The following is a 144,179-nucleotide window of genomic DNA, read 5'->3' as shown; positions in this document are numbered from 1 at the left end:
TCACTTGTCAAAGATATTTTATTTTGGATGAAGACAATTTATTAATATGAAAATATTTACATTGTTTTATCTTATTTTAGTATATCATTAATACTTGATGTGGTATTATTATGTCAATTGGAGCCTTGCGTGTGAGCTGATGAGAGGGATATGAACAGGAATGAAGGAGTTATTCAAAGAACAGATGTTTCTAATCAGAGATGTTGGACAAAGAGTTGCAAGAATTTCTTCAAAGTTTCCATTGCATCCAGGGAAGCTGAAAGGATCACGACACGCCTATATACCTTCTCAGCCAATTGTAATATGATATTTGTAAATTGTAGTACAGCCTACTTTTGCTGGAACTAAAAGTAATTGTCTGGAATGTGAACAGACAGTTTTCAGAGACTGAAAATGAGCGCAAGCTTTTTCTTTTGTAAATAAATAATGATATAATTTTATTCTTAAAGTTTATTTTGCTGAAGACATTAAATTATTACTTTAACACACTCTTCCCACAGCCCTAGCTTGACGGACGGGTGACACTCCCACCTGGTGGTTATAGACAAGTTCTGCTCAGGTGCTCTGCTTGATTAGTCTCACTGCAGATACACCTTGTCAGCTGCTGTTTGCTGTGAAAAATATACCTCTAAACCACTTAAAAATGAGTAAGGTATTGTGGATTTATTTGAGTCCGCAGATTGTCTTCCATCACTTGGTCTGTGATCGTGGATTCCTGTTATCTAAATCTGAGGTGGATCCATACTACGGTCAGCCTGATTATTACATCTGCCTAATTTCATCACATATTTGGTACGGGACTTTCTTATCGTTGGAGTCACCTGTATATTGTATATCACTGATAATACACTATGTGTGGCGCCCCCTGTCTTTTTGTATTTTATCTCTTAGGTGTAACACTTGCAGACAGGTGTTGATTGACTGGGGAGCTGCCTATTACATTGAGTATAAATTTTCTATATGATTCACTGTGGTCACTTTTACTAAGCGCTGGTTAGCTTAAAGAACTTTTTGGGTGTCACATTGTCACTGTCTGCACTTTAAGCTGAGCTGCTAAAGTTCTATATTGCAATATGTTTAGATCTGAGAATATTGCTAATAGAAGAATTGAATATTGTCAAAAGATTTTCACTGATATTGACACTTTGTCCACTGAACAAGAATCACTAGATAATTTTTTCTGGAATTTAGAAAAATTGTTAGCTAAAGAAATAAGGATTTGGTGGGATATAGCTGGTTTGGAGGAATATATCAAAACTAAACGGGTTCCTAGAGGTTTGAGAATTAAAAAAGTCCCCTCCTTTGGTATAGATAATCCTTTGTTCATGAAGGAGTGGGATAGAACTTTAGATGAATGTTCTATTAATCTTATGAGGTTGATTGTCTCTGAGAAACAAAAGCAACTTACATCAGTCCAAATAGAAATAAAGGATAAAGAATCCAAAGCTGAGAAGCTTAAATCTAAGGAGGATTATAAGATCAATGAAAAAGTGTTACATAAGAAACTAGATAGACTTGAATCTGAGGTGGTTGAAAGGAAAGAAAGGAAATACATCAGAGACAAAAGAGATTATGTGAATAATCAAGTTTATAACTGGGCTAGACAACAAACTAATGAAGGGCCTAAGGTTGGGGAAAGAACACAAGGTGATACAAATAGATTTGGGTCAAGATTCAAGGATAGAAATGATTGGATTAATGTACCCCAGAAACATCGGAATTCTTTCGATACAAGAGTACCCCAACATCTAGCTCTTAGGAATAGGCTCTCCCCACTACAGAGGGAAAGATTTTGGAGTACAGAAGAAGATTTTTTATCCCCTGTTATAACACCCAAGGAGGATACGGTCTACAAGAAATTCCACCTAAGAGAAAATATAAAAATAGCCTCTCCTATGAAAAGGAGATATATAGAAGAAGAGGCAAACGAGGTGGACTCAAGAGAAAGAAAAAGAAGGCATTATTAGAACAGATTTCTGCCCCCCCTCTTGATCCAAAATCCCTTGGTATATTCAATCTTTCTGATTATACTCTTACTCAGGATGAACTGCAATTACTCAGCAGAGGTCTCTCTTTTGCACCCACAAATATATCTAATGACTTTCAACTATTTCTAGATCTAAATAGATTCACTAGAAATCTTACACTTAAAAGACATTTTCTGAAGAAAAATGAGAATGTTACTGAATTGGTAGATTCCAAAAAATCAATAACAGGTCTTAAGTTACCTTCAAAGTTTTATCCTCTTGAATCTAGGGGTAGCAACATAGAGATGTTTTATCAATTGGTTAAGAAAGATCTTTGCCAAAGAAATGCTACAGTGAGTTATAAAAAGAACATCTCACCTTTAGAGAAAAAAGCATTGGATGCTCTTATGAATAATGATAAAATTGTCATTAAACAGGCCGACAAGGGGGGAGGGATTGTGGTCCTAAATAGGGGAGACTATATTATGGAGGCTGAGAGACTATTGAATGATAGAATCTCTTATATTAAGTTAGAACAGGATCCCACAATCGAATATGTGGACGAGTTAAGGCTAATTTTACAGGAGGCATTTAGATTAAATATATTGTCTCGGGACGAATACCTATTTTTGTTACAGGAATCACCAGTGATCCCGATATTCTACTATTTGCCCAAGTGCATAAATCCCTAGAGAATCCCCCTGGGCGACCCATTGTGGCGGGGATTGATTCCCTTACGTCACATGCGTCACAATATGTAGACTTTTTTATTAAAAAGTATGTGATTTCTCTACCTGCTTATTTAAAAGATTCCACATCCCTGTTACATCTATTGGGTGCTATACAGTGGAAACCTAGTTTTAGATGGGTCACTATAGATGTACAGGCTCTGTACACTTCCATTGATCACACAAAAGGTATAGAAGCTATCAACTATTATCTCCAGTTGGATAAAGATCTAGATGATGGGCTTAAAGTATTCATTTGTAAACTTATCAGATTTATTCTTTCTAGAAATTATTTTAAATTCAGGGAGGACTTCTATCTGCAGATATGTGGAACGGCAATGGGGACTATTTTTGCCCCCAGTTTTGCCAATCTCCTTATGGGTAGATGGGAGTCTGATTTCATATATGGTGATAATAATCCTTTTTCTACTTTCATCATTTTCTATCGTAGATATATAGATGATATTATCCTAATCTGGGATGGTCCTCTTCAGATTTTGGAAGAATTCTTGAGCTATTTGAATAGAAATGACTTCAATCTGAAATTTACATCTAAGATTGATGATAGCCGTATAGAATATTTGGATCTAGTTCTGGAAAGTAAGGGTCCTGAAATTCATACGAAAACCTTTATTAAGGAGGTTGATACGAATAGTTACTTACACTATGATAGTTGCCATCTTAGAAAATGGAAGGATAATATTCCTAGGTCACAATTTTACCGTATTAAACGTAATTGTTCGGATGAAAATTCATTTAAGGAACAATCCCTTATTTTTGCAGAAAGGTTTAAGGAAAGAGGATACCCTGACCCTATTATCTCAGAAGCATTAATAAAAACTAATAATGTAGATAGAAGAGAGATGTTGGTATATAAGAATAGAAAACAGGAAGGATGTAAAACACTAGTCCCCTTCATTACGGAATATAGTCAAGATGAAAGGAAGATAAAATCTGTCTTGAATAAACACTGGAGTTTAATTTGTATGGACCCAATTTTAGGTCCGGTAGTTCCGTTGAAACCGGATGTCATTTTTAAGAAAACTAGGAATCTGAAATCTTTACTAGCACCCAGTTTACTTAAAGAGGAAAAGGGTAATAAGACTACATTTCTCAATAATCTGGGGAAAGGTTCCTTTAAATGCAACAATTGTAATATGTGCAAATTTGTTTCTCCTTTGAATAAAGTCTTTTATGATTCATTGCACCAGAAGGAATATAAAGTGAAAGATCGTATAACCTGCCTTACTACGTCAGTTATTTACCAACTAGAATGCCCTTGGGGAAAGGTCTATATAGGTAAAACTAAGAGGGCCCTCAAGATACGTCTTCAGGAGCATGTGAGGGCTATTAGAAATAGATCAGATTTACATACAGTATCTAGACATTTTATTTCCTGTCAGAGTGCTGACCCTAGTGGTCTCAAGTTTAAAGGTATTGAACATGTGGTGTTGGGTGCACGAGGTGGAGATCTGGCAAAAAATCTTACCTGTAGAGAGATGTATTGGGTGTATAAATTGGACACCTTGGCACCTAGAGGCCTAAATGAAGCATTCGAAATGGCTTCATTTTTGATGTAATCTTTTACTGATTTGTATACTAATGCCGGTTTTTCTTTTTAGGTATTTTTTCTTCCTTTTAGGTGTTTCTTATGGAAATTAATATGGGGTTTTATAGTGCTGTTATTTCTGTGTATTGGTAGGGTCTATTGTCCCCCTTTCTTTAGCCTAATGCTGGGTGTTGATTATTTGCCTGTCTCTTTAAGGGGCGGTTTATATGCTGCCAAATACTATATTGTCGTGTTCTGGGAATATGTAAAAATATATTTAGAATTTTTATGTATATTATGTGATAATGCTGACTAGTTAGCTGTATTTTGTACTAGATAGTGTGACGCTATATTTTATTTGTGTATGTATTATTATTGTATCCATTTTTATGCTGTATAGTCCTAAGGCTTATAAATTGTATGGAATATTGAGGCATTGGATTAAGATTCAGTTTTTCTTATACTTGTATTGCTGATGACGAATGGGATGTGATGCGTTGGGACATAGTTCCTATCATAGATATTCTGATAGATATTGGGAATGTCCCCCTCTGATGTTATGTAAATAAAAGTTTGTCTCTATATAAAATCGCTACACCGGAAGCGGAGTTCCGGATGTGACACATCGGGAGTTGGAGTTGTTGGGAATATCCCCTCCTGATGTCATCTAACATACAAAATCTGTCTTTACACAAAACCGCTATACCGGAAGTGGAGTCCCGGATGTGACGTATCGGGAGTCGGAGGTTACCGCCCACACGCTAAGATCATGCTCGCATTGGCTCTCATGTAGAAGGATTCAAGTATTTAGGAGCCCGCGATGATGTTAGATTCATTACTCCTTGATAAAGTCTTACCTACAAGACGAAACGCGTTGGAGAGGTTCTTGGTCCCTGTGCTCATTACTGGATGTTCTGAGGTGTCGCCGGCTGCTACCCTTCTCTTCCATGTTTGTGCCAGCGGACAGATAAGCTTGTTTTATTGTGCTCTATGTACGGGCATTATTATTTTCTATGTGGTGCCATTAAATTTGTGGTATTTTGAGACTAGTTTGGTCTCTTTTTATACTGTGTCACACTATTGTGGATTTATTTGAGTCCGCAGATTGTCTTCCATCACTTGGTCTGTGATCGTGGATTCCTGTTATCTAAATCTGAGGTGGATCCATACTACGGTCAGCCTGATTATTACATCTGCCTAATTTCATCACATATTTGGTACGGGACTTTCTTATCGTTGGAGTCACCTGTATATTGTATATCACTGATAATACACTATGTGTGGCGCCCCCTGTCTTTTTGTATTTCGTCTTTTTGTATTTAATGATATAATTTTATTTATAAAGTTTCTTTTGCTGAAGACATTAAATTATTACTTTAACAAATTTGAGGCAATTGCGGAGATTTCTCAAACATAATTCGATTTGGACAAGGGACATTTGGATTTCTAATTTTGAAATGTATGGTCGACGATTTTCTCTTTTATAAAGGAAGGTAAGTTATTGCCGATCCTTTTGAAATAGAGAGAGATGTACACCATAGATTGCAAACTAATTATCTTGTGTTTTTTTCCAATGAAATTTGTGTTGCAAAAATGAGAACTTTTAGCTTATTATGTTTTGTTTATAGTATCTGTTTTAGATTTTAAAAGTAGGAGTTTAAAGCGTTACATTTTTCTGTCTGCTACTTTGCTAAACAGTACATCATATGTATTTCTGTTATTGGAATGTAGGCAATATAAAAATATGTGCCTGAGTTCAGGGGAGGCTGCTTTGTGAACTGCTTATCTGAGTATGAGTGTGTGTTAATGAGTGTTGAGAAGTTAAGAGATAAAATAAAGAGTTAATAAATTACGTAGTCACTGAATACAGTGTTGAGATTGAGGCTATCTCTCAGACGTAAGGCCTAATGGACTTTCTGGATAGTGGGACTGCGGGACGCATTTCAACTTGAGAAATTTGGACCTGCGTACTGCAGAGTCCAGTTCTTAAAATAAAAATAAAATAAAGATGAATATAAAAATTCAAAGAACAGATGTTTCTAATCAGAGATGTTGGACATAGAGTTGCAAGAATTTCTTCAAAGTTTCCATTGCATCCAGGGAAGCTGAAAGGATCAAGACACGCCTATATACCTTCTCAGCCAATTGTAATATGATATTTGTAAATTGTAGTACAACCAACTTTTGCTGGAACTAAAAGTAATTGTCTGGAATGTGAACAGACAGAGTTTTCAGAGACTGAAAATGAGCGCAAGCTTTTTCTTTTGTAAATAAACAATGATATAATTTTATTCTTAAAGTTTATTTTGCTGAAGACATTAAATTATTACTTTAACACACTCTTCCCACAGCCCTAGCTTGACGGACGGGTGACACTCCCACCTGGTGGTTATAGACAAGCTCTGCTTGATTAGTCTCACTGCAGATACACCTTGTCAGCTGCTGTTTGCTGTGAAAAATATACCTCTAAACCACTTAAAAATGAGTAAGTTAAACCACACTCTTCTATTATTTTGTCACATATGTCCTCCATCTCTATATCTTTAAACTAAGTGGACTGCTGTGCAAATATGTAATCCTGTCTTCCCTGTAGTTGAATACCTAACTCTTCTCTTGAAGTGCTGTAGCAAATCACTCCGTTTGTCACAATATATAGGCGCGGGCCAGGTATAAAATGCTAAACTCCACTGTTTGCCTATAATTAAAGAAACTTCAGTGACTCTTAAAGAGGGGTGATTATTGGAGCATGTTTGGCATGAGCTTCAGTGACTAACAGTTTCAACTGGCTAATTGTTTTATGAGCAACTATGTGTCAGCAAAGAACTGCAGTGTGGGAGGAAACACATACTCCAGGATTGTACTATATGTATATTAATTCCAAGTGTAAGGCAAAACAGGGGAGCAACTGCAGATCTATTGACTAAAATGTCAACATGTGGCATAAGAGCACGCAGTTTAAGCAAATACAGTACAACAAAATCTCCACAGCGGGGCATTTCAGAGTTTTGTGCAGTGCATAAAACACTTATCATGGTGGAAAGATCGCAGGCAAAGGACAAGATGCCAACCTAAGGAACTCTACAGATATATGTGTTTGTTTATAATAGTGAAGGAATCCAGTGGTTTCATTATGTTCATGTTGCAGCATTTCTTTCCCAACTGGAGGGGTGTCTTCCAAGATAACAATGCCCCCATTCACAGCACATTTAGTTCCTCAATGGATTGATGAGCGTGACATTGATGTTATCCATATGTCATAGCTTTCAGTCAGCTTTCAGAGCTGAACTTGGTCTATGGTATGTCACCTGAGACAGCATTTTATAACAGCATCATTTGAATTACTTTATTGTGGAAAGAGTACTATTATTGTTGATATGTAAGGAGTCACAGTGTTCCACAACACTTAAAATCGGGGGAAAATATACATTACATTTTTTGCGATGCTCATTGTTAACAGACTTTCTACCGCTATACCCAAGCTGATTCTTCCAGACCAAGTGGGGTTTGTTATGGGCAGGCAAGCTCCTGACAACACAAGGCATATCTTCCATCTCATATAGCAGTTTCATAAAACTGAAGGTGCTGTGCTCTTGCTTTCATTAGACGCTGAAAAGGCGTTCGACAGACTCCACTGTTGTATATGGCAAGGGTTCTGGAGCGGTTTGGGTTTTCAGGAGAGATCTTGAGGGCCATAATGTCGTTGTATGCTAATCCCTCTGTGAGGGTATTTAGCAACGAGTTTCTATCTACTAACTTCCGCATCTCCAATGGTACCCATCAGTAGTGCCCCTTGTTCCCCCTCATATACCTCTTGGCAGTTGAACAATTGGCCACTCTGATGAGGCTTATGTGGGAGTGTCACATAAATTATGTTTGTTCCCCCACGATGCTCTGTTATTTGTCACCGACCCGGAGACCTTTATTACCAGCGGTACATTAAATTATGGCTCAGTTCAGTAAGGTCTCTCTGTATGAACTCAATACTTCCAAGACAGAGGCCTTCCCAATTAAAATTCCCCTAAAAAGACTGCATGGTCTGAAAGACACATTCTCTTACACTTGTTTCACAAACACGCTCCCAGCTGCCGTGACTTTGGATGTTTGCTGTATGAGGTCACACACGATTCCAGCCCACAGTCTTTCTCCACCTATCACACAGGTTATAGACCTACTGAATCGCCCCCAAACAGCGCTCGCACACTCTCCACACACTTCAGGTTTGCCACCACCTATTGAATACGGCAATAGGACCCCAATATACTGTCCCACACTGGCACACAAGGCTTCTAGCTGCTCACAGACTAGCAAGACCCACACTAGCGAACAAAGGGTTAACTCCTCACACCTCTAGTATGTAATGTAATGGCAAGCACATGTCACGAGCCGCGGCGGTACTCACAGCCGCCGCGGCTCGCTTCTGGCTCCCCCTGGCGTCCCGGCCGTCACCTTGATGATCGGGACGTCATTTCCTCTTCTTGCCCGGCCGTCGCCAGGGCAACGGCCGGACGCTTCTACAGTAGCGCTGCGTCCCGGCGGTAGCCGGGCGCATGCGCGTAACAGGCAGCCTGTGGGCTGATTTAATGAGGGGGCTGAATTACAGGCATTAGCCTGCAACTGTGTATTTCAGGGACAAGCCCTGATTGGCCCTGCTCTGTACTAGTAATTAGCCTGCAGGAGTGTATCCAACTCCTGATTGGTCTGTGTCTGTATTTAAGGCAATGAGGTCTGCTGCCTCATTGCCGGTTATAGCTTCTGTTGCCAGTCTGCTGACCTGCTCTGTGCCTTGTTCCTGTCTGTTGAATATTCTACTGATTACCCCAGTCTGACCCTTTGCCTGGATTTGGACTTTGCCTGTGTTTCTCGTGACCCTGACCTCTGGCTTGAATACCGACCTCCCTGTCTGCTCGTGACCCCTGACCTCGGCTTGTTTATTGGAACTGCTATCTGCTGCCAGCCCTTGACCCCTGCTTGGACTCCACTCCGCTTGCCTGACTTCTCCCCAGTCGGTACACACTTCACGACCCTCTGTCAGTCTGCAGCCCAGCCTGTCCCCACCATCAGGGGCTCCAGTGAACACCTGACTGGCAGAGTAGACTCCGGGTTGTGTTGTGCCGGCTGGAGGGGTTCCTAACAGCACACACAGCTTGTTAATCAAATGTATCAACAAATCACACTGGCATTCAAAGGGCTATTTCTTCTTAACAGGCTGATGGATTCGTTAGAGTATCAAGAACGCAACATATTAAATTATAGATTTAATATACAAAAGTACAGGGCATTCAGATATAAAGAAAACAATTAATAAAAATGGATAGAACACACAAGTAAAGCAGTTTAAAATTAAAAGGGGTTACATTCAGAGTAGCACTTACATGAGTTGCATTTTCTGGCCAAAGGAAATTGGCTTGGAAGATGGACAGCTTATCAATGTGAATTGATTTGCAAAAAAGTCTGACAATTTGCTGTACCTGGTCCCAGCCTTTTAAAGACACTTCCACAACTCTTTCTACCCCCAGGGGGTTGTGGCCTGTGACACTTTTTTCAATCACCATTTGCATGTTGCCTGATTTACTAACCAATTCTACTATGTGACCTAACTTTTCTGTGGAGTGTCACACAGATCCAATTTTATCATTAATAAATCTATGAACTGGTCCATCTTTTGATATAAAAAAACGCCCAGATACAGTGCAATCGTAGAGCTTATACTCATTTCTTTAACTTCTCTGTAGGGCATAATTCTGAATCTGACATATGAGTTGCCCTTCATCATGCTATGGGGGAATATGTGGTTGATCACTATTTTTATTGATTTTAAGTGGCATATTTTAAAACTGAATTATTTTTGTCTATATCACATATAGCCAAGTCAGTACATGATCTCTTTTGAGCCAGAAACCATGCTGAGCTGTTTCTAAAAGTCTATTCAGGTGTCAAAACTCCCATCCAGGCCAGGCTATGTCTCCCAGCAGAAGCTCTTTGAAGCTGCCACAGGTGACACTCCTATCTTCTCACACTGGAATGTGCAAAGCCATCCATTACACATACATCAATCTCTGTCTTCAACCTTTACACTTTAGTAGCTAAACTTATCAATCGATTCATTTGATATAACATATTTACACGGCAGTTATGATTTTAGGCCTTATCACCGACAATTATGTGATGGGTTAACCCTTATAAATAACTGTAAGTTCTCTCTGTTCACGACAGCGTGAAAATCTACTGAACTCTCATATTTAGGTATTTGGATAACCCTGCATTTAGACACAGTTATCGATAACATTTTCTTTCTACTCCTCCAACTTTTGACATTAATGGCTTCATGGATGTGCTATGAGGTCTCCTAACTGTGCGTAATCTTGGTGCTCAAAATGATGCTCCTCCCAAAAATAATGTATTTGCTCTGCATGCTCCCATTTCGACCCCCAATGCGACTGATGAATAAACTGGTAATGAAGACATATGTGTGGAAAACTTAGTCTCCACTTATGGCGATGCAACGTATGTCTTGAGGGGAAAATGCAGGGGGGGCTGGCCCTCCCTACCCTGTGGAAATACCTCGAAGCATGCCTGCTGTCCCTAAATGCTGGTCTATTCCACGGGGCAGGAAGCTGTAGATCGATTTGGAAACGGCATGTAACCTAGACTTCCCCTTAGTAGACTTAATATGGGCTCCTGCAAATTTGAGACCCCCAGCCCATAGCTGGCCTGCTCTCACTAGGGATACCTTGACGGTATGGGACCGGTTGTATAGTGGTACCGAGGAATTTGCACACCCTACGGAAAATGTGTCAATATAGGCAGTTGCCAGACAGATTCCAGACTAACCTGTATCAGAGTGGGCTTCTAGAGGAATCCTAGCTTTGGGCCATCTGTTTGAATCTGGCACGCTTTCATTATTTACTCTCCTAAGTGACCTCTATCAGCTGCCTAGAGGTGATTTATATAAATTTTACAGCTCAGACACTGGTTAGCAGTGCCGCTACTTAAAGACTTGTCACTAAGACTCCCTCCATCTCTATACCACTCTCAACTGACAAAGGGAAGTAATAGGGCCAGTATAACATCATGGTACATTATCTTGACTACACAAATCGACTTGCCCAAATCCAAAATACAACTCCAATGGGAGTCAGATCTCCACTTGAAATTGTCAGCAGACGAGTAGGAGCGAATCTTCTGGAATTTCTTTAAAATGTCTTAACTATCTCAACCACACTGAAATGTTGGTTAAGCTCCTGAATAGATTGTATGTAACCCCAGAGAAGTTGCACAAGATGTGGCTCCAGGTGCCCCCAACATGTTGGTGTAATTGCTCAGAGAGAGGAGATATCTTTCACATTTTTTGGTCATGTCCAGTTCTACAGCCCTTGTGAGATTAGGTATTTAGCTTACTTGGAGCTATCTTTCGACGCCCGATCCGTCCCTCCCCAGAGTTGGCCCTACTGCACCATTACCCACCCTCAATCCCACAATGGGACCGATACGTGATGGGCCATGTTTTCATAGCAACTAGGGCCACCATAGCTCAAGCATAGAAGCAGGCTTTACCACCAACACTGCCAAAGATTATATCAAAAGTGAATTTTACTTTGGAAATGGAGACTCTGGGAATGCCATACTTTATGGCAGCTGCTTCCCCACTAGTGAAATGGCGCAGTTGACATATCTATGTAACTAAAGGTGCTGGAGCTCCGCTACGGGCCTCTCAACAGATTGCTAATGCCGACTGCTTGGGTTCCTAGGTGTTACTCAGCCAGGAATCTTTCAATGTTATGTCCAGTTGTTTGTGAAGGTGTGCAGAGTAGACGAGTAATTACTTTGTTATAACTTATCCGGCATCATCAGTCCGGGCGGCTGCTTCCCGATAAGGATCCATGACGACTGTTCTGTGAAGCGACTTCAGCCAGTAACGATGAAGGAAGACGCCGACGGGACTTGATGACGTCAGTGAAATAGGCGACGCTGTTAACGCTGCTCTTATGCTCCTTAGAGGGTAATGTAAGTATGTGGCTATGTACAATGTACTTTAGAAAGGGTTGTACTGTATACATAGCCGCATACTTACATTACCCCCTTAAAATACAGTGTTAGGGTAATTTACCTTTCCTTTATCAAGTCCCTTCAGATACCTATGAGATAATGCTGGTTAACCAGGAGATCAGTAATCAAGACACAGACATGCCAAAGTCAAGATGTATACTGAGCTGAGCTCGTTTATTCTTAGTTTACATTTATACTTGAAAAGTCTTTGATCTGGTTATAAGACAAACATATGATTGATTTTTTCCTGAGTAAATATAGATTATGTGACAAAGTTAGATAATTATTTCCGTGTCCCCTTTTATGGCTTCTTCTTATCCATTTCCGCAAACGCCAGTACATCCAATTCCACCATCTGTCTTGACATGGTCTAGGCCTTCACCCGGGGTTCTTGTGATATTTTAGGCTGGAGCTGGTTTTTCCACTGATTATGCTGAATATATATTTATATATAACAACATTTTTAACTCCTTCACATACCATTATTACCACTTAGTACTCAGGAGCCTAAATGTCCCTCCACAACAGCATGTATCAGCATTTACTTTCCTCAATTAATCAAGCCAATTTTGTTAAAACAAATTTAACTGACATGGTGTTGTGAATTGAGACCATCTGTACTATATTCTTGTAGGGAGAGAAGGGGCATCTGGCTACCCGTTCATGAACCTAAACACTGTGTAAATCCAAAATCCCATTGATATATCATATTATCATTGATTCCTTATATATTTGATATATAGTCTCTTGTATAGACAACATAAAAGGGAAGGTGCGCCCTTACGTGTAACATATACGTAACACTAAGTGTTACCCTTTCATGAAGCTATACTTATTCAGTCATTCTCTCATAGTAGAGTTATAAACTTTAAAATTTACAATGTTGACAGAGGCCGATAGATTCTGGATGTGGCTTTTGTTTTTTTTTGCAATTTCTCAAGCATCATACGGTTTAACCTTTAGGTGAATATGGTGGGACGCTCACTCCTGGAAAGATTGGCAACTGTCTTCAATTCTATCCATTTCGTAGTTTAGAATGATGGACTTCAAATTGGTTGGTAATGGCATTTAAAGCCATTTCTAGACTGAAGAGCAGCAACATTTTGCTTCTTTGATCAATTGTGGATATCTTTTCTCCTTGGCATGATGTTAACACAAAGCTAAATGCTCCAGACCAAACTGCCAAAGGTTTTACATATATATAGCTGTGGTGGCACTTAGAATGAACAAATAATGAAGTACACTTTGTTAGCAGCTCCTGGCTTAAATCACCTTTATTGGTATGGAAGCAGCACATGTATACTGACCTTCTTCATGTTGTATTATTTTTTTTGTTCAATAAATAATGGCAAAATTAAATCTGTGTAAAGATGAAATTTATCAAAAAAGCGTGAGTTCCCCAAAAAATGCCAACACCAGCACTATGTTCTTCCCACACCCCTGGTGCAGTGTGCGTTAGATAATTACTAAAATTCAAGTGTAGTGCCGGCGGACATGAGGCTCACACATGTGCGCTTCTGTCAGAGATTGATGAATAAAAATAACATTTCCCAGCAGACCAAGGGGAGAATGACAGTTGGAAGGAAGAGGAATTACCTCCGAGGAAAAAGTGACAGGTGTGAGAGGAATGACTAAAAACTGGTAGTTGAAGAATGGGAGTGGGTCTCGGTCAGCAGCGAAACCTGTCAGCCTGTCAGCAAAGAAAGAATGTCATCTTGTTAGCTGAAAAACCCTGTCAGTCTCTGAAGAAAATGAGCCCAGGAAGAAACAGCCAGGAGGGACAGAGGAGTACCAGCTCTAACAGAAGGGACAGAGGAGTACCAGCTCTAACAGAAGGGACAGAGGAGTACCAGCTCTAACAGAAGGGACAGAGGAGTACCAGCTCTAACAGGAGGGACAGAGGAGTACCAGCTCTAACAGGAGGGACAGAGGAGTACCAGCTCTAACAGGAGGGACAGAGGAGTACCAGCTCTAACAGGAGGGACAGAGGAGTACCAGCTCTAACAGGAGGGACAGAGGAGTACCAGCTCTAACAGAAGGGACAGAGGAGTACCAGCTCTAACAGGAGGGACAGAGGAGTACCAGCTCTAACAGAAGGGACAGAGGAGTACCAGCTCTAACAGGAGGGACAGAGGAGTACCAGCTCTAACAGGAGGGACAGCCCTATCAGACTGGTCAACCCTGTCCTGTGAGAGAAACAGCTGAAATTTCCTGTGAGAGGTGTGAGGAGAAAATAGCATCTAAATGGATAAGTAGCTCTTGTTTATTATTTGATGGGACTGTGTATTGTAAATATTGTTATAAGGTAGGGACTTGATATTATTGTAAGGGACTTGGTGGGGAGGCCCAAAGATAATTGGTACACCTATTTGCAGGACTGTGATAAAAGAACAAAATTTACCTCAGATAAGTGACACTCGTTGCAGTGAAGTACAGGGGAGACATAGCTCACTGCAGGACTGGGCCGGTGTAATACGACGAGACAAGAAGGAAAGTGTGTACATACCTGACTTCTTCAAGTCATATGCCGCTGGGATAAAGACAGAATAGAGTTTGTGCTTATTGGAAAAGTGAGGGATCCTACAGAGTGTCACCATTAAAAGAGATTTATGTTTGACAAAGCTGAGGAAAACTGACACAAGTGACTTTATTCTGCAGCCTTTTCTACCATAGTCTACAGTTTCTTTGATAGAGAAATGGAGAGATATTTGCTTGTCATTAATTTCCTCATAAGACCACTTAACTGCATTTTATTTGCTAAATATACATATGTTGATGTCAAACATGTTAAGTTAGTGGATATGTGTTGAGTTTAGAATGTACTATTGCTAGACATTATTACAGTTGGAGAATAATTGCAAGTAAGCATTTAAGGTAGAGGTACCTCTTGACTAGGGTAAGAAAGGTTAAGGTATTGCTTTGTATTGTACATTTAATATATATTTCACGGTTTAAAGGGATACTTTTAAAATATTGTTTATATAAGAGTCATTCTATTGTTTTATATATAAAAAGTTTAATCAGACATGAAAATCTTTTGAGAGCCCGTCCCTAATCAATAAAAGTGTTGCGTGGCTTTCAAAGACCAATTTGCCTATTGCTCTCTTTTTCCGCGTGTGCCTGTGGTTTTATTAGTAGGGGGCGGATGGTTCCTTGGTCTCCCTCTGGTGTTGCTTGTCAAGAATACTACCCAACGAAGAGCCTACTGCACTCAGACCAAGGTGGAGGCACTACTCTAACTGAGAATTGAGGTAAAGGAAATGCCACAGATCACAGTACACTTTACATAGACAACCAGCTGATCTACGGGAAAGGGAGTGCTGCACAAGTGATAGTATAGCATTTTGACATGGTGCACTTCTGGTCCCAACAAGCCCTTGGCATCTTAATATGGTTGGGTATGCAGGTGCTTGTAGTACTAAAAGTGCCAGCATAGACATGGTTGCCAAGGTATATTGACACCTGTAGACGTACAAGTCCCAGCATGCCTTGGCATCCGTGGCAAAGTGCTGGGGGGGAAAAAGACACAATGAAAAATTATATTTATTCTAAACATCACCTCACATACAGCTCATATGTTTTCAGCCTAGGAAGGAGTCATTATATGATGTCCTGTTTCTTATACGCAACAACAATATTGTAGAGCACGCAGAGAAAAGAATAGGAAAAGGAAACCATAGTAGTGCTATACACCTGGAAAGTGACCATTACAAGGACAATTCTGGACAGTAAAGCAATAAGGGACTGTGCCTATGACACACTGACTTTTGAATAAATCCAAGAGCGAAACTATCAATGCTTAAATAGCATGAGCAGTATACTGATTCAAACCAGGGGACAAAATAGCAGCTGTGAGAAAAATTGAAATTGGAGGTATGATTGGTGTAGAAAGACTACACACTGTAACATTCACCGTATATTTTGAATACTAAACAAGAAGCTTTTTATTGCAATGTTTGTTATTGTAACATTTGTGATTGCAACATTTGTTATCATTGCTGGTATTGTTAACTTTGGGAGTTGATAGAGCATAGCACGGACTAGACAGTTCATTATTGGGACCAATAATAAGATCAGGGGGTATATTTACTAAACTGCGAGTTTGAATAAGTGGAGATGTTGCCTATAGCAACCAATCAGATTCTGGCTATCATGTATTTAGTACATTCTACAAAATGACAGCTAGAATTTGATTGGTTGCTATAAGCAACATCTCCACTTTTTTAAACCCGCAGTTTAGTAAATATACCGCCAGGGCTGGGTAATTTGTCATAATACTGGTTAAATTTTGAATTTATTGCTTTTCCCAATTCCCCTAACCAAATCTTTCCCCATTTGCACCCATATCCTTATACTAAATGTTTTTGTTGATAACATTTTGAAGTTCCCAGACACCCCTTCATAAGGCTGCATCCAGATTCCTTTCCACTTTGGTTCTTAGGCGTGCTATTCCCAGCAAATGTACTTTATTCTCTGCTATAGTGCCACCAGTCCTGGGTGGAATAGCATTCTTCGGGGAGACCCCACGTCGTTCCCCCTTTCCTTCCCCAAACACACACCAACATATACACATGATTTTGTAGATACCAGTTTAAGCTAGCAGCTCTAGCACTGACAATACTTTGGGGAGAGGGAGACATGTCACCCTTCCCCCGTTTATTTATTCATTTTTTTAAAAACCTAAACACACAACTGTTATTGTCATATTGATGATGACGTCTCATTTCGACTGCAACATACACTTGAAGTGCATCATACACTTTCAGCATATCTTACTCCAATATACATAATTTGTGTACTATGCAGCAATGCAGGTATCTTGCGATACCCGCCACTCTGCAACTTGTGTACTTTTCATGGACGCATGTTTTGTTTCACGCCTGTGTTTTTGGGGTAAATTATATCCAACTTTACATTAGGCCCCATCAGGTTTTGTTTGATTGTTTGAAGAGACGAGAGGTTTTTTTTGTCATTATTCATAATATTTTGTCATCTCACTTTACCAGTGAGAAATGGTACCATTTTGGTTTAATCTCCCAAGCAACATTTACAGATTTTTTTACTTTTAGTAAAGCAGATATCGTTCATTTACCAGTAACAGAGAGAGTCCAGACCTCGCACCTGTCCACACATGAGTTCACAGACATCAGGGAGACTGGCAGGCGTATCCACACATCACTGAACATGATGCTGACCTGAACACAAAGCTGAAAGATCTTTCTATGAGAGAAGAAAATGTTTATTTCCGTGCATCCATCCTGTCAGAATGCACTCAAGTCCATTGTATGTTTACATTGGTAGAATTCAGAATTAAGACATTTGGAAAATGTATGAAGCACCTGCACCGTGTTGCTATAACGTATTATGTAGAGAAGATATTAACAAAATAGGACTCCAGGTCACTGATAATTGAATGATATTCCAGAAATGTTATTTATCAATACACATAGTCTAAGAAATAATTACTTGAGCACCTTCCTGCATTCCTTGTCCTAGACCTTTAAAGGCTTATTTAATATGTAGCAAATGTGCTACAAGTCATAGACACCAATTGGACACTGGTCCTGTTTTTTAAATAAACTTTTCCTGATGTTTTGATACAACATCCTGCATTGTATAGGTGAACACATTCATTTCACAAATGAAAATAGAAAGAGAAATTATTTTTTTTAAGAAGTAATCAGAAACAACCATTTTCAAAGTGTTTATTTTATTCTGTGCACTCTCCTTAAAGGGAAATAAAGTCAATTAAGCTCAAATAAACAAGAAATGAAAACACTAAGGGGTAGATTTATCAAACCTTCCAGAAAGGAAAAGTAGAGGTGTTACCCATCACTGGTAGTCAGATTAACAATACTGACTACCCCGATAGCGACTACTACGACATGAGAATTCCGAAAACTAATACCCCAACCTGAAAAAGAAAACGACTTAGCATGACCCAGAGGAAGTGACGTGACGAACCGATGTGTTTCCAACTGAGGAAAATGACGTCACGTCAAAACGCGATTCCTCATAAAGCGCCAATGGACGGACCCGGCTGCCAAATATCCAATGTAAGTATTATTTTAGGGGTTAGGGTTAGGAGTTAAGGTTAGGGTTAGCAATTAGGAGTTAGGATTAACCTTACCTTTACAAGCCGGGTCCGACGTGTAAAGGTAAGGTTAACACTATTACATATCTTATACATATTTACGATATGTATGAGATATATATATTATTAACAATAGGAATTTTCAGTAACTGTATTTACACATATAATACAATGTAGAAAGCATATTATATTTTATATAAAATACAATGCATTGCCTACATCATCTGTTTTACCTATATATATATATATATAAATGTGCCTTTCTTATCTGTGTTTGAATGTATGTATTTCAAATATCAGTGTATATGTGTGTGTGTGCATGTTAATAGCAAGACAGTGTGTGCACAAGAGAAAAGCGTGCACATGAGAGATAGAGTATGCACAATGGAGGATAGATCACATTGAATAGTAAGGTGGTGAACAGACAAAAGATAACATTACAAAACTTATCTTAAATGAGACTTTGTGGAAAACCTTTATTGATATGATATGCATAATTCCCTGTATTTTACTGTGGGAATCAGAGTAAATAGAGCAGACATTGAAATAGAATTATCTTTCTAAGAACTGGGTTTAAACTAGAACCTACCTTTGTGAGTGATAATGAACGTAGGTATTAAATGGTCTTTACAATATTAGCATTATTAGTATATTTGCCTTATAATTGGACCCTCGTGCTTTCAGATAGCAATAGCAGATTCTCTGGGAATTATGCACCGCTGTAAGCACCCTTTTACAAAAACAACATGTAGTGCTATGATTTCTCCTCCTGGAGACGAAAGACACCTATGAATTGTGAGATGGAATGGTCTGTACTTGTCACCACCTTCTTATGGAAGAAATGATGAGGCTATTGATTACCCAACAGCCCTGTATGATTGTGTCCTACTGTCGAGGGAGGTTACACCCGACACTACGCTTGTCAGATTCACTGTCAGATTTAGGCAACCACAAGCATAGACAGGAGACTACATCATGTAAAGGACACATTTACATTAAAATTACCTTGCAAGTTATAAGGAAAGATTTAGTAATGTTTAGTAATGCTCCTCTTTGCATTCTGACCACTACACAACACTGTATCTGTTGAGCTATGTCTATATGAATACTGGTAGCCTGTCAATGTGCTGTTACTGTTTCAGTGGCTAATTCTTTTTCAAATGTGAGGGATTACATTTATTTAAAAGATAATATCAACAGTGACCACTCATCAATGTAAATATTACTGACTCCATAAGTCATCATTTTATTTGATATCAGGAGCATTTTTAAACTTAGAGATCAGTATTCTATATCAGGCCAGGACAAGAGGATGTTGTATGGAAAATGCTAGCTTCATATAAATAAAAAATAGTGATACTTTGTTCATGGTTTTGATTAAAGTTACTGGTTATTTATTCTTGAAAAATAACTTTAACTTTAATTTCAATAATTTGGTGAAAAGCAAAAATTCTTACAAATAAATTGTGTAGCTTTGTCAGAAGAGCAAAGGGTTTTAAAATTAAGATCCAGGGGCGTGGATTTGCTGCCAAAATGGGCAGATATTTTACTGAGACCTCCAGTACCTACTCTCCCAGGATCCGCTCTCATCATTCTTGAATCAAGCAACAGCATTGTCTTACATGATCCACAGTTTGCTAGCATTGTCTTACATGATCCACAGTTTGAGCCCAGCAATGAGCTTGTACTGCCTGGAAAGGACCCCGGAGAATGCTCTTCCCCCTGGAGCCCTGCACTGGTGCCATTGCAGGGTGCTAATCACACGACTTGTGGCTGCAACATCTATAGCGGGTGCTCAGAACGCCTCCATATTGACACCTTGTGCTATACTCACAGCAATTACCCGTTGACAAGAGGTTCACCTACCTCCAACATACTTGCGACTTGATGCTGCTACAACACACAACGGCTGGCTTGCCTGCTCACCCCATGATGTCCTCTGTCCCATATTAGCATTTAGTATTTACTGTACATTTCATAGAGTGTGCAAAAATATTTCAGAACGGAGATATACTATCCCCTTGTTCTACCTATGGACCTGACTATTGTCACAGTATTGTAGCAGGATGCACCACCGACTAGTATTAGCACTACTAAACAGGAAGGCGTTGAGTCTAACGCACCCCCGGTATTCACTAGGGACCCTTGCATGGACTTAACAGTGTGAGGTGCGCAGGTCGCAGTTCTCCAAGTTAGTAACCAGTGCGGTAGCTCGGTGAACAGGAATGGTCGAACAGTCCAAGCAAAACCCAGAAGAGAGTCCTGTTGGTAGGCAACAGGACTCGGGCAGCAAGGAGAGGCAGGCGTCTGTCCTCAGCACCAGCACCGAGGGAAAGTGAGGGGGCAGCGCCCTCCCTCCTCAAAGAACCGGCAGCTTGATCTTTCAGGAATTTGCTCAAAAGACGGGGGAACGTGAACATCTTCCTTGTTGACCTTAGATCTTTCCTCAGGACCATAGCCCTTCCAGTGGACCAATAATTGGGATATGCCGCAAAGGGTGTGTGCTTTCAGAATGCATTCACCTCAAAATCTTCACTTGAGAAGGAGATAGCTATGGGTGAGTGGTACTGAACAGCAATTAAGAAATCACTGGAACAGCGGACTGAGCATGATGAAGTGATATTTGAGGATGAGTAGCAACTGAGGAATCACTGGAACAGAGAGCTGAACACGAGCAGGTGATGGTTGTGGATGAGAGGCACTGAACAGCAACCAGGAAATCACTGGAACAGCAAGCTGAAGCAGCAGGAGCAAAGGGAGCTACGTTTGTGCAGTGTCAGGGTTTGACACAAAAAGAATAGGCACCTGACTGCAGGTTCAGGCGCGTTAAATACCCTGCTAATAAGAAAGGCTCCAATAGTAAAGAAGAAGGTTTTAAAAGAAAATCTGGGGGTAAATGTATGAATGTCCGATTTCTGCAAGTCGCCGGAAAACGGCGACTTTGCAGTGAAAATTTAAAGGCGCTGTTGAAGTCGTATAATTGGATGAACGAAAGTATATTGGTTTAATATTGTTTAGCCATGCAAATGCGATCCGTACGCTACGTAACACGTGGCGTGGTGCATTCGCACTGTAAAATACGCACGCACACACTCGCATTACAACATTTAGTTATTTATATAAATTATATTCATATTGGTTCCGTTACACTGTAATTTAGGAGCAGATAGTATTTGGTTTATTATTAGTATATATATATATATATATATATATATAGTGATTATATGTACACTTCAGTGATATTCAAGGTTCAGGTTATAGGAAAGGTACCACGCCTGGTGTCATATTAAAGCCCTATTCATCAGCAGCTGTCCGGTGCAGTCGGCGAAGAGATCGCACATTGCATACTTTAGTTATTGATATTAGAGAATAAACCTGTGTATGATGCTGGCTATGAAAGGAGCAGACCCCCTGGAGAGACGACCCCCTCCTTTGGATTCCTTAGATTGAATCAGCCTATGATCTGTTTACCCTGAACCCACCCAACGTCTGGACCTATAGAAGCAAGCTACGTCATCTCTATTGTTCACAATGAAACACTGACTGTATATATAATAGCTGCATCCCCCACCAGCCTCAGTCACTTCTGACACAGTATTCTAAGCAGATATACTGTCCATTGGGTCCCGTGGTTGCGCAGCGAGCGCAATGCGATAAGAGCGCGGTATGTATGTAACTTATGGTATTGGCTGTACTGTACTGTATCATAATATAATAATGTATTGAATTGTTGACTATTTACATCTGCTAAAATAAATCACTTTGTGCGTTAGAAACACAATACAATCGCTTGGGCAATGCTTATTTGAAAACGATAGATAAGAGAAGAGTTTGCATACTGTTGAAAAGAGATAGATAACGGAAGAATTTGCATACTGTTGAAGATAGACAAAGAGTTGATTTACTATTGAAAAGACAGAGATATCGGTTGCTGCCTGACCAGGGAAATTGGATGAGCAAGGTTGTGTTTGAAATAAGAACAATTTAATAGGTAGTATGTGGATTTTTTATGTAACATACGGTGCAATTTAATAGGTAGTATGTGGATTTTTTATGTAACATACGGTGCAGTTTAATAAGTAGTATGTGAATTTTTTATGTAACATACGGTGCAGATTAATATGGTAGTATGTGGATTTTTATGTAGCATACGGTGTTATAGGTAATATACAGTATTCTAAGCTGTATATGGTGTGGGTTCAGGTAGTATGTGGATTTTATGTAGCATACGGTGTTATAGGTAATATACAGTATTCTAAGCTGTATATGGTGTGGGAATAGGTAGTATGTGGATTTTTTATGTAGCATACGGTGTATTGAAGAAGCACGTGATTTAAATAAGTAGTATACAGGGTATACGGTGAAAACAGACTTTGTGGTAGAGTCCAGGGTATCGAGGAGCTGATAGCCCTGTAGTCTGCAATGATATTTCTGTGTTAGGAGGTGTGTGGGCGTAGCCTGTGAAACCATCCACGGATAAAAATCTCTAGTAGGTTCTGTTTGAAAGGAGAACATGTAAAAAAGTATTTTTGCGTAGCGTTGAGAAATAGGTTGTTTTCACAATGGATGCGAAGCAAACGCTAGAGATAGTTCGTGTTGTGCTGCCTAATGAATGGCCGGTTAGTTCAGCAAGATTTCTCATGTTTAATAAATATGGTGCATACGCAACTGCATATTGCGACAAGTGGGTCAAAATGACCAAAGATTGTGAAAGACCTTTCCCAAACATGGGTAGTTTTGAGTCAGGGGTGTTAAATAATGTTAGAGATAAAGTGCGGTTGATTAAATCAACAAAAACGAGAATTGAACATGATGACTGTTTAAAATTGTGGCAAATGGAAGGTAACACGTGGCAGAGCAGCAAATGCACAGCGGAAGTAAGTGTGGCGAAAAGTGCGCGGTCGGGGCGGATAGTACAGCCAATACAAAAAAAAATTGAAAACTGTAACTAGTAACTTGTATGTTGTTTTAAGTAATGTTAAAAGTAATGTTTCAGGACAAGGAAAGGGAACGGTTCCACCAGCAGGGGCAGCGGCTGAAAGTGGTGAGAATAATGTAAAGGTTAACACAGGGGAAGACATCCATTGTACTGCAGCAGCAATTTCCGCAACTAGTCATAGTGATTTGGTAGACTTACATCCTGTCTGCACTACAACAGTTCCCAATGGGAAAGCGGACAGAGATGGTGATGTTAAAGTTCTAATGGATGGCCTCAGGGAAAACTTAAAAAGAAGGGTGCAAACTTCATTACCAAACTGGAGAGGAATCACTGTAAGTGCTCTCAGGGAGTCAGTTATAGGACATGATAGAAGTATAAATGAACAGAAAGAGACACTAAGTGATAGGGTAATGATGGTAAGTATCCCAGCACTAGAGGGACTGCACACACGACCACCAGCATACAACCCACATAACAGGAAACCCAGAATAGTGAGATGTTACAATTGCAGAGAAGAAGGACACATTAGGAGAGATTGTAAAAAAGGAAGAGAAACAACATGAGTTGAGGAAGTGTTTTCAATGCAATAAAATAGGACACCTAGCAAAACATTGTGCAGACATGACAGGGACGTGCTTCTACTGCCGTAAGAAGGGACACATGAGTAGGAACTGTGTAGAGAGAAGAATGGATACCTGGGTTGGAAATCACATAGACATCCACAAAGGAGGCGTACACTTCTCTCAGAGGTTCCCCTACAATTGATTGCACACTCTGTAACAACTAATATTCTGGGGGAGAAATATAGCCGACTCTAGAGTTAATCTGTGGTAAGTATTAAGGTGCAAAATGTAGAAAGAAACTTATTTAAAAGGTAATCTTTGTTGATTTTGTTTGTTTGTTTTATGTTGTCACATGTTTGCTTTCCTAAATCGCTGGCCAATGGAAAAGAATGGAAATATTTGTTTTGTTTGCTGTTTTAAGATAACTATCTTGTTTTTCTTCTCACAGATAAGGGTACACAGAAGATATATAAACTTAGTGTTTAAAAGGGGTGAGATAGAGAAATAGAAGAATTACTCTTGAAAGACTAATTAACAATAGACAAATGGAACACTCTTTGTTTTAGGCTGCAGTGTCTCATGATAATTTGTTTGGCTGAGAATCATTATCCAACAATGAAGTATATACATACTTTGCTCCAAAATATCGTTTATGTATCTCAGATGAGTCATCAACAGTTAATTTTTACATTTCTCTATTATAAGTTAGGAAAGTCCATTGAAAAGGTATGTAGTCAATGAGATACCGAGTTCTTAATGAACAAATGACGGACGACACTGGATTGCACGGTTAAGACCCCCTAGTCATTCTTGGGAGGGATCATAGTTAAATGAATACAGCCATTTCCCCATAGAGTCAGAGTCCAATCCAGCTGTCATTTTGTTGTAAAAAATCTCCCTTTCTGCATGTATGTTTGTATTCAAATCTTTGTATTCCCATCATTCATTGCTTTCTTATTTCTCATTCTTTACACAAACGCTAGTACCTCTCTCTCCCTCTCTCCCTCTCTCTCTCTCCCTCTCTCTCTGCTCTGGTGGAGATAAAATCAGACACAGTCTCAACAATGGGGCAAAGACATATTTTTATTTTTTTACATAAGACAAGTTCAGAGATACACACACTAGATTAACATGAGTTACAGAAACAGTCAGGGGTTTTGTTTTCATGGGTATAGAAACTGCTGATTTTAAGCAGAAAGATTCTGTTGTGGAAATACGATTCATGATTTATAGATTAATAGATTACAGGGAAGGGAAGCGCACTACAGGATAAATAGGTCAGCAGCGGAATATCAGGGAAGTCCAACCTGTCAACATATAAATACACAGAAATATTCTGCGCTAGACCTAAATAATGGTTATGTGTTGATATGATTGGAGGAAGCACGTGTCGTTACAAGATACTTTTATATAAGCACATGAATACATAAAAATACACAGTGATTGATAAAATAGTATAAACTAATATAAATTTATACACATGGATGTATACATTGATTTCTGTAAAAACGCATATAATGCTGTAAACTATTCAATTATTCTAACATTTAGGCATTCTTATTTGAATAAAAGTGGTACATAAAGTAAAATAGGTTAAAATAAAGTAAAATAGTCCAACCATAAAGGTACACTGATGTGTAACTTGATAGAAATAATACAGGCTAAATAGTTCAATTGCGGATGATATGGCAAATGTCCTGATAATTTTGCAGTCCAGCTTGTCCTGGCTATTATAGAGTGGAAAAACTGATCGAATATAGCGACCAGTATACTTGCGCTTGGTAGCGTTCAGAGGTGAATCGACGAGTCCAGACAGGTCCAGATGTCGTCCTTATCTGCGGGTGAGTGTCCTTAGTAGGGAGTATAGATGGTACTAGTATTGGTACACTATCGCGGATGTTTACGGAGGTCTGCTGAGGGACGGTGATCCAACCGCCCAGTGTACTGTTGGGGTGCGTTCCACCTTGAAGCGCACTGTTACCGGATATGACAAACCGGATGTGGAAAGACTGGATGTAGCTCGTGATTGGCCGACGCGTTTCGTCACAGGAGTGACTTTTTCAAGGCTGTAGTTGGTCTATGTGTGGAGGTGTGCCTTTTATAATCGATGTGGAGATGATTGTCCGGTTATCCCGGAAATGTAGAGAATAAACATATTTGTGAGACAATATAATATCTTCTCGTGTTATATATGGTTAAGTGCATTGACTTGAGATAAGGCATATAAATATAAATTACAGTAAGAATGGTTGTCCTATATAAAGTGGTAAATATGTACAGGACTCTTAATACGTCAATACGTTAATGCATTGTAAAAGCAGTAAATAAAGATATATACTAAACAACATGTTTGATAACACAATCAACATTTAACACAATCAGCATTTTACATCATTTAACATTTATTGAATGTGTTTGACGTAAGGGTGAATAGTTAATTGGGGACGCATGGGGAGTGAAGATGCTATTGATACTGGGGCTAACTTTGGTTAATATAACTTGTAGAGAGGTTAGGTCCAAGGACTGTGTATTTACTTTTTATTCATTGTAGAAGAAGAGGCTTTACTGGAAATTATGATAAATAATACCAGTGAAGTGATCTGGGATACATATGGATATCCTGATGGGCACTTTTATGTCCTAGTTCTATTAACCTCATGTGGTATAGTGGGTTGTGTTGTCTCTGGGCTTAGGTTACCGTTAGGTTTACATAACCACTTGATAGTCTATGGTATACTATAATGATAGTATTGTGAGATAGTAACCTTGGTTTATCTTGATCACTTATGTTGTGTGGAGATATCACAGAGGCTAGTGGCCATCGGTTTAGTTGTCAGTATGTGTCTGCTTTCCATCACTAGGTAGGGAGATCAACTCTCCAGATTACGCACCGTGCTGGACCTGATATTCCCCAACATTCGCATATTGAGTACTTATCAGGCCCACCCAGTATCGCTTCCGAGTTCGGAATGAGATCGGGCATGGACTGGGTGGTGTGCCAGCACCGTGCGCATCTGACCTTGCCTTACGTGATGTCAGTCACAGACAACTGCATACATCGAACTCGATATTCAGGCCTTTTGGAGTCTGTGTGTCTAACTCAAATATCCATCGATGTTCTTCTTTGTTTATAATTTTGGTGAGGTGTCCACCTCTCCAATTCTTCTTGATCTTGGAAATCCCCATAAAAGTGAGTAAGGATGGATCACTGTTATGTTTGAGATGAAAGTGGTGTGATACGCTGTGGGTTTGTAGGCTACGTTTGATGTTTCGTACATGTTCTGCTAATCTAGTTTTGAGTGGTCGGATTGTTCGCCCCACATACTGTAATGGGCATGGGCATTGGAGTATATATACTACCTCTTTAGTGTCGCAGGTTATGAAGTCCTTAATTTTGTAAGTTTGTTTGGTGTTGATAGATTGAAATTTGCAGACTGATTTTGTGCTTCTCATGCCACATGTCTTGCATGCTATGCATTTGCCACAACTATAGAATCCGGTGTTCTGTAGTTGTGAAGTTAGGGTTGTTTGTATCATGGTTCTTGGGGGAAGGTGGTTGTGAACCAGCTTCTTCCTGAGGTCGGGAGCCTTCCTAAATATAATGCTAGGTTTTGGTGGAAGAATTTGGCGCAATTCGGGATCTTGTTTGAGTATATTCCAGTGTGAATTAATGATTTTTTGGATTTTAAATGCCTTATTGTTGTAGTTTGTAATGAACCATATTTTTCCTTCATGTTGTGTTGTAGTGGTATGGAGACTCTTTGGTTGTAACAAAGATAGTCTATCTCTAGCTTTAGCTTGAGTGTATGCAGTTTCAACGGTGTCTAATGAATAGTTCTTATCTAGAAATTGCTGTTTAAGTTGTTGTCCCTGTTCAACATAATGACAGAGTTGTGAACAGTTCCTGCGTATTCTTGTGAATTGACCAAAGGGGATATTATCCAGCCATTGCGGATGGTGCTTGCTTGTGGCAAGGATGTAACTGTTCACATCAACTGGTTTCTGATATGTTTTGGTTTCTAAGTGATTATCCTGTATGAAAATGAGTAGGTCTAGGAATTCTACTTCTGTGCGACTATATTTAGTAGTGAATTTGAGATTGAATGGGTTAGTGTTCAGCTCTTGTAGAAAGTTTTTGAGCGATGTCTCGTCGCTTTTCCAAATGGCTACGATATCATCAATGTATCTGTGCCACAGGACCAGGTTTGCCCCATGCTTGTGGTTCGACCAAATGTGCTGGTCCTCCCACCTGCTCATAAACAGATTAGCGTAGCTTGGGGCAAACCTGGTCCCCATAGCTGTACCTGTGGTCTGTAAGTAAAAGGTATCTTGGAACCAAAAGTAGTTATGATTGAGTATGAATTGTATACTGTCTAAAATTAAACGGGCTTGTAGTGGTTGTATAGTAGGGTCATTCGAAAGGAAATGTTCAATGCTTAGTAGTCCCTGGTGGTGAGCAATGACTGTGTAGAGGGAAGTGACGTCGCTGGTGATGAGCCAAAGATCATCACTCCACTCCACAGTGGTCAGAATATTGAGAATATGGGTAGTGTCGCGAATATAGGATTTCTGTGTTTTGACGTATGGTTGCAGAAAGTGATCAATATATTGTGACAAGTTTGATGTGATAGAGTTGATCCCTGAGATGATGGGTCTACCTGGAGGTTGGGTAGCGTTTTTGTGTATCTTTAGTAAATAATAGAAAACTGGGATGGTAGGATGTGGAATGGATAGGAAATCAAACTCTTTGTTCGTGAGGATTCCCTGTTCTAACCCAGATTTTAATAGTTTCGTGAGTGATTGTTGATAACTGCTGGTGGGGTCTGTATTTAGTTTGATGTATGTTGTAGGATCATTCAGAATATCAGTAGCTACTGTAATGTAGTCCTGTTTGTTGAGCATGACTATCCCGCCGCCCTTATCGGCGGGCTTGATGACTATGTCTGTATTTAGTTGCAGTTCTTTTAAAGCGATGTTTTCTGCTGGAGTGAGATTGATGCGGTTGGGTCTATCGTTGCTTGTCATTTTGTGGATATCCTCCATTACCATATGCTCAAATGTTTGAATAAGGGGACCTTTTAGAAATGTGGGATTGAATTGTGATTTTGATTTGCATGTACTATGTTTATATGTGGACGTTGTGTCATCATTCCTGATTTGTAGTGGATGTTTAAGGAAGTATTTCTTCAAGGTCAGTTTTCTGGTAAATTTATGTAAATCAAGGTACATTTCAAATTTATTGGGTTTATTTGAGGGGGCAAATTTTAGTCCTTTGTTTAACAGTGATGCATGTGGTGTTCGTAATGTAAAATCGCTGAGATTAAAGATGCCTTGTTTCAGCTCATCTATACAGGGTTTAATTATGTTACTTTTACTTTTTTTGCCCCCTCTTCGACCTCTGTGTCGTTTTGTTGAAGTTTTCTTTTTATCTGTGGAGTCAGGGAAATTGGTTGATGTATTGGGGTTGGTGACGGATCTATTGGTGTGTGGTGAAGAGCAATTTCTAAAAAAGGAGTTGTGGTGGAGTTATTATTAATCACCGTCCCTCAGCAGACCTCCGTAAACATCCGCGATAGTGTACTAATACTAGTACCATCTATACTCCCTACTAAGGACACTCACCCGCAGATAAGGACGACATCTGGACCTGTCTGGACTCGTCGATTCACCTCTGAACGCTACCAAGCGCAAGTATACTGGTCGCTATATTCGATCAGTTTTTCCACTCTATAATAGCCAGGACAAGCTGGACTGCAAAATTATCAGGACATTTGCCATATCATCCGCAATTGAACTATTTAGCCTGTATTATTTCTATCAAGTTACACATCAGTGTACCTTTATGGTTGGACTATTTTACTTTATTTTAACCTATTTTACTTTATGTACCACTTTTCTTCAAATAAGAATGCCTAAATGTTAGAATAATTGAATAGTTTACAGCATTATATGCGTTTTTACAGAAATCAATGTATACATCCATGTGTATAAATTTATATTAGTTTATACTATTTTATCAATCACTGTGTATTTTTATGTATTCATGTGCTTATATAAAAGTATCTTGTAACGACACGTGCTTCCTCCAATCATATCAACACATAACCATTATTTAGGTCTAGCGCAGAATATTTCTGTGTATTTATATGTTTTATAGATTGCATCTCTGTGTTGTTTTTTTTTGTTTTATGATTCGTGCCTCCTGTTCAAAAATGTGCCTTTATATGGATGCACAAAGGGTGGATAGGAGATTGCTGGAAGTTAGGCATACAGATATGCATCTCTGTATAGAACATTGGAGTAGGATTTTTACCACAAGACACGACATAATGTGAAACCCTAGAAAATGTAGAATTTTCATGTTTTATATTTTTTACTGTTAGACATGTACTGGATACTGTTATATTTGAAGAAAGTGTTATAGAAATAGACCCCTTTGCCTTTCCCACTTAGTCAAGTAGCTGAATGTGAGGTACTGAGAAAGACATGTGAGTTGGCAGAGGGAAAATCGATTGATATACATTGGTCTTTAGCATTTTTCTAGTCTATGGGGCGATGTTGATGTGACTGAGAAATCGTTTTATAGCAATACCAGCACATGATTAGGACACTACATAGAGGACTTTATACAGTGACACAGTTACCAACTGAAGTAGCTGCTAGTAAGGTCCACACTTACACACACGACCATACATGGCTGTCACACCAGGGCGAACATAGCTGTCAAATAGACAGCAGGGTTTTATGTGACAGTTAACAAATCTATGTTTTTTTTGTTTTTCGTTGTATTGTTTTAGTTCTAAAAGGTGAACACACACACACACAAACATGCACACATACACATATTGGTTAATATATGAAGATTTGTGTTACCTGAGGAATAAACTGTCTGGAAGGTGAAGAGATATGGTGAGGAGTCTGGTGGACTCTGGAAAGATGGACAAGGTAGACCAATAGAGCCATCCCATGTCCCTCCTGCTGATGGGTTTTCCTCCAGGTAAAACAAATACACGTCATCCAATTACCAGCATGCAGGATCCTCAAGTATACACTGGTGTACCAATGAAATATGTCTGGGTAAAGGTATATTGAAATGTGTCTAATGTATTACTGTGTCATACTCAAAGCTTTTGTTATTAAATGTGATAGTCCTAGAGTTATAATAGATGATAGGGGTATTCATGTTATTAATAACAGACGTATAATGTATGAGTAGTGGTAACAAATCACATACTTTCAATTAGCCATAAACCAGTATGAACATAAAGTAACGATACTCGGTAGAACGAATTGAATAGATTAAGAGTTGGAACTTGATTGAAGTGACTGATAGCTTCGGCCACTAGTCCTCTCCCGCTACCAAAAGATCACTCCTGGGCAGACTCCTAACCTGTCAGTTTTTAAAATGTTCTTGACCCCTCGTGAGATGAGATTGTAACTGGGAGGATAGGTTAGACCTTGAGAGAAGGTAAATAGTGAGACAGCAACCGAGAACGTCCTAAACACTGTTTCCTGTAAAGTCACACTAACTGTCAGGATGTTGGATCGGGAGAGTAAGTTGTGGAGTAATAATTTCTTAAGCTTAGGTTATTTGACAGACAGGTACCAGGTGTACGCTACCAGCATCACAGCTTCAAGGGTAGCAGGGACACACTGGTGCCCATTCCACCCACTGCAGAGGAGCCAACACTCAGAGAAGGGTCCAAGGGCACTCATGAGTCTGTTCTGGAAGGCCTCGAATGCAGTTAGAAGCACCTGAGCCAAAGGCTAAGACTGTTGTCCAGCATGAAGTTGTAGTTTTTCCTGTTTTGTGTTCTCTCATTTCATTCTCTTCTCAGGACGGTTAATTCTTTTGACTATTAGCAGGTGACAGAGACTGGTTCAGGTAATGATAAGGAGGTATTGGGGAGGAAGGAAAAGTTAGTAGCATAATCGGTCCAGCCAATTATTCTATTCAATTCAGGGGTAAAAGGAAAATTTGGAAACCTCGGAGCTTGGAGAAAGTGCGAGGGGCTATTGTCTGAGTAGCATTACGTCCGTAAGTACGGCGACCCCATGGTTAGAAAAGAGGTACACCCAGCGATGCCAGTCCAGTAATATTCGGACTTGAGCAGGCATCCTTGAGAATAATTATCATTCTTGGGAGGGTAAGGTTTTAGACCAAACAAAGTGCTGGGTGTGCTCACACGTGCCTCAGTGATTATATCAAGTAGGATTAGTTCTCTTTCCACTAAATATTCTTGAGGTACCCGAACTATAGGCGGGAGGTCACTAAGGGAAAAAGTAGGACACCTAGGTCCCTTAGTCTGAAGTCTCCCAATGCTTTGCAAGCCGCTCACTGTTAAATCTGAGTATCGGGAGACTGGGAAGAACGAACAGACAATAGCCCGCCCACAAGTGTTGATGAAAAGAACTGATGACATTATTAGAAGTGTATATTAACACAAGCTGAAGGAGATTGTATATGATATTATTGATAGACATAGGATGATGCTATTGATGAACATGAAGTGTTTAAATGTATTATGAGCTTAAAGACATGCGTTGGACAGATGAACCTGTTAAACTTGAAGAACTGTAGTAGAGTATTCTGTATAACTGATACATGATCTGTTGTACTCTGTACCTTTCCAAATAATGTATTACGTGTTTTATTGTACCCTTGAAGGGCATACAAAAGGTTATCTCCAAGCTCCAGAAATGTACGGTCTATAGTAAAAGAAGAAATCGTTTAGAGGATTAAGACTCTCTCTTATGATAACTTGTTTAGATCTACAAACAGCGTGGTCATACACCAAGGGGGATTTGTATTACATAACAATGAAACGTGGTACTGAGATCCTGCATATAACATCTTTAAGGTGATAGTTTATTATACTATCAAAGGGTGGACTGTTGATGTCGTATAATTGGATGAACGAAAGTATAATGGTTTAATATTGTTTAGCCATGCAAATGCGATCCGTACGCTACGTAACACGTGGTGTGGTGCGTTCGCACGGTAAAATACGCACGCACACACTCGCATTACAACATTTAATTATTTATATAATTCATATTCATATTGGTTCCGTTACACTGTAATTTAGGAGCAGATAGTATTTGGTTTATTATTAGTATATATATATATATATATATATATATATATAGTGATTATATGTACACTTCAGTGATATTCAAGGTTCAGGTTATAGGAAAGGTACCACGCCTGGTGTCATATTAAAGCCCTATTCATCAGCAGCTATCCGGTGCAGTCGGCGAAGAGATCGCACATTGCATACTTTAGTTATTGATATTAGAGAATAAACCTTTGTATGATGCTGGCTATGAAAGGAGCAGACCCCCTGGAGAGACGACCCCCTCCTTTGGATTCCTTAGATTGAATCAGCCTATGATCTGTTTACCCTGAACCCACCCAACGTCTGGACCTATAGAAGCAAGCTACGTCATCTCTATTGTTCACAATGAAACACTGACTGTATATATAATAGCTGCATCCCCCACCAGCCTCAGTCACTTCTGACACAGTATTCTAAGCAGATATACTGTCCATTGGGTCCCGTGGTTGCGCAGCGAGCGCAATGCGATAAGAGCGCGGTATGTATGTATGTAACTTTTGGTATTGGCTGTACTGTACTGTATCATAATATAATAATGTATTGAATTGTTGACTATTTACATCTGCTAAAATAAATCACTTTGTGCGTTAGAAACACAATACAATCGCTTGGGCAATGCTTATTTGAAAACGATAGAATTACTTTAATAGGGCGATGGCTTGTAAAAGCAAACTTGCCTTTACAAGCCATCGCCGCTTTAAATTTTACCTGCAAAGTCGCCGATTTCCGGCGACTTGCAGAAATCGGACATCATACATACATTTACCCCCTGGTCTCCACATGCTCAGACCCAAATCCAAGATGGCCGCCACCATCAGACGGACTTGGCGCTTAGCGTTGAGAGGGACCCTTGCGTGGAGCAGGTAAGTGTGCTGGGACCCGAATGCAGGCCCCGCGTACGGTATATGGAGTGTCTTCCAAAGATAGTTAAGAAAGGCGAGGTACCAGAAGATTCATGGTGATGGTTGTTTTGTGAGAAATCTCTGCCCAAGGAAGAAACTCACTTCAAGAAGATTGTTGCTCGGAGTAGAAATATCGAAGGTAAGACTCTAAATCCTGGTTGACCCACTCAGTCTGGCCGTTCGTCTGTGGATAGTACCCAGAAGAAAACTTTAGATCAATTCCAATGTGTTTGCAGAAAGCCCTTAAGAACCTAGAGACAAATTGTTCTCTGCGGTCGGAGATTATTTCTCTAGAGCAGCCGTGGAAAGAGGTTTATAATAAATAAGGATGCCAGCTCAGATGCAAAAGGTAGGTTCCTGAGGGCAACAAAATGAGCGAATTTAGAGAATCAATCCACTACCACCCAAATGCAACTGTATCCGTTACTGTTAGGTAGATCTGTAATAAAGTTCATACTAATACTGGACAATGGAGACTCCGGAAGAGGAATGAGAAGGCCGGCAGGAGGACGTCTGAGAGATTAATGTTGAGTACAGATCTCGCAGGCTTAAATGTATTTTTGAGTATAAGCGACCTAAGAGGCCCACCAATAGAGATGGGAAAGAAGGGCAAACATTTTCTTGACGCCCGCCTGCCTAGCAATTTTAGAGCTATGAGCTCACCAGTGGGCCTGCCAGAGATTCAAGCATCGAGCAGAATGCAAATAGGTAAGATTCTTATGGACTGTAAATACTGTAACCCGGAACCCTCCAACAAATAGCGCCACTCTTCAAGGGCGACCTTAAAAGCCAAGGGCTTCTTGTCTCGAATACAGAAATTAGCTTCATTAGGAGATTTCTTTTGGAGAGGAAACCGCAAGGCCTAAATAGACCAGAAGGGCTTTTCTGAGAGAGAACTGCCCCTACCGACGAGGCATCTGCCTCTAAAAAGAAGGGTTTATGTAAATCCGGCTGTCTCAGGACCAGTGCAGATGAAAAGGCATCCATCAAGGCTTTCAATGTGAGGATTGTTTCACTAGGCCAGGACTTGGTTTGAGTTACCTTGTGAGTGAGTGCAGTGATAGGAGAAATAAGGGTGGAAAAACCTTTAATGAACTGTCTGTAGTAATTTATGAATCCAATGAAGAGTTGGGTGGCCTTTAATCCCAAGGGTTGAGGCCAGTTAAGAATGGCCTTTATCTTACTTGGATCCATTTGTAGGGCAGCACCAGAGACAAGATATCCGAGGAAGGTTATCTGAGAACGTTCAAAACGGCATTTCTCCATTTTACAATACAAATGGTTCTCCCGTAAATGGGAAAAAAACTTTCTTCACATGTACACGGTGAGAAGAGAGGTCTTCAGAAAAGATTAAGATGTCATCCAAATAGACAACTACAGACTGGTATAGGAGGTCCCTAAAAATCTTGTTAATGAATTCTTGGAAAACTGCGGGCACATTGCACAGCCCAAAGGGCATCTCAAGATACTCGTAGTGGCCATCTCTGGTGTTAAATGTGGTCTTCTATTCATCTGCTTGTCGAATTCTGATTAAATTACAGGCACCTCTGAGGTCCAGCTTAGTGAAGATTTGTGCCCCACGAATCTGATTGAAAAGTTCATATATGAGAGGAAGAGGATAACATTTTTTACCGCAATCGCGTTTAGCTTGCAGTAATTGATACATGGGCTAAGGGTACCATCCTTTTTTTTAACAAAGAGAAATCCTGCACCAGCAGGGGAAGATGATTTCTGGATAAATCCTCGTTTGAGGTTCTCCAAAACATATTCGGACATTGCCTAGGTCTCAGGAAGGGACAGCGGGTATACCTTGCCTCTGGGAATACTCTTGTCTGGGATGAGGTCGATTGGACAATCCCAGGGCCGATGAGGAGGTAGTAACTAAGAAGCAGCTTTCCTGAAGACATCCAAAAAATCAAGGTAAGGCTTAGAAAGAACAATGTGAGAAGATACTGCACGACAAGGAATAGTGGGCTTGGGTGGTCTGACAGCTTGCAGGCAACGTTACTGGCAAGAAGAACCCCAAGAGACTACTTGTACATGTAGCCAATCAAATTGTGGAAAATGGAGCCACAACCAGGGTAGACCCAAAATGATCAGGTTGACAAATTACGGAAGAACCAGAAAATGTATCTGCTCAGAATGGAGGGCTCCTTCTGACATCTGAAAGGAATGGGTGATGTGGGTGATATAGCCATTCTTTCCACCACCATTAATGCTAAAGGTTGTGATAACAGGAGGGTAGGAATATAGAGCTCGGCTACCAGACTAGCAGATATAAAGTTCCCTGTGTATCCCGAGTCCATGAAGGCTAATAATGGCTTAGGACCAACAGGAGAGTTTAACGTAACAGACATGAGACAGTAGAGGACTGGGATCCTAGGTTGACCTCCCCGTAATCACATAGGAGGGATCGTTTCCCATCTTCTTGGGGCAGAAAAAAAGAAGATACCCAGCATCCCCACAGTAAAGGCACAATTGGTTTTTCATATGCCTATCACATTCCTCTGGAGACAGGCATGAGCGGACAATCTGTATCGGCTCCTCGGTGGTAGATACCGAAGGCTGGAAATGAGGTGCCAAATGAGGGAAGGGGCAGCGAGTTTGATTACGTTCCTGGGTGCATTTTCTGTGGCATATGTCCACCTTGATGCTCAGAGAGTCATCCAGATTAGAAGGTAGGTCCTGGGAAGTCAAGTCATCCTTTGTGGAATCATTCAATCCTTGCCAAAAGGTAGCAACTAGAGCATCATTGTTCCACCAGAGTTCAGAAGCAAGAGTCTGGAATTGCACAGCATGTTGGCCTGCCGAAGGTTTAAGAGACTTGTGGTAGCACAGGATAGCTGACCAGGTTCATCAAAGACCTTGCGAAAATTATCCATGAAAACGGAAACATATTGAAGCATAGAGTCGTTATGTTCCCACAAAGCTGATGCCCAGGTGAGAGCTTGATCTGGGAGAAGAGAAATGATGAATGCCACCTTTGTTTTATCAGAAGCAAAATTCTCTGGTGCCAATTCAAACTGGATGGCACATTGATTAAGGAAGCCACGGCACTTTGTTGGATCGCCATCATACTTTTCAGGAGAAGAAATGTGTAAACTCCTGGTGCTAGGGGTACTGGAAATAGCAGTGGGTGCAGAAGTAGTAACAGTCACCATGGGAAAAACTGGAGGGACTGGTAAAACATTCTGCAGAGATTCTATGCGTAAGACAACACCCTGGATGCATTGTAGAAGCTGAGCCTGATTAGACTTTTGCTGATCCACTCTTTAGGCCAGATGTAACAAAAGTTCACGAGCAGAGGGTTATCCTGTCCACTCATGGCCAGAGTATTCTGTCATGGTATTGTAGCAGGATGCAACACAGTCTGATATTGGCACTACTAAACAGGGAGGCACGTAGTCTAATGCATCCCCGGTATTCTCCAGGGAACGCCGCAAGGAGGTATGGACTTGGCTGCGCGAGGTGCGCAGGTCACGGTTCTCCAATTTAGTAACCAGTGCGGTAGCGTGGTGAACAGGAATGGTCGAACGATCCGAGTCAAGCCAAAGTATAGTGAAGTACACAAGGATGATTCAGAGGAAGGTCAGAGGAGGCCAAAGGTCAAACCAGAGCGGGCAAAGCAGTACCAAGGATAAACCAGAGAATGCAGTCCAAGAGACAAGCCAGAGGACAGGAGCCAAAACACAGATGCAGGATACAGGTAACAGGTATGCTGGAGTTGGTGTGAACCAATACTCTGGTACCAGTCTGCAGTTGGGAGGTTCCTTAAATAGGGGCAAGTGGTGCCTGATAGGTGGTACAGATTCACTAATCCAGTGCAGCTGATCGCCGCCAGAACAAGGGAGAGCATCCCGTTGCTAGGCACAGACATCACTGTGCATGCGCGCACTGGCGAAACCTGGATGAGTGTCCTGTTGCTAGGCAAGTGGACGCGGGCAGCAAGGAAAGGGATAGTGCAGCGATGGTGCCCGACAAACAATATATTTTATTCTCCCTGGTCGCATTGTTACACCTCCGAAGAACTCGAATCCCATCACGGTTTCATCAATATATCCTCTATAGGGATACCTATAAAGCATGGGTCCAAATTACTAAAAAATACAATAGGAATTACAAGTATTCTAGATTTATCTCAATTTGGGGAAACCCAGATTTTATTCTGAGTCTTGATATTGCCACTTTTCTCACCTGAAAAAATAAGGGACTTCTTGCTATAAAAGATGTGTTCAATCCTGGGGGCACTATGTACAATTTTCAACAGCTTTGTGAGAAATTTGGCATTCCCAGCACTGAACTTTTTCTGTTTTTACAAGGACATAATTACATCTCCTCGTTAATGCTAGTTTATAAAATTGCAGAGCCTATTGATGCCCTGGATTCTCTGATTTCTTTTCTGAATAATACATATTAGATAAGATATTTATATGCAGACCATATTCATGGCGATTGTAATGAAACAGGTTTGATATCACCTTGACCAACCTGTTCCTCGTTTCTCACAAAATTTGGAATATACCAACATGTACTTTTTATAGCTCTGTTAGCAGGGGCGGATTGGGAACTTAAAGTGGCCTCGTGGGCAGGACCAAATCAACTGTAGGTGGGGCCAACACAAAAGTAGGCAATGTTTAGAACACACATCAGCCCCCCCCTTTGCTCTCCTTCACACACATCAGCCCCCACCTCTGCTCTCCTTCACACACATCAGCCCCCCCCCCCCCGCCCTCCTTCACACACATCAGCCCCTCCCTCTGCCCTCTTTCACACACATCAATGCCCCCTCTGCCCTCCTTCACACACATCAGCACCCCCTCTCTGCCCTCTTTCACACACATCAATGTCCCCTCTGCCCTCCTTCACACACATCTGCACCCCCTCTCTGCCTTTCTACACACACAACAGCCTCCGCCCCCAGCTGCCCTCCTTCACACACAGCAGCCCCTCCCCCCCTGCTCTTCTTTACACTTAACTTGTCACAGCTGCTGCAGCTGCCGTGGAGACTTCTCTCTGTTCACGTTCACATGTGGGACGGCATCTGTCACATGGTGCACGTCATCTCTCTCTTTACGAGGACTGGAGGCAGACAAGCAGGCTAGGAGGAGGGTGGAGGGATGGGTCTGCAGCCACATTAAGAAAGGTGACTGGTCCCAGAGGAGGGGCCAGCCACCTAGTACCATACTCACACCCCCGCCAGCACCTTCATCCTAATTAAAAAATACTGTCCGGTCCAAAGCCACTGCACTTTGGTTTTTTTTCCTTTAAACGCTAAAAAAAAAACCCATCCTGCAGCCTCCTGAGGCCATCGGCCTACCAGGAAAAGTCCCGGGAGGTTTTATGGCCAATCCACCCCTGCCTGTTAGTGTTCCCTGCTCACCAGAGGGCAAGTGCAGTGTCTCATTACATGTGGATAAGGGAGCATTGTAGCCATGCCTATAAAGGAAACCTTTTTCATTCTATGTTACCCATTGTAAAAGTGTGTAAATGTAGTGATGCTGTTATGCATTGTTCTTAAATTGAAACCCGGTGGGTTATGAGTAAGTATCGGGTGGGGTATAGATACAGGTGAAGGGGCTTATGCTGCATTCATTTTCCCCCTCCTTTCTCTACTGGAAGTACTGATCAGCAAGAAGCTAGTTCTGGCTGAAAAAGCTTGTAATGGGTTAATATAGGGAGTGTCACTTAATCATCTTGGCCTTGCCCCTTAATTAACCTGAGTATGTCCACATTGTCTCAGGTTGTATTCTGACAGACACTGTGGAGTCAGCCTGGCGAGGGACCAAGGGATGTATTCGGATGAGAAGGGACAGCCCTGTTATGTATGTCTAGTCACTATCCAATGACGATTGTCTACTTCAAATTGTGTGGTTCCAAAGCACAATGCGATTTAATAGCAAAAAGCAGCAGGATACAATTCAGTAAAATAAGTACAGCCGATACATATGCAGTCATTCAGTCCTGAAGTCTGTGGTTGAGAAGACTATCTGCTGGGCACAGAGCTCCTGCTTATATACAGATAGTGATACAGTGAAAACAATACAGATGATTTGGCATGTTTCCATAGGTTCAGGCTTCAGGACGGTCCAGTGTAATGCAGGTCATTGGCCAGTTCAAACTATGCCCTTTAAGGGTGGGGGTCAGCTCTCCAAAAGATGCGTACTAATCTTCCCGCCGAAAGCTGGTTCAAACTGGTCTATTTACATTACACACACAATACAATTCTGATCATTCATTTCCTATAATCCATAACTTGCATACGCAAGGAGCGATAACTTAGCCAATAGAAACGGACGTCTGCGAATAAATAGGGAATGAGAATGATACCAAACAATATGTGTTTCCTGTAACCTGAACCTTAGATCTCAATAAAGTGTATATAACATTATAATATTTAACTATAAATTCTGCTACATTTCATTATAAATATGTTTTGCAACTATTTTTAATATGAACTAATTACAAGTGTATGTGTTCATGTAAATGTGTGTATAAGTGTTCGCACGTGTTGTGGTTAATTACACTCCTCCACGCCATAGCGTGCTATTCGCATATTTTTAGACATAGACAATCAGATTGATAGATATTAATTTGAAATGACCATATCCAATTATTTGACTTAGACAGCCCTGTAACAGCGCCTTTTAACAGGCAGTCACTTTCAGAGAATCCCACTTTCAAAGACCATCCCTGATCCAGCCCCTGGAGTATGAGAAAACTATGGGGTATATAGTATAGAATGAGACACAGGGGAGGTTGTATTCTTTTGGCTTTCATCCTGGGAAGAACACCAGCGTTGAAGTCTAGTTGTCTGCTGACATCCTGCTAGGACATTCAGGTGACTATAACTCCTTAAGCTAGTGGTGTAAGGGACAGATAATATGGTAAACCTGTCTGGAATTTCTATACTGTTTGAATACAGTATTCTAGTGATTGTTTTTATTACAATAAATGTACTGTTGTACTTTTGTAATTGCATTGGCCTGAGTGACTATAAGAACCCTTGAAGGTACTGGGTATGATTCCTGGCATAGTAAGGCACCCCTGGGTGGCCAGCCAGTTTGAAGTAGGTATAATTGGACTAAATAAACCCGGTATCTTCCCACGGATACAGCAGTTGTCTGAGCTAATACATAGGGTTTCCCATGAATTCCCAGATTTCCCTACCCTGACCAATCCGAAATGTCTGCTACAACACTTTGAATCCAGATGGAAGTTTCTAACTTCCTCCCAGCTCCAGGAGGTTCATCATAGGACAATTAATAGGGCCTACATATCCCAGTCCCAGCACCAGAGGGGGAGACAGGGATGTGCCTTAAATGCAATTCACAGTGAGCAGATCTATATAATTTATAGAATTGTAGGAATATCAATAAATTTTGGAACAATAGTGTCAATTTCAAAACGCCAGTTTTGACATCTGCAAAACCAAAAATCTGTTGGCCCTTTTGTTTGCCAATTTTTATCCTTGGAAAGACATGTTACCATCCACTGCACTGTACCCTGTCTTAACGGTTATTGTCAATGTTGCAAAACAATTGATCTTGTAGCAGTAGACATCTCATGCTCTGCCTCTTCTTAGTGCACTAAAAACTGACTTGTTTATATATTCTTTATCTAGATAGGAGGGGCCAACGTCACTGATATAGGAAAAGGAGTGAAAAATTCCGTAGAAAATGGTGTTTATACCTTTAAATCGTTAGATGTCACTGTATGAACTAATATTTTGCAGTTATTTGAATCCACCGAGTGGTATTTACACCAACAAATTAAATAATGTACTAAAATATCTTTCCTCCTACATGTCTGATTTCTTGTCATTTCAATTTGCCCTTTGGACTATTTGTTACAGGCAAGTACTTTGTTATGTCTCACACTTAAAACACTTTCCCGCTGTTTCTGGAGTTCTGCAGCTATCCAGACAGTTGCTGAAGTAGAAGAGCACAGCTCCAATGTGGCCTGTGCTTACTTAGGTTGACAAAAAACTGCATTGTTAGCACCAACCGGTACTGGAGGTTGGTAACAGCTTGTGCTATTCAAATAATAGCTTGCAATATCAAGTTATGGTTGCAAAGTAAATCTATATGAGGAGTAGAGACTTGTAGCAACATACTGAGCTCAGCCCAAAGCAAATCTACTGCACCCCTTGTGGTCTTAAGTGTTTCTGTCAATGGGACAGATATATTCAGAAACTATGTATTCCACAAAATGCGCATTTACACAAAAATAGTGCAAAATAGCCATTCCACAGAATGGCAATGTTATGGTTGCTATCAGCATTACTTTGCTCAACGAAGTCTTTAAATGAACTAACAAAAGGATAATACAAGCATTTTAAAAAAAGAGTGACCAAATATATTTATTCTTATATTTATTAACAGTAACAAAAAGGACATTATTTACTGATTTACAGAAAGAATAAATATTAATTTAATTATTATTTGTATTTTTGAACACCGCAGGACATTTTGCATGGTGCTAGTTTGCAGAGGTAACTCAAAATAAATAAAAATTGCTACGTCAGGACACAAATAGTCAAAGTAAAAATGCATGCTTGAAATGGTGGAAAAAAACTAAGATGATTGAAGAGAACTTTACAAGTATTGAAAGTATGACAGAAATACTTAACTCTGGCGTTACCAATCGCCTGCAGCCAGGGGCGTAGGGATAAAAATTTTCATCGGGAGAGGGGGGGGGGGGGGGGGGGGGAGAACAAGGACTTCTAAAAAATATAAAAATATATTTTACTTGCATTTGGTATCTCGTTTTACGACAGTCATAACAGTGACTGTAGATCTACAAAGACTCCCAATCCTATGTTAATTTTTGTCAGTGTTTCAGGGGTTGGCCAAAAATGTATCCATACATTATTAAATAAATATTATTATTAATATAAACTACCAATCAGTACAATAGCTATTAGGAAGATTGCAAAACATATTTTTTTAAGATGAACAATTGAATTTATCTTGGTCATTAACCTAGGGGTAAATGTATCAAGCTGAGAGTTTTTCGGCGGGTTTGAAAAGCCAATCAGATTCTAGCTATCATTTATTTAGTACATTCTACAAAATGATAGCTAGAATCTGATTGGTTGCTATAAGCAACATCTCCACTTTTCAAACTCGTCAGAAAACTCTCAGCTTGATACATTTACCCCCTAGTTTTTATTCAGATTTCATTGACAGCCTAATCTCATTTGATTGGGAAAATTTTTAAATCTATAGTCACTTAGTCACTGCCTCACTGGTTATGGTATGTGCTATAAATTTAAATTGCTATATCTCAATTTACCAGACACACAACCAGAAATTCAGGGTAAAAGTAAAGTGAATAGTTGTTTATCATCAATACAGGTTATTTTTTAAATATTTATAAATGGAACACTTAAGACTTTTTTTAAAATAAACAAATCAGTCTGTATTAAATCTATACTAAGGCAATCTATCATTTAAAAAAAGTTTAACAGGTGTAGAACAAATACCATGACTTCAGAATGTAGCATTAAGGCTTTTGTGCAGATGTTCAACTGACTTTCAAAACAGACTTTCTTTTAGGGTTCCCTGATTGAAATAGTCCCAATTTTCCCTTTATTTGAGGTTCTTAATCGTGCTTATCTTCAGACCTTCAATGTATCGTAAGGATATATAAAAGTGTTCAAAGCATGTTTTATAGCCTCCCTGCTGTATAGTGTACTGTGTACTTAATGCACACTCCTATAGAATATATATTAAAGCAAACATTTTCCAATTAATGAAATTCCCCTGTGTAACGCAAAAAGAATGCTAATATGATGTCCGCATCGGCAGGAATTAAATTTGAAAATGGATAGCACAAACTATATATTTGTTTCATGTACATTTAATACTTCGTGGGTAGTTGTGTTTGTGTGTATATAATATATACTCCGTAATATGCATTGTCATCGAGACGTAATAGTTAATGGTTATAACTACAAGCCCTGCCTGCTGGGACTCATAGAGGTGTTCTGCGTGTGATCTATAAAGGACAGTAGTAATTGTAATCGAAGTCTTATGTTCAGTAAGAAGTCTTGCCGGGTGCTAACAGCTGAGATTCACAAATCTTCTCCTCCAAGAGTCTGATTGGTCTGATAAGTGGGCGAGAGTGTGTGACGTCACTGTCATTATTGAAAGAGGAAGATTCCTTACTCAGTGGTTGATTGGTTGAGCCTGAAGCTGTCAGGCCGATGACTTGGTGTTCGCGACCTCTACAGACAGGTAAGGGAGTGTGACCAGGTGTCATTAGTGGCGGGTAGTCTGAGAATTCTACACTGCGTTCTGTAGAACCCGTCCATTGTCTACGTCACAAGCACTGTAACCGTGGCAACAGCTTGATACGATCAGTCCAGAGATACTCCATGGCGGCGGGGCTGGAGGCTCCAGGTTGTTAATTTCTACGGCGTTGAGTATTTGGAGGCAGGGATTATGTGTCTCTCCGTGCTGTGACATGTAGTTCCAATAGAGCTGCGCAGCTATAGATTGTTTATCCCAGCTTTACAAATGAAGGGCTCCAGTAACAACTACTAATATCCAAAGTGCAACTGCCACTGACCATCACCTCTTAGGCCTGATGTATAGTTAGGATCATTTCCACAGGCTCACAAAGTGTCCTGTTTCTAAATTCAATATAATATTATGCACTTTGTGTATTTTGTAAGCTGTTGTTTTGTGATCACTTTTATCTGTGTATGGCAGCACGGTGGCTAAGTGGTTAGCACTTCTGCCTCACAGCGATGGGGTCATGAGTTAAATTCCCGACCATGGCCTTATCTGTGTGGAGTTTGTATGTTCTCCCCGTGTTTGCATGGGTTTCCTCCAGGTGCTCTGGTTTCCTCCCACACTCCAAAAACATACTAGTAGGTTAATTGGCCGCTTTTAAAAAATTGTCCCTAGTCTCTGTGTGTGTGTGTGTTAGGGAATTTAGACTGTAAGCTCCAATGGGGCAGGGACTGATGTGAATGAGTTCTCTGCATAGCGCTGCGGAATCAGTGGTGCTATATAAATAAATGGTGATGATGATGGTGGACTGTACCCACTGGCTTTCCAGATGCTTTTTTTTTTTTTGCAGCCCAAGGATATATGGGAAGATGTTGGCAACAGTGTAGTAATTGGTTGTACTTGTGCAGTCATAGCCACATTCTGGTCACCCCTGTTCAAATGTAGCGGAATGATGTAGTATTCTGAAACCTGTTGCACCTATTTCTCAGTGACACTTGTAGTAACTTTTATGAGCGCAATTTTAGTGCTTGTCAAACTATTTCAGGTAAAGCTTAAAACATCAAGTAATGTTGGCAGTGATGGAATCATAAAGTCCTGTTTACTGCTAGTCCAAGTGATCAAGACATAAAGCGGACAGTAAATTGTCTTCTAATTTTACCATGAGATAAGTATACTGTGGTCCACGTTGAGTTTCTATGCTGGGCTCTTGCTGTTGTAGTTATATTAAAAGAAAAGTATGTATACAATACAGTAAACTATTTAAGGTTACATAGCCAGTGGTTGTGTTAGATCCTGTTACACAGGGCTCAAGATTTGTGGAGCAACCAGATAATTCCTGGTGATAACTCTCCCTGCTGTTACACAGGTCGTGCTAGCCCTACCACCACAATTGCTTCCATAGATTGTAAGCTTGTGAGCAGGGCCCTCTTACCTCTCTGTATGCATTACCCAGTATTATTTTATTACTGTTTGTTCCCAATTGTAAAGAGCTACGGAATCTGCTGGCGCTATTTAAATAACTGATGATGATGATAGTGATCACTGGCTGCACACCCATTTTAAAGACAGACTAATTTTAGGTTTGTGGCTGAATCGATATGTGGAACAGGTGTATAGTATGTTATACACATAAGCTGACTGCAAGGGCAGGCTGGTAGATAGGAGGAGTGATCTTTGGGCAGCAGTGTTGCTAACATGACACACAAACACACATAAATTATACATGTTTTGTGACTCATTGTCTCCAATTGGTTTCTTAGCTGGTTGGAGACTGTAAATAATTTATATGTATCCGTAAACAAAGGAATAAGTTGGTAACCCTGACAGTCCATCCAGGCTCATGCAAAGTGACACACGGGAATGCAGACAGGGGAGGAATTATATTTTATATTTGGGGTAGAAGGGGCTCTCTGTGTATACATGAGGCATGAAGTTGTATTATATTGGGCATTCAAGGCTTATTCGGGTTGTGTGGTGGCACAGAACTTGTGTCGATATACTCTGCAAGGATGTGGCCACCTGTTTTGTGGTTTTTTTCTGCTAACTACGAAAGCTTCTTTGTGTTTCTGATAACAGCCTTTTCTTAGGAAAGAGGTTTTCACATTCTGCAACTGCACGTTTTTGGTGTTTCCACGTTACTGGATGATGCCTTCCAGTATTATCCATACCATATTTGCCTCGTGTTTTGTTTTTGTATTTTCTAGGTGAGCATCCTCTGATCAGAGACAGAAATCTTTAATCAGGGCTGGTGACTTTTTCCGTAATAGTTGTAATAAACCATGTAATTCCTCCTATGTTTCCTTTTCATTGAATTTGTATATTCTTTCATCTGTTGTATAATAGGTGTCCACTTTCTTTATTTAATTGAGTTCATGTTTTTGTTTGTTTGCCCTTTTTGCAATTTTAAGTTATTTGAAAAGACTGTTTTTCACCTGAAAACAATATTTGAAACTTTGTGCTACTTGTGTGGCAGCAAAGTACATGGAGCGGTGCAGAATATAGGCAGACCTCTAACCATGTAGGTGATGATTCTGTTTTTCTAAGGAGTAGGACAGATATCTGGAGAGTTTCAGCCATTGATTCTCCAATAACCAGGTCTGTGTTTATTGCTGCTCATTTGTTACATACTATTGAATGTGGACCTTATGATAAATACTGTGTAGGGTTTCACTTTTTTTAAAGATATTACTTGGTTTTAAGATTTAGAGAATCTTAATTGCTGGAGCACCTTGATTTCCAGGAACAAAGCTGGGATGCATCAAATCTGCATACCTTTGCAAATTGCAAAACCATGGCCAGGGTGGTAAATAATCCCAGACTGGTAGTGGAAACAGACATTCCAGTGTTAAGCTGTGAAGTTTATAGACCGTTTAAACGAGACCGTAAAATGGGATGCACTCAAGTCTATGGTATAGATGTTTTTTCTCCTTATGGTAGAGATTCTCTCTCTGGGGGATGACTTATCAACATTTAGAAGACCTGGTTGTGCGTCATTATGTTTTTTGTTTTTTTTTGTTTTTTATAAAACCATATTGCCTCTTTATTTTGGATAAGTCTTGTTTGTTTGTTTTTTCCCTTCAACCTACTTTACCTCGCTTGCTCTTTTTGAGTTCTAATGACATTTCATGGTTAGTTCTGATGCATATGGCAGCATTTGAGTAATGAAAGACTCTTAAAGGGAAAGGTGTACTATTAAAGGGAAAGGTCATTGTATTTTAGCCTTTAACATACAAACACCAGGGAGTAAATGTATCAAGCTGCAAGTTTTCCGTGAGTTTGAAAAGTGGAGATTTTGCCTATAGCAACCAATCAGATTCTAGGTATCATTTTGTAGAATGTACTAAATTAATAATGGCTATAATCTGTTTGATTGCTATAGGCAACTTCTCCACTTTTTAAACCCTCCAGAAACTCGTAGCTTGATACATTTACCCATAGATGCCTTGTTGTCTGTCTGTGGTCTGAGCCTTTACCCCACCAAAATGTTTAAGAGCCAGCAGACTCTTTTAAGTATCTAGGAAAGAATTGCATCCATCAACATCAATAGAAATTACTCTAAAATAAATAGCTGACATCAGCAGCTTATTTGGTGTATTAGTAACCTGGCTCCTGGGATTTGTCCAAACCCTTCATTACATAGTCCCCGATAAAAGCTTCAGTGGAGCACATGATTACAGTATGTTTTCTGAAGAAGTTTGGTTGGGTCCTGTGTGATTCCCTCCCAGAATGGAGTGTCTTTGACTAGACTTTCAACACAATCCATGGCAGGTGTTTCCTTCCTCAGGACAAGAGGGTTCATCTTTAACAAAAATCTTGTGTATCTTATCTTCAAATCCTCTTCAAGTAAGGGTCCAGATAAGCAAGAGTCTGTGGTCCCAATCAAAACATCACTACCTATCAATATACTTGAACTGTGAGTGACTTGCAATGCTTTAGTTCGCTTGTCATGTCTACTCATGGACAGTGCCATTTAGGTATAATTGGTTAATACTTATGACAGCCAACAGGCTGGCACTTGCAGAAGCATTCAGTATATAAAAGTAAGCAATGGAAGATCTGGATATGTTCTCCCCATGTTTGCATGGGTTTCCTCCTAAACTCCGAAAACATACTGATGTGAGTGAGTTCTCTGTACAGTGCTGCAGAATTAGTGGCGGTATATAAATGAATGGTGATGATGATGTTTGCAGTGGTAAAAGGACAAGGTGTATAAATGCAAAAAAAAAAAAGCAAGGTAAACCACTATTTGAATCAGTGGTTGAAATGGAAATTTAGAAGTGGTGGTATGGAAATTTAAAGTGAATAGCTGGGGTTCCTGGGGATTTTTGTAATAATGAAATTAATATTAGATGCTTTTTAACACAATGTAGGATAACATAAACATGTCACATGATGTAAGGCTAATCGCCCTGTGCCCAGCCACGTCTCTCCACGTTTGTTTCACGTCTCCTGTACTACTTTACCTTTCTTTACTGTCTCCCGTGTTCCTACATCTCTCATGTTTCCTTTGTACACTGACATCTTCCTTCATATCTTTTGTGTCTTTTCAACATCCTGTAATGCCTCCCTTTGTTTTTTTAACCTCTCCCTTATAGATACCATGGGAGGGGAAAGGCAGGATTTTTAAAGGGAAGTCTCCAAATGCTTATATATACCTCATATCTGAAGAACAACAATGTTTGGGAGAATTATGCAGCTAACTAGTACTTACCTTCCACATTACATCAATCAGTAATACCCCCATACTACAGCTATACTCCCAAATTACAGTAATGCTCTCCAGCTCAGTACCTATTAATGCATTGCCCTCCATCCCGGTCTCCATTATTGCAGTGCCTCCAGCCCAGTCCCTATAAATGCAATGCCCCGACAGCCCCTTCCCCGTTAATGTAGTGCCTCTTACCCACAGGAAGGCATCTTGTGATGAACTGGAATGAAAGTATGCTGGTATTAGATGCTGTGGATGCAGTCCAGGAATAGAGAATGGAGCAGGGGACAGATGAGGGCCTCTAATGGATCTGGTAGATGGTGAGGGGAGAATTGGGAAGTTACGGGTTAGGACATTGACATGCGCAGAGGGAGAAGGGGAGGTACAGATCAGTCATAGTGATCCGTGCACCTCATGTATTAAGGTGGCTAGTCCCTGAGGAGGAGCCAGCCAACTGGAAGTAAATAGAAGGGCAGCTGAGCTAATATAAATCATTTCTCTAATAAAGTCAACAGACGGCAGAGTGTGAAACCACCTTCGGAGTGGGGAGAAGTACTGGTATACCTCCCCACTTCAAGCACTGATTTGAATAGAAAACATGAAATAACTGAAGCTATCTAAATAAGTTCACCATGCTCTTCTGTAGTAGACTGTTATCTTGGGAGGAGAAAGATGCTCCTTCTTTTATTCCTTTGAAAAAACAAAAAAAATATTTTTATGGATTTTCAAATATTATTATTTGACAAAATCAATGATTTAGACATTACATTGCAGTTTAAACACCATGACTTACATTTCTATTACTTCACTATAGATATTTAGCATTTACATATACAATAACAATGGTACTATTTGCAAAGGCCAGGCTGATCATTTTATCCCTTTAATTGTTGGATAGTAGTACTAATTGTGAGAGATCTCATTGTTTTACAATGGGACTAAGGTGGAGCAATGAAGGTGCTCACATACCAGTCTATGAAGCTCTCTCCAAGCCTTGCTCACCATCCTTATTAATGTCGTATGTTTGTGTATTGCCGAGGAACACATCACTAAAGATTCAACCAGCTTTTGAATTGATCTGGTAGTCTGCACCTCCAGCACTACTGAAGGGGTGCCAGCTTGTGGTTGTAACCAGTAATAAGTATTTTATAAATGCAGCTAAAAAGTATGAATGAAAACCGGGAAGTGCCAGACCTGCTATTAATGTTGTAATTTCTAGGGTGCTGTAGTACTGTTGGACAGAAGTCACATCAGGGGCGATTTTAGGGGGGCCGATATAGGCCCGTCCCCTTTCTGATGTCTAAGGCTGCCGGCTGCTGCACAGTATATGCAGGTCCGCTTGGCAGTGACAGTCTGCTGCCCGGCTGCTCTGATTGTGTTTAAAACACAATCAGAGCAGCCGGGCAGCACACTGACACTGCTGAACGGACCTGCACAGTGTGCAGCTGTCGGCAGCTAGCCCCTAGTAGGGGATCCGCCACTGAGTCACATCAAGTGTGTTATAAGTTTATAGACTATTTGAACTTGGGATAAAGGAAAGAAGATTGGAGAGTGTGCAAAAATATTATTTATTTGGGTAATCATTTTAACCAACAATGCAAATATGTTTCTTAAATTAGATATCGACATTCTGTATAATATGTTCTCTCTTTTTTTTATCAGATGGGTTCAACTCCATATTTGATACCAACATTTTTAAAAGTGATTTCCAAGTTGTGTGAAGATACCATACTTGTCCTAGGGATGTTATGTACTAAGAATATAAAAGATTTATCTTAATTTATTCTTAGGCCAGAAAATTGGCCAAATTTGTTTACCACTTGCAACATATTTTGAATTGAAATATCCTATTAACAAATTTAGTGCAAATCTGCGCTTATGAAAAACAATTATGTCACAAAAAGCAACATGGTGTGACATGTATACATATAAAAATACAACGAATAATTTTTTTTTTCAAACAAAATTCTCTCTTTGAAGTGTTGTGGTTCTTCTCTTGAGAAATGTATGAACTTTATTCTACTCTTATCCCGATTCATCATGTGAACAAAAGAAAACGCAAAAAAGAAACCATCACAGTGTAATCTGCATACCAAATTAGGCTTTAAATGATGTTTTGAGTTTTTAATATAGTTCAATCCACACTAATGTGATAAAACACAGGGTGCTACAAGTTGTCTTTCATTGTATATTTTGAAGTGAAGACTGAGGATCCTCCAGATATATTAACATATAGTCAGCATATAGTTCTGAGATTTTATTCCTGTAACTCTCCCCTAGTGATAAATCTATAATATTTTGTTGCTACCTATTACTTGGGTTTAAAGTTCAAGTGCAGTTATAAAGGACAGGTTTGAAGAGCGTCTCGTTCCATTGAGATTTAATCCCCCTTGAGTGTTAACTCTATACAGAGATATAAGGTATGTGTCCATTTTAAAATTCTAGGCTAAGACAATTTTCAGCATGATCGACCACAAAAATTCCACTCAACAAACTCAAACGCTTTAGTGGTGTCAAAAGACAATTAAATTTTAGCTTTGTCATGTTTAATTTGACAGTTGGTATATAATATCTCTTTTTATAGTGGTAGATCTACCTGGTATAAACCAAAGTCCTTAAGAACTACTGATGTAATGATTTTATTTAGGTATTAGATTTTTTTTTAAAAAAAAACACAAAAAAACTTTAGCATCCATATTCATAAGAGAATTTGTGGCAATATGAGTCACATTTTGTGGGTTATGCTCCTTCCCAGGCTTTTTATCATCACCTTTCTCATTGAGGGGGGGCAGTAAACTATTTTCATAATTGGCTCCATAAAGATTTAACACTTGTGGGGGTAATTCTTGTGCTTAAAATGTGTAGCTTCCGCTAGTAATTCATCAATGCTTCGTGTTTTAGAGAGAGGGAATGACCATATAACCTGTTGAATTTTGTCTAATATAACACAATCTAGCACAATCTCGTATAATAGATGTGAATGCAGTGTCAGACTGGGGCATGATGGGCCCACCGGGGAACTGCAACTCTAGAGACCCACCAGAGGGGGTGTGGCCAGCCATCATAGAGGCGAGACCAGACACTAGAGGGGGAGCTGTCGTCCAACGAAGGACAGCTAGCACCAATGTGTAGTATATAAAGAATGCAGTGTGTATATAAAGAGTACACAGTCTTGACCTGCCCCTTAGATTGGGCAGAACAGTCACCAAAAATCGGTATTGTCCCGCTAGAATCAGAACATTTGTAAGACTGTCCTGCTCTCTCCTACCTGTTCTTGTCACTTTTACCACCTGTGGCTGTTGGTTTCTTTAGTTGCATCTTGTCTGGATCCTGGAATGTTGGGGGCCCTATTTGGAGAAAAAAAATAGGTACATTTAGAAAATTCCAATCAGCCCCGGCACTAAATCAATAGGACCCACGATTAATACTTAGGCCTTCCTCCAGCCCCAACATTAAAGTAATAGGTTTATTTATTAAATGAGAATACTATTTCCCTCCCTCCAAACAGCCCCAGCAATAAATTAATAGCATTTACGTATAATAAATATACCTATTTCTCGCAACCGTCACTGCCATTAAATAATTCATATTCACATTTAATAAACAGACCTCATGCTCCTCAAACTCAGCCCCACAATCAATTAATAGTCCCTCTATAAAATTAAATTGCTCCACCATCACCCCACAAACAAAATAGCACCCTTTAGTTAGCCACCACCTACCCCACACACATTACATTTCCAGAAGCCAGCTGTGCCATCACACACACATTACTGTGCCCCTTCATCGACATGCTGTGCCCCCTTATGATCACACTGCACCCTCCATGCTGCTTTTGCTCCCCCCTTTATCACACTCTGCCATGCTGCCTTTGCTCCCCCCTTTATCACACTCTGCCATGCTGCCTTTGCTCCCCCCTTTATCACACTCTGCCACGCTGCCTTTGCCCCCCCTTCACGCTCTGCCGTGCTGCGTTTGCCCCCCTTCATGCTCTGCAGTGCTGCCTTTGCCCCCCTTCACGCTCTGCAGTGCTGCCTTTGCCCCCCCTTCACGCTCTGCAGTGCTGCCTTTGCCCCCCCTTCACGCTCTGCCGTGCTGCCTTCGCTCCCCTTGACGCTCTGCCGTGCTGCCTTCGCCCCCCCTTGACGCTCTGCCGTGCTGCCTTCGCCCCCCTTGACGCTCTGCCGTGCTGCCTTCGCCCCCCTTGACGCTCTGCCGTGCTGCCTTCGCCCCCCTTGACGCTCTGCCGTGCTGCCTTCGCCCCCCTTGACGCTCTGCCGTGCTGCCTTCGCCCCCCTTGACGCTCTGCCGTGCTGCCTTCGCCCCCCTTGACGCTCTGCCGTGCTGCCTTCGCCCCCCTTGACGCTCTGCCGTGCTGCCTTCGCCCCCCTTGACGCTCTGCCGTGCTGCCTTCGCCCCCCTTGACGCTCTGCCGTGCTGCCTTCGCCCCCCTTGACGCTCTGCCGTGCTGCCTTCGCCCCCCCCTTGACGCTCTGCCGTGCTGCCTTCGCCCCCCCCTTGACGCTCTGCCGTGCTGCCTTCGCCCCCCCCTTGACGCTCTGCCGTGCTGCCTTCGCCCCCCCCTTGACGCTCTGCCGTGCTGCCTTCGCCCCCCCCTTGACGCTCTGCCGTGCTGCCTTCGCCCCCCCCTTGACGCTCTGCCGTGCTGCCTTCGCCCCCCCCCTTGACGCTCTGCCGTGCTGCCTTCGCCCCCCCCTTGACGCTCTGCCGTGCTGCCTTTGCCCCCCCCCCTTGACGCTCTGCCGTGCTGCCTTCGCCCCCCCCCTTGACGCTCTGCCGTGCTGCCTTCGCCCCCCCCCTTGACGCTCTGCCGTGCTGCCTTCGCCCCTCCCCTTGACGCTCTGCCGTGCTCCCTTCGCCCCTCCCCTTGACGCTCTGCCGTGCTCCCTTCGCCCCCCCCTTGACGCTCTGCCGTGCTCCCCATGCCCCCCCCCCCCCCTTGCTTCCGTTCCTTCACTTACCTATTCTATCAGCTTCTTTCTTCTCTTTTATTTCTGCACGCCGCTCCTCACTGAACATCGGGCGTGGTGACGTCACGCTCGACATCCAGTGTGGACTTTTTTTAAGGTATCCGCTTTCCCCACCAACGAAAAGGGGAGCCATCAAGGTCGGGGCCTACCGGTGGATACCCTGGCTCCCCGGTGGGCCGGTCCGACCCTGTGTGCATGTATCACATAATCACATATTGTTTAATATCCTTTTAGCTAACTTGTACTGTAACTTGCAGCGTAACTCCCACAACCCACCCTGCATCTCCACCCAATTAGAGAGGCTTTTTATCCCAAAAATTTAAACAGTAGGGAGAGCAACTTAAAGCGAGAACAGGATCACAGGTGGTTGTCTACACCAATAATGCTAACGTCAATTACCATAAACACTATTGTCAAACCTGACAGAATTCAGATGTCATTTGAATCTGCTCCAGATGCACTGTTGGCCTGAAGCTAAGCAAAGTAAATGCAATTTGCATTTTTAAAAATTGCATGTACATTCATCCATATTCAAGTTCAAGCGGATCTCAAGAAACGTTTCCATTTGAATACATGTAGAAGTATACTCTGGTTATATGTGAGCGTATGCACACACAGAAGACACTGTAGGACATGCACAGATATAAAAAAAATGACTAAATACATTAACACCTGTTAATACTACTGTATTAAGCCCTGTAGCTGGCGCAAGTGATCTGGCTAAAAAAACGTACCTGAGAGATGCGCAGGGCTTTAATCAGATTCTGCATGCGCTCGATCTTGACCCGCCGTTACTCTAGATGCCTATGTGCGTCCAGCCCTCTTTCCCCCCCTCCCCCCCTTGAAATGGTAGGCTGTGTGTATTGTCATTTGCGTTCGAACTTGAATTGCGTGCACATCTATTCACTGGCATTGACAGTTTCTGAGCATGCGCAGAGCAATTGTATGGAAAATGCAGCACACAACAGGACTTCCGTTCCTAGATGAGTCAGGCCCCTGTATGTTGATTTGTGTAGTGCTTTGTCTCAAACAGATTTTGAAAAAATTAAACATTCTAGACATTTCATGTATTCTGTTGCAAATATGAAGAAATGATGACATTGTTAAACAGTCCTAAACCACTATGGGTAAACCCCAACAAATAAAAATATTTTTTGAAATCAAAGTAAATCGAAATTAAATCAAACTAAGTATGTCTGTTAATGGCAGAATCACATGTAAGAAGCGAACTGGAGTTGGCTTAGCTACAAGATATTTGGTTTTATTAGAACATACTCAATATCCTACAATAAAAATTACCAACATTACCGCGTCATCGATGACGCGACCGCATCACGTGTCATGTGATGCGGCCGACTGTGCGCTGTGCGCCCCCCGGGCCAACATCTGCCAGCCCGCGCCTGACAGCAATGAACCAAAAATATTGTCTGATTTTTAGTATGTTTAAATAAAACCAAAGATCTTTTAATTAAGCCATCTCCAGATAGAAACAGAGGTTCAAATCTGGGGTTATCAGGTAAAAAATGGCCAGACTTGATGGGCTGAATGGTTCTCATCTTCCATAAAATTCTCTGTTTATGGGTGTGGGAAAATCTCAATTCTGAGCTATATAGGGCTTATTTTTAAATATCCAAAATCTACAATTTATGTGTTTTGATTTGTGCAAATTCATTTTTTACACTACAATATTCAGTGGCTATAAAATATCTACACACACTTATTGAAATTGCAGATGTTTGTGATGTGAAGCCTGAAATCAAGATAAATCATGTCTGATCTGTTTCCACCTTTATTGCGACCTTGCAGCCATTAACATTCAAGTAAAAAACAAATTGACAATTTTTAGAAAAAAATAAGTGAAATAAAAAAAGAACATTACAATGCCCTGGTTGTATAAGTGTGCATACCCCATAAACTAATACTTTGCAGAAACACCTTTTGCTTTTATTATAGCAGTGAGTCTTTTTTAATAAGTCTCTATCAATTTTGCACACCTGGGGGTAATTGTATTAAGTGCCGCTTTCTGCAAGTCGCCGGAAAGTTGGCAGTCAAAATTTAAAGTGTCAACGGTTTTAAAGGCATTGTTTTGCCCTTAATGCCATCGTCGCTTTAAATTTTGATTGCAAACTCGCTAATTGCCGGCGACTTGCAAAAAGCGACACTTTAATATATTTAACCCCTGGACTTTGCACTTCTATCTTACTCCTCCCTCCTTTTCTGGAGCTGTTCCTTGGTTGATTTGGAGCCTGTGTCGCAGTTGAAGAGAAGCAGCTCCAAAGCATAATGCCACCACTATGCTTCACAGTAGGTATAGTGTTCTGGGTAATGAATTGTGTTGTCTTTGCACCAAACACATCTTTTAGAATTAAGTCCAAAAAGTTCAACCTTGGACCATAGAACATTTCCCAGGTGGTTTGGGTTAATTGAATGTTATTGGTTTTTTTTTTTGTTTTTTTGAAAAATCTAGATGGGCTTGGATGTTCTTTTTCTGCAAGAAATAGCTTCCAGCTTGCCACCCTAACATGTGCAGAATACAGGAGATTGTTGTCATATGCAGGGAGTGACTAGTTCCTGTAGCTGCTCTAATGTTGCAGTAGGACTCTTGTTAGCCTCAGTGATGAGTTTTCTCCTTGTCCTCTCATCCTCTGTGGAGGGACTTCCTGATCTTGGTAATGTCCCCATTATGCCTCATTTTTTCCACTTATTGATAATAGTTTTCCATGGTACATGTAATTTATTTGTATATATTTTATACTCCTCTCCTGATTATTACCTCTCAGCAATGAGATCCTGTATATTAGACTTATGCAGCTAATGTACTTAACACAGTTTTCAGGACATTCGTATGTGCAAATAATAAACTTATGTTGTGGGTGATAGAAGAGGATGGTTTTTCATTAAATTGGTGCCTCCAATCACTTTATAATAGTTATATATTGATATGAACACATGCAGATGATGCAGCTACCACAGAAAGCATCTATCGCTCTTCACCAACGGTCACAGAAGAACTGCACGAAAGTCTTCTGGTCCACGCATGCGCAGTAGTGCAATGCGGGTGGCCGGACTATGACCCACTTCCTGTTACCACTAGACCATCTGGGATTACATACAATAGGTAGGAGATGGAACGTACTGCTCCGTGCCAACACATTAAAGGTGGAAAAGGTCTGGCATAATTTATCTTCATTTCAGGCTTTCCATCACAAACGCCTGCAATTTCAAAAAGGGCATGTAGACTTTTTATATCCACTGCGGTATTGATTATATTTAGCTCATGTGAGTCCAGACTGCATTTGACTTATAATATTTGTTTTTGTTTAAGGTTTTCACTTGATTTCTGAATGCTGACATGTTTGCCGGCTGCAGAGCCACAAAGAGGTAAGATCTTGAAGCTGACCTCAATCATTCATATTTCATACAGCCTTGTCTTCAGTTACATTGAGTGACACATTGTTGACCTGGAGATAACTATAGGAATAAACAAATATCTAAATATTTGGCCAGTTATCTCTAGCAGGATTTCTTTTCATTCTTGCTAATTTTTAAAATGTTTGTTTTTTGGTTAGCAGAGTGCTTCTTTTTTTATTGCACATCTGTTATTCTAACACTTCTATAGTTTTGGATCATTTTAAGACTATGCTTTTGTTATGTACGTCTAGTCGCTAACCAATGAAGATTGTCTACTTCAAATAGTGTGGTTCCAACTCACAAAGCGGTTTAATAGCAAAAAGTAGCAAAGTAACAATTCAATAAAATAAGTGCAGCCGATTACATATGCAGGCGCCCTGGATCCAGCATACAGTCATTTAGTCCTGAAGTCTGTGGTCAAAGAGACTGACTGTTGGACCCAGAGCTCCTGCTTATATACAGTTCGTGATACAGTGAAAACAATAGAGATGATTTGGCATGTTTCCATAGGTTCAGGGTTCAGGACAGTCCAGTGAAATGCAGGTCATTGGCTAGTTCTAATGATGCCCTCCAAGGGTGGGGGTCAGCTCTCAACAGATGCATACTAATCTTCCTGCCGAAAGCTGGTTCAAACTGGTCTATTTGCATTGCACACACAATACCATTCTGATCATTTATTCTCTATAATCCATATCTTGCATATGCAAGGTGCGATCTCTTAGGCAATTGAACCGGACGTCTGAGGATAAATAGGGGATTAGAATGATACTAGACATGATATGTTTCCTGTATCCTGAACCTTAGATCTCACTAAAGTGTATTTAACATTACTATATTTAACTATAAATTCGGCTACATTTCATTATAAATGAAAGCTAGAAAAAAATGAAAGCTAGAATCTGATTGGTTGCTATAGGCAACATCCCCACTTTTTCAAACCTGCATCTTAGTAAATCTAGCCCTATGTGTTTGAATTATTTTTAAGTTGAACTAATTACAAGTGTATGTGTTCGTGTAAATGTGTGTACAAGTGTTCGCTTGTGTTGTGGTTGAATACTCTCCTCCACGCCGTAGCGTGCTATCCGCATAATTTCAGACAAAGACAATCAGATTGCTAGATATTAATTTGAAATGACCATATCCAATTATTTGACTTCGACACTTTCCAAGCAGTTTTCATTGCAGGTTGCACTTGTTAGAAATACCAATCAGTGATTTCCTTTAGATGTGACAGTAACATTGCTCAGAGGTGCAAATCTGCTTGCACTGAAACACAGCACACAATCTTCAATTCGCTTCTCTGCCTTTTGGCTAAGATCCAGTGTAGTTCCTGTCCTAAAAGGGGTGTGTCAGGGCCGCCCTGGAAGGGATGGGTCTCCTTGGTCTGATGCCAGAAGGCCGGTGGTGACTTGGCGGCTCGAGGTGTCTGTGCCTCCGGGGGACAGGGCCCGGAGGAGACCTGAAAATGCACGGGTGGTGGTGGCCCCACGATCACGTGTAAAGAGTAAGGCACGGGGCACAATACACTGAGAGCGAACCCTGCACCACTATTTACTTTCTTGGTCCCGGCCTTATGGCTGGGCCAGAAAAATGTTTACACCCTCCGGCCATCAGGCTGGGGCTTATCGGCACTTTTTTATTTTTATTTATTGAACATGTAGCACTTATGCACATTTAGCATTTTTTTTTTGCACGGATTTGTTTGTTTGATTTCCGTCTGCACGTTTGGGTTTGGGTTTGACCCTAAGGGGAACCGCTCTCCCTCAGTCATCTGAGACTCTCTCCTTATGGGGAGAGTTGAAGAACCAGTCCCCCGGGGAAAGCTTCGGCCGACCCTGGGGTAAAGGGGGCTGCCCCGAGCCTTGCAGCAGTCCTGAAGACCCTTGCCCTCTAAGGGGCCTTTTGGCTCCAAGGGCCGGGGACGTAAAGGGGCACCCCCTAGCTTTGGCGAAGGGGTGTCCGAAGAATCTTTGTCCTCCAAAGAGGCCTTTTGGCTTCGGGGGACAGGGAGCAACGGGGCTCTTTCCTTTTTCCTTTTAAGTCCCAAGCCCCCAGCACTGTTTTTGCACGGCACTGGGTGATTGGAGTACGTACCTCGAGCTTAAAAATTAAAAGCCTGGTTGTTAAGGAAATTTAGTGCAGATTTGCACCTTTAAGCAGTATTAATAAATAAACCTCAGTGTGTAAATCCACAGTAAGACACAACTTTCTTGACAATTCTGTCCCTCAAAATATCTCCCTATGTTATTATACTCTTATGCTCTAACAAACCAATATATATTATTCCATCTGTGCATTTAACTTATTGGAAAGTGCTGAAAACAGCATTTGGGATTTGTTGTTTTCTTGAGAAATCTAGTGAGCAATGTAAAATAACAGGCTGAAGCATCCGTGTAACATGGACCTTAAAATACATTAATAAAATAGCAATGTTATTAGGCCTCTTAAGGCTTTTTCTTAAAACTCCTTATCTGGTTATAACAAAGTGTTTTGTGCTCCACTTGATGTCTTGCTGCAACGCATCAAGGAAGATGACTCAGGACAGAGCATACAGCAGGGACAGATGTGAGTGAGTTCTCTGTACAGCAGTGCGGAATTAGTGGCGCTATATAAAATGATGTTGATGATAGACGGCATGTTCAATTAAATACTCTCTTCCGTTCAAATTGCTTATTACTTAATAAGTACAGGTTTATAAACTAAGGGTTTATAATAAACTTTAGGTGTAAACCTCTCTTGAAATCTAGTAATAGTGAACTATATGTTCATTGCGTGTTTTTCATCTTCTCCAGGCTGTGCTGGGGACAATTGCTTTATAAGCGTCTGCTCCAATCCAGGGCCCTCTCAGGTGCAGATGCTGTGAATGCTTTAAGACCATTCTATTTTGCTGTACATCCAGATTTCTTTGGTCAACACCCAAGAGAGAGAGTAAGTAGCCTCAAGTATTAAACTTTTTTTTTTTTTTTTTTTACAAACCCAAAGCTCAGTACGACACAAAATAACAAAAGAGCATTTCAGTTAAAGGTATACAGAAAGGGTGAAATGGAAAATCAATCTACTGACACCCTAAACATCGCTGCCATAATAATTCAAAAGTTGACTAGACATCCCTGTCCTGTAAGTGTGTCAAAAATGTACGATGCTGCATTGTTTCAGCTGTTCCATTTGCCCACAAAGGGTGTCGCAAACATGTACAGTATTTTCATTAGGATAATCCAAATATGTAAATGGATTGATTCAAGAAATGAACCAGAAGATAAACTCAAGTAAAATTCAAAAAGATGTCCTAGTACATAATGAACATTTTAAATTGGTGCATACAATCCACTTAAACAATGTATAGGTATCTTTCTCAATTAAGGAAATCACATCAGCCTGTGACTTTCATAGACCTTTAACCATAAGAGGGTGCTGTGAACACAACAAAAACCTATAAATGGACATAATTTTATGGTCTATTAGCTCAGTTTCAAGGGACACCTGTAGGACAAATTAAATCTCATCAACAAGCCTAATCTACAAATATTAAAACCGAAAGCTAATTGATATATAGAAAGCTGATTTCTGCTATTAGATTATCGGTGTAAACATTATATACTGAATGTGGCCCAATGATGACCTTCAGGAAATGCTAAGAATTCACAAAGACAAAATTTAACCAAAAGTGGTTTATTTGTCAACTCTCTGTATATTCGTCAGTCACACATGCAAGGAGTACTTTATGTTGCACATATGGCTGATCAGGGCAGAGCCTGATTTCTATAGATAATATTACCAAAGGCTCCAGAGAAACATCTGTATGCTTCAACCCCCTTAGCCCACTTGTCAGGGCCTGTCCACTAATGTAGTTAAGTGAGCTGAGATGTTATGTGATATATATAAAAAGAAAGTAGACAAAGCAAAGTCCTATAAGCCCCTAGTGGCCTGAACGATAAGTTTGTTCAGACTATGGATATAAGGATCCATAAATGGTAACCCATACTTACCAACTCCCGGAAACTTGTTTCCGGGAGAGGGGGCGTGACTAGAGGGCAGGAGGGGGCGGGACGAGGCCAATCGCGTCATTTTGGCCCCGCCCCCCACGAAAACGTAATTTGCATTGCGGGGGGCCAAAATGACGCGATTGGCCTCGTCCCGCCCCCCTCCCGCCCTCCAAAATTGCGTGATTCACCGAGAATCGCGTCAAATGATGCGATTCTCGGTGTGAGATTGGGATGCGGGAGAAATGCCAGCTTGCCCGGGAGACTGATCCGAATTTCAGGAGTCTCCCGGACTTTCCGGGAGAGTTGGCATGTATGTGGTAACCATACTGTCTACATGGGATCAAATATAACAGCTGATGTAAAATATCACTTCTAATCTATTAATTAGATTAACAAATACTATTTTCTGTGAGAGTTAGCTGAATAGTAACTTAAACATAGTCTATGCTGATAACAATCCCAAGGTATTAGTTGGACTTATGATAAGGGAAGAGGGCATGACTTGAACATTGGTATCCATAGAAAACAATAAAATTCTATTTTTATTTTTTTTTGTTCTCTTGGTTTTTTTTTTGGGCTGTGGGAAAAATAGACCACATCAGGGATATTCTAAAAAGAATCTAGCGATCATGGGTGACAATGAGAGGTTAAATGTGATAGAAACGTGAGAGCTGAGAAAGAAGATACGTTTTTGTAGATTGGTGGGTGAATTAGAACAGAGACAACAAAAACTTGGTGGATGTTTGTCATTTTAATACAATATTGTTTTTATTACAAAGGACAGAAATATTTCCTGTGCTCACTATGAAATGTTCTGTTTTCTTTTTAGGAGGTTAATGAAAATTCCCTGAAACGATTAAATGGATATCTAGAGAATCTTCAAAAGCCCGGCCTCAGATCTCACAAACCTGCCCAACTCACGTTTTATATTCGAGAAACTGAGCAGAACTCTGAGAATGACCAAGAATCCACCAAGGAATTGGGTAGATGCTTACGTGCTACTATTTATGTATGAGGTCATATGCTAGCAATGCTCATTTTGTACCACTGAAATCATCTAGGTTTAAGAAAAGATCTGTGTTTGAAACATGAGCATTATTTACCTCTGATGTCCCCGTTTGCAGTATCTGCTAGGTCCCTTAAAACCTCCAATTGTCCCACACCAGTCTTCTGTATACTTCTACAGTGCTCCTCATTCAAGCAAGGCAGCATTGTCGACAACTCTCCCCTATGCACTGTGCATGCTGTCTGTTTGAAACCGGTGTGGCTGTAGTATACAGGACACATGTGGGACTATTGGTGATTATGGGGAACAGTTGGCTCTGGCTAACAGAGCATTGTAGGTAAGTAAAAGTGAGGATTTATTGCTATTAACTTGGTGATCTCCAACAAATACTAGTTTTTACATTTTGGGTGGAGTTTTTCTGTAGTATATTAGTTTAGGATTTAGATTAGTGTTGAGCTCCACTTTATGGCCACATGGTCTAGCTTTGAATAATGTATTTTCATTCATTTGTTTCTTCAGGCATGTAGAAGTGAAAGCATAAAAATTTTTGTTTTTCATCATCGTTATGTACTCTTTCGTGGACCTACACTGCCAGCAAGATGGCAAAAAACATTTGTCTTTTAAAAAGAGTCCCATGGCAACACACCATAAATTACATGTCTACCCGTTTTTGGTTTCCAACCCATAGGTTAACAAACTCTACCTTTTTAGGTTAGGAAACCGTAACTTACATGCTGTGTTTGCCTGCACATATTCAACAGTGTAAATGCTGAGCTCCTGTCACACTGTGTGGTTTATGCAATCAAATAGTCTATAAATATCAAATTCAATATTTGGGTTTACAAAGTGCCCATGGGATACTAGCCTTTGGCTTGTATCTTTGTCCTGAGCTCCCTCTCGCACAGTTTTGTTTTGTAAAGGTATGGCAACATTTGCTAAAGCAGTCCTATTTATTGCATTTGACAGAATTCCGACCAGTCAGCTTTACTTTAGATACCAGGGACCTTTTGAGCACAGTCTTGGGCATTCTCAATTCCTGCAGATTGTCTACAGACCATGTACAAAGTTTAACTGAAGTTATAGACTCTTCAAAGAGATCGACGTCCACGTTCTACAGGCCCATAAAGTGGGACAAGACCTATTACTCCTTCACTGGTTTCAAAGACCCGGAAGAGGACCTGGAACAAGCACAGAGAGCGGAAATAACAATTAGGTAAGTTGCTTTCAAAATCATTATTTGACAGTATTTTCTGTCTGTTTAATACTTGTTTAATACTTTAATTACGTGTTCTGCATTAGCTTTTCATAATTTCAAGAGCTCATTTGTTACTGCTTTTTCCAAGGTCTAGACTGGTGCCTTGGTCATAGAATAGGCACAATGTAGCAATGATCGATTTTAGTGTCAACAGCTGCAAAGTATGATATTTTCAGGATTACAATTTGCTATTGGCAAAGATTTTTTTTTTTTGAGACACATATTTGTACTACACAAGTGGTTGCTGCACACTGCAACATTCTCAGGGGTGTGGTATTATGCAAATGAGAGCAGTCAAGGGAGAAATGTATACAAGTCTCTCTATCCCATCATAGTGATATGTGTAGAAATATGGATCCAAGATGGACTGTAAGATGATGTCTTCCAATAGTTTCAATGTGTGTTCTGGAGAAAATCAACTCCTTTAATTTGCTGACGGTAGATGCTAGTAATGGGTTGCCAATACTCTGATTAGATTTTTTTGCACTAAAGGGAAAGGAACCTAAGGTCAAAATGGCTTTTTATCTATGCCGTTTCTTGTGTCCTAGACAAATTATATGTGGCATAGGTATTAGGCACAATTAAGCTATTATCCCTTTAGTGAAGTCATGTCTAATTTTTGTATATCGCTTATGATGCTCAGCCAGACAGTTGCATAAAAAAGAAAACTAAAGCAGTCTAATGTGAAACAGCTGTAACATTTGCAAATAAAAATATGATCACTCATTATTATTATTATTATTATTATTATTATTATTATTATTTTATTATATTGGGATCAGACCATATTTATCTACAACCATTTTTCCTTGTAATGTATATGCCATTTCTAATATATATGTAAAAGTTTCTAGTTTTGTGTCAGAACTCCAGATGTGTGAAATGCGTTGTGCACCAAACTAATATAAATCATGTGTGGAACACAACGTATTTCACACATGACTTATATTAGTTTGGTGCTTGATTAGCTTCCAGTTAGCACTGTTACTGCATTTTAGCTATAGTTTCTTCTTAATTAACTCAGTGAATTTGCATTCTCTGCATGTTGTTATTACTTAAAATTGCTTTTTCTTTCTTTTTTTCCTGCAGTCCATGGATAGAGAGTAACCAAGAGGTTGCACTGAAGAAGCTAAACGATAGTATACCACTGAGGGAAGAACTGGAGCGATTGAAGACAGAATTGTCCAACCAGCTTCAGCTATCTGATGTCAGGTAAGATGCCACATAATACTCAAGTGATGCCAATATATTTATAAACTTCTCTTAATAATATAAGTGATAACATGAGTACACATAATTTGTGAGTTCTAAAGTAATCACTTCAGTTTGTTAGAAAGATTTGTGTGTTATAAGGACTAACCCATCCCCTACTGTAAGTTATTAGCAATATTAAGTCACCTCCAGAGATCTGTGACCGATATAAAAATACACCTTACTTCAAAAATTGACCTAAATCAATGCACCTACAATATGTTCAGTTTATTGATCCCAAACCACCTTCTTTTGTTTGTTTTCTAATAAGATCACTCCCTATGCTGTGAGGGACTACTCATTTAAGCACCTGGAAATTAATTTCACTGGGACTTTGTTTCTATGGTTATTGTTGTTGATTTGTAAGGTGTCATGGTGCTCCGCAGTGGTGGATGGTGCAAAAAACAGAGCATACGTAAAACAAGTACTTTAAATGTAAGCAAAATAAATGCAGATCTAATAAAAACAAATGGTAGGAAGGGCCCTGCTCGGGAACGCTTACAATCAAGTGGGAAAAGGGAAGAGCTAAAGGCAGAGAGTGACATAGAGCGGAGATTGTAAAAGTAGTGAGGCTGTAAGTATGCATAATATAGGAGGGGGTAAGATAGGCTCTAGTAAAGAGGTGAATTTTCAGAGAGCCTTTAAAGAGAGGTAAGTCTGATCAGACAAGGTAGGGAATTTTATATGTGGTCAATGGCACAGAACTCTTGTAAGTGGGACTGAAAGGAGGAGGAGGAGGTAAGATACAGGTCAGAGGCAGATCTGAAGATGTGAGGAAGAGCATTTTGAACTGAGGTTTAAGATGCATGAAGGAGTTGTGGTGTTGAGGGCTTTGTAGGTGAAAGGGAGTAATTTAAATTGTATTCTGGAGGATTGGGAACCAGTGTAGGCATTTAGAGTGGTGCTTTGGAAATAGAGGAAGATTAACCTCGCCACTGCATTTGTGTGGATAGAAGTGGGGACAGATGGGTGAGGGGAATGTCAGATATAAGGAGCTTTCAGTAGTTAAGACAGGAGATGAGAAAATGGATAAGTTTTTTTTTTAACTCAAAATTTTTATTGCATAATAAAGTATGAATGACATAGACTTTGGACAACAAACATATTGATTGAAATAATCACAAAGCAGTGTAGATATCCAGCAACGTCACTCACAAAACAGTAAGATATATTGTAATATAACAAAGTGGTAATGGGTAAGGGGCGGGAGGGAAAGGGAATAGGCATTGGAGGAGGAGTAGGGTAGGTAAGGGGGGGGGAGATGGTCGACTCATAGGATAAACTTAAGAAAAGCATGTTCACCTTCAGAAGGGGGCGCTGTCAGATCTGCATGGGAGTATTTTAAAGAAGTAAGGGGGTCGATGTTATCTGGAGTTGTGTAGGGAGAGACTGTTTGGAGGAAGAGAGAGTTGCGGGGATTTTAGGCATAAAGCCAGGGGGCCCAAGTTTGATGAAATTTGTCTTCTTTGTCTCGCAGCAGCGACGTGATTTTTTCCATGTTGGCAATGAACCATATATAAGATCTAAGAGAAGAGATGCGGGGGGGATTTGCTTGCTTCCAAAATTTAGCAATCAGACATCTGGCGGCTGCCAGGACATGCGAGGCAAGTTTTGCGGAGTGGGTGTCTAGGTCTTGTATAGGATAACAGAGTAGGAAGGACCATGGGTTCTTCCTGATAGGGCATTGGAGGAGGGAGGAAAGAAGTCTCGACACCCTATCCCAGAAGGAGGAGATAACCGGACATGACCACCAAATATGTATGAAGGTGCCTCGATGGCCACAATTTCTCCAGCAATCGGGAGAGGCTGACTGGTACATTTTTGCGAGCCTGTCAGGTGTGAGATACCACCTGTAGTAGACTTTGTACGCATTTTCCTTAATTAATGTGGAGATGGAACTAGAAGCCACATTCAACCTGATGGTCTCCCAGCAGTCCTCCTCCGGGGGAGGGCCCAGATCCCTCTCCCACTCCCTCTCATGTGCGTTCCCGGAGGGTATCAGTTTCCCTAGTAGAATACTATACAAGGACGAGATCATACCCCTTCGTAGAGGGGAAGAGAGGCAGAGAGATTCAAATTGGGAGGGGGAGTGAGGTGAATTGTCCGACAGGAGTGACAGGAGGAAGTGCCGAACCTGCAGGTATTGGTAAAACGGCGGGCGGAAGTTAGGGACTCTGGAGCAGAGGGCGTCATAGGATATGGGCCTTCCTCGCTCAAGAAGGCTCCCCGCAAATCGGAATCCCGCCCTAGTCCATAGCCGAGAGAAAGATCGGGACATTCCCGGGGGGAAGGTGGGGTTATGCCACAGGGGTACAATGTGCAGAGGGTTAGGAAAGATAGAGAGATGGCCCTTGCAGGTCTCCCAGATCCGAGCCGCAAACTCCAGAGTTGGAAAACGTTTGGTTAGGGCCTTCCGAGTATCAGAAGGGACTCCCCAGAGGCCTGAGAGGCCGGGAATGGAGAGATAGGCAGCCTCCAAGTCTGCCCATGCATGAGATGCCGGAGGAGCAAATGAGGAAGCTATTGAGCTAAGCTGGGCTGCCCAGTAGTAGGCCTTGAGATCGGGGAAGCCCCTGCCTCCACCGCCCTTAGGTTTTTTGAGTAGTGCCAATCGAAGCCTGGGAGACCTGCCCCGCCAGACAAATTTGGAGAGGTGTTGCTGCATAGAGTAAATTTCAGTTAGGGGTATTCTCACAGGTAGTGTCTGGAAAAGGTAGAGAAGTTGAGGGAGAACAGTCATTTTGACCGCAATGATCCTGCCCAGCCACGAAATGATTAGGGTTCGCCAGGAGAAGATGTCTGATTTGAGTTTGTGGAAGAGAGCTGGATAGTTCTCCTGATATAGGGTTTCATATGAGGTGGTTATATATACTCCCAGGTATTTTAATTTTTTCTTCTGCCACCTAAAGTGAAAATGGGAGGTGAGATCATAGCAGTCCCGTGAGGGTACATTAAGAAATAGGGCTTCGGATTTTGTTATATTGATTTTATACCCGGATAGGTCGCCATACCTCGATAGGAGACAGAACAGGTTGGGCAAAGATATTCTTGGCTGCTGGAGCGTGAGGAGTATATCGTCAGCGAACAGCGAAAGCTTACTCTCCAGAGATCCTGTCACCACTCCTCTGATATCTGGGGAGGCTCGGATAGTGGCTGCCAGAGGCTCAATGACCAGAGCGAAAATTAAGGGGGAGAGTGGGCAACCCTGGCGGGTTCCATTGCTTATTGGGACGGGATCAGAAGGAGAACCATTGACCATAACCTTAGCAGAAGGGTGAGAATACAAGGCCTGGACCCCCGACAGGAAGTCCCCAGACAGACCGAAGTGCTTGAGGGTATGAGTCATGAACTGCCAGGAGATCCTGTCGAAGGCCTTTTCGGCATCCAAGGATAAGATGATGGAGGGAGTTTTCCTAATGTTAAGTACATGAATGAGGTCAATAGTTCTCCTCGTGTTATCCCTGGCCTGCCTACCAGGGACAAACCCCACCTGATCATAGTGAACTAGCCCGGGGAGTACAGTGTTTAGGCGATTGGCCAGGATCTTGGCGTATAGTTTCAAGTCGTTATTAAGGAGGGATATTGGGCGATAACTAGCACAATTGTGGACTTCTTTGCCCTCCTTGTGGATCAGGGTTATCCGAGCTTCCAGAGATTCTTTAGGCCAGGGTTTGCCTTTTAGAATAGAGTTAAAAAGAGTGGAGAGTTGAGGGGCCAGAAGAGCAGCAAATTTCTTATAGTAGGCTGCCGAAAACCCATCAGGGCCAGGTGCCTTTCCTGCTTTCTGAGCCTTAATAACCTGCACTACCTCCTCCAAGGAGATGGGTTCACTAAGACGATCTGCAGCCTGGGAAGTAAGCTTCGGAAGGCGAGCATCCTCCAGAAACTTATCTATACGCTCTGCCTGTTCCTGATGGGCCGAGGTGTTGGGGGGTTGAGGGAGGTTGTACAATTTTAAATAGTAATTCTGGAATTCTGAGCGGATTAATTTTGGGTCATAGACCAGGGCTCCGGAGGGATCCCTAATAGCCATAAGATTACGGGCCGAGACTTTGGTCCGCAGCCGAGTGGCCAAGAGCTTGTCCGCCTTATCACCTCTTTCGTAAAAACGCTGATTCAGCCATTTCAGCTTGTTGGCCACTCGGTGGGAGAGAAGTAGGTTAAGTTCACCCCTCACAGAGGCCAATTGTTTGAATAAAGCAGGGTCAGGATTAGATTTATGTTGTTCCTCCAACTGGTGGAGGGCCGTGGAGAGACGCATGGTCTCGGCTGCCCTAGCCCTTTTGGCATTTGCTGCCGAAGCCATTAGATGTCCTCTAATGACCGCCTTATGAGCATTCCAGAGAGAAGAGGGTGAGATATCAGGAGATTCATTTGTTTCAAAGTATTCGGATATTAGGGATTTAATATGAGCTACTGTATTTTTGTCATGGAGAAGGGACTCGTTGAGTCTCCAGGAGAAAGTGGAGGGCCGGGAAACTAGGGAAGAGAGATCCGCCGAAATTGGGGCATGGTCAGACCATGTAATTGAATGGATAATAGAATTAGTGAGTTTGAGGGTCAAGTCGTGGCTGAGCAGGATCATGTCGATTCGGGAATAGGTGTTATGGACTGAGGAGTAGAAAGAATAATCTCGGGCCAAGGGGTCAGAGATTCTCCAAGTATCGTATAGATTGTGCAGTTTCATGAAATCCTGCAAGGCCCTAGAGTTCCTCCTATCCCTCCCGTCAGAAAGAGCAGTTGAGTGAGCAGATCTATCCAAGTGGGGGGTAAGGACCGCATTAAAGTCTCCTCCTACTATCAATTCTCCCCTACGAACCTGAGAGAGTGTAGCTCCCAGGCGTTTAAAGAATTTGTGCTGATCTTGGTTCGGGGCATAGATATTCACTAGCGTGCACGGGAGGTTGTTCAATTTACCGACTAGGATAAGGTATCTACCTTCTTTATCTCTGTGTGAGTCTGCGAGGTCAAAGACAATATTGCGTGAGAAAAGGATTGCCACCCCGCATCTCTTCTTGGCAGAGTCACAAGCATGATAAGAGAGGGGGAATCTTTTGGATTTAAGTTCCGGGTGCAAGTGTTTGATAAAATGGGTCTCCTGTAGGAATACTAGGTCGCCCTTAAGGGCCTGTAAAGAAGCATAGAGTTTGCCCCTTTTTTGGGGAGAATTAAGACCTTTAACATTGAAAGAAATCAAACGGAGTGTCATGAGGAAGTCAGAGGGGAAGAGTCAGGAGGTGAAAATATGTGTGGTGAGTTGTAATTTTGATTTGCTGAAGGGATAGATACCAAAGACGACCATGGTTGGGGGGACATTGTAGGTGTGGTGGGAGGTTGGGGAAACATTGTAGGTGTGACGGGAAAGTGGGGGTAGGAGGACGGGTGTGGTGCAGGACGCCCGTCCAGGATGCTGGTGGGACAGAAGGAGCGGTACCCTAGGTACCCGGGGACCAGCTGAGAGCAACCAAGCTCTATGGGGGAAGTGGCTAGGACTTACCAATCGAGAGGTCGAAAGGTGAATGGCTGACGGGGGGGGGGGGGGGCGAGGTGGGCATCTGCCACCCAGTGGGTCCATATGTGTGGGTGCGGGGAGGGGGAGGTGACAGACTAGAGTGAATCAGTAAGATGGGGCCACATAATGCAGATACATTAACTATGTAACATTGTCAAATCGGAGGGTACAATGATAGCAGGCGGATGCTTACAAATGTGAAAATGTACCAATGTGAACACGTAAAAAAAAAATCCCACAGTTAAACGAAAAACAATTACATAACAAGTCCAAATAGACCTTAAAATCAGACAAACAGGCCTGTCAATGATCATGGAGGAGGTACAGCCCTTCCCAGGGGGGTCCATAGCGGCTTTACGCTGTGGCTCCAAGACGGCCATGGGTATGGAGATCCACCTGTAAGCGGAGAGAGCAAAAACAAAAAAGAGAAAGAAAAAAAAAAGAAAAAGAAAAAACAGCAGACCTAGAGCATATAAACGGTACAGTGAGAAACTAGGCAACATATGAACATTTCGGAGGGTTCGCCTCCGAGTAGGCATAGTTCCTCGGATAGTCTCCAGTAGGGGTGGCCACTATACGATCCGGAACGGTTCTCAATAACCCTGATCCAGATGGACCTTCCTTGGATGGGGAGTCTCTCATCCCTAAGAGACAGTCAGGGAGATAGATTACGAGGTCTTGCGAGGAGTAGAAGATTTCTGTACTGTGGACCATTCGCCTCTGGGAACTCTTTGGGGCCGCGGATTTGTATCCTGGTTGCCCGAGGTAGATGTTTGAGAGGCACCCGGGGGGGGCTCGGGAGCAAGGCCTATGCGTTGTAGAAGAGCCCGAGCCTCAGGGAGTGTGCGGGCGGAAATCTGTCGCTCCTGATGCCAAAGAAACAGGCGGAAGGGGAAGCCCCAGCGATAACGAACATTGTGGTCTCGTAGAACTTGCGTTACTGGAGCGAGCTCCCGACGTCTGGCCAGAGTGGTCGGAGACAAGTCCTGAAAGATCTGTATGTTGTGACCCTCAAATGTTAGGGTGTGCAACTTTCTGGCTCCGCGCAAAACCATCTCCTTGGTGGTAAAGAAGTGGAGCCGTAAAATGACATCTCTAGGCTGGTTCTGGTCGGTCGATCTGGGCTTTAGGGCCCTATGGGCTCTGTCCAATAGTAAGTAGTCCTCCGGGACCTCAGGAGCCAATTGGGAGAAAAGCTTCTTCAGATACTGGTCCAGGTGGGCAGATTCGACCGTTTCCGGAATGCCCTTCAGGCGTAGATTATTCCGCCTAGCCCGATTATCCATATCTTCCTGATGTTCCTGGACAGATGTCAGGTCACTACGAAGGCGTACAATATCCTCCTCCATTCCTGTCTGGGAGGACACCACCGTTTCCAATCTTTGTTCAACTTGGTCTGTGCGAGCACCAATTGAAGCCACCTCCGCACGTAGTGAGTGAAGAGCAGTTTGCACCTCTGAATGGACGGAAGACTTCAGCTCTTTCATTTCTTTGATTAGCGATAAGAAGTCCCGTCTGGTTATCGGGGATGTGTCATCCTCATCTGATTCAGATTCAGCAGAGGTGTGAGGGGAATCTGTTCTCTCCCGATGCGGAGTTGAAGTCGATTGCTTCGAGAAATACTGAGGAAGTCCTTTAGAATGAGGTTTCTTACCTCCCTTAGGCATTGTGGAGAAACCCAAAGGGCTGGAATTTTAAACAGGAGTGGCGGTATGTCCAGGCAGGTTAGCAGAGTAAATCACGATGGACGGACCCACTTAGGAAGGAGGGCTCACATGAATCTGGAGTTGAAAAGCAGTGTAGAAGAGACTTCCCCCCCCCGTCAGCATTTAGGGGGTTAAAGGGTCATTGAGCACCCCAGGATGCCCGAGCCGGAATCCAATAATAGGTAGAATATGGAATGGATGAATGAATCAGCGGCCCAGAGCAGCCTTTGCAGGGAAGGACTGAGAATCTGGTGTTTATGACAGTGTGATACCTATATGCTTAGAAATTCAGGGATGGCAGTATAAGCAACTGACCACTAGGGGGCAGCGGTCTCTGTGAAGCCTGAAGATACTGTATTATACTATAGATGCATCTAGGGCAATTTACACTTAAAGGGATCAGTATAAGCCCTGCATCTGTCTCCCTCAGGACTAGAGAGCAGTTTTGGTGGCTAGATGTTCTCCACTCAGCGCTTGGAGGAGCAGATACTGACTTTTTAATTCACAAGGGAGGTAGGCACTATACAAAATGGATCTGCAGCTTATTCAACAGGTGTTTCTGTAGCAGGGCGATGGCACACCTTATACTTGATTAGGCCTTTCTCTGGTCCTGCCTTGTGCTATGTTAGGTACCTGGGGGAGTATGCTGCTGGGAGGCTCTAGGACGGCACCTCTCCGCTTTTCTCCTTCTCTCCGCCGCCGACTAGGAGTCCCCTTCCGAAGCCGGGAGTCAGGGCAAGCTCTATCAAAAAAAAAATTTTCAAACCTCCTCTCGCGGGGGCCTTGCCAGGGAACCCAGAAGTCCTGCTAGATCCGGTGAGCTCTCCTGCCGGCACCCTCCGTTAACCTCCTGCCGCCGACCGGAAGTTGGTCTCCGAAAACCGGAAGTCGCGGCACCTGCGCTTCTGAGGGAAACCACAGCCGTGGACAGAAGGGCACAAACAGGCCGCAGATCACGGTCCCCCCGCCGGAGGAGCTGGAGAATCCCCAGGCACAGGTAGGATGTTGTTTTATTTGCTGGGAGTCACCTTCTTCGTTGCCGTGCGGGTCCCGCGGCGACGCAGCTCTGGGGGTCAGCCCGCCTTACAGAGCATTCTCCGCTCAGGGTCCGCTTTATTTATTTTTAATATGCCCCACTCGTGCCTGGATGTTTCAGCCTCAAAGGTATGTGCTGGTTCTCGCCTTTTGCAAGGTATATTCCCTCTTTAAATTGTTTAAATGAGGAGTTGGGACGGAGCTCCTCGGAATTCTAACCTCCCAAGATGGCTTCCAGGCCACGCCCCCCGAAAATGGATAAGTTTTGACTACATCTTGGATAAGATAAGGACATATACTAATAACAATTTGAATTGGGAATAGACATTGGGAGACTGAGAAAATTGTGGTATTGCTGACCCTGAAGGTGGTTTGAGGGAAGGTGGTGACTCTGGGAAGAAGGAAGATGATATAGCTCAACATGCAAATCAGAGCTTAGTTAGTGTTCAATCCATGTGGAAACAGCAGGTAATACAGAAGGGTAGAAGGAAGCACAAGGATAGGATAGGTACATTGGGGCTGTCAACATAGAGGTTGTACTAAAGGCTGAATGAGCGAATTGTCACCAAGAAAAGAGGTGTAAAGTGAGAAAAGTAGAGGGCTGAGAACAGAATTTTGGGTCATCAACAGATAGCAGGAGCTGCTTTGTCTACTGAGTAAAGTGAGTGTGCTGTCAGATCAGGGCAGGTCAGGGTAGTTATAGGAGAGAGTAGTAGTTTTAGTGAAGATGAAAAGTGGATTGGATAGAAAAGGTATAGGTGTTGCTGTATTGATTTGGGTGCAAGGAGGGGGCATGAGGTAAGTTGAGGCTGAAGGAATGTATCTAGTATGATGGCTAAAAGAAATATCTATTGCTAGATACTATGTTCCTCATTCAGGTAACCTGATCTTATACTTTGCCTTTCTTTCTGTGATGGCTTTACTGAAACTTTTTTTTCTGTTCAAAGTGTGCAAATTAATTGAAACTAATTCTGTAATAGCGAGTAACTTCTCTATGTGAGGCATATGATAAGCACCTGTTACCATAACATTCAACTTCCTATAGTCCACACAGAAAAATGTGCTCCCTCCTTCTTGGGAACTAACCTGACCCCAGCTTCCCATGGGCTGTTGGAGAGCACAGTGACTCCCATTTACAGTATCTCATTGATCTGCTTCTTGATCATGGCTAACACTTCGGGACCCACCCTATACTATCGCAGCTTAATCTGCCCGGTCTCTCAAGTGTTAACATGATGGATGACCACATTGGTATGTCAAGTTCGGATGGTAAAGTGGGATCTGCCTCTACACCTACTCTTTTTTGTTTTGGCCAGTATATCCAGGATAGGGTCAGTCTCTGGGTCGTCCATAGGTAGGAAGCAGATGGCTACTGCACCTATCTCCAAAGTTTCATAGGCCTGCAATCGATTTATATGGCATGTACTCGACCTCCTACCAGGGTTATCCAAGGCATCTACGTAGATCACTTTCCCTTGTCACTCAACTATTATGGGCCAGCCCTGGAAGATTGGAGATTGTGCTTGCGTGCTGGGAGTAGCACATCACCCTTTGACCAATGGCCAGCTCCCATATGTGTGTCTATCATAATCCCAGCTCTGGCTGACCTAAGCTTCCTCCATGTTGTCATAGGTCAACTGCATCAATAATTGCAGGTTTTCCTGTAGCTTCTCCACATTCTCCAGTACAGGAACCTGAGTTTCCTGAAAGGTCCATTCCCAGCTCTGTCGGACACTTCGCGATACGAGAAAAAAACAGCTCCTGCAAGGACTTCTCCCAGTCTCCCCCTCCAGCAAGCTCTCGAGAACCACTCACAATGCATGTTAGTCTGATAATGATACAAAGTAGTGCGTAAGGGATGTACCCCCCCAAACCTGTCTCACATAGTTTGAAGTATCTCCCCATGAAACTGGGTCCCTTGATTGGTTACCACCACCTGTTGGAAGCTTACACAACAAGATATCCGTGAGTGCTTGGGCAACATGCTCGGCATCTATGGATGTCAATGACACCGCCTCTGGGTACCTCTTTGCACCACAGTTAGTATAAACTGCTTGCCAGTCCTGCTGTGTTTCTTCACAGGGCCAGTGATGTCCATTGCAACCCATTGGAATTGCTCACTGATAATCTGCATAGACTGAAGGAGCATGCAGCGAGGTGGACCCGTAAGACCATAAGAAATTGTACAATAGGCACGAGTCTTACGCACTACTAAGTGCCCTGCTACTGTGGTGTTGTGAGTTAATTCCAGTAATCGAACCCAATTCCGTTGAGCAACTCCTAATTGCCTGTAAGTTAACCCTGGTTCTGTTAATTCTGTACCGGATGACAGTTGGTACAGTCGATCCTCCTCCCACACAAACCTATCACCATTGGGGTAGTTTTCAGTCTCCTCAGCAGCACTTCTTGCCCCCACTAATGATGGGTTAGTCCATTGGCTGCTCTGTCTGATTCAACCTAGGTTAATGTTTGGTAACGTCTGTTGGTTAGTCACACTTACCAGTGGCAGTTGGCAGTCTAGGGGTCACAGACGCTGTTTCCCAGAGAGGTCTTGGGGTGGTGGCTGAGGGGTGAGACAGCTGAGTTAACGGCTCATTACTTTGCTGTCTAGCCCCACTACGAGTGGTAACCCCAACAAACCCGCTTTCTAGCCGATGCACTAAATCACTGACTAAGATAACAGCAGTGGGTGAGCCCCCCAGAATCCCTACCTCAACTTCCTACACCCCATTTCCCCAATCTAAATGCAGTCTGACTAAGGGATTATCTCTGGTTTCACTTCCCACTATAGTGAAATGTGCTCTTCTGTTATAAATAACTTGTGGTGATCTCACAAACTCAGGATGGACTAGGGATACAGATGCCTGTTTGTATGTGTCTGTGTGTGTTCTTAGGGACGTGCCTGACTATTGCTGCAACTGTTTCGAACTGGTAGATAACATCCCCCTCACTATGTATTCCAATGACATTGTGACTTCCCACCTTCCACGAGTCACATCTATCACAGTAAATAACTACATGGGGAATCTGAGCTTCTGCTAGCTGTCGATGGCCACTTGGACCAGTGGGGCAGTTGGAGAAACATGACTGGTTTGAATCCTCTGTGTGCTGGATGACTCTGGCCTTGAGGGCCCTCTGCACCCTGGACAGTAAGCCAGGAATTCATTGGGTAACCCTGCAGCCTGCTCTGGTGTCTCTGGACTCCTACAGGCTGACATATCCAGTCTGCTTCTTCTTAAGTGAGAAAACATTTTCTCATTGTGAATAAAAAAACATATTTTGTTTTTAATTGCAGACCACATAGCAACTATATGACTGTAGGCTGCAGTATGCCCATGCTGTATTAGGCAGTGAGTAGGATTTCTTAAATGCTTAATTAATATGAGAAATAGATGTAAGAATAGTTTGCTGTGGCATACATTACAACGAACACATCACTTTATTTACTCATGCAAGTCTGTTAATTCTGATGTGTGAGTCACTCGCAAAACTTATGACCATTTTCAGTCAGCAGCTTCTAAATATTTTTTAAAGTAAACAGAAGTATTCTGACATCAGAGGAAATGTTCAAATGTGCAGCTCTCCCTATACTGCAATTGTGGGCTTTAGTTTCACTTTACTTTATTACCACTACATGAAACAGGGCAGTGACCACACACAAGTCAGAAATGTTCTTTTCCTCTTTATACAGGTGGCAGAGAAGTTGGGGTATTGCTCACCGTTGTGGGCAGCTACACAGCTTAAGCCGACTAACACAACAAAGTTGTGAGTCACTGAAGATGGCAAAGGGTAAGTAGGCCAACTATACGGTATCATTACAGTACTATTATTACTTTATGCTCCGACACTATATATTTATATAATCCCTTTATATTCTTTTATCTTGACTCTATCTGTGAATGTTTCATATTGTTTCATAATAAGATATGTTGCTGTCTAGGACACACAGTGATATTTACAGACCGAACAGGCATGAGCGCAGCTGGACACGTGATGCTTGGGACCATGGATGTTCATCACCACTGGACTGAGGTATTCCACAATAATCTTAAATATAACCCCCCTTCATGAAATAGTACAGTATTATCCATGGTAAAATACTAGATTGCCATGGAGTTTCATGGTAACTGGATTTACTATTGTACTTTGGTTGCCTGGTAGTGACTTACCTATGTCAAGAAGTTGGTGATCTGAGGATAATAAACAAAGAGTCTTCTTTTAATTCAGAACATGGTTTATTTTAGTGAGACTGATATAAACGATGCAACTCACAGGGTTACACTGGGATTATATTAATACAGTTATAGAAGCAGTAGGGTGCAGGTAGTGAAGGAGAAACGTGTAAACGAGTGTTTAGGAAGACATTGGATACTTCAAGAGTCTGAAACGAGTTTGGAGGAAATAGAAGTACATATGGTCCAGATGACAAAGGACATCATTTACATTAGACAAACTGCACACAGAGACATTCTATTGTAATGGTCTTTTAGCTATAGTAAACAACTATATAGTGGGAAGGTGGCTGTTACTATGGGGTGACAGCTTCAATTTAATAGGAAGCCATGGGATAGTTATATTATGAAAGGAAGTAGAAACTATTATTAACTTTAGGATTACTAGCCCTTTATGCCTGCAATCTACATGACCCATACTTATACCACCAAGTTTATTTGTTGTGTTTTATTTTTCTAAATCAAGTCTTAATTTTTTTTTAAATTACTTCACACACAGACTCTAGGAACAGAAAACTGGGAGGGAGAGGCGAGGGTAGTGGAAAAGGTGGTAATAGTTCAGCTAAGCTGAGTATAGGCAAAGAGAAAGTAAATAGGCAAATCTAAACAGAATAATATTCTACATTAAGGTACTTTGGAATTAGTCATTTCTAATAACCATGGGTATGTTTTCTACTCATGGACCCACAGCATCTCACGCTTGTCAGGACAACCCTGGGAGAATGATGTTAGTTTTTATAGTGACAGAGCCTTATTATGATTTCCATTAGGTAAGAGAGAGGAAATCCGAGCACTTCTGCTGAAATGGGCGTTCTAAAGCAGACGTTTGTTTGCCTAATATTAAAATGCAATAATAATATATAAAATAAGCTAAATGTAGCAACTTTCAGTTATCTCACTTTCCTGTTGTAATTTTGTAAGTCTGTTAATTTGCACATTGGGTCCATATTTGAGCTCCACTGGCCAACTAAGGATAACATCCACTGAATTGTCTCTTTTCTACTTGAGATACAGTTTGGGCTTGATTACTAACATTTATTTCCGAACTGCACATTGGTCTAGAGTAGAAGTGTGCAGCCTGGTGATTGGGCTCCAAGTGGGACCCAGTATTTGTTTTTGGTATCCTTTCATTTTTTTATGTGCAACACATTGTATTGAGAACTACCTATTTTGAGGCCCTTGGGCAATGTCAAACTGACATCGGGTCCCAAAATAAGGTACATTGGCACTTGGGAACGCAGCTAAATAAAAGAAAAAAAGATTGGCCACCACTTGCCTATTCAAGAAGGTGAGCTTATTCACATATGATACGCTAATCTTCTAGAGTGATACACTTTACCCCATGTTAGATTTCGACCAGGACACTATATTTGTGGAGATTGCATGTTCTCCCTGTGTTTAAGTGGGTTCCCTCTGGGCAGTATCGGACTGGGGCATGAAGGGCCCACAGGGGGAATACAATGGTAGGGGCCCACCAGAGGGGGTGTGGCCAGTCACTAGAGAGGCGTAACCAAACCGGGGTGTGGTAATCCCACGAAGGACAGCTAGCACCATAGTTTAGTATATAAAGAATACACAGTCTTGACCTTCCCCTTAGATTGGGCAGAATAGTCACCAAAAATTGGGATTGTCCCATTAGAATCAAAACATTTGACAGACTATCCTGCTCTCTCCTACCTGTTCTTGTCATTTTCACCACCTGTAGCTGCTGGTTTCTTTAGTTGCAGCTTGTCTGGATCCTGGAATGTTGGTGGCCCTATTTGGGGAAAAAAAATGGGTACATTTAGAAAATTCCAATCAGCCTCGGTGTTAAATCAATAGGACCCACAATTAATACTTAGGCCTTCCTCCAGCCCCAATATTAAAATAATAGTATTCACATTTAATAAATAGATCTATATCCCTCCAATCAACCCCAACATTAAAGTAATAGTATTCCTATTTAATAAGTAAACCTATTAGCCTTAGGGCAGCATGGTGGCTAAGTGGTTAGCACTTCTTCCTTACAACACTGGGGTCATGAGTTCAATTCCGGACCATGGCCTTATCTGTGAGGAGTTTGTATGTTCTCCCCATGTTTGCGTGGGTTTCCTCCGGGTGCTCCAGTTTCCTCCCATACTCCAAAAACATACTGGTAGGTTAATTGGCTGCTAACAAATTGACCCTAGTCTGTGTCTGTGTTTGTGTTAGGTAATTTAGACTGTAAGCCCCAATGGGGCAGGGACTGATGTGAGTGAGTTCTCTGTACAGCGCTGCGGAATTAGTGGCGCTATATAAATAAATGATGATGATAATAATAATTTCCCTCCCTCCAAACAGCCCCAGCAATAAATTAATAGCATTTACATATAATTAATTTACCTATTTCCCGCAACCGTCGCTGCCACTAAATAATTCATATTCAAATTTAATAAATAGACCTCATGCTCCTCAAACTCAGCCCCACATTCAATCAATAGCCCCCAACCCACCCCATCTTAAATTAATAGTCCCCACTATAAAATGAAATTGCCCCACCATTATCCCACAAACAAAATAGCACCCATCAATTAGCCACCGAATACCTCACACACGGGGCTACATTGCCACAAGCCCCCTGTGCCATCACACACACATTGCTGTGCCCCTTCATTAGCATGCGGTTCCGACTTATGATCACACTGCGCCCTTCATGCTGCTTTTGATCTCCCCTTCGCCTGCCCACCTTCATCACACTGTGCTTACCACCCCCCTTCCCCCTTCATCACTCTGAGTGATGAAGGGAGTAGGAAAGAAACCGCATGACACAGAGTGATGAAAGGGGGGAAGCAGCATGGCACAGTGTGATGAAGGGAGGGGAGAAAGAAGCAGTATGACAATGTGCCATCCTGCCCCCCCCCCTCCACCCTTTATCACACTGTGCCATGTTGCTCCCCCCTCCACCCTTTCAGCACTCTGTGCCATCCTGCCCCCTCCCTTCATCACTATGCACCATCCTGCTTTCCACATCGTGCCCGACATTCAGTGCGAACCGAGTAGAGAGGAGGGGCGACCGGCGCTGCGATCACATGAGTATTTTTATTTATTTTATTTTTTTAAAATACCTGCTCCCCCCACCAACAAAGAGGGGAGCCATCAGGCGTCAGATCCCACCGGGGAATACCCCGGCTAGCCAGTCTGACCCTGCTTCCGGGAAGGTCCTGATTAAAAGTTCAGACCGCCCCGGGCTAATAAACTTGAAGCGCTCCCTTACCTTCAATGCCAGGCTAATAAGCGGTAGATATAAACTAACTTGTCCTTTAATTTAAATTCCAGATTCCTTTGAATTGATTGGTCTTTATTTTATCTGGGATAATGGCAGAGGGGTATGTATAATGAGCACAATACTTGGGATAGATTTCTTTTAATCAGTTTCTGTGGCTTATTCTGTTGTATTATTGAGAGTCTGTTATTGTGAGAATAAGTGAAGTCCACTAGTGCACCACACAAGAAACCTTGTTTGAAATTTGCAAATATATCCTCCTGTTTCCTGAGTCCAAAATGTGTGTGTGTGTGTGTGTGTGTGTTAGAGAATTTAGACTTTAAGTTCCAGTACATACAATAAAAATTCCAGATTAAGAACAAAGGATAAAGTGCTGATTGTAATATTAGTCCATGGACAGTTGATACTTGGAAAAAAAAAGTGCTCGGGTGATATATAAACAGACCAATATAATCAAGTCAATCTCTATTCCAAGCAATCCAAAATCCACGTTCCTTTCGAACATTAATTTTACTAATTTAACTGGAACCATGTGTAGTGAGCTGTGCTAGTCCCGGACTGTGACGTTTTCTAACCGGAAGTTGTGTGCACAACTCATCATACCGGAAATCTATATGCGTTTGAAAGGACTGAGTGATTGTAACGCATGCAGCTCAGATCAGATAGCGGGACTGGCACAGCTCACTATACACTACACAGTTAGAGAGGAACGTGATGAAAGTGATGGGTTTGAGTGAAATAAGTTTGTGAAGAAATATTAGCTTGATGGCGCAAAATAAATAAATACAAATAATAGTTTCCTACTAGCAGTGGCTGGAATTTTTTCTTATTTAGGTTAAAGATTACTATAGCAGCTCTGGACATGCATGTCACCATGGCAACCAAAGGGCTGTGCTCTGTCACTACTTGTATCTGTAGTGACAGCTAAGTATAGTAGTTAAATACATAGGGGCATATTTAGTTAACATTGGCTTAATCGGAATAAAAATAAATATATAATATCTTAGCAGAGTTGATAAAATTCCCAACAATACAAAGTACTCCATATTTCCACTGCCCTACAGTCATGGCCAAAAATTGTGAGAATGACACAAGTATTGGTTTTCTCAAAGTTTGATGCTTCATTGTTTTTAGACCTTTTTGTCAGATGTTGCTATGGTATACTGAAGTAAAATTACAAGCATTTTCAATGTCAAAGGCTTTTATTGACAATTACATTACAAGTTTATGCAAAGAGTCAATATTTGCAGTGTTCACCCTTCTTTTTGAAGATCCCTGCAATTCGCCCTGACATTCTGTCAATCAACTTCTGGGCCACATACTGACTAATGGCTGCTCATTCTTGCCTAATCAATGCTTGGAGTTTGTCAGAATCTGTGGGTTTTTGTTTGTCCACCCGCCTCTTGAGGATTTTCCACAAGTTCTCAATGGGATTAAGGTCTGGGGAGTTTCCTGGCCATGGAACCAAAATTTCGATGTTTTGATCCATGAACCACTTAGTTATCACTTTTGCCTTATGGCAAGGTGCTCCATCATGCTGGAAAAGGCATTGTTCGTCACCAAACTGTTCTTGGATGGTTGGGAGAAGTTGCTCTTGGAGGATGTTTTTGTACCATTCTGTGTTCTTAGGCAAAATTGTGACTGAGCCCACTCACTTGGTTGAGAAGTAACCACACACATGAATGGTCTCAGGATACTTTACTGTTGGCATGTCAAAGGACTGATGGTAGCGCTCACCTTTCATTCTCCGGACAAACGTTTTTCCAGATGCCCCAAACAATCTGAAAGGGGATTCATCAGGGAAAATGACTTTACCCCAGTCCTCAGCAGTCCAGTCCCTGTACCTTTTGCAGAATATCAGTCTGTCCCTGATGTTTTTCCTGGAGAGAAGTGGCTTCTTTGCTGACCTTCTTGACACCAGGCCATCCTCCAAAAGTCTTCACCTCTTTGTGGGTGCAGATGCACTCACACCTGCCTGCTGACATTCCTGAACAAGCTCTGCACTGGGTTAGCTCGATTCAGCAGCTGAATCAACTTTAGGAGAGGGTCCTGAAGCCTTCTTCCCAACTATTGAACCTCTGTCCTTGAAGATCTTGATGATCCGATAAACGGTTGATTTAGGTGTAATCTTACTAGCAGCAATATCCCTGCCTGTGACGCTCTTTTTGTGCAAAGCACTGATGGCTGCATGTGTTTCCTTGCAGATAACCATGGATAACAGAAAGAACAATGATTGCAAGCACCACCCTACTTTTAAAACTTCCAGTCTTTTATTTTAATTCAAACAGAATGACAGAGTGATCTCCAGCCTTGTCCTCATCAACACTCTCACCTGTGCTAACGAGAGAATCACAGAATTGATTTCAGCTGTTCCTTTTGTGGCAGGGCTGAAAGGCAGTGGAAATGTTGTTTTTGGGATAAAGTTCATTGTCATGGCAAAGAGGGACTTTGAAATTAATTGCAATTCATCTGATCACTCTGGAGTACATACAAATTGCCATCATAAAAACTGAGGTAGCAGACTTTGTGAAAAGTAATATTTGTGTCAAAACTTTTGACCATAATTGTACATGAGACCTAAGTGTCTCACTAGTCTTCCCATGACTTAAAGCATAATTAAACCCTGTACTGTGCATGGATTAAAAACATGTGTCTATATAATGGGATGAAATATTGAGGTGGACTCTATTGATATGACGCGGTTGACACTGGTCATATTCTACTTATGTTTGGTCTGTGGTCGTAATATAGGATATTATAACTTATGAACAGCACATTAAATTTTATACTGTATATATTAGTATGTCGCACCCCAAAAATTAGTGCATTAGTCCAACATTCCCTTACATAATTGCTAGCTGCTAACATTTTTTCCTGGGTACTAATTTTGAAAGAGTATTTACAGCCCTGTACTACAGACTCTATAGTAACTGCTAAAATAGAACCAAAACAAATGCATGAACTAAATTTCTTCTTTTGGCCAAGAGTAGGAACATACTTACTAAAGTTACCTTGCTCCCTCCCCCTCACCCTGCCTTCTTTTCTACCCTTCTTTCTCCCAGCTTTACCCTCCTGTCATCCAGTTTTGCTTTATTTTGCTTCTCTTACATCCTCTGCTATATCTTTATCCAGGCATTGCTCCATGCGCTCTGCTACCCATATAATCCTTGTAATTCTCCTTTTTGTTACACTAATCTCGTTTGTTACAGGCGTATTTGACTTCTTGACCTATGTTTCTTCTCTATCACTCATACTATGTTAATTAACAAGAATTGTGTCTACCTTTTGTACTAACAGTCTGTACTGTAATGTATGGTTTCCATTACAAAAGGATTTGTAAATAATGCTGTCGCTTTAAACTTAAAATAAGAAATTGGTCAGGGGAACTCCAGCTACTCATCTGGATGATAAATATAGATATTTAGATAGTTCTCTATCATACTGGGCTATCTTAAAAGTAGAAACCGGATGCAGTGTGCCTGGTTGACAAACATTTGGTGGGTGGAAATATTCTCTCCCTTAAAAGAAAAACCTGGGTCGGGTGGTCTTTCGTCATGCTACAGAGGGTTATCAATTCTTATATGGAAACATTTGTTTCCTCCTCAAATCATCAATGGCAGCCATTACAATAGGTCGGTTCCCTTTCCCGGCATAGTATATAAGGCGGCTCCTCCTCTTCCCCTACATCTTTTCCTGTCTCCAGTATCCGGTAGGTCAGGTAGTATTTTTTGTTTTATGTTCTATATCAGGGGCTTACTTTCCTTGTGTCCCAGCAACGCACTATTCAATGGTGTAAGTCGAGGACTGGGCTGGCTACTTAGGGAATAGCAGTCTACTACCTGCGGGAACAAACCTGTTGTAAGAAGACGGAGACGAGGCTAAAGGTGGACTTGGAACTGCTCTAAAGCGTTCCTTGCCCTGTGAAATGTTTTGCCACAGTCATCTGGAGCGCATCAACCTGATCTGGAGCTGGAGTTATATCCCAAACAGCCAAAGGGCATCCCCCCACTAGGTAAGTTAGAGCAGCTTTGTTCTTTTGCATTTAAGCTTTAGTTACTTGGCTAATATCTTGTGCTTTCAGTACTCCTTTGAAATAAAAAAGGAGCGCAGACTGCAACAGCATTGAGTTTGTGGAGCCTGTGATAAGCATTTAACAAATTAATCTAAAAGGTTAGAGTAATTCCTGTACATCAAGTGGTGAAATAACTTATTCATAAAGAATATCTACAGGTGGAAAAGCATCAGTGTAACTTTAATATATTAGAATTTATGTATTAATTCAGTGAAGTTCGTAAGGGAAGCTTTTTCCCCAAAGTAGATGCACTTGTAGCTAGTATGTAATCCAGAACTACTATCCCTATTGGAGATGAGGGTCCCCTGAGGGATCCCGATGATAGAAAAGTGGAGAGTTATATTTTTAAGAAGCTTTATATATCATCTGGAACCACTTTGATATCAGGCGTGGCTATGGCTCCAGTGGCCAGCGCACTTAGATTGTGTGGAGATTATTATTATTATTATTATTATCCTTTATTTGTTACACTACTCTCGTTTTTTTACAGTCCAGATACACTTTTTACAGATGTCCAAGAAAACGTGAGCAGACAAAACATGTTGAAAGCATTGAGGCTATGCACAGCAGCATAGAATTTCTGTGTGAAACATCTCTGATACTATAGCATTTTCAGCAAGGACAATAGCATCTGTATCGGTGGCTAGCAGAGTTCTTCGGTTGCGTATTTGAAAAGCAGATGCTCAGTCAAAATTATAGTTTAGCAAATATCCCATTTGAAGTACCTGCTCTTTGGAGATGAATTGGACAATGTGATACAGAAGGTCTCTGGGGGTAAATCGAACAGTTTATTACAAGATAGACAGTCTAAGTGCCTCTATTTTTCCTCGACTTACCAGCACTATAAAGATGTGAGATGTTATAAACTAGGGAGACAATACAGTCAGCAGAATATTCCTACTGCACCCCAACAGTCCTGTCGTGCATTTAGATTTAAAGAAGGGACAACAAATTAGAGAACTCAACAATGACTGTTGCTGGGATCAGTCCCCATTTACACCAGTGGGGTGGCAGAATCGCAGAGTACGCAGAAATATGGACCCACTCTATCACAAATCAATGGGTGTACACATTGGAAGAAATGGATACAAGACTGTTTCATCATTATCCTACGAGGAACTTTTTTTTTTTGTCTAAACCAGGACTCCGTCAACCTGAGTAGAGTTGAAGGGATTGCTAGACAGAGTGCAAACCTTAAGAAACGCTCATTCAATTTCTCTTGTTGCTTTAGGTCAAGAAGACAAGTTTCTATTCCAGACTCTTCCTTGTCAGGAAATCATCAGGGTTTTTGTCACAGTTCTGGGTTTGAAGAGGCCAAGTTTGTCCATACCAAACACTTTTGCATGGAGTCTATGAATTCTATTTCACGGCCATCAGTGAAGGTAATTTTCTCAAGTCCATAGACCTTCAGGTTGTCTATTGTCATACTCCCGTTGCAGTTCATCACAGGAAATTTATCAGGTTCTGGGTCAGCACTTTCAGTTCACATGCCTGCCCTTCAGGTTGGCAACATATCAGAGAATTTATACCAAGATACTAGTTACACTGGTGGAGGAATTAAGTTTGCCACAAGACAGAGAAGGTCGTGATAGAGCCCAATCTGGATGACATCCTTGTAGTGGGGAGATTGAAGTACATTATGAACTTAAGAACTGCTCCAGGGAGGATAGCCTTGGAAGAACATGACTGGATTCGCAAAAAGTAATCTCATCCTGTTACAAAAATTTAAGTTTCTGGAGGTGCAGATTAATGCCAAACAGAACAATGTATTTCTGTCAGAAGAGAGTTGTATCAAGATCCAGTCCCTGGCACATCAACTACAGACTCATCAAATATCAATAAAGATGGAACTTTAATTGTTGGGAATGTTTTCCTCCATCATAGGGATCATCTCATGGGCAAGGTGGCATATGCAGAGTCTCTATTTGGATCTTCTAATGCAGCAAATAGAAACAGAATTTGACGGCAGAAAAGGATCGCTTGACCCATCTAGTCTGTCCAGATTTTAACCTATGGTAATCTCAAACCCTGTTTGATCCTTTATTCTTTCTAAGGATATCTTTATGTCTACCCCAAGCATGTTTAAATTTCTCTACTGTATTATACACTACCCTTTCTGTGAACTAGTTTTTCCTCAAATTTCCTCTGAACCGACTTCCCTGCAGTGTCAGTGCATGTCCTCATGTTCTAATATTTCTCTTCCTTTGAAGAATGTTTCCCTCATGTACCTTGTTAAAACCCTTGATATATTTGAAAGTTTCTTTCATGTCCCCCATTACTTTCTCTGCTACAAACTATACATATTAAGATCTTTTTAGTCTTTCTGGGTAAGTTTTGTGCTGTAGGCCTTGCAAAACTACAGGCAAAATGGGACGGAGACTTGGGTACCCTCTTTGATGGGTAAGGGTCATACATGATTGGAAGTGCCTACAAAGCAGCTCTGTCAGTGAAATTTCAACAGCTACAAATATATATTCTCTACAGGTCATACCTTACACCCAGAAGATTGTTATATTTGGTGGAGGGCAGACAACAAATTGCCCTAAATGGTTCATACACTGCTATGGGAATGTCCCACAATACAAAGGTTTTCGTATTAGTATTAGTAGAACCGATGTCTGTTCCCCTGCTGGCCACAGGGGTATGTATATTAACATGAAAGAGACTTGTGGATAAAACAACCCTGCAATATATAATAAACGTGTTAATGTTATCCTAAGTGAGTATAGCAAGAGCATGAATGGATCCAGAAGGTCCCAGATTACAGCACAGGGTAGCACTGGCTAATGATATTGTTGTGCATAACAGATTTGCTCACACAGATAAAAGCTGTTTAATAAAATATGAATGCATCTGGGTCAGGTAGATTACATCACCCTATGCAATAATGGGTGGAGAGAGGGCCATGTCTTCAATTTAATAAATGTGAGCACTCAGTCCTTGGACAAGTACATGTTGTATGGCACGTTTTATAAAAGATATAATCCCTGTACTTATAGTATTTTGCATGGAGATTAATAATATATGCAATGCCAATGCCGCATTCTAGCTTAATCACCATAAGGCAAAACATGCTTACAACAGCGACTAAATATTGGAATATGTAAAATCTACATTTTGTAAAACAAATCCTGTAAAGTTTGTTTGCTAAACAAAAAAAAGACAGTTCCCCAACACTGCATATCTGTGTGTATCTAGCAATATAGAAACATGAGGTATTTGGTTCATATTTTGATCAAAACATTTAAGCCTGCATTCCAGCGTCAAGGGCACCTCATTATATGCAGGTCCTCAGTGCCGTAACTAGACATTTTAGTGCTCTGGGCGAAACGGGGCATCTGCGCCCCCCATCTAAGAGGGAGTGACATTTGCAGAGTGGGTGTGGCCAACCTAATGTGGGGGTGTGGTTGGCACTTTACTGAAAGAATTCTGTTACACATATTGAAAAGTCAAATGCATGAATATATATATATCTATATATCAAATGCTGTCTGTATTTGTACTTTTATTTACCTTACCTTATACTTACACTTATATTAAATGCCTAACTAACTATTTTTTTAGATAGGCTGTAACAGTATCACTTCAACAGGCTTGTGGACTATAGGAGGGCTAACTAAACTATTTTCCTTGTAAAACACATCTCCCTCTCAGTCTTATTGATACATACATTATAATTTACCTACCAAAATCCTCAATTTGCATATTTGAAACGGGACGTGGCCTTCTTTTGAAAAGCGGTGCAAGACAGGGAACATGGGGTGCAGGACTTTGGCGCACAGACAGCCCTGTCCCCTCTGTGGACTACGAGGATGTAACTGCAAACTTGAATGGAGAGACGTGAAAGGTGCTCTATGATTGGTCAGCGCTGTAGACTATCACACAATTGAATGCGATCACGTCAGTGAGGTAGCTTAGAGTAATGCTCTTTACTTAGTGATCGGGGTCAAAAAGTTGTAACCGGGAGGTTACAAATCATTCCCGGCATCAGAAGCAGTGGAACGCATGTGCGTTCCACTGAAAGCAGGAAGTTCAGCATTTCGAATGCAAACTTGCCTTCCAAATGCCGAACTTCCTACTTTCGTTGGAACGCACGTGCGCTCCATTGCTTCTGATGCCGGGAATGAATTGTTGCTTGTGGGGAAAGCTGGCAATATAGCTGGCGAGATTAAAGTTGTGGTTCACGTAGGGCGCTGTGAGGAGTGATTAAGCCTGGGCACAGAGGCAGGTATCGGGCAGCTGCACCTCCTTGAGCTTGCGCCCTGGGAGACGGCACTGCCTGCACCTGCCTAGTTACGGCTCTGCAGGTCCTATACTAACCTATATGCTTTAAACACCATTAAAATGCAGTTTAAATCACATGCACTCATCTCCCAGGTATAGGGGTTTACATTAAGCAAGGGCTGACTTGTGAGCCACATCCAAATGCCAAACTTCCTGCAGAACTTATGCAGAATACATGTGGCAATTAATGATATTGCAAAACCCTTAAATTATAGTGTAAGTTCGGCATTTGGAACGCTTGCGTTCCACATGGGGAGCGCCAAATGCAGTTAAAATCAGATGCACTCACCTCCCAGGTATAGGGGTTTACATTAAGCAAGGGCTGGCTTGTGAGCCACACCCAAATGTGCCTTAAATAGGCTTGTTGGACAGCTGCTGTGACAACATAAGCAAACATTGTATATGCATGGAAATACGTATGCAGAATACATGTGGCAATTAATGATATTGCAAAACCCTTAAATTTTAGTGTAATAGATTCATATTGGTTGTTAAGCAACTTTTATTTCATATAATTGTTACTGTAGATGTAGAGTTCTGTTATTATAAGGAACGCTTGCTCTTTTTATTTTTATGTATCATTTTCTTGTTGGGCTTTGTGTAAAAAAAAAAAAATCAATAAAAACACACTTTATTAAATTTTGCCACACTATATATATATATATATTTTTTTTAGGGTTTATTAGCTTTACAAGCCAACCCAAATAAAAAGCCATATATCTGACATTATAATCCTATTTTACTGATGTAAATTTTTGATATGGCCATATCTCATAGTCAGACATGCTGTAATAATGACCCCTAGCACCCGGAGCTTCGATTTCTGAAAGACCTGTTATCCTCTGTTTTTCTTTGTACATGGTAAACATTGAGCCCCCTCTTAATGCTGCTTCAAACAATGCTCTTTACTGCTTGCCTGGCCAGCCTTACCTTTTACCACCCCTGATTCAGTGCAGCATATACCTTCTGTGTGTTCTGATAGTCCTTGAATAATCAGCTTAATGACTCTGCCTTCCTGTGGAGGATGAAAGGAAAACTGCTTCAAATAGCACTTGAGCAAGGAAAGCTAACATAGTAGAAAACGGATGCTTGTGATGTGCTGCTGAAATGTTTTAGTGTTTGATTTATAAGCATATTGTGGGCAAGAGCTTAGTTTTATTGCATACAGGAGACTTTAGCAATAATGTTCCATCTGTGTTGGGATATTTAATAGTGATGTGTTTCTCTTCAAAGTAGACTCGTTATGCTTTAATTTCACCGGATGCTCTAGAAAAATAATCTATTTGTCCATGAGAATATTTGTGAGTCAACCAAACTGAATTGTTTCCTTCTGTTGTTTTATGGAGAAAGCTGTATACATCTTTACAAAACAGTGTTCACAAATAGGACAAAAGCCTCACAAACATACTGATTAAACCTGAGGACCTTCTCTTGGTCAGCAGTCTATAGCATATATTTACTACAATTGTATGGGATCTTAACATATAGAATATTGTTACTATTCTTTTGTGTGTATTGCACTAGCATAGGATAGTAATGATAATTTAACACTGGACAACATGGGAGACAAATTAAACAGATTGACTGTAAAAGAACATTTATTGAAATAGAAGATCAGAGTGTGTTTATTGATATTGTCATGTGTAGACCTTTCCAAATAAAATTGTCAATGTCGACTACTTACACACAGGTGCCTTAAGCATCTGTGAGAACCTGATGCTTACACTACGTGCTATGTGCAGGCAGTGTAAGCACAAAGTCTCTTTTACACAAGAGCTGATAGTTTATAAACAGCAGGCAGCGATTGTAGAGTATAGCAACACTGGTGTGCCAGGAACTCTGTGATTACACTGTCTGCTATGTGCAGGCAAATACCATGTGTAAGCATTAGGTTGATGATGTACATAAGTTTGCTTGAGAACATCTAAAATATTTCTAAAGATATACCCGAATACGGAGTCCCTATTGAGCACTACTGCCACCAATATTCCAAATCCACAATATCTTCAACCAGCACAATGCCAGACTATAAATATAAACAAAGAGGGGGAGAGCACTGATAGTGTAGTATTGTATAAAAATGCACTACTAATCCAATGGAAGCTACCCTGAGACTGTGTATAATGGTCACACTAAGCCCCTTACCAGCTGCGGTGATGAAACGTGTGTAGTGACCTCCCGTTCAGCTTCTCTGATCTTTAGAAGGACTGAACTGTACTTTGGGTGGAAGTGTTACTCAAGATATTTCATAATTTTTGGTTTCGGATCCTGGTAACACAAGAGGTGCGTGCAGCATGTCTTCTGAAGTACAGCAAACTTCTTCAAGATAAGCCTTTTATCATTTATTTTTTGTAAGAGTCTTTTAGGATCTCCATGAAGTAGTTGGTTTATAATATAGAAATACCATGGGTAGCATTATATCCACAGCATAGAGGAAGACTGGTCCACTATATACACAGATTGCCAGAAGTGGGATCCGATCAATAAACCGATAAACCTATCAAAATGTATTTCTATATAATCCCCCTTTTTTGTTTGAACATTAATTTCCATCTCCAAGGTCTCCATGGTGTAGTCTTATTCTACACCGCAACACTCAACTTTTCTGTTTTAACTTCAAAAACCCTACAATATCTGAGTACCATGACATTTCTAACTTCTTTGTGGTAAGGTATAGGTGAATAGGGGAACTAGTTGTCCTAAACCAACATGCTTCTAATTCCTCTCAAGACTGAAATGTTTTTTGAGTGGAATCGAGTCACCTAAAATATTTTTGCATGGAGCCAGTAATTTTGCAGGTCCCTTGAAGAGTTTGATGGTCTGAGCATATGAGGCCTTTTCTCCTGATTCAGTGGATTTTGTCATTAGCTGATCAGTGGAGCTCAAATGTAGATTTAAATAGTAACAGGAATTTGTACCGGGTGGGAAGTTGGATAATAGCGCTTGTCAAAATGTCATGGTTTACTACTGAAAATGTGAGGAATTGGAAAAATATATTTTCATTTTGTTGTATTGTAATTTAATTGTTAACTCTGGATGTTTTGTATATGTGGCATACATGTAGCACATTTATTTATTTATTTTGTCTTATTTTTCTTTAACAAGCTTTTTGAAAGATTACCAAACTACTACCTACTTCAAAGAAAGTTGTTGCAGCTGCAGGACCGGATCAGCCATCTTCTTGGGGGCCTAGAAATAGTGCACATTGAGGAGATGCAGCCAGTGTTGACTATGGAGGAGCATTACTCTATCCTTGATACCTTTTACAACAAACTGCTAAACAGGAGAGTGCCCATCCATCCGCGCAGTCTACGTGGTCTGCAGATGATTTTAGAAAAGTGAGTCATGGAAAATGGATTTTATGCACATCTTATGCATGCATGATATTAGCTCGCAGACAGCAATTTACAAAATACAGATTAAAATAAGAGATGCTGGTTTCTCTGGTGGGAGGGAAAAAATCTTTAGTGAAAAAGTTTATTATGGACCACATAATAAATAAACCAAAATAAATAAATAAAAAAAACCTGTATAAAGTACAATTAATTGGTTTCTCTATAAATGTTACAATCTGAAGATTAAAGGGAGGTGTAGATTTGTAAATTACCTTTAGATCTATGTAAAAAAAAACACACACACAAATGGTTTAATAAATGTTTTCCTATTTCTGTGGGTTTCCGTTATGTATTCCAGATCTAAAAACTTCTAAATAAGAATATTTTAAAAAAATAAATCACTTTTTTCTAATTGCGTGTTTCATTGAATTGTCAGAACACGTTAACACAACCCCCCAGCGTAAGGGTTGGCAACGTGTGTTTGTTCTGATGCTTTAACTGTTTTTTTCTTCAATTGTATCTTTGTGGTTGTGGCCAAAAGTGACATTTTTGGATTATTCTCCACAGCACTTTGTTTCAAAAAAATGGCTTATATTGTTTTGTATGCTTCAGAAATTGACTTTTTTGATGATGTTAAAAAGAAAGATTTCTTTGTGACATATCTTTCATGCGGTTCATTGTACTGTACTGTGGACCACTATTCCAGTGTCAGCTAAACCTTTTATTTCCACTTGGTAAATGCAGCAAATAAATAGAAATTGTGCATTAGAATCTGTAGAAATGTGTCATATGTAAGTTTGCACATACTTGCTAATTTTCCTGGAATGTCCGGGAGACTCCCGAATTCCGGGTAGGTCTCCCGCATCTTGCCCATCGGGAGCCAAAATTGCACTATTTGGCCTGCCCCCTTCCATCCACCCACCACACCCCCTACCTGGGATCTCCCAGAATGCCAATAACACAAAGTTGGCAAGTATGAGTTTGCACACTGCACAGGTTGTGTGGATTTATTTTCATTTAGACACTCAGCGATTCCAGGAGTGTTCATTCTTTTTCATACAGTGTATGCTTTCACCTATGCTAGGCACAATTACCAAGAAAATGTCTGAAAGTTATTTAATGTGGTGTTATGATAAAGCCATGCTTCCCCATATTGTCTCTTGATATAGTGATCATTTTGTGCCGCGACTACATGAAATGGGACATTTCATCATATCGGCTGCCTGTGATCCGGCATCCCTGCAATGGTTTCTTCTGACTCATGCACAAAAAGCAAGAGAGAAATTGAAAAGAAAAGCTGAGTAAGTGGTGTTTATTGGTTACTCTGCAAACTTGATTTGTTAGACCACTTTTTTACATGAGTTAATTAAAAACCACACTTATTTTATGTTGCTTATGTTTCAGTTCCTGTGTCCAAGCTTTCTGCACCTGTGTATACTACAGGAAGCCAGTGTTACATAGCAGGCAGCATAAACATTGGGTTCCTATCACACTATACCTGACTAGCTCTATGAACACTGCACATAAACTGGTTGGTATATGCCAGCTCCCACACTGATATATGCAGTCACAAAGTGTCAGTGTGCCACTATTCTACATTAATAAGACTTGTTTAAAGCTTGTCTTGGCTGGAATATAATGAAGGCCTGAGCAGGCTTGCTGTCAGATCACTGCAGCCAACATGGAGCTACCTGAGCTAACCAGTAGCACAGTCATAAACATCTGTGCAGTGGCGGAACTACCATTGGTGCAATAGGTGCAGTGCACCAATGGAGATAACGGGGCCGCTGTATGGGGAACTAGTGAGCTGTGGGCCCCGGTACCCTCCACCCCGCTTCCGTGCACCGGTCCACAGGTCGCTAATTCCGCCTCTGCACCAGTGATTTATAATTCTCCTATTACTAGGCCTGGATTTAGATATTTTACTCATCATTCTCCTTTTGTTTCTAGACTATGCCATTTTTATCATCTTATGAATAAAAGGACACAAGTTTGTGTTCCTGTAATCAAGATGAATAGAAAAATATATTTGGGGTATATATCACACAGTAGCATTAGTTATTTTGAACCTGTCAAAAATGTTTCGTATATTTGCCCCATCTTCCTTACATTGTAAACATTGTTAAAAAAAAATATTAGTATCAGATGAAAGTCATATTTCTCCCCCCAAAAAAATATGAAATATACTTACATAGACTAATTAAAAAAACCTTTCCTTGTGAAACTAGTAGATCATAAAAATGTGAAAATGGACCTGGTCATAAAGGACAAGAATAGTTAATTCTGGCACACACACAAAACTGATTATGGTAATTGATCTTGTGTACATGACCTGGTTATTTGAAACCACAGCTAAAGTGATTTATCCCCACTGTTAACAGGTTAAAAGTTGTAGAACAAGAGTTGACCAAAGCATGCATGGATAGATCATCCCTTAATAGATTATATAAGGAACCCAGTGTATCATGCAGACAGATGATTGACTGCTGCCGACGACTGATTGAGGAGCCGTTGCCCTACTTGGGAGGCATGCATATGTGTGTGTCTCATTACTACTCTGTGCTGCAAGATGGAGACTTGTGTATCCCCTGGAACTGGAAGAGCTGAAACACAATACGTTATGTCCTTCACTACAGCGATCAACAATCACACAAACTGTACACTTCTGTGCTATCCAGACCTCAAGATTATTTTCTATGCATTTCTAGAAAGTCAAGCAGAACAGTTAACATAAGCAATAAATACTGGAAATAACTTCCATTAAAACATTGGCTGTGAGATTTGCTGCCTTCACTAAAGCTATCCTGCAGGCATGAGAACAATACTCTGTTCTTGGACATACTTCAAGGACATCTCCTGAATCCCTAATTGTAAGCATTGCAGAGAAGGTGAGGACAGCTGCTCCAAATACTAAGAAATGTAATTCATATTCTTCAAAGCACTGTGAATATTTCTGGCTATGTATGATATATATATATATATATATATATATATATATATATATATATATATATATATATATATATATATATATATATATATATATATATATATATATATATATATAGTCAGTAATGTTTTATATAGAAATACTGGGTTGCTGGTCATAGAAAGGGAAGAGCATAGCAGTGTCCACGTAAATTTTGGATACTGTGAGAACACCTTAACTGCTAGGCACAAGCGATACTCTGCCTGCTCAATATCAGGTGTTCTTCTTATGCAGATCTTGAGTGCTAGGCTTCCAGGTTCAGTCCCCAGAGTATGCTAAAAAAATCAATTCTAGAATCTCTTGTAAAGCAATTGTATTTTAATAGAGTACAGCATAGAGTAAAAGAATTGCAGAAAACAGGTAGTGGTGGTCAATAAGCAGTTTTGTTAACTAGTTAAAGGACATTTGCCTCAGAATGGAGGGAAATATTGTTAGTTCCACAGATATAGTATATCACCCTTAAGTCAAATATGATAGGATTCCATTACTTTGCAAATGTGTTGTCAGTGAAATTTCTTTGCAAGGATTGTTGAATTGTGAAGAGTCTCCAGTCAAGCTAGTTTTGTCGATGAGCCAGTAAAAACAGGGCGAGGCAGATGGAATAATTTAGCCGTACAGCCACACTGATAGCTGCCCAAAGAAAATATGCCTCACAAAGCCTTGCTTTCTTTTATCATCCTCTTAGATTTTCTTACCAAACTTGCAACGGTTAAAGAACAACACCTTTAGTGCAGTGTTAGTGGCTCGAACACAACCCCCACTTGTTGCAAATAGGTGGGTTCTACCTACGCTGCAGGAAAATGAGCCTTCTGCTAAGCTGTCCATAGCCCTTCAACAGATATCTGTGAAACAGACCTGAAATATTTGCTATATAAATAATAAACGTAGGCTCTACTTAAGGTGGTGTCATCCTTTTAATTTACCAGTATTACATTTCTGTCCTGTGTGCCAGATTTTTTTTGTTGTGTATTATAGCGTAATTTTTGCATTATAATGTTTTTATGGAGTTTTTTTGTTGGTTTTGATTTTGTGGTTCTGGAATGCAAACTGTTTTTTGTGACTGGGTATGTTACAGGCACAAAACCAAATTGATTTTTTTTGTAATAAAACTGTGATCCTGCGAGAAAATGTTTCCAAAGCACAACAGACTTCCTGCTTTATACGGTCACTGTTAGTGTCTGTACCAAATCCATATCCGGACTCAGGGCTAAACCCAAACCCAATTTTGCACACTAAAATTATGCAGGAGGAGCCTAAATGGTAAGATCTTAACTGCTGGAAGCAGTTCCTGGAAGCGATAACTGTGGTGTTCTATACATGTTACTTTTAAAATGGTTACTTCACAGGAAGGCATATGAGCAAAGATGTCAGACATGCCAACCTAGTTGAAGTGGATTGTGTGTGTAAATTTTCTATGTGAAAGTATTTAAATAAAACTAAACAATGTTATTTTGTTGCTTCCTTGTTAGAACTTGGTGAAATATATATATTTTTTTTTTGTGGAAATTATTTATTCTACTATTAATTTTGCAAATTGTATAAATGAAATGAACTTTAAAAAAACACGTTTTGGAATTTTTGTGTGCATAGTAGTTTTTTTTTATTCTTTTATTTCTTTGTTGAAAGACAGTTGACTTGGATTACATTATAGTATGTTATGTTTTAATATAGCCAGTCAGCTATTCTCTACAGCACTCTAGTTCTTCCCTATATTACACAAAACTCTCCTTGCCAACAACTTTGAGGGGAGATCCCGCTGCTGATTCCAGGAGGGCATTGCCGCACAAATCTTGCCATTAAGCCCCCACTGCTCAACGACACTAGTTTCAGCCTATTATAATGGGGGAGGGGGGGTGGCCAGGTTCAAGAGATTCACTGTGAATTGCATAATTAAGCCCCACCCACTTCAGTAGGGAAGTGGGCATGATGCACTGCTCTCCCAGGAGAACTACCAGACATTTGTGAGTCTCCCGGACATTCTGGTAAAGGACTTCAGCACCCGTAGAGTGTATTTTGTAACTTCTGTCTGTGGACATTGTGAACAGATTAAATTGAACGCTGTCCCTGTCATATATAACATTTTATGTTATTAGAGTTTAGGGAGGCAAGATCAGAACTTTATCATACCATAGTAGCTCAAAATTCCTACATTGGGTTATGGCAATCATCGGTGACATTACATATTGGGATAATTCATGAATATCTAGAAAAAAATGTTTTAATATATGTATTCATCCTACTTCACACTGCAAAATATTAAACCTGATTGTCTTAAAACCTACATGATATAATAATCATTGCTGGCTAATATTTATTTGCTGATCCACTAATATCTAGAAATTGTCAGTGCTCTTTCCAATGTTCAAAGCAGATATGTATTCATCCTCTTTCACTCTTCAAAATGCAGGTAGGTTGACATTTAACAGCTTTGATTAGGCTGTACGTGTCACTAACTTGCATCTCAATAGCTTTTCTGATGTCATTGAGCTTAGGTATAAGAGTTTTCGCTTGGAACAGTACAGTCAGTTATCAACTGTATGTGAGACAGTGTGCGCCATATATAAATTAGATACATATTAATGTCTAGGTCTTCATGGGAGGTAAGTTAAGCTTATTTTATATCTAAAATAATTTATGACCAAGTAAATTTAAGTTTTACAAAATACAGCAAAATGTTAAAAGTGATATGAAAATTGTTCATACAGATGGCCTACATATGAAAAATTTTAATAATATAAAATATAATTTAACACCAGTATCCTTAGGGGAGAACTCCCAAATGAATAGGCTTAATTATTTCTGTTAAATTGTGTGAAGCTTTCCATGTCGCTAATCTTTAGCATGTGCACAATTATAATATTATTAAGGTAATGAACATAATCTGGGAGAATGTAGAAATTTTTCATGATTTTGCTAATTGTAATCAGAGCTGATTTACTCATTAGTGGGATGTTTTTCCATATGGAAACCTTGAGAGGTACCTTTCAGTTCTAGCATATCCCAAAAGTAGAGTGTATCAAGTTTGCTCAACACAAAGAAATATAGTATTTTTTTATTTTACTTTCACTAATACAAATTACTTTGCAAATTCTAATAATGGAAAAAAGTTCAGATATGTGATCAGGGATCAGCAAGGGATCTAGGTTTAAAGTTAAGATTTCCGATTGGATAAAATCTAGGGTTAAAGCTTGGAGTATGTTCAAAATTAGAACAGGAGGATAGAGTAGTATTTATATTATTGTGTCTTTAATGGGAGGTCTTAGGATCATCTTATTTAAGCAGTACCATAGTAGCTCCAGCAATGAGACTCCTATTTTGAAGAGAGACAATGCTTTAAAACCGCTCATGTAATGAACATTACGGCCATGAAAATGAGAGGGAAGCAACATATTAATTTGTTTAACTATATCCAATTCAAAGCATTGGTGCACAGATTGGAAGCCAATCAAACAGTAGCTTGCTTACAACAGGGGCGTGGCCTGAAGTGTCTGAATATTTCCATTTGAAATGCAGAAATAAGCTAATGTGCATGTTTGTGATTGCAGGAATTGTTTAGTTGTGTACTTCCTCTTATTCACAATATGATGATGGGAATATTTTGTAGTGGTATGGCAGGTAGATAAATAGCTACTGTTTTTTGTTTTGTTTTTCATATACTTTAGGTATGTAAATACTTTAATCTATTTGGTAATAAAGTTATGTTTGTCATGCTCATAATGCGCCCAAGGAATTTTCCTACTATTTCGACTATCCTCTATAGCACAATACATTTTCCTGTGAGCCTAACTTGATGATTGAAAGTTGTAAACTACAGGGTTCTGGGTAATCTGGCAAATTATTAATTGTTACAACATATTAAGTATTAAACCTGATTGTCTTTAAACTTTTTATTTATTGTTATGGCAAAATACATTGTTCTCTGTATCATGTTGTCACATTGTAACAAAGTCTTCATATTGACTATTATGTTTTACAACATCCAAGATATTTATATTAGTATGGTCCTTTAAAGGTGTAAAGACTACCCATCACCTGACAGGTTATCTTTTGTTTTGAAAGCCAGTTCAAATTCAATTCATAAAAAAACAAACCTACATGTCTTTTATAGAAAAGACATGTAGAGATAAATATTCATTCCCATTCACAGTGCAAACTGCAGGTAGGTTTGTTTAGGCTGAACGTGTTGCTAACTTACATCATAAATGGCTTTTGTGATGTCATTGAGATTAGGTATACAAGTTGTTGCTTGGAACAGAACAGTCAGTTATACACTTTGTGAGAAGTAAGTGAAGACTGTGCCATATATAAATTATCTTCTTATTTCTGTGACAGTGATTTGATATCACAGCATCTAATAATATAAGCTTATTTTATATCTAAAACCAATTGTGTACATGACCAAGTAAATTAAGTTTTACAAAATATAGCAAAATAATGTTAAAATAAAACTGAGCTTTTCTTACGCAGATAGCATTCATATGAAAATATAATTTAATAATGGGGTGCTCATATATTTATTACATGGGATCTACTTTGTGTACAATATGTATGTTGATTTACCAAGTAATTTATCCTGCTCAAAACCAACAGTAGCCATGTCACTCACCATATACACTAAACCTGGATTGTTTGAATGAAGGAGAGCAGCTCAGTGAAAACCATTCAAAAGCATTACAAGCTCTTCTTCTCACAATGCAGCTTTAGGTAGGAAGTCAATTTGTCAACGCTGACCCTGTCGACAGTCAGACTATTGACACCAAAAGATCGACAGGTTCAGAGTGTCTATGTGGTTATAATGGTGACATTGTGACTGTCAACAGGTAGTAAAGTCGACAGTCACAATGTTGACGTTTAAATGGCACTAGTACAGCCGATGGCCCATCTGCACAATACAGTAAATAACACAGTGGGGTCCCCCCAATTTTACTAGTACCAGCACTAGGCTTTGGTGGCACTATAGCAGGGGAAACTGCAGGGTGGGGTCTCCCTGCCATAATGACAACAAACCCCAGGCAGGTCAACACAGGGCTAGATTCCCTAGGAAGATGGGTTCTGCAAAAAAAAAAAAAATGGTGACCCCACCCCCATTGGTATAGCTACACATTGATATTCAATGACGTCTAGATTTCAAATAGTGATCCATCATTATTGGTAGCTCTAGGACTGCGGAAATTACCGGCATTATTTCTCTGTGGGGAAATTGTCCGAACAGTTTTTTATGCAATTTTGCGTTTGGTACAACAGTTTTTGCTACACTTCAGACAGCTGTCATTACAATCCAACTAGTAGCACTGTGGTCCATCCATGAGACACGTTTTTATCCATTTTATATTGTGACCGCGTCACTGTACACGGTGATGCAGTCTATTACTTATTATCATCCCTCAGTTGTTTATTGTTAGCACGAGTAGGTATTTGTATAATTATATTTCATTGTATTGCAATAAATCTGAATACATGTGACATCTTGTGATTTATACTCCACCTATATTTATATATTCAGAGAGTCAGACCACTAGCGCTACATACGTTTTTTTTTTCTTTTACTTACAGGGCTTTTTGGCCTCTGATAAATAGAACCCATAAATCCTTAAAAATGTAAATAAAATGTTTTGTAAAAGAGGGGAATTTGTACTAAATCAAATAAATTATGAAAGGTTAACAAAAAATAACCCCCTAAGCAGAATACAACCAGAGTATACAAAGAAATTCAATACAAAACTGTGTCGGATATTACACAGAAAAAAATGAATGCCAATAAGAGACAATAAAAATATTTAACAGAAAACAAGACTTTGTCAGCTTTGTATAGAAACATAATGAAAATATTAAACAAAAAAAGTGTAATATAGTGGGGTTACTTCTTATATAGCTGAAGCAAATCGAATAACCCGCAAAGTAGAAAAAAATTGAATTACATATGGATCATTCAAATGATGATAATAATGATGTAAAGATCTCCACAAACAAGTGCTAAATAGTAACTACTAGTATTGAGGACCACTAGTGTAACACATTAAACCATATGTAAAAGGCTGCTAATCTAGTCTCTGTTAGTACTGAGGGTTCAATGATGAGTTAAATATGCTAATGACTATTTAATAACCATTTCCATTAATTACCACTCATGCCCCCCCAGTGCCTACAGGCTCTGAAGATCCCATCCCCCTTTACCCAGGCTTCTTACAGGACCCCTATATAATGGTTGTATTGAGCATGTCAGCTGTATTTTCAAAGGGGGCTATCCCCATGGCCGCGGACTGCAGTGCTTTTCCGCCTTGCTGTGCCTCGTCTGAAAATAAAGCGGATGTTAACATACAATACATAGCAATATCATACCTGCTTTCTCCCCTCACACACATGCTTTTGCACGCTCTCTCTTAATACATACATACATAGACACATGTACACAGAGAGGAAAAATTGATATCACACTCACACACATTATTTCTTTCTTTATACATACTCACCCACACACATATGTGCAAACACACAAAAGGGACCCTGCCATTTTATATACACAAAAAATGATTATGAAAAGGATAATAAGCCACTCTCAGAAGAAACTCACTTCTGAGAGTGGCTTATTAATATCCTATAATATATTGCCTAGTATAACTGTAATGCATTATAGGTACTGTATATAAGCATTTTATGTACCATAGATATATGATCTGTAAGTTATCTTTGTGATAACTGCAAACAGTGGGACACTAGGACCGTGTGGAGCAGGACGGGGTCACAGGGTAATACAGGAGAGGCACTAGGACCCAGGAACAAGAAAAAATGATAGGGTGAGATGAGCAGGGCAAAAAATCATTAAAAAGTGTGAGAGCAACACAAGTCAGCAGTCGGTGAAGGCCCCCTCCCAACTAGCTTGGGAGAGGGATCTTGGCTGGGAATTTGGTAAATTCATTCCCATTGATCCGGCTCAGAGTGACCATCGGATGTCGAGGTGTTTGAATCACACAGAGATGCTCTATAAGCTGCTTCACAGACTTTATATGACCCCTGATAGATTGCATAAGATGTGGCCGGTCCAGACTAGGGCCTGTTGATGCGAATGTGGGGAAATAGGGGACATTCTAGATGTCTTCTGGAGTTGTCCCGTGGCCCGTGTTCTCTGGGCAGAGGTATATGCCTTGGTATCTAAGGTCATCCAAACTCCGATCCCTGATATGCCGGAAGTAGCACTTCTACACTTTTTTCCTCCACAAGTCTTATTAGGGGAACGGTATATCATAGGCCACATTTTTATAGCTACCCATGCGATGATAGCCCAAGCATGGAAATGGGCTACTTTACCCTCCATAGCTAAAATAATCTCTAAGGTTCAGTTAAGCTGTGACATGGAAACTATGGGAGTACCATACACCTCTTCTGCCTCCTCTCCCCACATCAAATGGTTTGACTGGAATCAATATGTCTCCAAAACTTCTGTTCAGTTAGTCTCTCCGAAGCCCCCTCACAATCCGTCACAGTAATATCTGGAAGTCAGCCTCGGACTGGCCCGCCGGACAGCCGGTCAATCCACCGGTAGGCCCAGCGGGGTTGAAGCTCCGCCCCCTCAGTTGTTAGGGCGGAGCTTGATGCTGAACTTTGTTTAGATGGCGGCGGCGGTGACACTTCCTGTAACCACACTACCCCGCAGATGCAGAGAGCCCAGGCTCTCTGCATCTGCGCGGTAGTGTGTTTTTCAGCAGTTTGAGCAGGGGAGGAGGACGTCCTGATATCAACATACTGATCCAAGGTCAGTTTGGTCATCATAGGTTCATACAACACTGGACGCAATAGACCACGCCCCCTCTGACGCTGCAGAGTTTCCCCGGGTTATCTGAAGCCCAGCCAGTTTGATCGTGGCTGGGATACAGAAGCTGGATACTGCCGTTTGATCGAGGAAACATGGACTGAAAGATACCTTTTATATGAGCGATTTTAACATACAAAATGTGAGTGTTTTTAACCCCATGTTTTAACTTAATAAATAGAGAACGTAAAACACCATGAGATCTTTCTCTGTTCTCTCCCTGGTCTCCCATATGTGCACTCTGGTGAGGAGAAGAAACAGGTTTAGAGGGGAGTAAAGGTACATCAAGGTGGTGCTTTTTGAAGCAAGAAGATACATTATTCAAATACTGTATGGAATAGAAAAGGTCACATTGATGTAAGTTTACCATCTGGGACATCGGTATAGGTGGAACTAGAAGACCAACATCCTTTAATGACTTTGGGACCGTTTTCCCCTTGACTTATTCATTGACCCAATCCTTGTGTTTCTTTACCCTTCCCCCATTTGCGCCCGTCCTTTGATATTTATATTCTCTTTCATACAACACTGGCAGCATACCAGCATATATGGAATAAATGTGACAGGCTTTGGATGGGCTGTATTCTGTTCATTTTTTTGTTTTTTAAAATTTCGTACGCAACAGTAGTAGCACTGATGCTGTGTGTATGGTCTTTGACAAGTGGCATATTCTGTAAGAGTCCTTGAAAAATAATTATAACAAATAGTCATTTTAATAATCAGACTGTGTATACAAGATCTGGCAAATGAAGGGAGCTTTTCGTGTAGTCTAGTATTCCAATTGCATCCAGTTGAAAATATAATCATTCAGTGTTGTATAATATGTTGGTCTATATTGTATGTTAGTGTAGAAAGGCACATGCATAGGAGAACATAATTATATTTATATATTTTTTCTTTTGCCTATTGTGCATTCTTTTTGATGGTTGTCCTGTTTAGAATTTAGGGGTGATATAGTGAAAGTATTATAGGCATATATCAACCGTATTTAAAATGAAATGAGATGGATTTCACTGAGATTTGTTGAGAATTACAATCACTTGTTTTTTATGAATTGACTTTCATTCCAGGACATGTCACAGCAACAACAGGTTGGTAACCATTGTACTAAAAAATTAATTGTGCAGTTTATGTCTTCTAATTGATGATGTTATTATTTGGTTTGTGTAGCCCTTGTAATGGCTTTTAATAAGCTCAATACATGATGGGCAATAACAACATATGAGGCGAGGGTTGGAGGTAACAAAATTATGCACTTATCATAAGTAACTGTCTTGGTGCATTAGGAGACGACAGGAGCTGGTACTGGAGTTTCTTCCAAACCACAAGTGTTTTATTAATGGGTCCCATGTAGTTCCCTACCAGTAGAATGGGCAGGGTCTAATGCATTGCATCCAAAAAGGTGCACATTTAAAATAGTGCTATAAGTTGTCCTCCATGGCCTGACCACACCCCCTTTACTGGCCACACCCACTCTTAAAGTTAGACACACTCCAATATAGTGGGCCCCTATCACTGAATTCCCCCGGTGGGCCCTTCATGCCCCAGTCCGACACTGCTGGAAGTGGCTCCCCAAGTTACATATTGAATAATCTGCAATTTGTTAAGATGTTGGGATTTGTACTTTTTTGATGCTATTGATATGTATTGATTGTACTGCCTCCCTTTCTTCTCCCGCTCTCCCCCTACCTTCCCCCTCATCCCCTTTGTTCTTTAAAATGTGTACTTTTTCTTTTTTTGTGTGTACCCTGTAATTAAAAGCTTTAATAAAAACCATTATTGAAAATAAAAAAAAGTGTGAGAGAGATGGCATTATAAAAAGAAATTGAAAGATGATAGAAACAGAAAACAGAAGAGGATGAGACAGTGAATGAATTGACAGTGAGATATATTTACCTGATTGCAAGTAGTGACAGTTATTCAGACAGGAAAATACAGCAAATAGATTCATGGTTACAGCATACTTGCCAACCTTATGTTGGCCAGGTCCGGGAGATCCTGAAGGGCAGGAGGGGTGTATGGGTGGAGGGGGCGGGGCTTCACGATTTGCGTCATTTTGGTGTAAAAAGAACCCAAACAAGCATTACACCACTGGGGGCGGGGTCAAAATGATGGGAATAACGAAGCCCCGCCCCCTCCACCCATACATTCCGGCTCTAATTTTATTGAAGTGGGCAGATGGGCCAGATACGGGAGAATCGACAGCTCTCCCAGGAGTCCGTGAGACCGACCCGAATTCCGGGAGAGTTGGCAGGTATGGGTTACAGTTACCAGGATATCTGAAAATCACTTTTATTATCAGTAAACTATCACCCAAGATATGATTCAATATTTATATACAGCAGAAATTGTGCAAGAAGCTGCATATGAATTATATACAGTGTCATTAGAGTCAATTGCCTAACAACAGTTGTAGGAAAAAACCATCTCAGTTTTATTATTTATTCCTCACAGTTTATATGAGGAAATATGCTGAACATTTTGCTGAAAGTTATGTTTAATCACTAGAGAAGTGTGATGTGTGTCCAGTTATCTAATGGTCACATCACACAAAACCTCCATTTTAAACTGTAACCAAATTTCACCTCAGAAACATTCTCCATTTTGTGGGTGTCACCTGAGAAACATTCTCCATCTTGTGGTTGGCCTCCATATTGCCTAGCAACATTCATTTTCATAAGCACAACTGATCTGTTGCGCAGAACTGTAAAACCATGTTTAAATTTGCTGTGCGATTTCCATAAACTGTCAGCAAAGCACTGAAAGTCGGTGAATATGGAGTTCAAACGTTATTAAATATATTTCATTTATTGCATGAGCGGATGAAATGACTAAACGTACATCTAGGAAACACCTGTAAAACTACTACTACAGAGTTATTAAAGAGACATTACAACACAAGTCACTTTAGTACTACACTGGATGTGATAGATACAGCTAATAGTATATTGCAACTTCTGCAGCTATAAAGGGTCTGCTCCATTTTTTATGTAAGAATATATTTTCTGTTTAAGAAGAATACATCATCTATCCAGCTTGCAAAAAGTTATTATAGTAAGAGTAAAATGTATGTGAATAGCATTGCTTTATAATTAGAAAACTGTATTCATATTGTATTTGTTGCTAATCATTCCTTGTCCGGACAGATATTTAGTGACGTATTTTTCCCGCATAATAAATCTGACGTCACTTAACTTTTAAGTGTCCTACTTTTATTGGGGATCTAGGGGATCTCTGTCCCATTGTCGTGTCGTGATTTAAAGAAGAGCATCCAGAGATGAGGTACAATCCGCACGACACTCGATCACCTACCACTAGGAGTGTCACGTCTTTGTGTAGTAAAACATGTTGTACAATGTGTTCATGATAACTGAAAGTATGAATTAATGGTTTCTTGATATTCATAGTAAATTATGGTGAAGTGACTAGGTTATAGACTGTTTATTTAGCGAATAACACATAATGGTGGGCTTTATAGCGCAGTGGTCAATAGATGTGTGATACTTGAGCGGTATAGAACCAAGTGAAACAAAGGAGTCACGTGGATAGCTGCCACAGACTCCGAACTGGGATGCATTTGCATAACAACTGGGATTCCCTGTCTATGGTTGTAGTGGTACAAGGGGAATGTTTAAAAAGGTTAAGTATAAAGATGTCAATTAAGAACATCTGATATTAGGGGTTTCTTAGGTGTTTTGATGTGATGAATATAGCAGTAACTAATTAAGGACATAAGTTATTCATAAGAAATATGGTATTCATATTATTATTATCACTATAAGAATTAATTAAACCCATACATCTTCCTACTACAATATCAGTAGAGTGAATTGACCCAAAGAGGTTATTTTATAAATACAAGTCCCAGTCTATTCCTTGCTGTTGACTAGATAGCAGTCAAGAAAAATTAGACTTGACCTCCAATAAAGTACATTTATTTGATATCTCTGTAAACTAAAAGATTATCACAATGTGATATATTTTTTATTTTCCCCCCATTTTTCCCTATAAAATGCACATTAATTAAAGATATATATTTACTGGTACAGAAACAGAGCGCTGTCATCATAGTTTATTTGTAATGCACTATAAAACTCCACAGAGCTGAAAAGTCAGAATGACAAATCAAACAAAATATACATCACACATAAAAACAGAACACGTACATACAATGTTGATCAATTGCAAACATGAGACAGAGCAGCCTGAAAAAAATTCCCTTAAAATAAAAATGTTATTGTAGAGTTATCGTAGTGGAAAACCACTACCTCTGCCTGCAGTACATCATCTCCCCTATGGATGCTGATTTTTTTCATACCAGACCTTGGCTGCTAGGGGTTAAGCCCTCATTATTTGATCTGGATCTTGATCACCTGTATCTGGCCTTTTAAAGATTGCCTTTTCCAACAAACTGGTGCCAGTTCATCTATTGTCACTGCTGCTGGTCTCTCTTAGAAACTCTTGTAATCTGGTCCTGATTTGTCTCCTGGTATCTGACTCCTGTTTGTCTCATTATATTGCACCTTTTTCTGTGGCCCTGAATTCGGCATCATTTGACCTTGCTCCTGTTTAATCCCTGGTACTGTTGTGGATCTTCTGGCATATGACCCTGGCTCGCTGACCATCCTCCTGTCTGCTCCTTCTGTGGATCCTCCAGTCTCTGCTTCAAGTCAGCCTGCTGCCGAGGTATTATCTACTTCACGGTATTCTGCATCCTGAGGTATCGTTTCTCCAGCATTTCAACCGTCAGCTGGGATTGTGCAGCTCTACTAGAGACTACCTATTGCATTCACCTGTTACGTGCATTAATCCTGCTACTGCTGCTCTCAGTATACACTGACAGTGTCTTATCTATTCCATTGAACTCTATATTTGTTCTTTTTGTTTCAATGGACTTGTGATAGCTGTTTTACCATTGACCGCATCTAGTTTATACCTGTGTGAGCTGTGTTTAAAATAAAGACACTCTGCTTTCATCCACATCTATCCGTGGTTTACATACTGGGAACCCTAACAGAGACCCTGGCCTTCATCTGAGGAAGGGACTTGAATAAATACCTTCTGTGCTATTAATTCTCTAATTGTGTTTTCCGTTGCTGTCTGGAGCATTGAAGTGTGCTGTATTGGTTTCTGTAGAACTTTTTTCACTGGATGCTTCTCTATCTCCAACCTGCAACCTTCCAACTATCTGCAGTACCCACAAGTTTGAGAATATTGTCTCACAGTTTGACGGAAACTTACTCCCACAAGACTTTTGGCATCATCGCTGACTCAATTTTTATTTAACTTCAGTGTTGTTAAGATTGAATAGAACCCATTTGTTTTTCCCCAGATATATTTGTCTTTCTTCTTTAACTTCTGTTGAATTTCATTTTTTAGTTTGAAATGCTTCCTCTCAAAGGGAAATACATTTTTCTCATCTGCTGCCTTATTTGGGATGTCTTCTAGTTCTGAACAAAAAAGCAGTGCACAACCCCTGGATTTGGATCCTGCGTCCACTGTCCAGGATTTAAGACAAAGCGGCTTCTGCAGCCTGCACAGTTATCCTTACTGATTCTATTGAAGCATCTGAAATATAATTGACAGCCTTGTGAAGATAAATAAAGAAGAGATCATTTGTGTTTGAGAAGTCTTGTTTTTTTAAATGACTTTCTAAATGTTTAGCAATATTTTTAAGAATCTGGCCACACATGTACATGTAATTTTTGGATTTAAAAAAATTGTGGTTGCTTACCAATTTCTTTTAAGCACCCTTCTTATCTTATTATCTGTTGGATCCTTCAGGGTCCCCATATCATCAAAAGGAAGCAAGGTTTTCTTTAAAGTCTTTACCACTGGGACATCTATCCTTGGACAATGATCTACATTTTTACTATCCTCTTAAGGAGTTGATATTTCCTCTTGGATTTTTGTACTCTTTAAATTAAATACTAAATAGTTTTGAATGCCAAAAATACTTCTACCTGACCTCCAGGTCTTCAAACATCTGATCCTGGATCAGGGGCAGATCCAGAAAATAGTTTTACCCAGGGTGATTTAAAGGAGGGAGGGGGGAATTATGCCCCCCCCCTTTTTTTGACACCTAAGGCTGCAGCCGGCAGCAAGCCCCCTGGATCCGCCACTGTCCTGGATGGACAGGGCCTCATTCACTTATTTAATATTCATGACAGCCTTGATGGCTTTATGCAGTTATCTGTCTCCTCAGCAGGAAACAAAAATATGCTCCCTTATTCATCAGCCAGTGAGTTCCTCTTTCTTTCCTCTAAGTCCCTCTCCTAGCCTCCTTCCTCTGATTCTGAGATGCCTTTACTGCTTCGGGATAGGACCCCCAATCTGGATGGCCCTGGGTCTTCAGCCATAGAACTTAACATAGTTTTGATAATAAACTTTGACCTAACAGGTTCCATAATGTCATCAACCACTTGCACAGTACAGTGATAGCACACTTATATCACAGTAACATTTTCATTTCTCATATACTGCAATTCTGACAATGGAAATTACGCTGATATTTTCCTCTCTATGATGAATTCTTCCTTCCCTAGGAAAAAGTAAAGGGAAAAAAGAATAAAACACAATACCACATAGATAAAAAAAACATTCAATATCTATAATCCATCTATAAGTAACTCATGCTTGAGTTCCTATTCCTTTGTTTAATGGGCCTAATAGCCAGTCCTTCTTATACAGATCATCTGAGATTCTGGTTACTATTATCTATTTTTAGGTACCTTAAATTTACAGTGTTTGCATGTGCTGTGTTGTTATTCATGTATCTATTGCAGAATAAAATTTAAATATAAAAAATAATTTAAAACAAAATGAACACTGTCTTTGGAATTCCACTTTTAAAGGGAAAACAAACCTGGTCACAAGTACCAGAAACAACTAATAACAATGGATTACAGGGGCGCACGCAGGATTGTCAGGGGGGGTTTTTGCCCCCCCGACCCAAAAAAAAAAAAAAAACACGAGAGAGGGCTGCTGCGCATGCGTAGCATCTCAGTTTCGGCAACGCTGTCCTATACAGCAGCCAATACAGCACCGCCGCGGACGCTTCTTTGACAGCGCCGCGGCTGCTGTATAGGACAGTGCCGATATGGTGGGCACTGAGTTAGCGCTGGGGGGGGGGGTTTCTGGAAACTCAGAAACCCCCCCTGCGTGCGCCACTGGATTAATCCAGTCCAAACAACTACTCTACGAAAACTTGTGCATTATCTTATTTTTCACCATGGCGGCACTCTCCTTGACTTTGACAAATGAGCATCAGGAGGATACAGTTCAACCCTTACCTTTACTATCTGCACTAAATGAAAAAGTTTCTTGATACCCAACATCCTAGGAAAGCTGAAATCTATACCACCTTTTTGAGGTCAACCCTAGTCACCAATCCAGTGAAATATATCACTTTAACTCTGTCATTAACACAAAATAAGGAAATCTACAAAGATGTCTAAACTGCAAAAATGAAACTAACAGAAGTTACTGCGGTTCTAGGACAACTTCTTGATGGAAAAACTTGCCAGTCTCAAAAAATCCATTGACACAACACTGGCCCAATAAAATCAAAATTTACAGCATTTAATGGAGGTTGAAAAGAATTTCATTGTCACATTAGTCACCGGATTGGATGTACCTGCTAGATTGATACAACTGAACCACGAGGTGTGGATTCTAACACACCCCCTGGTGTTCACCAGGGACCAACGCAAGAAGGTATGGGCTTGACTGCTTGGAAAGTGCAGGTTGAGGACCTCAGTTCTAGCAAGGTAGCTTGTGAGAAACCATTGAAGAGAATGGACAAGCTGGATCAAAACCAGTGTACCACCTGCGGACGCACACAGATTTCTTACCTTTCAAACGATAACCGCCTACCGTCCACTTTGGTTTCACCCCAGCCGCTCTCCATCTCAGCACCGTACTTTAGTGAAGGTCTGTCTCCTGGACCATGCAGAGGAATACGCCGCTCTTTCCTTTTCCAGCAGACCAGCAACTGAACCTCGGTCAGATCACTCCACTTCCCCCTAAGGAAGAAACATAAGTTGAGACCCGTGCCTACTAGAAAGGACTGTCTGAGGCTACGGCAAGGAGCAAAGACACTCACTCAACCCCGCCTTCCGCAACCTCATTTTGTTCTTGCCAAGGGCACGGGACTATGAGTATTTGTGACCAGGAACAGTCCGCCCCAAATACTATACTCACCCCTTGGTGAGGGCCTAACCAGAAGTAGGAATCGAGAGAGCTATACTCACTCGGGCCCTCCAACTTCCGGTCCCTGCTCTCCTGCTCCTGTCCGTCACCTGTGGAAGACAGCACACTATATGGCCTCCCTCTACTCTACAGGTGAGGCTAGAATGTACCACACACACAACTGGCACTAGCTAACAACAGGATATGCAGAACGGTATCGGGAGTCTTCTGCTCAACTGTTCCCTCAGGCTTATTGCCTGAGATTCACTCTCTCGTACCACACTACACCTCGGGGTCATGCGCCCTATTCTAACTCAGGGCTCTTACACCCACTCTAACTCTAAGGGCCTTGTGCCCTGTCACTCCTATTGGGCCTTGTGCCCAAATAATCTAATGCTGTGGTCTTATACCCCCCTCTCTAACTAATGGGCCTACTGCCCAAAGAAACCCTACCTATGCCCTAACTGCGCCAGTGCCTTGTACCCACTAACTGTGCCAGCTGGCCTAGTGCCCAAAGTGCCCAGGGCCTTGTGCCCCACCTAACTGCAGGGAATATACTTACCTGCACTGCGCAGGATTCTCAACTTGCCCCGTCTTCTTCGCCTCCTGGTCTTCCAGACCCTCCAGCCGGCAGCGCCTCTTCGGCGTGCAGCTCCCTGCTGTCTTCTGAGTGGGGGCGCTCCTAGCCCCTACAAGGGCTCCCCGCCAACTACTTCGGCGCCGTCTTCGTGTGGCAGGGTAGCTCCTTGCCCTTACAAGGGCATCCTACCACTTCCGCTGGCGTCTTCTTACTTGATCGTGCAGGACGTCCCACGACGTCCTCTTCCTTCTGCTCCAAAATGGCAGCGTCCGGCGGCTTAAATAGCCACCGGCGTGCTGACACCACTCTGCGCCGCCGCGAGAGCTTATTGGCTCGCCGCGGTGCCAATAATTCAAACGATCGGAGGTGAGCCAGGATTGGCTCGCCTATCCGGCCGACGATTGGCCAGCAGGGGAAGGTGAGCCCTGATTAGCTCTCTTGCCCTCTGCTGCCGGGACCTGCAGAAAAAGAGGAAGACTTACCGGCGCTGGAGCGCAGGGACAGTGAGTTGTCTTCTTTCTTCTGACATTCCAGCTTCACCCTTTTCCAGGGCACAGCAGCAGGGCACACCTCCACACCAGAGGGGGCAGAGCAGGTACTGAAGGAGTAAGCAAGGAGTAGTCAGGAATAGCCAAGGTCAAACTAGATGATGAGGATATCCAAAAATCTTAAAGAGTAAATGTAGTCAGAGCAGAAGCAGGAGACAAGACCAAAAGTCACTCCAAAAGTAATAGAAGAAAGGATAACTAACAGAGACTGGAGCTCAGGACAAGTGATACTCTGTCACCTGAGATGTGCCAGAGTAAGGTTTAAATAATGCTTCTAATGAGAAGGTGCAGTCAATAGTGTCAGCTGAGCGGCCTGCTTCCGTCAGCCTGGTTGAGTCCCTTTGCCGGGGAAGATGTGTTCTTTTGCCCAGGACACACTGATCTCGGGACTGGAAGGTTCATTCCATTGCTAGGCAATAGACACAGCGGACAGAATAGGAAGGCGTCGGTCTCAAAGATTGCCGGGAAGAGCACAGATGATGCCTGACACTCATATGCGGAATATAACCTTCTGTCTGCCAAACACACATTAGAGGAACAATACAATATTATCAACTCATTAGCAGAAAAAGAATGACTTTTTCAAAAATCATAGCAGGAGGAACAATTTAAGAATAGTATGAATACCGGAACAGTTAAAGGTCCCGAACTACTATCTCTGATTTCTACTTCATTTTCACAGCAGCTATCCATAGATATGAAATATAAACCTCCAACCATTGAAAAGGCACATTGGCTTGGCCCAAAGCGGCAAAGTGACTTCAATTTCGTAATCTTGAAATTATGAAACAAAGTAAAAGTTCTAGATCGCAACAGAAAAGCTGCCAATCTCGATTACAAAGGAGAAATATTAAAAAATGTTCAAGATTTCTCAAACCAAGTTGCTAGTAAGCTGAAAGAATTTAGCTCGATCTGCCATTTCTTAATCGAAAACTAGATAAGGTTCTCTCTCCTCTACCCTGCAAAATTGTGAGTTTCAGAGAAAGGATACGTACTTGTTTTTGATAATCCAGAAGATGCTATCAAGCACATCAACAAGCCAAACACTTAATCAGCCGAAGAATATCTTAACTCATTTTGCTAAAAGAACACACTGTAGTCTAATATGATTGTACTGGGCAGCACAGTGGCGTAGTGGTTAGCACTTCTGCCTCCCAACACTGGGGTCATGAGCTCGATTCCCGACATGGCCTTACCTGTGTGGAGTTTGTATGTTCTCCCTGTGTTTGCGTGGGTTTCCTCCAGGTGTTCCTGTTTCCTCCCACACTCCAAAAACTTACTGGTAGGTTAATTGGCTGCTATCAAAAATGACCCTAGCCTAGCCCTGCCTGTCTGTCTGTGTCTGTGTGTGAGTGTGTGTCTATATTAGGGAATTTAGACTGTAAGCTCCAATGGGGCAGGGACTGATGTGAATGAGTTCTCTGTACAGCGCTGTGGAATTAGTGGCGCTATATAAATAAGTGATGATGATGATGATACTATTGATAAAATACTGATAAACTGCAGCATTGTTGAGTCTGGAAAATAGCTAGGAAATCAAACAACCTACATCATATGCAGTCATTATTCCTACCACTGCTGGAAAATTTAGATTTTTAAATGGATGAAGCATATTATCCCTTCAATAGATGGGCACAGCTGGGAATTGAAAAACCTATTGAATTCCTTCTATAAAACTTTTACATTCATAGAAGCAGTGGAGAAACACATCTTACCAACTAGACACAGCTTTGCTTATACTGAAGTCACAGACTATTTACTTTACTTTTCACTCTTAAGCAATAAGACTTCATAAACCCTTGAATTCTTTTATAAACAGTGTCCCGTACTCCACCTCAAACATATACTCAAGAATCAATTCTGAAATTGACCCTGAAGAAGAACTGACATGTATGAAGAAATGGTAAACACATTTTCCAGATCTAACAGCAACAAATATTTTAAATACTGTCCAACAGTCCCTAAAAGATGTACAAGCCAGTAGCTACCAAGACATGACCTATCAAATGTTACATCAGGCATACTTATCCCTTAAAAAGATTTTTGATTGGCATCTCCTCATACAGCACCTGTCCTAAATGTGATTCCAATGGAGCTGACCTATACCATTGCTTGTGGCAAGTTTGTTCCTCAAGGGAACCCCACAATGGACTATTCTAGGATATTTTATGGATCAATCAAGAATCCCAATTAAAGATAAAAAAAACTATTGTCTATTCTGGCAGAAGTAGATAATAAGGTAATTCTTCAACAGTGGATTAAGGGCATTTCACTCAATGGAAATGACTAATTATCTAGACTTCGCTTACTACTTAGAAAGGACTGGATAGAGACCACATTTAATAAAGGACTTCTAGGGATATATTTACTAAACTGCGGGTTTGAAAAAGTGTAGATGTTGCCTATAGCAACCAATCAGCATCTATATCATTTATTTAGTAAATTTTACAAAATGACAGCTAGAATCTGATTGGCTGCTATAGGCAACATCTCCACTTTTTCAAACCTGCTGTTTAGTAAATATATCCCACTAGTCTTTTCCAGTGCTGGGGGAAATTTATTCAGACACTTCCCATGACGACTAAACAAGCAATTATACAGTGTTTCACACTGTATAACACACTTCATAGTACTCTTTCTAGCTTCTGGCAGACCAATCTCCAGTCAACATAGACATTCAACAGACATAACTAAATTGACTCCATGGATGGACCTCTGACTTTTGGAATCAGGTGAGCAGGCACAACTGTTTCATTGTTTGTCTGTTTAATTGCTTCACTTATATTTACTAGATAATCAAGACACTATTGGCCTGATTCATGTTGAAACTCAACTTCCACGCAAGTTGCGTTTTAAAAAGAGACCACAGAACTTGAGCGTAGTTCCGACCATTTTCAAATTGAAGCGGATCTCAAGATATGTTTCGATTTGAATCTTGGTGTAAGTACGCTCTGCCTAAACGGTACTTACCTTATGTAGACAGACAGAACAGACTGCAATATATGCAAAAGCGTATGTACAAAATAAGGTCACATCAGAACACATACAAAAATATTCTATTATAAAATAAAAGAACAACTATTTTTTTTATTTTATGTTTATTTACATTTAATACATAAATTAAGATGCTTTCAATGCATACTCAACATACAATGTGTTTTTATAGTCTATCTTACTTGCATACACATGTTCTACGCTAGCTGCTAGCACACATACATGTAGTTATTAAAACACAGACTATGGCATGTCAGTCATTACTATCAGTCGGCACTAATACCTGCCCTGTAGCTGGTGCAAATCATATGTATGAAACCAAGCGTACTAAAGAGAAACCTAGGACTTGGATCAGCTGCATCCTCGGCACACCCTTACTGTGCGTTGCCTATGTTAATTCACCCCTACCCTCCCCTGTTATGCCCTTTAAGTCGTAAGCTGTCATAAGTGTCATTTGCGTTAGGACATGAACTGTAATTGCGTTCACTGGTGTAAGGTGTTTCTGAGCAAGCATAGAGATATTTCACACGATATGTTTATAGGTTTGGTGTCCCACTGAACAAATTTACTATTTTCTTTAATTATAGAATGTTACTATAAAAATGTGGTTACATTCATTATTTATCTTTACCTAGAAATTCTATACCACATGGTTGTATAATATATGACTCATGTTAGAATTCAGTAGATAGTTATACAGATATAGATTTTTGGTTTGGTTTATAAATACATTTTGATACATTAAAAATATATTATTGTCAATGTAATGACACAAAAGAAACAAAATTATCAGTATGTTAATATCTTTTATTGTACAAAGCCGAATCAATAAATATATTTTTGGGAAAACAATAGACAATAATAATGCAAAAGATTATTTTCTTGCCTTTATTTAGTGCATAGATCAATGTTTAGGGACAAATGCAGGGCACTTTATCAAGGCAATGTCTGTAACATTGGCCTATTAGATTATCTGCCTCAAAAAAGACAAGAGGATAATCTTTTGTATTAATGTCTGTATATTTATAGATATTCTTCTTACCTGGTCGCAATCAATCCTCAGATGCAGACAATGGAGTTTGGCCCTACTTGCTAATGTCAATCCCCTCAGCCAATAAGTTGGGACTCTCATTCTCACACAAAGTCCTAGTGTGTACATCAGCCAGCAAAATCTTTTAATCAACTGAGCTGTTGGTCCAAATGACAGAAGCTACTACCACAGTGAGCCAGAGAATGCACTGCCTGCAGCATACACTCTTTCCCCAGATGTCCAATGTCATCCTCCACATCATGGGAGAATAATTGAGAAGGGGACACCAGATACTCTCCTACAGCCATTCTGTCACTCCTCAAAAATAAGAATTTAAAATACATCTTCTTTTACCTTTCTACCTCTACCTGAGGGGAGAGGAATACACTGGGAAAGTGTGGAGGAGTCAGGTGGCTTTTAACCTATCCACTTACTATACCTTCAGGTGGGTGACTAGGCTTGTCTCTCTTGGACGTGCTGTCACGGAGGTGTAAGAAAGATGGCTAATAAACAATGCAGTAATAGTGCAGGAAGATTCTACAAATAATCGATGCTCTATGCGGCCTTAGGGTTTTGTATGAGTAGGTTGTATGAAGAAACGTCTTGGAGCAATGAAACTTAGCTGGTGCACATGAAATCCTTTGACCATTTTTTAACAAGTCTGAATTCTCATTCCACTATAGATGTATGTCCTCCTGTGCTCCCAAGACTTATATTGGTGCTAGTCTCCTAGTTAACGTTAAACTTCAAACTTTGATCTGTCCCTGGATATCAATGAAGGATGGAAATGATGGGATATTTAGAACAGTGTTAAATTACTGCATGTTTTTGTAATGGGCCAAACAGTACAATCTGTATAATTCAAGCTAACTAGCAATAGTCACTAAAAGAGGCACAGATACAATCAGGATGTTTTATCATAAACACAACAGAGCCCAGTACACTTGTTGTTTTATGTTTCTTATTCATTTTTGACTTGTAAAATTGCTTTGCAAGCGTAGTCCTGTGTAGCATATGCCTAGGCATACCTCAGATAACCAGATGATGGCACTGCTGAGCCATAATATTTCTTAATGCATGGCCTAATGCATGAGGTAAGGTCATTTAACGCCAAACTCAATAGGGCATTGCACGATATAAGGATGTTTTACCCTAAACATGAACAAATATGTACAATGTTAAAATATACATAAAATGTTTATGAAATTACCAAACATTTGTGAGTACATTGTTATATATGTCAATTAATCTAGTTTATTGACATTTATTTTCTTTTTTAATATTGTATTTATTTCAAGATTGACAAATCCAGCAAATACAGTGGACACTGACCATGACGCAAAGAAGACAGGGATAGGTTGACAAACCTCAAGATTTCCAAAATAAACAGGTTTTGAAGGGGCTTTCAGCCATGATTGTTAACTGGAGGGGAATTACAAGAGAAAGGGGGCGATTGGAAATTAGGAGAAGTGGGGAAGGGCATGCCCAGGGTGGGAGGTTATAAAACAAATTCTTATCGGCAATGAAAAAGGCTTATTAAGGGGCTGAGAATAGGTGTATTTTATTGTGATCAGCCCAGTGCTCCCAAGTTTTAGCATCTACTTACATTTGGGCAGCAGAGTGGCCTAGTGGTTAGCACTTGTGCTACGCAGCACTGGGGTCATGAGTTCGATTCCCGACCATGGTCTTATCTGTGTGGAGTTTGTATGTTCTCCCTGTGTTTGCATGGGTTTCCTCTGGGTGCTCTGGTTTCCTTCCACGCTCCAAAAACATACTGGTAGGTTAATTGGCTGCTATAAAAATTGACCCTAGTCTCTACCTGTCTGTCTGTATGTATATGTCTATGTGTGTGAGTGTGTGTCTATATTAGGGAATTTAGACTGTAAGCTCCAATGGGGCAGGGACTGATGTGAATGAGTTCTCTGTACAGCGCTGCGGAATTAGTGGCGCTATATAAATAAATGATGATGATGATGATTTCTATAGGTCTCATTTAGAGTCCGGAGAGAATCTAGATTGCAAGCTAACAGGACATATTTGATGTGACTGACTAAACAATCACTGTAAAGCACTGCATAATTTGAAGGTGCTATAAATATAAAGGATAATAAATAAATACAGAAAATAATTAAATGTCAGGACACGCCAATTAGGACAATGTAAGTGAAGCATCTTAAGTTTGTGACATCTAGGCTCAGTTGAAGTCACATGAAACCAGAATTGACAAATAAGGGATGTGCGTACATGTCAAATATCCTGTCAAATATATACTTAAATAGGAGTGTAGTTATATATTAAGAGTAATATTAATAATATAATGTATGCTCTCCATATTGGTAAAGTCAATCTGTACACCTTGAAAGATATATATATATATATATATATATATATATATATATATATATATATATATATATATATATATATATATATAACAAATTCTCTATTACTTAGATCACAGGAAACGTTCTCTTAAACTTAATTAATTTGGAGTGAGATTTGTATAACTTTTTGGAGTTTTAGTTTAGCCTTGGAGCTTACATTGCTGGTATTTTGTAAGTAATTATGGATAGGATTAAAATTCCTAAATTTGTAGAATGTTCAATAATTTGGGAAAGTTATGCAGTATGCAGCAATAATTGTTCCATATGTCTCCCTGAATGCTATAGCAAATATAAGTTTGATTTAAGCATCATGGTTACGAGTTTAATTTGGGATTTGAGCTGTGATGTCAGTCCCCAGTGTCACATTTGTTTTTATGGCTTCTAACTCCCTTCAAACAACTATTAATATAATTAGTTGGGCAACTAATAAGTTAATATAATTTATAATCCAACTGCAAAAGGCTATTGGTGGGAAGAAAAACAAACCAAATATATTTTCATATTTTATTCACAAAAGCAAGGGTTAAGAAAAAATCCAACTACTTATTATAATTAGTAATTCAACGTCCACAATTTATTTTTAGAGACATTATCCAAGACAGATGGATAATTTCAAAACGAATCAACTAATTGAAACAGTATCAATAGTTAGGAATTTAACTGTAACATACTTACATATTCTGTACGATCATTTATGTGGTTGTCATAAAATATACTACACAAAAGAACACTAATTATAAGGGCTACACTATTAGTAATATTAAATATTTATAAACAAATGAGAAAACAATTTTGCGTAGTAAAATGCTGTATTGATTGAAAATGATAGTATCAGAGAGGAGAGTAATCCATTTTACACAATCACAATATAACTATTAACTAGGATGAAAAGCAAATGTAAATAAAATGGATTGTTGTATGTTTAAAATAAAATCAATAAATAACGGATTTAAATGATGTCAGATATCCCGTAAAATAAATGTAGTCGGTCAGTTTATTAAGAAGCCTGAGCTTCATCTGATGTCAGAGTTTTAATGCAGTAATTTAATCAGTCAGACTGTAACAGATGACGTGGGTCTCTTTTGTATAATGACTGTATAGCATGCAATATGCACTGCTCCAGAGCTCCACACTGTACTACAGTCTCCTCTTCCGTGTCTGTAGGCAGACAGTCCATGGATGCAATTTACTATTTGTTAGCAGCTCACAAATAACCAAATAAAAGCTTTATATAGTGGTTATTTTTCCACAAGATTGAACCAATTCAATTTGGAATTGTTAGACATTAAAAAAAATATTTATAGATGTAAGCACCAGGTATAATATGAACAGTCTGGCTGTTGTCAACATTATCCATTACTGCAGTCTTAGGTAATGCTGAAAATAATCTGTTTTCTCTGCTTAGTATTATAATAGCTGTTTGTTGGAAGGTATTCACCCTTAAATTAAGGGATGAATGAGTGCTAGGGTTGGGTCTGTGGACATTGTGGGGAGAAAGCTTTATAGAGCCCAAGAATAACACAGGATTTAATAAACGTCTGTCTATCCAGAACTCCAACCCATCACTTGTACTCACAGCAGATAATGTACCTTTAAATATCAAACAACTGTATAATCGCTAATATTAGCCAAACAGAATGACCTAACATTGATGTTAATCAATTTACGACAACAAAATCCATATTCATAACTTGTCCTAGAACAATAATTTACATAAATCTATACAAAGCACAAGACATGAGCAGGAGAGAGGAGAAAAAAAACGTTTCTCAAATTTTAAATTTCTATCAATCTGGATTTCAGAACAAACATTCATAATGCAATTTTTTAACAAAATTGTCTTTTAAAATGTTATTTTTTCACAAATGCTTTGAAACTGAACAATCAATTTGTACAATTTTCATTGTTAATTAGTTGTTATAACTTAAAACTTCTTTTACAACTACTTTTTTGTTTTGTTTAAACCAGTAATACAATATTTAATTGATTCAGTGAAAATATAACTAGTGACCTGTTTTCTGAATTGTTCCACAACCCAAGATACACAAGATTCATCTTACAATGTATTATGCATAAAATGGTTGTAAACATAACATTGGAAAAATATGAACTTGCTGAATGTGGACTTGATATTTAATAGACACATGATGCCCCCCGCCCTTTCTATTTTGTGGATGCAAATGTCTAATCCTCAACATCTCATACTGTGTGATATACATAATAAGCTCCCATAGGGTCTGCAAGTCTTTTCTGAGAACGTATATTTTCCACTTCTATAAAACATGTATGTACTTGCTCTGAGCCGAGTGATAACAACAAGATTTCCACAACACTGGATACAGGAATTGTGGATAGAAACAAGCTTGTATTCATTTGATCCTTGGCATATAATATATTTAAATACAGAATGGTTTACAATCATAGTGAGGATGCATTTTGCAAAGAGGAAAGATGTTATCTATCATAGTGCTGTCTATTTTAGACATTGGGGTATGCTTTTAGGTGTTTCTTGTAGCTTTAGCAATCAATATTATATAATATTACATAAAAACCATATTAAATAAAATAATAAATAATATTACATAAATACATGTTTTATTTATATTTTTACTATTCCAGTTTCCCTCTATTATTTTCATACTTGTGATTATTATTATTATTATTATTAATAATAACATTTATTTGCAATTGGATTAAACTATATTAGATCTGATCACTACAATACAGTGTATAGAAATAAAAAATGAGAACAGTCCAGCAGCACGTGTAAATCCAGATTGTATAGAAAGTTTATTCCAATGCCTTTACAGGTTATTATGAGCAAACAGCAATTTAGTGACATGCATTCTTTCATAAACCTGTATCAGTTTAAATCCCCAGCCTGCACATTAAAGGGGATAGTCAAGACTGCTGAATTGCTGGTTTTAATTACGCAGGTTTAAAACACTTACAGTAAAACACAAAAGCTCTTCCCGTACAGATTTATGGCATTTCTCAAAGGCTTGTCATATGCCTATCAATCAATTTGATGCCTCAGTTTGCAATATGTAACCAGAAGCAAATTGAACACAAAGCAGATGGAAGTCACAAAGTGACACACAATAAAAGCAGCGTCTAGATTTACAATGTGATTGTTGAAATTTCCAGGTAGCAGGCTGATAGTCTTTCTTCAGGTCTGATTCACATGCTCATGGTCTCAGTGACTCATGGTGACTCATCGCATGTACTGGAATCCCAGCTCTTTGCCATTTGTCTCCTTCCTGCTGCTGAAGATGTTAGCAGGAGGCTTTTCTGGTGCTTATCAAGAGAATGACATCTTCAGCTAATCAGCCTAATGAGGACTGTGCTTTAATTAGTTATCTCACTTCCCCATCTAACATTAATGCAATGCCACTTGCTGATCTGGTCTCAGCTGGATTATTGTTACAAAATAATGAATCACCTTGAACAGATCACTGACCAATGTGATCACTGACTGGTGTGGATTCTGGGAAATCATAAAAATGACCAATTTACTGGCTGAGACCTGATCTTATTACAGACTCACAGATGTGACAGTGTTTCCATTGATATTAAGAGAAGGATTAGTTGTTTGTTAAGGGCATCAACAGACATTCTGGAAATAGCAGTTTCTCACTGTGGCTTCCTTTGTCCCAGGCAACTAATACCCCGTTCACACTGCCTCAAAAACCTGGGTTATTGCTGGGGCAAACCCAGATGACCCAGATCAAGGCTGAGTGTGAACAGGTCCTCTGCTAATTCCGGGTCTTTTGGAGGGTTATTCCCAGGGCCATCTTTTCCATTGGGCATGACGGGCAGCTGCCCAGGGGCCCCACGGGCAAAGGGGCCCCATAGGCACGGCTCTTAATGAGAATAAATAATCCTGCAAAAGAAAAAAACCTGCAAAAAAAAAACCCCTTCAAGGGTCACTGAGCAAGTGCATCTATCTATCTCTATATATCTGTATCTGTATATATCTATATCTATATCTAGGGGTCCCGGTGCACTGCTTTGCCCGGGGGCCCATAATGTTGTAAAGATGGCCCTGGTTATTTCCAGGTCCAACCCGGGTAGCCTTCAGTCTCCAACAGTGAGACCTGGGTTTTTCAAACCGGGGTATCAAAGAAAGCTATTGTAAAGTTAAAAAATAATGACACAAGAGGAGCAAATCAAAGCTTTACTTGTGATGTTGCCAGGAGACCCGGGCAAACCCGTGTTCAGTGTGAACAGGGTCTACCCGGGAATTTGCTGGGGTGTCCTGCACTGTCACCCAGCAATATCACAGATTCATAAACCTGGGATATTGCCAGGGCGACAGTGTGAAAGTGGTGTAAAACTACATTGTAAGTTTTATTGTTACTTGAAAAATTGAATATACAACGACATTCAAGTAGTGTGGTTAACCCCACTAGCTGTTAGATTGTGGTCACTGTCCAACAAGATTTTCCACCAGTCCCAATAGGACAGGATAGACTTGTTTTGGGCAGATATATGCAATAAGAAAATAAAATACAATTATTTCTATGCTAAACTGTGTGCCCTAGATGTTTGTCTATATGGTAGTTACAGCACTGCATAAAATTGGATGTGCAGATTTTTTTGATAATATTGTTTTTATTTGGCTAAAGAAGAAATACAGAATATAAAATGAAAATTGTTTATCACATGGAAGATAAATAATGAAAATGATCATAACAATGACCAAGAAATGCCAGCAATAATAGAATAAACTTGATAATACAAAAGAAAATAAATAAAATATTTTTCCTATCTGCCATTTTAATAATTGTTTGGCACAACTGAGTATATATCCGTGTTAAGATATATGAATTTATCTCACAATACACAAAAAAAAATCATATATGGACATTTTGAACAAATTAAAATTGTATCGGCTTGCCCCCCAGAAGTATTAGGTTTTTCATACTCACACCATTAAGTGCAATGGAAAGCTTTTGTATTTGTAGTTTAGTAGATATTGGCAGTGTATCTATAAAACATAATTGAAAAGAAAAAAAATCACATATATTATTCCTTATTTAAGAAATCCTCTAACCCAATCCATATGGATAACAGGTGTAATGCCCCACCTTTGACATAGGATTGTGACAACATTCATATTGAGAAAAAGGTGGAGGGGGAGTTCCAATAGGGGAGAGGATACAGGGAAGTGTTATGATAGAGCAAGTGCCAAGAGACTACATAATTATCCTGTAAATTAATACTTGATAATTTATTTGTCCCAGAAGATGAGCTGGTGTCCATTATTTTTCATCTACTGTATTTGTGCATCACTTCACCAGTTTAACCTTTATCACATGTACAGGGGCTGTTGTGTGCTCAATTTAACACAATATTCTGAGATGGAAGAGAATGATGTACAGTCGGCTGGTTAACCTTGGGTCATCACTGGTTAGGCGTCATTAAGGACACAATAATACAACACATACATGCAAATTGGGGTTAAAACTTTTTAACAATGTTAATGCTGTTGGTGAGTCATGTATCCACCTGTGAAGAATACTTTTCCCTACCGTATCTTATATTATTAGTAACAGTTTATTACTACATTCGGTACGTTTGGCTGGTGTTACGTATATAATAAGTGTATATATATATATATATATATATATATATACATATATCATATATATATATATATATATATATATATGATATATATATATCATCTCCCGCCTGGACTACTGCAACCTCCTCCTCACTGGCCTCCCCCACTCTCATCTCGATCCCCTTCGATCCGTCCTTAACGCTGCAGCTAGGCTTATTTTCCTCTCTCGCCGCTCCTCTTTTGTCTCCCCCCTCTACCTAGCCCTTCACTGGCTCCCATTCCCCTTCAGAATCCTCTTTAAGCTCCTCACACTCGCCTACAAGGCCCTCGCCAACTCCACTGCGCCCTACATCTCCACCCTCCTCTCTATTCATGCTCCATCCCGCCCTCTCCGTTCTGCCTCTGACCGTCGCCTCTCTTCCCCCCTTATAACCTCCTCCCACGCGCGTATCCAAGACTTCGCCCGCGCTGCCCCCCTCCACTGGAACAAGCTCCCTCCCTCCATCAGAACTTCCCCTAATCTGTCCAGCTTCAAACGGGCCCTAAAAACCCACCTTTTTCTTAAAGCCTTTCTGTCTCCCACTTAACTTCCTACCTTATCTTCTGCCTCTGTCCCCCTACTCTCCCTCTCTCCCCTGCGTCTCTCTGTCTGTCCACCCCTCCCCTTAGATTGTACGCTCCTCTGAGCAGGGCCATCTCTCCTCCTGTTTCCACCACTTCTAACTCTGCTCTCCAGCTACTTAGCCCTCCTCCTCAAAGGTCCTCCACCCCACGTCCACTCTCGCTCCCTCCTCCCCCCTGGGGGTCTCCCTGTCTTCCGCGCCCCCCCTTCTTGGGCCCCGTCGTTTTCGGATCCTCCCTCCCCCTTCTCCGCCCTCTCTAGCTGTGCATTGAGCGTACTGAGTTGCTGTGTTTACTGTACTGTGCTGTCTCCCATTGTATTGTGATTTTGTTTGTCTCTGTACGGCGCTGCGGATGCCTTGTAGCGCCTTATAAATAAATATTAATAATAATTAATAATAATATATAATCAGTAGGTGTTCCATTGTGTATTGTTTGATTTGTGGCCAGTATTATTTAATACTAGGGCAATTCCATAAACAGTGGTAGAGATAACATTTACCTGCATGACTTTTAGGACATATCTAAAGGTCAGAATTGTAGATAGATAAACAGACAGACAGACAGATAGGTAGATAAATAGACTGTCTGTGTGGTCAAATGAATGCTAGATGAAAGAATTTAAGAAACATTTTATACATATTTTTTTATTATGTTTTAAAAAAATAATCTGGGTTGTAAGTGTATTATGCATTAAGATGTCTTTAAAGTAGGGTATCCGTTGTGAGATATCTTTTTTAATTTTGTTGAGGTTTAATGGGGTACAATAAAAATGTGTCATTTGTAACTGTCATGGCTAATGGCTATTGTCATAAGCTTGTAGAACAGGTGGTAGAGGTCTTCACCTACAGCAGCTGCCTTTCCCGTAGAGGTACTTTGATGCCCCTAGGTCATAAACTCAGCGTAGTACAAGCTTTTGGATAATACCGTAGCGCAGACAAGACAAGTGTGATGGCAGGAGATAAGCATAATCAGGAACAGGCCAAGGTCTAAGGGCATAAGCAGACAACGAGGTGTGGTTAAGGCAAAGGCTTAGGGCCAGCAGAAAATCAGGATATCCGAGTCTCAGGCAGAAGACAGGGTCACCAGCAATAAATCACGGTCCAAGAATCAACCCAGAGGTCATACACAGAAAGATCAATCCAGAAGTTCAGGTACAGAGTACAGGAGCAGGTCAGCAGCCAGGAACTGAACGCTATAAACGACAGGTAGGATAAATCTCCCCTTCCTTAAAAAAATAGAGCAGCCAATCACCAGCTAGGAGGCACAGCATGATATAATTAGCTCCAAGTCTGATAATTAACCTCCACCCTTACTACGCACACGCCCAGCTAATTCCACCGCCGGGTTGCGGCGATCTGGCAGCTCTGCGTCATTTCCGGAAACCGGAAGTGGCATCCCAGTCGTCAAGGTGACAGCCAGGATGCAGGCAGCTGAGGGGATTGACTTGTGGCGGCTAGGGGAACCGCCTTGGCTTGTAACAGTACCCCCCCTTGTGGAGGGGTCGAGGCACACCAACATCCTGGTTTACTGAGAAATTTTCTAACAAACTTTTTTCGGAGTTTGTCAGTGTGGAGACACCAAGTTGGCAAGACTTCTGTTGAGGAAATAATTGTAAAAGATTTAATGCTACACAAAACATAAGCGTAGAAATATGTGAAACTCTGGAAGTAACCTTACAATTTTAAGGGGTAACACCTAACACAACTTGATTTTGTCAGGAGTGTAGATTACAACCTTTCTGTATCCACCTCACAGTACTCAGAGCTATTTACTAGTGAAGCTTACTGTGACAGGATGGACCGCCTATGCCACCCTGTCTGTTGTGTTGCTGGAGACAGGTTGGGCTTGCCTTGCCACCATCCACTTTTTGTTATCCCAAATGCGCACTCTAACCACAGTAGGAGGGGCTTAAGCTGCTGCCACCACTGGACTCCTTAGCGGCATCCAACGCGGCGTCCTTCTGGGTAACTGTCGCTGCTAGTGTACCCCCTTGCTGGTATACTGTGGCTGGTACCCCTGACCTCTTGCCTTCAGGTCAGATTTGCTGTGGATGGTATCCCTGGCCTATCACACTGACCAGAGCTGCAGGTAGCGGGAAATGTGTTGGTACTGGAAAGTTGGGTCCAAACCTCAGAATGGCCGAAAACGGATTAGATTTGGGTCTAATCTGCAGGTCACAGGAATAACAGTGGGAAAGAAATTTGTCTAAGCAGGATCTTGAAGCGAATGATTTACACTTTTTGAGACCTAGCTTGACAGGAGATAATCCATCCTCCTGTCTCTTTAACCAATCTGGACTGATTCCTGCAGCCTGCACGTGAATCAACCAAGAGAGGTTAACACCTTTTTACAAAGAAATTAGTGGCAGGGGGGAGTGTATTCCCCCCCCCCTGTCCACGAGCTGCCAGTCGAGAGGGGGGCTCAACCCACTCTCCTCCCTGGTGCCTGTCTGTCCGGTGTGAGAGATTTATCTTTTAAATCTCTCACCGAAAACTACCTCTAGGGACTCTGCTCTGAGATCTGGCTTTCCCCACTGGCTGAAAATTGTACCAGAGGTAGAGAGACCCGGTCCCGGGGCAGCAGTCCCTGCCTGCCACTAGCTGAAGCTCTTCTATGCGGCTTAGCCCCCTGGGACCCCCAGGAGGCTCTGCACCTCCTGGATCTATTTCATTCCAGGAGGCTAATTTGTAAATCCCTCCGGCAGTCACTGAAGGTGGTTGCCGGGGAATGAAGACAACAGGGCTGCTCCTGCAACTCCTGCTGGACCACCAGGGATTTGGAACCCCTTCCCATCTGCACCAGAAACCCTGCCAGGAGAGCCCCAGATCTCCACTGGACCACACTCGTTTAATATGCACAACAGATATATCCATTGTGGTGATCTGAGACTTGTGTGTGGCTCATCAGCCATGGAAACCCAATCCACAAAGCTCCCAATGAACATTTCTTATGCTGATTTTGCTTCCAGAGGCAGTGTGGAAGTTGGTGAGGAGTGTCTTTTTGGAAAAGTGGCATCCTATGACAGTGCCACATTAATAGTCATTGAGCACTTCAGTATGACCCATTCTATCGATAATGTTTGACTATGGAGATTGCATGTCTTTATGCTTGATTTTATTTACCTGATAACAGTGGGTGTGGCTGAAATGTCGAAAAACACTAATTAGGAGGGGTGTACATGCGCTTTTGGCAATGTAGTGTATGTATAGGCCATATAATTTGTACATATTTGTTTGTTTCTATAAATTGTGTAGTACATCTATGCTCCCTCATAAAATGCCTACAACAGTGGTTCCCAAACTTTTTCAGTTCGCGGCACCCTTAGAATCTCCATAATATTTTTAAGGCACCCCTCCAAAATAATTACAGAGTTTTATAAGTAGTTCTGTCAAAATAACGTAATAAGTATTTAGGTCAGGACAGAAATACTTAGTAAGTTGTTTGCAAAAATAATACACATAAATCCAAGGGAAAATAATATTTTTATATATTTTTTTAATTATATTTCTGTCAAAGAATAATTTACAGCTAATACTAAGAGGAATAAGATCAAACAAAATAAAACAACATGTACAAAAATCATCACACTGTGCCCCTTCACAATCACACTGTGGCCCTTCACAATCACACTGTGGCCCTTCACAATCACACTGTGCCTCTTTTCATCCACACACACTGTGCCACTCTTCATCCACACACTATGTGCCCCTCTTCATCCACACAATCTGAGCCCCTCTTCATCCACACACTATGTGCCCCTCTTCATCCACACACTCTGTGCCCCTCTTCATCCACACACTCTGTGCCCCTCTTCATCCACACACTCTGTGCCCTCTTCATTCTTTTGCCCCTCCATCACCTCCTATAACCATTTCCCCTCCCATATCTTTACTTAACATACTTGGCCTTCTTTCTTCTATGTCTTCTGTCTTCTCTTCTGTCTTCTTACCAATCTGGCGGCGCCCAGGACCCAGCATCCTCCTCTCTCCCGTCGCTTCTCACTGATTATGTTGGACGTGGTGACGTCACGTCAGATGTTCAGTCAGAAGGGAGGAGGATGCTGGGTGAAAGGTGCAGCCGGATTGGTAAGTTGCTTTTTTTGTGTTGTTTTTTTTCTTTCTTCCTGGCCAAGGCACCCCTGTGACAGTGCCGCGGCACCCCTGGGAGCCGCGGCGCACTCTTTGGGAACCGCTGGCCTACAAGCAAAACTAAATATCTGTTTACAGGTGGGTATATCCTTAACAATATTGGCACAATTATTATATTGGAAAAATTACTTTTTTAATCAAGTCATGAGAAAAGTTTTAACACAAATGGCTAATTCTAATCATATGCATGTTGCTTAATGGGGAGGCACACTTTTAAACCATTACTAAAAGATATTGAGTGAGGCATAATCATATTCATTGTATGATAAAGATGTGTCCATAACCACTCCCCCTCAGTTCAAAGAGCATTTGTTAAATTATAGATATATATTATAGACAATATAGGGACACAATAAACAGAGATAAGGGACACAATAAACAGAGATAAGCAAGGATGATTACAGTTTATTTTAAATAGTATATAGAAAGACTGTAAAAATATTAATGTGACCTGAATATATGATAGTGTCGTCTATCCTCTTTGAGGAGTGATGAGAATGTTACAAAGTAGACAAATGGCAGACATCCGAACATCTGAAGAAAATTAACATTCATCTCCAAAAGCAAAAAAGAGACCGTTAGTTTCAGAGTATATGTGATTTCAATATCATTTCATGTTTTAGCTGAAGAAGACAAATGGCCGCAAAAGAGAATGGAGTTGCTGCAACTTCTGCTTAGGATAAATGTTTGGAATGTTCTGGATGCACAATATGCAACATCAAAATACTGCAGAAAAAGGGTCAAGCGTCGCAGCAAGGTGTCGAAGAAATTAATAGAGACCACCTCATTTATATGGTACAAAGCCCTCTGTGCAGTGAGTGAAGTGGCAGTTCTGAATTCTCCTGCCGCCATGTTGTGAAAAAAAGGCCACAACACGCACGCAACAAGCATGGCAGTCCTCTACACCAATTGATCATGGCGCTGTGCTGTAAATAGAAAATGAGCCCTAAATTTGGATACAGATGGAGAAACATGCAACAATAATCAAGCATGGAGTCATAACTATGGTTTGGTGTAACACATGTCTGTATAGATGAATGCTTCTTCTCATATGAATTATGTACCATCAGTCAAAGTAAGCTTTAGCTTTGATTAGAATAACCATTTTCAGTAACATTATTATACGCTTATATACTGTATATATATATATATACTCATTATGCACCCTAGAATGCTTCATTGTTGATTCATATCTATACCTTCAATTACACTATGTAAGCTGGGTACACACTACACTGTTTTCGTCCAATAATCGGCTCAAACAGCCGACATACGACCGCTCGTTCAAAAGTCGGGTCAGTATGTGCAGTGACACGATGTTTGAAAGTCTGCCCAAATGGACGATTATCGCCTCATTTGGTTGGTCGTACCGTTTAATATTTTCGTTCCAATCTCGTTTCCGCTGTGTAGTGTGTATAAACTTCCGACCAATAAACAACAGTGAGTATGAAATTACAGTCATTGCTCACGACGACATGGTAGTAATAAGTCGCTTAAGGGACGTTCGCTCTTCCCTTTATCGTCCTAAACAAGGCTAGTGTGTATGCAGTCCATGGACCGAGCGATCGGAACATCAATCGCATGTAAAATCGTTCGGCATAAAAAGTTGGTCGAAATTTCTGTAGTGTGTACCCAGCTTTAGACCACATCTACTCCAGTCCTTCATTACTTAAATAACATGAACCACTTAAAGCAGTAGTCCTGCATAGAATTTTTTTTTTCTTTAAATAGCAAGTTAAGAACCTTTTTAAATGCTTTTCTAAAAATCATTATCACCTTTTTAAATCTCTCTGGAGGTTGGAAAAAAATATGGCTGCAAGACAAAGACAAAGTCAGTTTGCTACAAAGTCACCAGCTCAAAGAAAGAACCTGTAATGGATCCAATCTTGTAAGCTGTAAAAAAAAATACCTAATAAAAGTACTCACAATAATAAATTGTGTCCATTAAAAAGCCCCAGTAAAATTTAAAAGTTTGTAAAATAAATTATCTTCCAGCATTTAAAACTAAAATATACCAGTAGGTTGCAGAGGAAATATATGAATGGTATATTGCTTCCTTCTCAAATTAAACCTACCTCCTCTAGACCCACACAAGGAGGCATGGGAGAGAGACCTACAAGTATTTATGGTATCTATTAACACCAGTGTCAGAGAAACAGCTTATAAAATATATTCGAGATGGTACATGGTCCCAACCAAGCTCCACCACATTTTCCCAACCAGGTCAAACAGGTGTTGGCGAGGCTGTGGGGGACAAGGCACTCACCTGCACATTTGGTGGGAATGTCCCATTATTCAACCACTCTGGGATATTGCACTGACCCTTCTCCATCAGCTCACAGCTGTTCACTTTCTCAGGGACCCTGCAATATTTTTGCTCAGCAAACCTGCAAGTCAACGGACCGTCTGGCACTTCAAATCAGTCAAGCCTGTAAATTATTAATAGCCGGAGTCTGTAAAAAACTCTTTCCCCTACCAACCCCAAATTAATAAACAGGCTATGGCACATTTTATCCATATAGTATATTACAGCCCTCCTTAATGACTCACTCCCTAAATTTCGTGAGACATGGTCCACATCGTACAGTCTACATGGCTCTCCTGTCACAGGTACTATGTAATTGAGAAATCATGGCTACCCCCTCTACCCTCCCCCCTCCAGCACTTATTACTTTCCTTCTCTTACAAAAAAATTCTTCCCAACTTTGTCTTTCTTATTGCCAGTATAATATTATTACAAAAACCCACTTACGTTTCACTCATTTTACAAGTTATATTATGGAACTAATATTTTTGTAATTCTGTCTTTCTTTTTTTTTTTCTGTTTGCTGAATAGGTTCTGCAATGTTGTTTTCTCTTGTACAAAGTGTAAAAATAAAGAAATTTAAAAAAACCTCCAGAACATGCTTGATAAAATAAAAAGCACTGCACAGACAACACATACCAGCTCCTACAGTCAGGAGCTGCTGCCGCTTAATGAGAGAGTTACAGCTGCTAGGTCTATTTATAACCTGAGACTCTCCCATGTTGAGCTGGGTCGTGGGAAAATCCCAGGTTATAACTAGGCCTAGTGGCTGTAATCTGTTCATTATGCGGCGGCAGCTTCTGACTGTAGAAGCTGGTATGCTCCTTCTGCCAGCACAAGTTTTCATGAGTTTTAGTAGGGGAAGGCTTAACGTTACTAGTGTTTTCAATTGCTTTTTATAACTGTTTGTTTATTTATTTAAGCACATTTATGTGATTGTCACGATCTGCCTCCTGCAGCTCCTGTTTGCCAGGAGCTATGTTGGACCTTCTGGATATACATAGCCTGCAGTACCACCATGTCACCAAAGGGGCCACTGTGGCCAGGCCCGGCGCTCCCATTAGGCAAGGTTAGGCACTTGCCTAGGGCGCCGGGCTCTGGTGGGCGCCTGGAGGGTGCCCTCCAGAATGAAAATTACTTTAAAACTGTGCGGCGACCGCTGACCATACCTGTCACGGCCGCCGCACAGCATTCAGATGCACGGGGGAGGGGGAAAGAGGCTATTGCTCACCACCGCCGCCTCTCTGCTCCGTCTCCTCCCCTCCACTCACTAGTGTCAGTGAGTGGAGGGGAGAAGACCGAGCAGAGAGGCGGCGGTGGTGAGGTAAGGAAAGACGGGGTGAGGGGGGAGGAGGGAGGAGGGAGGGAGGAGGGAGGAGGGCGCCGATTGTTGTGGGGGGGCGGCTGGGGCGCCGATTTTGTAAAAATGCCTAGGGCGCCATGGAGGCTAGCACCGGCCCTGACTGTGGCGCTTGAACTGTTTCCCTTCCTGCTGAACTAAGCTCGTTTTCTCAGGATGATTTACACCTGTTGCTACTCCTTAAAAGACAGCCTCGCCCTACAGTCTGGGCCAGATCATCACGTCACTCAACCTGATAGGAAGCATTCTCCTTTGACTCCTGTTCATAGTTATACTTACCTGTGCACCTGCCTTTGGGTTTTTTGCTGTTCATTCCAGTGCCGCAGACACAGCTTCATCTGCCCTGTTCCTGAGTTATACACCTCCACCTCGTCTCTACAAATTTCCAGAGGTATCCAACCCTGCAACCTGCCGGCTACTTATCTCTCCACCTTTCCAGTGGTATCCAAACCTGCAACCTGCAGGCCACTTGGCTCACCACCTTTCCAGAGTTATCTGACCCTGCAACCCACAGGCCACTCGTTTCACCACCTTTCTAGAGGTGATGAGACAACTTATCTCTCCTCTTCTAGAGGTATCCATCTTGCAACCCGCTGACTACTGCTTCTCACCATCGCTTTACAGTATTGCCTATTCCACTGTTAAGATCTGTGGTTATATTACTGCCTTACCAGTTATTGCACCCTGAACCTGTATTACCTGTGTCTCTAATAAAACCACTTTGTTCTCCTACTTTCTCTCCGTGTTCTTACCTTGGGAACCCTGACAGTGATCATGTTATCGGATGTTTATGGCTCACTATCAGGTCCAGGGTTGTGGACACAACACCAGCAAGATTTACACAGCGAGAAAGCGGTGGTGCAGAGTCTAATTTACTACCAGTATTCACCAGAGCCTGCCACAAGGAGGGGTGGACTTGGCTGCGTGTAGTAACCAGTTCAAGGTACACTGAACTGGACCTTACTGGGAATGACCTAATAATACTAGGTAGGTTAATTGGCTGCTAGTAAATTGCCCTTAGTCTTTCTCAGCCTGTGTGTATGGTAGGGGATTTAGATTGTAAGCTCCAATGGGGCAGGGACTGATGTGAATGGGTTCTCTCTACAGCGCTGTAGAATTAGTGGCGCTATATAATTAAATAGATGATGATGATGATGAATACTATTTACAGTCATGGCCAAAAGTTTTGACAATGACACAAATATCATTTTTCACTAAGTCTGCTGCCTCAGTTTTTATGATGGCAATTTGCATATACTCCAGAATGTCATGAAAAGTGATCAGATGATTTGCAATTAATTTAAAAGTCCCTCTTTGCCATGACAATGAACTTTATCCCAAAAACAACATTTCCCATGCATTTCAGCCCTGCCAAAAAAGGACCAGCATACAGGTCAGTGATTCTCTCGTTAAATAGGTGAGAGTGTTGACGAGGACAAGACCAGTGTCACACGCCGGTCCCATAGATAAGTGCCGGCGTTGTTACCTCCTTCCTGGAAGCGGTGATCCAGACTACTACTTCGTGCCAGGCTCCTATGTAGTTGGTTCTGCGCATGTGCTGCTTGTTGCCCCTATTTGTTACCTCCTATCAGTTCCCATTGGTGTATAGCAGGGGTGTCCAACCTTTTAGCTTCCCTGGGCCACATTGGAAGACGACGAGTTGGATTGGGCCGCACATAAAATACACTAACACTAACGATAGCTGATCATCCAAAAAACCATAGAAAACATAGTTAACATATTAAACTTACTTGGAAATGAAGTTAGTAAGAGTTAGGAAACCTGTTGCAGAATCATGATTAAAGCAGTAGTCCCATTACCAGCTGCAATTTAACTTACCTGCATCTGCCCCTTAGTGGGGTTCGGGGTATTAAATGCCAAAAACTTTTTTTTCCTCTCTTTCTGCACCCATGAATCATTTTTTTAATTGACCAGTTTGAAATGGTCACCCATACAGGTAGCATCAGGAGGACTAATAGAAATCTACAGAGATTTAACGATAGGGTGGCGGGAAAAATGGCTCATGGAGCAGCCTCCGATGAGGGTAACAGTGTGTGATATTTTCACCCTACTCAGCACTGCACATTTAAAATGGTTTAAAATATTAAAAATACAATCATCTCTTAATATTTATATTAGATACATACAGAGAACACAGCTAGTTCATAATTGCATGGTGCAGAAAGTCCAAATTCAGAGTAACAACAATAAGATACTGGATAATCTTTCACTGCTGCTGATAGTTTGCGTGGGTGACTCCTCTGTGCTACGCTACGCAATGGATGTTGGGTGTGATGACGTCACCCCTGACATTCACTGCGAGCGCCACACGGAGGAGGAGACCAGGGAGGGAGCCGGAGCGCCAGCTGACGTGACCGCAAGGTAAGTATTTTCTTTTTATTTATTTCTTGGCAGGATTTTTTTTTTCATTAACAGTGCTGCCCCCTTGCCACAACCCAAACTCCTGCTGGGCCACATTTACAGGCGTGCTGGGCCGCATGTGGCCCGCGGGCCGCGGGTTGGACAACCCTGGTGTATAGGATTATGGAGCGCTATTTAAACCTCCCATGGTCCCTCGGTCCATTGCCTGTTCTTTGAGTTACATACTCTTCCTATGGGATTAGGCTCCTGTTGGTTTATCTCCTCCGCTGTGCCTTGCTTTGTTTGTTTGGATCAGCCAGCTCTACTCCGCTACTGCTTCCACTCTGGGACTGCTGCTGTAACAAGCAAACTCACCTGTTACCAGAATCGCTATTCACCGATCAGCCGGTTCAACTCCACTACTACTTCCACGCTGGGACTGCCGCTGTAACAAGCAAACTCACCTGTTACCAGAATCGCTATTCACAGATCAGCCAGTTCAACTCCACTACTACTTCCATGCTGGGACTGCCGCTGTAACAAGCAAACTCACCCGTGGCCAGAATCGCTATTCACAGATCAGCAAGTTCAATTCCCCTGCTGCTTCCACGCTGGGACTGCTGCTGTAACAAGCAAACTCACCACCTGCCAGAATCGCTATCCATGGATCAGCCAGCTCAACTCCATCGCTGCTTCTACGCTGGGACTGCCGTTGTACAAGTAACTCACTTGTTATTGGAATCACCACTTACGGATCAGCTAAGTTCTTCTTCCTTATTATGTGCATATTGAACTGTCGCTGTAACCAGTAACTCACCTGTAGTTACAATTATCATGTATGGATCAGCTAAAGTTCTATTCCACGTTTGCCCTGTTGAACGTCAGCTGTATCAGTGATTTCTCTGCTATTATCCTGAGTTACCAACTGCAAGCCAGCTAGTTTCATCTATCATCTTCATTGACTATTTGAGCTGCTGATGTATCATGATTCTCCTGCCGTTACTCTGAGTTACTAATCGCAGCCAGCTGGTTATATCATCTTCATTGACTATTTGAGCTGCTGCTGTATTATGATTCTCCTGCCGTTATTCTAGTTGCCAATTGCAAGCCAGCTAGTTCTATCATCTTCATTGACTATTTGAACTGTTGCTGTATCGGCGATACCCTTGTTGTTACCCTGAGTTACCAAATATAAACCAGTTATTTTTAAACCATTCTCATTGGTTGTTTGAACTGTTGCTATACCAGTGATTCTCCTAACATTACCTTAAGTTATCAAAACCTGTGTTTCAAGCTCCACCACTTCTCTGTCTCTCATTTGGGAGGCCACGGCCTGCGGGATAGGGGCAGCAAAGCCCATACCTCCTTGCGGGGGTAACTGGTGAAAACCCGCGCTCCTGAATGAGTACCACTCATTGACAAAGAACAGGGATCCATTAAATATTCTGCAGATTCGTGACAACCAGAGATCAGTCTGTCATGCTGATTGTGTTAGAATAACAGACTGGAAGCTTTAAAAGGAGAGTAGTGCTTGAAATCATTGTACTTTCTCTGTTAACCATGGTTATCTGCAAGGAAACATGTTATCACACATCTCACCAGGTTAGCTCCATGTTGTTCATTGTGTGCTTTGGTTTCCCTTGGGCACCGCTATCTGTTGTTCAGCCTGACGTTCCTCTATCATCGGACGCCATCTTGCTCAGTGGTCTGCGTATGCGCTACCCCGGGAACCTTCCAAACCTCTGCTCTGCAGTGATTGGATCATCTGCAGCCAGTTCCCTTTATAAGGGCTCTCCTCCGTTTAATGGGTGTCAGATCATCAGGTCTCTCCACCTAGGAATCATTCCCCCTGACTCCTGTTGTTCCTGACATCGCTACTCAGCAAATACCTGTACAGCTCATCTCTTCTTAGCATTACCTGTGCACCTCATTGCTACTCAGCAAGACCTGTGCCTTCACTGCAGAGCATCGCTCATCATTGGTCCTGTTCCAGAGTTATACGCCTGTGTGGACCTTAGTGTTCCAGCTCTCTGCAGTTCATCTCTTCACTACTACTTCTATTCTGCCTAACAGCTACTTGGTGGTTCTGAGCATTATCTGCTCCGGTGCCCCCTAGAGGACTCTTACAATGCTGCTGACAACTACTGCAAGGTTTCAATCATACGTTGCACGCTCTCACACATGCCCGCTAATATGACAGGCCCATAAAGCACTTATGTGATTCTCGTTAAGTTAAACAAAGGCCTTGACAAAGCGAGTAGCGAAACGCGCATTGGCGTTTGCCTCGCTACTTCATATCCTCACTCCTATTAATTTGTTTAACTTAACGAGAATCACATAAGTGCTTTATGGGCCTGTCATATTAGCGGGCATGTGTGAGAGCGTGCAACGTATGATTGAAACCTTGCAGTAGTTGTCAGCAGCATTGTAAGAGTCTGACCAATAGACTTACAACAATAGACAGCGCTCAATCTCATTAAGTTTAGGATAACAGAGTGTGTGTGCGTGATATTGTATCAACGGCAGGACTGAGACCTTTTAGTAGCCAAAGGCATTATATCATTAAATAAGGTCAGAAAAATCAGTGAAACTCAATACAACTGGTAGAATTGCTGGAGAGAGACTTTATTAAATCTGTAGCATAATCATACAGCAATGTCATGATAACAATGAATTGGATAAGACAGTCTGATTAATTACAAATCACATTATGATCACACCACTAGCTGTATTAGACTATTATATCTGATTACGATAGTATCAGAATGGAGTGATGTATAATAATATATTGACGAATTGATTACAAAACTTTATTATCATAGTAGCGAGGCATAGCAAATTATTTTGCTATTTTAATTCACTTTAGGATCACTTTATTGGTTTTATATTTCGCTATTACATTTGGAGGGATTTATTTTCTATTTTAAGTATAACTAATAAAGATTCAGATATTTTACATATTAGAAGATCGCGGAGTGCCTCAAACAAGCACACTTCTCTCTTTTCTCTTCTTCTTAGATATCAGAACATTTTGTGTGTGTGAGTGCACCATCCAGAAACAACATTAAATATAATATAATATAAGTTAATTATCTGGATACAAAATAGCGATTACCTGGTGCAGTGGTACACCCTTTTTGTCAATCATGACACATGTGCAGTCATCATTGCTTTACACAAAAAGGGCTTCACAGCCAAGGATATTGCTGCTAGTAAGCTTGCACCTAAATCAACCATTTATTCGATCATGAAGAACTTCAAGAAGAGAGGTTCAATAGTTGTGAAGAAGGCTTCACGACACCCAAGAACATCCATCAAGCGCCAGGACAGTCTCCTAAAGTTGATTAAGCTGAGGTATCGGGGCACCACCAGTGCAGAGCTTGCTCAGGAATGGTAGCAGGCAGGTGTGAGTGCATCTTCACGCACAGTGAGGCGAAGACTTTTGGAGGATGGCCTGGTGTCAAGAAGGCCAGCAATGAAGCCAATTCTCTCCAAGAAAAACATCAGGGACAGACTGATATTCTGCAAAAGGTACAGGGATTGGACTGCTGAAGACTGGGGTAAAGTCATTTTCTCTAATAAATCCCCTTTCAGATGATTTGGGGCATCTGGAAAAATGCTTGTCCAGAGAAGGAAAGGTGAGCACTACCATCAGTCCTGTGTTACGCCAGTAAAGCATCCTGAGACCATTCATGTGTAGGGTTGCTTCTCAGCCAAGGGAGTGGGCTCACTCACAATTTTGCGATCTTTATTATTGATAAAGTATCCAATTCTTTATTAATATTATTTAAAATTGAAAAATAAGATCCCTCCAATTGTAAATAGCGAAATATAAAAACAACAAAAAATATAAAATATAAAAACAACATTTTGTTGTTTTTAAATTTTGCTATTTACAATTGGAGGGATCTTATTTTTCAATTTTAAATAATATTAATAAAGAATGGATATTTTATCAATAATAAAGATCGCAGAGTGCCTCTATAAGCACATTTCCCCCTTTTTTCCCTTTTGATACTAGAAATTCTGTGTGTGAGTGCACCATCCAGCAGCAACATGATATTTGTAACTAGTAACTGTTAAAATTATCTGGATTCTGTAAAAGCGATCACCTGGTGCAGTGGTATCTTTTTTCTTCAATCTCACTCACAATTTTGCCTAAGAACACAGCCATGAATAAAGAATGGTACCAAAACATCCTCCAAGAGCAACTCTTCCCAACCACCCAAGAACAGTTTGGTGATGAACAATACCTTTTCCAGCATGAGGGGAGCACCTTGCCATAAGGCAAAACTGATAAATAAGTGGCTCGGGGATCAAAACATTGAAATTTTGGGTGCATGGCCAGGAAACTCCCCAGTCTTTAATCCCATTGAGAACTTGTGGTCAATCATCAAAAGGTGGGTGGACAAACAAAAACCCACAAATTATGACAGACTCCAAGCGTTGATTAGCTGCTGTTTTTTTTATATTTTATGGATAATGAAATACACACACATATAAAAATATTTTTTCTTTTTTTCTGAAGTCCAACTACATTCCTTGAAGCAATACAAAATGTATTATGTTATGGGATTGTGATTGAACACTTATCCAATACTTATTTTACATTATGTAAGAAATGCTGAATTTCAGGGGTACCCTATAAATTTGGCAGAATACGAGAAAAATTATTATTATTATTATTATTATTATTATTATTATTATTATGTTCCCTGTAAACATGTATTGACCATACCAAGTCAGATACTTATCAAATGGAGAGATACAAGTCATCAGAAATACTAGAAGTGGACAATTGTTTATTTACGAGCCTGTCTTGTATAATCAATAAAAGATTTACAGATTTATTTCAATGTTGGCAAATTATGAGCAGGGGAAGTCACGGATATATGATCTGGTTTTATGAGGGTCATCAAAGAGCACAGTATACCCATTGTCAGAGGGTTTAGCCATATAAAGTAAGGCAAATATTGTATCATAAAAAAGGTATTTGTAAACTTTGCAGAAATTCCTTCTTTTGTAAGAGTTCATAGTTGAAAAGTACTGGAACTCAAGTAGGCTTCTCCCTTTACAATATGCCGCTAGGATATTTTTGTTGTCTGGATAATTAAGGAATTTTGGTATGACTGATCTAGGCGATGAGCTCTTTCTATATTTATGATTTAATTTTTGTTTTGTATGTTAAGAGCAGTTGGTACATCTTTACTCAGGAAGTTAATAGGTCTGTGCCTTTAATTGGCTCAGGAATGCCAACAAAGCATAAATTATTTAGTCTGACAGTTCTCAAGATAATCATCTTTATTATTTATAGATACTTTATGGCCTTTGCCTAAGATTCAACATAGTTCTGTAGTTTTATAATCCTATTCTCTGAATTGATGCTTCCCTATTCTCATGTTATATGTTCTGCGGTAGACATCAGTTGAGCTAGGACTGCAATTATAGAAATTTTAAAAGCATTTTATCGATTAGTGGATGACGATTAAAGACAACTGTTTTGCAGTGTCTATTGCTGAGGGAGGCATTGGAGTATTTTATGCATAAAATTCTTTAGTGGTATTTTGTGATCTTGAAGGGAACCATAGTGGATGATGGGGAGCTTCAGTAATGACCAGAACTAGAAAGGATTGTTTTTAGTTTACACATTTTTGAATGAGAAAGATCTAAATGGAAGTGTCAGTGTTTATCTGAAAGATGATACTAGTTAAATAACTATTGGCTTCACTCTAACATTAGCATATAACAATAGCATTACTATTCCCGTTATTAGTATTAGAAAACAAGGTCACATTGTCAGATATTTAGAGTATTAAACATGAACATTTGAGCTGGAGTCACGAAATGTTTTGTAACATTATCAGTCTTTATCAGACATGAATTCTAAAATCAATCCAAAAAAATATATGTAAGGCCAATGTAACCTCTTAGTCAAAATATTGCTTCCTGAAAGAGGGTGTTGACTTCTCTGTTCCCATACCTGCCATTCAAATTCAATGTAATAGAATGTTGTTCTAGTCAGTAAGAATCTTAATAACATTCACAAATATTAACAAGAGCCAGCAAGATTTTGTTGTAGGAACCAGCTCTTCAACCCCACTCCACCCCCTTCCTCCATCTCTTTTATAATGCTGTCAACATATCAAATTATTTCTCCTTATTGTGCACTTGATTCCACCATGTAACACGGGCGAGAATCCATCTAAACAATCTGTGTGGGGGGCATGGGATGTTGATGAAATGTTGGTTAATGAAATATTGCATCCCATCATCAACATCATTTATATATATATATAGCGCCACCAATTCCACAGCGATATACAGAGAATATTTGTCATTCGCATAAGTCCCTGCTCCACTGGAGAATACAGCATAAATTCCCTAGCACACACACACACACACTAGGTTAATTTTCGCAGCAGCCAATTAACCTACTAGTATATCCCTTGCCTAAGACTAACAAACAGGGTCTGATTAAGAGTTCAGGGCGTCCTAGGCTAATATGCCTTTAGTGCCCCCGCAGCTTCCATGCCAGTCTAATATAAAGTAGGTAAAAATGAACTTGTTCTTAATTTAAAATCTGACTTCCTTCAACCCCCCCCTCCCCCAATGTTTATGTTTCTCTGCTTGCAAAGCCCAGCTCACTTTTTAATAGGATCATGGCCATCTTTGTCAATTATTTACTTTTCATTCAAATCAGAACTGAATTGCAGAATGGAGACATAAATGAGTGCTACTGAGGGTAAAGATGTGAAGGTGGAGGGGGCCATCATGCCTGCGCCTGTCACCACCCTTGTATCTCCTTCTGGCTTATCCTCAAATGCCCGCCCAAAGATGACGCATTGTCTTCAGCCTTTACCATCGGAATACTCAAAAATTACAACTTCACTGCATTTTTCTTTCATGTTTCCTTTTTATTTTGGAGAACAACTATTCTCTTGTATTTAAAATGAATTTCAGAAACAAGGGTCCTCCTTGAGGAACAGTCTCTACTCGCTCGTGCCCACATTCTCCCCTGCCTCTCTAAAATAGTTAGGATTTGATATTGTTCACTATAACCCACAATTCAACTCTGGAAAAGGTTTTTGTCTCTCTCGCTATTTGCTCCTGGGGTAACTCCACTCACCCCATTAAAACTCAATCTGGAGTTTCCCCCAGGTCTTCCTCCCAAGCTACTTACAGCATAGTCATCGGAGGGGGCTCTCAGACCAGCTGATAGATTCCAGACAAATTAAATCCTTTCTTGATCTTAAAACTACTCATTATTTACCAAACTAAGCTCTCTGGGTCTTCATCTGAGGCATTTTATACTAGGCCATTGTAATAACAGTATAGTACATAAAGGATTGTCCCCGTTTGAGGCTCTATGCCTCTCTAAGATCCCTCCAAAAAAATGTAATTTTGCGAATTTAAAAAATATGCTTAGATGGTTTCTTCCTCACTCTCAAATGATGCTTTATCCTGGAACTGGGAACTAGAGGTGAACTTAGATGAGGATCGATAGCATCAGATCATTAAATTTGCTAATGCAAGTTCCAGCTCAGTTGAGGTCCTAGAAACGCAGCTTAAGATTCTTACTAAGTGGTATAGATGTCTAAGGATTCTCACAAAAATGATACCTGGCACCACTGATCTGTGCTGGATGTGTAATCAGGCCTATGGTACACCTCTTCATACATGGTGGCACTGGTCCAGGTTGAGGAGTTATTGGCAGGAGGTGAGACGCATCTCAGAGGCAATAATGCGTCTCCCGACCCCCTTTTTTTGCTGTGTCAAATGGCTCTGCTTATCTCTATATTTAAAAACCCACTATTAAAACACCCTTATGAACACAGCCAGAGCTATTATCCCCTGTAATGGGAGATCTTCATCACCTCCAGCAATGTTTCAGCAGTTAAAGAGAATCGATCTTTATATGGATATGCAAGATTTTGATGGAAACGAGTGCTATTCGCTGTCTCTGTGTTCCCTGATGGTCTAGTGTGACAGGAAGTGGAGCACTGACGTGACCTGTCCGCATGATGCTGCTGCCCATGCATGAGCCATGTAGTCTTCTCCCTTGTTCTTTCCAATGGGAGCATCGTGAGTAACTCTGTATAATTCCCTGGAGCAGTGTAAATAAATAGAGACAGCTATAACTGTACTACACGGCTGCTGTATAAGACCGCTGCAATACCGTATAGGACTGCTGCAATTCCTGTGTACAAGCATCGCTGCCATTAACCCTGTATGTGTTCAACCTCTGTGTACAATCAATAAACCAATAACTTGGTTAATTTTAACTCTGTATGAACTAATATCCATATGCAACACTTGCTGGCACCTTTACAGACACAATAAGGCTCTACCAATATATTTAACATCCTCAGTCACTGAGAAGTATTCTGAATTCATAGCCACATGGTATGGATGGATAGACTATAAAGACAAAAATGGAAAAGAACACAGAATATCCTTTACCTTAGTTCCTTGACTAGAGATATTATTCAGGCACTGTAATGGTTTCACTGTTACTACAAATTAATTGTTCTGTCACGAGTTATCCTAATAAACATCAACAGCATTCCATTTTAAAAATTGCAGTTGTTTCAAGAGTAATTAATAATTCTTTAGAGAGAGAAATAGCCCCCCTTTTTGGATTATTGTGTGATAATCCAATGTATCTTCAAAATCAGGAAAGCACATATTATCTATCTATATTATAATACCAGCCAACCAAATAATAAATTAAAGAATATTTGTGTATATTAAAACATAACAGAAGCTTCCACATTAAACATGAACATATATATTTTCAATCACACATAATATTCTACATAAAATTCCACCTTCAAAATCTAATGTGCATCAAGTCCCATTTAGCTGACTATAAAGTCCTTGGGCCTGATTCATTAAGGATCTTAAATGAAGAGGATTCTTATTTCAGTCTCCTCGACAAAACCATGTTACATTGCAAGGGGTGCAAATGAGTGTTCTGTTTTGCACAAAAGTTAAATACTGCCTGTTTTTTCATGTAGCACACACATATCAACTTTAAATTTCAGTGTACAAATAAGCTATCAAGTATTTGTGTGCTACATGAAAAAAAAGGCAGTATTTAACTTATGTAATGAGAATAACGGA

The 144,179-nt window shown here is 40.6% G+C and overlaps 1 protein-coding gene across 1 annotated transcript; it reads left to right on the top strand.

The window, feature by feature from the left end:
• The first annotated feature begins 44,007 nt into the window (after positions 1–44,007).
• On the top strand, positions 44,008–96,605 carry LOC142158444 (T-cell activation inhibitor, mitochondrial-like). The gene is made up of 11 exons (XM_075212395.1): positions 44,008–44,145; positions 57,170–57,225; positions 60,048–60,183; positions 62,068–62,221; positions 63,211–63,457; positions 64,589–64,711; positions 76,695–76,792; positions 76,944–77,035; positions 91,938–92,170; positions 93,337–93,468; positions 94,549–96,605. The coding sequence occupies exons 2-11, from the start codon at positions 57,197–57,199 to the stop codon at positions 94,772–94,774; spliced, it is 1,470 nt and encodes a 489-aa protein (XP_075068496.1). The 5' UTR covers positions 44,008–44,145; positions 57,170–57,196; the 3' UTR covers positions 94,775–96,605.
• Positions 96,606–144,179: the final 47,574 nt, after the last annotated feature.

This window comes from Mixophyes fleayi, chromosome 5 (genome assembly GCF_038048845.1).
Source record: "Mixophyes fleayi isolate aMixFle1 chromosome 5, aMixFle1.hap1, whole genome shotgun sequence".
In the NCBI taxonomy this organism is placed as follows: Eukaryota; Metazoa; Chordata; class Amphibia; order Anura; family Limnodynastidae; genus Mixophyes; species Mixophyes fleayi.
This window is presented reverse-complemented; position numbering and strand designations above follow the sequence as displayed.

Coding starts and splice junctions, on each gene's coding strand:
- LOC142158444 (XM_075212395.1), top strand. CDS start 57,197: ATGTTTGCCGGCTGCAGAGCCACAAAGAG. Junction 92,171..93,336: donor CTGCAGATGATTTTAGAAAA/GTGAGTCATGGA, acceptor CTCTTGATATAG/TGATCATTTTGTGCCGCGAC. Junction 93,469..94,548: donor AAATTGAAAAGAAAAGCTGA/GTAAGTGGTGTT, acceptor CACTGTTAACAG/GTTAAAAGTTGTAGAACAAG.